Here is a 144,179-nt window from a genome sequence, read left to right on the forward strand (position 1 = left end):
GTCAAAGAAGGACTCCGTCAAATTGAGGTAATCAGTAAGCTTTTATGAAGAAAATGGCATTTCAAAGAGATTTAATTCAGTAACATTTAAATCATTTCTTAAGTCCCCTAGGTGCTAGGTATACAAAGACAAAAGTAAAAATATTCCCTGCCTTAAAAAAGGTTATGTTTCATGAGGGTAAACAGTGCACATAACTGAGTAAATCCACAAAGTATGCCAAGTAAAGAAAAAGTAATGTTGGTATTTGAAAGCATTAAGCACTTTGTAGGGGAAGTTAGTAAACTTCTCGACTTGGAGATGGCACTTGAGATGAACCTGGAATGAAATCAGAAGTGGATAAGGGTGAGGAACATTTCATACATACTGAAAAACCTGTGGAAAGGCAAGAAAGTGGAAGATGTCATGTCATGGATGAAGGTTGGTGTATAGACCAATTTGACTAGCATTATGTAGACATTAATATATAAAGGGAGTGATATAAAGCAAAGTGTCGAAGGATAGTGTGAAGTTAGTTTGTGAAAGGTTTTTATAGAGCTTTAAAAGGTAGAAGAATCTTTTTTTAAATGCTAAGGGGAAAGGAGATTTGAGTTGTATTTCAAATATGGCTATGATTTTTATAGTTGGAGATGGGCATTCCAGACAGTGACGGAAGTATTAGCAACGGTGTAGTGAGGAGAAAATGAGGCACATAGTTAAACACACTAAGTGTAACCTAATAAGACCACCATTATAATTAAAATAATCACTACAACCAGGAAATCATAGAAAGGATGGATGTATTGATTAACTGCATTATTTTAAACCTATTATGGACCAGATAGTGTTTCAAGTACTGGAATCCCTCCCTTTAAGGAATTTACAGTCAAAGTGGGGAGATAACATGCAAATAACCAAGTATAGACAATATATACAAGATAAATGGTGGGGGAAGTCTCAGAGGAAAGAAATTGAGATTAACAGCTAGTGGGAAAGGTTTCATGGAGAAAGAAGCACTTGAACTGAGACTTGAAGACTGCCAGGGAAGCTAGAAAGTGGAGATGAGGAGAGGGAGAATTGCAGGCTACTGAAAATGCTCAGAGTTGAGATGGAGTGTCCTGCTTAAGGAACAGCCAAGAGGCTATTGTTGCTGTTTATCATAGTGTGTGGAGGAGAGTGAAGTGTACTAGAAAGATAGGTAGGGTCCAAGTTATTAAGGGCTTTAAAAGCCAAAAAGAGGGTTTTATATTTGCTCCTGGGGGTAATACGGAGCTGTTGGAGTTTATTGAATAGGAGGAATATCATGGTTAGACCTGTGCTTTAAGAAGATCAGTTTGAAAGCCGAATGTAATGATTAGAGATCTGCATTGCTTAGAAGGATAACCGCTGGGTTGGGGAAATAGATATTTTTGAGAGGTGGTTTTCACATATAGCTTCTTGACAGTATTTTTTAATTTAAAATATGTGGTACAATAATTTTACCTTTTATTCAGGTGCCATTTTAGTAGAGGCAATCACAAAGATAGCTTTCATTTTATTCCATTTTTAAATTTTTATAACGATAAATGCTTAATTTATATCTTTGTTACTTGAAAAAATAAATATTTAAAGGGTGATGAAATTGTCATTTTGGCATATAGAAAGGACCACACGATCATAAAGTTAGAGATGGAACCAATATTAATGGTCGCCAAGTCCAGCACCCTTCTTTTACTGATGACAAAAATGAGGGACAGAGTGATCACATGTTTTGTACATGCTTAAAGTGCTAGTGAGTACCTGAGGCAGGATAGGAACTTATGTCTGCTTTATTCCAAATCTTTCTTTCTGTCCTAGACAATACACTTTTTTCTTATATATACCTTTCTACATTGTCAGATGTATACAAAAGGTCTTTATTACTTTTGTTTCCTGATGATAAATGCACTTTGATGATAATCAAAGTGCCTGCCTCTCAGGCTTGCTGTGAGGATCAAAGTAGATAATATTTATAAGGGGCTTAGCAGAATTCAGGACATATGGTAGGCATGGTCATTGCATCTTCCCTACTCTTGTCCCCCTGTTGGGTGTTCATCTGTGAAGTTTTACTTTTTTTTCTACTTAATTCAAAATAATATTGTCAATAGTCTTATTTAAATTGATAACAATATTCAACTGATAGTGCACTTCAAAAAAAGTGGTAGGTCTTTTTAAAGGCAACAAAGTTTTTGAGTCTTAGGATATTAGGACACTAACAAGCCAGAAGGTAATTCCTGGGTAACCTTCATACTGAATTGGGTACAGATGCTTTATTGTTAATGTTAACTGCTCATTGTATCATACACAGTTGATGTATAGGTTGTGAATGGATAAAGAAAATGCTCTACAATTACCACCCTGAAGTGTTAGATAAGTCCTCTGAAGTGTGAAAATAAGGTTTGAAGGAAATGGATGTTTTTCCCTTTTCTTTAGTTTTCTCTATCACAATTATACTTTTTATTCCTCAGCAATAAGAAAAACCTACCAGAGATTCCACCAGGCAGGGAAAAGCAGGCATTAATCATTGGTCCCAATGAGAAAAATTATTAGGAGTATTTTGCCCTTTTATTTTGTTATTATTCTATGAATTTTTTAAAAAAACCTATATTAGTGCTTTACTTTTGAAGTTTTTTATGTTTGAAGTTTATCAGTTGGGAAATAAGTTTTCCTAACTTAACTTATACTTTTAGCCCTTGAAGGTCAGTGAGTTCCAAAAAAAGTAAATGTATAAATAAATAAATAACTTAAAGAGGAAACTGAGATATTTAACATATTTCTCTTTTGGATATGTTGTTTTTGAAGCTGCTTTCATAGATAATACATCAGTGATTCCTCCACTTATTTTATGTTAATATATTTTGAAAAGAACTCTTTTGAGAAGGGAGATGACCTCCCCGTTTGAAATTATTCACTCTCCCTGTCCCTCCCAAATAAAAGAGAAAGGAGAAGAAAATAGATCAAAGTAAACATTTAGAAAAAATTAAAGTTTTAAGGCTCACATTATGATCAATTCTTTATTTTGCATTTAAATGGATGTTTTTTTACTATATAGAATTTATTATCATGATGCTTTGAACAGAAGTACATTTGAAGATCATTGGTTTTATTGTTGTTGTTTAAATGGTTTTTAGTTGTATCCAACTCTTCTTGACACTCTTGGGGGCTTTCATGCAAAGATACTATAGTGGTTTGCCACTTCTTTCTCCTACTTGTTTTATAGATTAGGAAATTGAGTGAAAGAGGGTTAAGTGACTTTCCCAGGGTCAAACAACTAGCAAATGTTGTGGTGTGAGAGGTTGAGAGGTTGTGACCTCTCAAAGACTGAATTTCAGGATGGGTCATCTATAATGAATTCACAGACTCAAGCATTCTTTAAGTGAAGGTTGCAAAGTTTACTGTTTTGCTTATCATTGGGCAAGGATTCTTAAGGATTCTTGTAACCTTAGAGCAGTACAATAAAACATGTGCAAATATGTTAACTATATGATTCAACGCGGGATTAGGGAGTGATTAAGGAATGGTCAGTTCTTAAAGAAACATGCACTTTTTGTAACTAATGTGCTGGCGTTTTACCCAGACTTCACTAGGAAAAGCCCCTAAGGGAGGCCACATGGAAGTATGGTTGTAGGCCTGCTATGTGACTAAGTCAACCGGAGTCCAGGGTAACTGAAAGTTGTCCAGTCTGCCACTAATCAATGTCTCATTTGACAAGATAGATGTAGGGAGTATACACATGTCTGAACACTAGAATATAGTTAATGAGGAGCTCAGGATGTAGATAATGAGGTAGGGCAGTAGGAGATAGTCCAGTGGGTAAAAATGTCTTTATGCTCAGTGTAAAGTGAGTTTAAACTAATAAATCCTTTAGGAGCTGTTTGAACTACACCAGGGAGAGAGATAAGGGTCAGGCTGCAGCCCTCTCATGAGTAATTTTGAGACACAGCCTCTTAGGCTGGGGAGAAACTCTCTGGGACAGTGTTTCTGAGGCTAGGGAGAAATTGGGGTCCGTGTAGAAGCACCCAAGTACCATATCATTTTGTAAGGCCAGATTTAAATTCGGGTGTTTTAGACTCCAGATCCCATACTCTGTCCACTGTTCCTGCTAGCTGTTTCATTGGTTTTATCCTACAATGTTATTGAACAGCTTTGGAACTTCAAAATTTATTTTGATGTTTGGAGAATAGAAGAACAGGAGAAAAGTGTGGGAAGACTGGTTTCCATTGAATTGTGATTATACAGATTAACCAAAGTGTTATATAAAAGTAATTTAAAGGTAGAGGCAGTTAGTTAGCCCAGTTAGTGGATAGAGTGCTGGGCCTCTAGTGAGGAAGACTTTCATTCAAATGTGGTATTGGATAGTTACTAGTTATGTGATACTGGACAAGTCAGTCAACCCTCTTTCGTTTAGTTAACTCACGTGCAAAATGGACTGGGGATGGAAATGGCAAACCTCTCTAATATCTTTACCAAGAAAAGTACAAATGGGGTCAGACATAATCAGACACAATTGAAAAAATCTATTGAACAACAAACATTTTATGTTAGATCCATTGTGTTCCCAGGAGTGCATCTATTATAATCTTAAAGTGTAAGAGGATCCTGCAAAAATTTTAAAGAATAAATGACTGAAAAGTGTTTGCTAACTACTTTCTATGCTAACTACTTTCTATGTTGTATGCACTCAACTATATTCTAAGCATCATACTAAGTGGTAAAAATTGAAATATAAAAACGAGACAGTTTCTACTCTCAAGGAACTTACTTTTTAGTGAGGGAAAGCATAAAATATAGGGGAATAATGGTCAGTGATGGGTGTTTTGATTTGGGAAGGCATTGGTATAGGAACTTGCAGCTTGGGAAAGCCACATGATAGGCCATTTGTAGAAGTAATGGTAGTCCTGATTTGATTCATGTTCCTAGCATCTTTGCAGAAGAGGTCTCAGATGCACAATCAGATGGATCTAAAGTACAATCTGGACCCTTAACCCTAGTAATGTTAGGTGACTTTCATAAAGTCACCATAATATAAGTTGCAGAAACCTCTATGTATCTGAGAAGATTTGCATATGAATTGGAGATTCCCTTTGGTCTGAGGTCAGATTTGAACTCAGGTCCTCCTGACTTCAGGGCTGGTGCTCTCTCCAATGTGCCACCTAGCTGCCCTGTAGCAATTTTTTAAAATAGTAGAATACAATACATAAAAACAAGCTGGAAAGACATTGGATAGAATACTAGAGGCTCCCCAGAGCTTGGGGACAACATTAAGATGATGTTTCAGTTGAAATCAAGCAGATCAACTGCTGACTAATGATATGCCAGAGCAATGAGAACCAGTATGCTTAACTATTTATCATTATCCTTCTTTTCCCAACTCTGTCACTTTAAAAGGTGGGAAGTGGAATAGCAGAGTTGCCTTAATTTGCATTTCTCCTTCTATTATTGAGCTTTTGTTTTTAATGTGGCAATACATAGCTTTGATATTCCTTATAAATCTTCCTGTTCATATCCTTTGGCCATTTTTCATTTGGAAAATAACTCTTATAGATTTTCAGTAAATTCCTTATATATCTTGGAAATGAGAATCTTTCAGAGAAACCTGTTGCAAATACTTTTTTCTTAATTATTTGAGTCCCTTCTCAGTTTATGTTTCATAAAATTGAAATTGCCCACGTTGTCTTCTGAAACCTTTTATATCTTTCTCCTTATGAAGTCTTCTATACATAAATCTGAAAGGAAATTTCTTCTTTGCTTTGCTAATTTAAAAAAAAAATTTTTAACAATGTCACCCTTTATCTTTAAGTCATGAGAATATTTCGAGCTTATCTTATAATAGTGTCAAATATTTCCCTAAATTTACTTTCTGCCATATTGTTTTCAAGTTTTCTTGCTATTTATTTGGGTCCAATTTTGCTATTCTTTAGTCCTTTCAGATGCATCTGACTTTTTGTGACCCCATTTCTGATTTTCTAGGTAAAGATGCTACAGTAGTTTGCCATTTCTTTCTTCCATTTTTTTTCACATAGTGAATAGTCAACCTAATGTTTGAAGCTTTGGAGTTTATAAAACATAGGCCACTATGTTCATTTGCATTTGCATGTTGTGTACCAAAGCTCTTTGAGGATTAGTATACTACTTTGTAGTATAGTTTGAGATCTTTTACTGTTGGATCACATTCTTTCTTGCCTACTTTTTTTCATTTTTTCCTTTAAGACCTTTCAGTTCTTCCTACAAATGCAGTGTCACTGTCATTATTGGGTTTTTTCCTTGCTGTATAAAGTAAAATTTTGATAGTTTGGTATGGCATTGAAAAAGTGAATCAGATAGTTTTATTATCTTTAATACTTTGAAGTACTCATGAATGATTAATGTTTCTCCATTTACTTAGTCCATACTTTGTATAAAGAATATTTTTTAGTTGTTACTGCGTATGTCTTGGGATATCACCAGTAGCATATTTTGCAATATACAGTTATTTAAATTAAACTTCTCTTTTCTGGCTGGGTTTTCTTGGTTATTTACAGAAATGAGTATGATATTTATGGATTTATTTTATGTTTTGCAATTTACTTAAGTTTTAACTATTTCAACTAGTTTTTAGTTGACTTTTAAATGTTCTTTGAGTAAACTATCAGTATTGCCAAAAATTAATTATTTTGTTTCATATTTGCCATTACTTATTCCCTTAAATTCTTTTTCTGATCTATTCATATAAGTACTATTTTTAGCATTATAACAAATTGTAATGGTGAGAATGAATGTCTTTGCTTTGCCCTTAATCTTGATGGAAAGGCCACTGATCATTCCTATGGAATATAATGCTGGTTTTTAGTTTCGAGGAGATATTTGTTATCATAATAAGGAAAGATCACTTCATTCCTCAGATTTCTCATTTTAAAAAAATACGAGTGGATAATGTAGTATGTTAAAAAGTGTTTTCTGCAGTAACATAATCATGTGTTATTGTTTGTGCTCATTGTTATTAATACGATTATTTGTGGGAATAGTTTTCTTAATATGAAACACACTCTCCCTTCTTGATAGTGGGTCATGATGTGTAATTTTTATAATATGTTTCACATTAGAATGTCTTTGTTCCCTAGCACACAGATAGAGGATGCAATATTCCTTGTCTTATTCCTATCCTTTGATAACAAGATTTCCCAGGTTATACCCCTTTCCTGATGCCTTCAGGTCTCTGTCACATTTCCATCGTCTTGGGCTGGGAAAATGCATTTACTTTACATGCTCCTTCAAATTTTAGATCATCTCTTCGTCTGATGCTTTCGAAAAAAATCCTTGGTGGAATATTTGTGATAAAGCTGAGCTATTTTGTGCCCTTTTACTGTGTCATCTTGAGGTTTGTCTTTCTAATTTACTCTTAAAGAAATGACCAATATGAAACATGTTTCATTATTTTTATAGAGATCAACTTCGTCCTTGAAAATCATTTAAATGCTTTGCTACAAATGAGCTCAAGACATTTAGTTAGCCATCTAGTGAGATTCCATGGAAATGGCCGCAGGAAAGTAAATTACAAAGTTAGGAGACACTGAGCATGGAGTAGTTACTGAATAGGTTGACATAGATGGAATCTTAACGTAGAAAGCTCTGTGCTTCCATGACATAGGATGTAGGGAATGCATAGCAAGAAAAAGAAAATCGGGACTTTTTATGATTTTATTTAGGGCCAACCCTGTTTTGAAGATTCCTCGTGTTGCGAGCATTGCATTATGACAAGTTTTACTAGTTGGGAAAACCCCCATGAGTGGCGTTTAATGAGCTAAATGTAATGAATCAAATGGACAGCTGTGGAGGGTGAAGTTGTTATTCAAAGTGTAATCTAGCACATCAAAGCATACTATTTTGTTTTCCTTACTTACAGTTTTTCCCTTTTGTTCTGATTGGTCTTTCATAACATGCCTAATATGGAAATTATACATGTATAGCATATTTCAGATTGAATGCAGTCTTGGGGAATCGGGAGGGAAGGGAGGAGGAAGAAAGTGGATGTTGAATATAAAAAAAATAAAAACAAAGAAAAAAGAAAAGAACAACAACAACAAAGTATAACTCAGTAGGAAGGGAAAAGGGTTATTTGATATAGAATGCTTACGGGCCACTAAATGTACTAATTTTGAAGCATGGGTTTGTTATGATCTAACCTCCCCTGAATCATTATGAGAGGACAAACTTGTATGTACCTCATGTGTAGAATGAAGGACAGGACAGTTTAAGATAGTGGTATGTATAAAATATTTAGGGTTGTAAATCAAATTTCCTCATTTTCTCTCTACCCATAATATTATAAAGAAAATATATTCACATCTCATTTTGTTCACAGTATCTTGGTAAATATCCCTTGTATTTCATTGGTTCTACATTTACTTGGTTGTTTATCCATTTCTAACATATCTATCTAAGCTATCTAGCTCCTGCTCTTCAGCATATACTTCTGCTCTAGATAAGCTGTTCTCCTTACCTTCTCCTACATATATCATGCTCGTTGCCAGGGCTTACGTATTGTTAATGATTTTGTTCTTATGAAAAATACTTCCTTGCCCCTACTGTCTATGACATTCTGCAAGATAGCTTCAAATTGTACTTTATTAATGAAGTCCTACTTGGCAGCTTTAAGAAACATTAATTTCTTCACTCTTCATTATAAAAATATTCCTATAAATATGTATATTTTCAATTTTTTCCCTGTGTGTGTATGTGTGTATGTATGTATATGTGTATGTGTGTGTTTATATATATATATATATATATATATATATATATGTATGTATTTATGTATGTATGTATATTGTAATGTTCTTTTCTAATTTTTTTATATTTGGATATCCTATGTCAATAACAGGACTAAATTTTTTTGGTGTCAGAAATTACCCGAAACTTTTTTGTTTTTTGTATCAGCCTAGGGAATATTTAGTAGCACAATAGAAATAAGTGCTAACCAATAAAACTTGATGAACTCTATTATTATTTCAAAATTATAGGACCTCAGATTTGTAAGGGACTCCAGAGGATACATGGTTAAACCCAAGCTTGACTAAGAATCCAGTTTGAAAAAAAAAAGCCAGCTTTCATTAAATGACTGCAAATAGATGGTACTGGATAGTGCACTGAGCTTAAAATCAGGAGTTCAAATCCAGCCTTAGATGTTAACTAGCTATGTGACATTTGGAAAGCCACTTAACCCTGTTTAGCTCAGTTCCTAATCTGTAAAATGAGCTGGAGAAGGAAATTCCAAACCACTCCAGTGCCTTTCTTAAGAAATCTCCAAATGGAGGTCACAAAGAGCTGGGCATGACTGAAATAACTTAACAACAACACAGTTTACCTTCCATCTTCCAGAGCAGCCTATTCCATTTCTACATATTCCTAATTGTTATGAAGTTTTTCTATACAGCAAAGCTGAATCTTTCCTTTTCCATTGTTCTTAGATCTATGTTCTTAGCCCAAGAAAAACAAGTCCAATCCCTTTTCCATGAGATACCTCCCCAGATGCATGAAGAACTCTATCCTTTATCTTCTATCTTCTCTTTTCCAGGTTATCTATCTCCATGGGTGTGTCAAAATTTCCAATTTATTTTCCCGGTCAACTTCCTAGACATGTTCCTGGTTGTCAATGTCCTTTCTACAATGTGGCACCTAGATTTAAATGTCTTAATTTTGATCTAATCAAGAGAGAGTATCCCTAGACTGTCACTTCCCTTGTTCTAGTAACTGCTTAGGTTAGTATTTTGTTTTATTTTGCTTTCTTTATGGTGATATGTCAAACTGTTGATTAATTTTGAACTTGTAAAATCCAGTAAAACCCTTGTATTGCTTACAACATGAACTAAAACCTTTCCTATACTTAAACTCTTGATTATTGAATCTCGAATATGGACTTTCCATTTATTTTTTGAAATTAATTTCACCACATTAAATTGTGTTTATCTTCCTAACCTATCTGGAATTTGGTGGATTTTTATTCCAGCTTCCAATATGTTAACTAACTTTGCAAAACTCAAGCATTTATTAAGCACATCAATCAATACACATTGATTAAGTTCCTATGATATTCTTAGCTTAGCACTGTGGTAAAAAAAAAAATACAGTGAAAAGACAATCCCTGCCTATAGTCTAATGCAAAAGGCAACATTGAAACACACACACACACACACACACACACACACACACACACACACATATATATATATATATATATATATATATATAAGTTATACACAGTTAACAGGAAATAATTATTAGAGGGAAGGCACTAGAATTAAAAGGTAATGGGAAATGCTTTCTGTAGAAGATGAGATTTTAGTTTAAACTTAAAGGAACCCAGGAAGGTCAATTCCGAATGAAGAGAGGAAAAAATTCTAGGGATGTGGCACAGCCAGAAATTAGAAGTGACAGAGGAGTGATTTGTTTGTGGAAAAGTCAGGAAGGTGGAAATTTGATTAAAGAGTACATGCAGAATAAGGAATAAGAGCAATGGAAATGTAGCAGCAGAGTAGATTATGAAGGTCTTTTAATGTCAAACAGAGAATTTTCCTTTTGCTCTTAGAGGCAATAGGAGGTGACTAGATATTATGGAGTGGGGTCTGGAATTCAAGAGTTGTAAAAGTAGCCCTTTGGCAGTCCATTTGAATCCATTCACTTAAAGAATCTCAGCATACCATAAAAAGAATTGTTCAATTTGTTTTTTAAGATCCCCAAAGAGTATGAACCCACCAAATCTGGAAGAAGTCTGCCCTAGTTTTGGATAGCTTAAATTTTAGAATTTTTTCCTTAGATCAAGCCCTCTTGGCCTTTTTACATCTTACACCCTTTCTCATGGTTCTGACCTTTTGCTCCAAAAGAAAATCTAATCCCTCTTTCACAGGATATCACTTCAAACAGTTGAACATAGTTATCATGCCCCTTCTCTAAAATCTGTGTTTCTTAAGATCCAGTATCTTCAACAATCCTTATCTGTCATGTATTGAATGTCCTTCACCATCCTTGTTGCCCTGCTCTGGAATACTTCAATTTATCAATTTTCTTCTTAAATTACGCAATTCAAAATTAAAAACAATATTCCACTTGAAGTTGGATGAAGACATAGTACATGGAGATTATCACTTCCTTATCCTTGGTATTCATAGTCTTCTAATGGAGCCCAAAATCACATTAGGGTTGTTGGCTGCTATTTAACAGTGCTTACTCACATTGTGCTCAAACCATATTAAAAGCTACAGCACTTTATCAGAATAAGTGCTTTCTCTCTATCTTTTCCCATATTGTATTAACAAATTGATTTTTCTATGCCCAAGTGCAAGAGTTTATATTTAAATTTATTGAATGTTATTAAATACAGCCTAATGCTCTAACCTGTCAAGATCCTGATTGTATCATTTACTGTTAAGTATTTTTCCCTCTCTATGTGTCACCTACAAATTTGACGAGCAACCATACATGCTTTTAGTCAGGTCATTGATTAAATGCAAAACAGATTGCCAGGGGTACTCCCCTGGAGACCTCTTGCCATGTGAACATGGGATCATTAAGAAATATTTTTGAATCTGTAATCCAAGAAGTGCTGAATACATATGATTTTATTATGGTCTCACCTGTATTTCTCTATAATCTCCATATAAAGAGTATGGGATACTTCATCAAAAACACTTAGTAACTTTGCTTTGCACACAGTAAGCACTTAATAACTCCTCCTTCCCTACCTTCTTCCCTCCCTTCTTTCTTTCCTGTATTTTTTCCTTCCTCCTTTACTGTTTTCTTTACTTCCTTTGTCCCTACCTCCCATTTTCATCTCAACCAAGAAAAGAAAATCTTTTGCTGTTCCTCATTGTTTTCTTTTTTACCTGCCAATACAACTTTAAAAAAGTATTTTTTGGTGTTATCGCTAGTTTCCCTGTTTAGCCTGAGCTAATTCCAAGCTTTTGAATTCCATATACTTTTTCTTTTATAGTATAGTGCCATGTTCCTATATTTATCTTATGTTAGCTTGCCTTGCTTCCATTTTCTGTACGTTAGGTTTTATGATAAGCGCTGAGCGAATTTCATATCTGAGAATATATATCCTGAACCTTATACTCTGAAGGGACCAGAGATTGCTGAAAAAAATATTGAGGCCTCATAATTGTGGAAAATATTTTATCCGTGTTTGGGGGTAGGGTCTATTACAAGTATAACTTTACACTGCCCAAAATAGTTAGATCCTTCTAATAAAAGCACAGTATACAATTTTGTATTCTTCATATTCCTTTCATGTGAAATATTTCATTAATATAATTAGTAAATTGGAATGTATAATAAAGGCATAATACCACCTTTTTGTAACCTCTCCAGGAATTTCATTTTTATCATCGTCAACGTACTGGTAATAATTTGTTTTATTTGCTAGCTTAATTGTGACTTTTTCTATACTTTATATTTTTTAGATATAAAATAAAGCAGATAAGCAAATATATGGTCAAGCACTTTCAGATGACTTCAGGAAGTTTTTGGATTTCAGCAAGGTATTTGAGAAGGGTCACTGGATTCAACATATCATTAGACACAGCTTTTCATAATATCCTTGTGAAAAATCTTTGAAAAAAAAATGGGAGAAATGAAAATGCAATTAGGTAGAGTTGTAGTTGTTTTAATAAGTAAATCCAGAGGGTTGATCATCCAAAGAGGATTGATGTTAACACACTAACATATAAAATTCAATAAATCCAAAATTGGATTCATAATCTTCTGTTCAGTGTGTTCACTTTCATCTTTATGTAACTTAAAATATCAGTTACCGTAGTGTATTCAATGTCAGATAATTGTTACTGAGTCTGTCAGTAGACTTAAGAGTCCAGAAGATGTGGTTTTAAGGACTGTCTCAGGTAAGTATGAACTCTGTGACTATGAGTTTATCTTGCAACTGCTTCATCATTCACATAATAGGATAATAATTACAATTTTAAGATTTACCTGGTGGAAGTCTTCCGAGGATAAAATAAAGCATGTATGTCAGTTATGCAGTCAATAAAAATTTATTAAACACCTACTGTGTCCTGGGCACATGCTATGTTATGAGGATACAAAAGAGGTAAAAGATAGTTCCCAAGGAGCTCACCATTTAATGCAGGAAATAGCATGCAAAAACCTGTGCACATACAAGCAATGTGTAGGAAAAGAATGGAAATTATCAACAGAGGGAAGACACTAGTATCCAATTGGATTAAGAACGGTTTCTCTTATATAGGATTTTAGCTGAGACTTAAAGCAAGTCAGGAATTGATAATGAACAGGGAAAGCAAGGAGGATGGTGGGGGAGGAGGAAATAAGGATTTATATAGTGAGTACTACATAGTAGTCACTATATAAATCCTTACTCTGGGAAGTGCTTTATTTTTAAACAAGTGTTATTTCATTTGAACCTTACAACAATCCTATGATGTAGGTGTTATTATTATCCCATTTTACAGTTAAGAAAACTGAGGTAAAAATTGGTTAAGTAACCTGTCCTGAGTCATGCATCTAGTAAGTATTTGACACTACATTTGAACTCCGGTATTGTAACTTCAGGCCTACTAATCTGTCTACTGTGCCACCAGTTGCATCCTAAATTAACAGTTAGTGAAGATGCCCACTCTGAAGATGGAATGCCTAGTTCAAGGAAGCGAGTAGGCTGGTGTTCCTGAATCACAGAGTACTTCGTGGTGGTGGTAGAAGGGAGCATGTGTGGTGTAAGGTATAATTAGAAAAGTAGGGTAGGAAGAGTATGAAAAGCTTTGAATGCCCAACAGAAGTTGTTATATTTGATCTTGGAGGTGATAGGGAGCCACTGGAGTTTACTGAGTGGAAGTTGGGGTGATGTGGTAAGAGGTATGCTTTAAGAAGATAACTTTAACAGCTGAGTGGAGGATGGGCTAGAGTAGGGCAGTTTTGTGGCTTGTAGTCCATTTAATAGGGTGTTATAATAGTCCACAAATATGGTAACGAGGCCCTGTACCAGGTTGGCGGCAATATCAGAGGAGGCAAGGGGGCATGTTTGAGAGATGTTGTGCAGGATTTGGCAGGACATTGAATGTATAGGATGAGAAGATGAGTATGACACCTAGGTTACAAATTGATTCATTAGGAGGATGGGGTTGCCCTTCACAATAACAGGGAGGTTAGGGAAAAAAAGAGGGGAAAATAATTGTTTTCTGTTTCTGATATGTTGAGTTTAAGATATCTATGGGACAGCCATTTTAAGGCATCCAGTAAGTTACTGGAGGTACAGGACTGGAGGTTAGTAGAGACAGTAGGACTGTTTAAATAGATTTGAAAATCATCAGCACAGAGAAGAGAAATCAATGTGTGGGAGCCGATGAGATCCTTAAGCAAAATAATATATATATAAAGAAGAGAAGAGTTTCTATGACAGAGCCATACAGGTTATCCACAGTTAATGTCCATTACCTAGATGAAGACTGAAGAGCAGCCAAACACTAAAGTGTTATAAAAATGTTAGGATGATGGTTTCAAGAACAAGGATGACGACTTAAACAAGTTCACTGATGGCTTGGTTTGTTAGTGTTATTTGTGATATAAATTGAAAGAAATGATATACAATTTTTTATTCAAAGTGGTCCTAATAGAATGCAATAATAGATTGAATCTAACAAGGGAAACATTCAGGGAGAAATTAGATATCTTTAATGAGCTCAGGTCACCAAGCCCTGATGTACTGCATCTCAGTCTAGTAAAAGCAACTTGGGGATGTGACTCCTAAACCATTATCAATGATTTTTGAAAGAACAATTGTAACAGAAGACAAATCTGGAAGATGGATGGACAAGGAGAATAATGGCCACAGGATGGGGGTCTTTAAATTTTACGATTCTGAGTTTCTCTAATTGCTGTCAATAACAGCAATATTTAAAACAAAAAAGCAAACAAACAAACACTCATCTAATGAGTGTCCAGTAATCCAGCCTGACTTCAATGAAAATACTTCATGTCACAATAAACTTTCCTTTTTTTTGATAAGGATATTGGACTGATTTATGAGGGACATCCTGTAAATTTTCTGTACATAACATTCAAGGAAAGTATTTGATCAAGTGTTTTCTACCATTACTGCATATAAAATAGAGAGATGTGGGTTAGATGATAATACATATTCCAAATAGATTAAATTATCTGAGTAAAGTGTGATCATTAATGCTACATTAGTTTGAAACTAGGCGTATGGATGTGTGTCAGAGACTTGTGCTTTACTCTGTTTTTTTAGCAGTGGTTTGAATGAAGGTATAGATTCAGATGACACAAAGCTGGAATGGAGAAGGTAATAAGTTGGATTACAGAGTCTGGACCCAAACTGATATTGTTAAAATAGAACATTGTTGAGCTTAATATGATGAAATTCCATGTAGAGAAATACATAATCTTATACTTGGATTTAATTAGTCTACTACAAAAAAAATATGTTTTTCTGGAAAAAAAACGATATGACGATATTAGAAGTTTAGTGGTAGTGCCCTTAGAGCTCCCAAAGCTAATGTGATATTAATTCATATTAAAAAAGCTTATTGTCCAAGAGTAGAGGGAGTTAAAGAAATTGTAAAGACAGGCATTAAAGTTGTGTATAAAAAAAAGCTTACTGATACTTAGAGATATTGAGATGCAGGCTCCTCTTAAAGTAGAGGTAATCCATCCCTCTTATTAGATAAAGTAACCGATTATTTGTTTGTTGAGGATAGAAAGAATGTTTAAAACCTAAAAGAATTGAGAATGATTAGTAGAGAAAATGGCAAATAAATTAGGGAGTTAGCGAAATATAATATTTATTAAAAGAGGAGATGAGAAGGTGAAATTTGGACATGATGGACGCCATTGTTCATATATAAGGTTGTTGGTGATGGAATTTTTAGATTAAAGGAACAGCTAATAGTTCAGCTTGGATAGAGTATAGATTATGGGAAGGAGAACAATATAGAATGATGCTAGAATGTTGAGTTGGAGGAAGAGAGTGGAGATTTCAAAAACTAGGCTAAGAATGTTATGTTTTATCCAGAAGCAATAGGAAGCAAATGCAAATATATGAGTTAGGTAACTTACGTGTAACTTATGAAAATCATTTTAGTATTTGATTGTAGCACCAGCCTGGAATCAGAACAACTTGAGTTTAAATGTGACTTCAGATAACTAGTAGGTATGTGACTCTGAGCAAGTCATTTAACCAAGTTGTCCTCTGTTTTCTCATCAGTAAAATGAGCTGGAGTAGGAAATGGGAAACCACTCTAATATCTTTGCCAGGAAAACTCCAAATACAGTCATAGAGAGTTGAACATAGCTGAAAACTACTCAGGAAAAACTGTAGTACTGAGGAAAACGGAGTATGGAAAGATGAAATCAAATAGGAGGGTATCATAATAATTGAGTATAGGAGATAAGGCCTGATCTAGAATTCATTGGTGCAGAAAGGGGGAGAGAGTTAAGAAATGTGTTGGAAGAATGGAAATTCTTGAGAACTGATTCGCCATATAGGAGAGCAAAGAGGCAAAAACAATGCCAGTTTCAAATGCTCTGACTCTTTTTGTGCTGCTTACTTATGATCCCAGCCATTTACTTGAGTTATAAACTCTTCGTTAAGGGTCGCATCTGCTTCTAGTGTAGAGAATGTAGTGTCTTAAGTTTCAGAGGTTTTGTGCAGTTATTTTCAGAGATTCTTCTAGGAACCTGTAAATTTTCATTTCTTCCAAAGTGGTATGATAAGGGGCGAAGTGTTTATTTCTTTCCTGACCTGTGTTCTTGTCTATAAGTGACCTGAAGCACTTTTTTCTGCCTTGGAATGGTGAGGAGGACATCATGTTAGTAGCCACTACAAGCTCCACCACACCAGTTCTTCTCCTCACCCAGGACTGCCACCCAGAACTGTGACCCAGATCTAAGCTCTGGCAAAGCAAGAGAATCCTGCACCAGCAAAGAGATCCATGCAATTCCCTTCTGATTAGCCACTCAAATCCCCCTCAGTCTGTGGAGAAGAAGTTGGAAAACCAGCTTCCACCCTGGAGCCTTGCTGAGTGACTAGGGTTGGGAGAGAACTAACCTCTCATCCCAGACAGAGACTTTTCCTAGTTATCTTCTAAGTTGTCTTTGTTGTTCATGGGTTGAGAAGTCTGGAAACCACACAGCTCCCTGTTATTCAGCCCCCTGAGGTCTGCTCCAGTTTTGCTAAGTCCTGGGTAGCCATGCTGAACTGTGTTGCTCTCCTCACCCTTGGTAATATACCTTTCTAATCAACCATCTTATTTGTCTTGGGCTGGAAATTTGTTCCACTCTGTCTTTTTGTGGGTTCTGCTCCTTTAAAAGTTGTTTACAGCTATTTTTTACAGAGGGGTTTGGGGAACAGCTTAAGGAAGTCACTGCTTTTGTTCCACCATCTTGGCTCTGCCCCTGAGATCCAGATTCTCAAAGAAGAAAATAACTCCTTGAAAATTAAAATTTGACAAGGCGAAGCCACCAAAGTTATGAGACTAAGAAATAATTTTAAAAAAATATAAAGATTGCAAAAATAAAGGAGAATGTGAAATATCTCATGAGAACAACTGATCTGAAGAACAGATCTAGAAGACAAAACATAAGATAAATCTGATCACCTGAAAAATATAAAAAAGAGAATCTTGATAAAATAATATAAGAATTTATTAAGAAAAATTGTTATGAAGTGATAGAACAAGACTGAGTGAGAAGACGAGTAGAAATAGAAGAATATCCGGTGATTACTACCTGAAAGAGATCTTCCAAGGAAAACCAACCGAAATATCTTAGTGAAATTCTGAAAGCTCCAGTGCAAGGAGTAACAAGGAAAAGAAAAACGAAAATAATTTAGATATGGTGGTGCCATACTTAGAATCACACAAAACTTAGTAGTGTTGATAGTCAAAGACCACAGGTCTAAAAATAGTATTCATCAAAGAGTAAAACAACTAGGGTTGTGGTTGAAAATATCACATCCATAAAAGTGAAGCATCATCCTGAATGAAAGAAATGAACATTTAATGAATTGCCAGACTTTCAGGATTTTTTTTTTGAAAAAGAAAGAAACATGACTCAATTTAACAGACGATCTGGAAATAAGATGCAGGAGAAATATAAGTTACATATCAAAGATATTTACAAGGCACTCAGTAAGGATATACTGTTTACTTTTTATATGAGGAAATATAAAACATAGGCCTAAAGATTAGATTGGGGTAGACTTGATAATGGCAAGATCCTAAAAAATAAAGGTATTTAGGAAAAGGCAAAAACAGTAATTTTCTTTTACAAATGAGGGGCAAGAAGAAGAAAGAAATAGAAAAATTAGATGGGGGCAAGGGCTCGTAGTTTTACATCCGTAATCTCTTAGAGTAAGTTAAAGGGGGAATACTATATCTAATATGTTATAAAGTACATAAACGTTTTCTGAATTTATCAAGAAATAAGAGGCTAAGTGGATAGGGAAGGGGGAGGGATTTTTAGAGGTGATCCTACTTACAAAATCGGATCTAATTTAAAGAAAGAAAAATTCATTCATTTAGAAGGGAATAAAAGTCATCTAAATTCATAAGAAAATAAGATGGGGAGGGAATAGGGATGGTTATAGAAGGGTTTTTAGATTAATGGGGAGGGCATTCAGAGGGTATAGCATATATTTGTAAGGTTATAAAAGTATTTTAAATTTAGATAGTAAGAAGAAGGAAAGGGTAGGGGAGAGAGGATAAGCGAGGGATATTTTAAGAGGGGTAAGAGAAATAATAGTACAAGGGCAAGGTAACAGGTAGAACTAAAGTAGAGGAGTCAAGAGGGATGGGAAATAAAAGACGTATATAAACATAAATAAAGATCAGGAGCAGAATGTATTGGGAAAAAATCAGGGTAGTAATCTTGATCAGAGACAACGTTAAAGTTAAAATGGAATCAAAAGGGATAAATGGGGAAACTATAGTATATGTCTGCCATATTCATCCATATTGTTTTAGATTGATTAATACAATTAGACAATGTAAGATTGGAATATTCCGGTGGTATAGAAAATGATGAGATGGTGGACTTAGAAAAATATTGAAAGATTTCAAAATATGAAGAAAGATGTTTTCTACCCTCAAAAAAACAGAGGAGAAACAAGTAAAGTACAGTGTTACATAGATGTCTATGAACGTCCATGTGTGTATGTAAATATGATTATAGATACCTAACAGTGTGTGTGTTTGTGTGTGTGTGTGTGTGTGTGTACACACACATCCTTACACACCCACCCATATATATGTATGTTTGTGTATGTGTGTGTATAAATAAAATATGTATATAATATATATGTTTGTGAGTGTGTAAATCCACACATGATTATAGACCTTGAGGGATGGGAGAAGAAGGGGGAAAAAAGAACAAAGTAAAAGGTGCACAACAAAGAATAAAAGAAAACTTGTAAGGAAGCATACAAATGATGGAGAGCTTTGAATTTAATGTGTAGTATATATTATATAGGATTTCTTGAAATGGAAATTTGTTGCTCTATAGATATCTTCTGTCATGTTGTGTTGTGTACATGGCAGTGCTGTTTTTTTTCCTTGCCTTATTTTGCATTTAGGTTATAATGTGTTTCTTTTTTTTTCATTGTGTATTTAAGTTTAAAATTCAATGATTTAAAAAATAAACAAATTGACTACAGTTATGGGAATAATATCAAACTTGGATGTTGGCACAATCATACTAAGGACTTTTCTTGTCATAGAAGATTATAAATAGAGATAAAAATGATGATAGATGTCATAAGGTATGCCTGATATACCTGAAAACAGAAACAGCAATCTGGTGTATTGTATGGAAATATTCTGAACCTATATGCCACAGAGACATCTGGAATCCCTGATCCATGCTGAACTGATTTTCAGAATTCCCGTTTTGTTCCCTGAGAGTTCAACATCTATGGTCTTGTAAAACTGGGTAGTTTTATATTGTTCTCCTTTGGAGTTTTTTCCTTTGGAGCATCTTTCCAAGACATTGCAGGCTCCCCCTCTGAGACTGCACCTGTCATAATTGGATTTGTGGTGCTCCTCCCAGGAGACATAAGGAAAGTATCAAAGATGCAGCTCTCATTTATGTGATTGATCGAAATGAATGCTTTGTAGAGGAAATTTCACTTATTTTACTTACATGCTCTTCTGAGTCTCTAATGGAATTCACCTTAAATTCTGCTTGCTTGCCAGGTGTAACTGCTGACTTAAAATGAATGAATTAATAAATCAGAAGACACACTTTTTTCCCCCTGACAAATTGCTGCAAACCCTATTCCTGTGAAAAAGTTTGATTTTAATTCAAACTAGGAGTAATTTCAACCCTATGCAAAAATACTGGTTAGGCAGTGTAGCTTGTCACCAAAGTTATGTGTGGTTGGCCTGTATTTTGTTTGAGTTTGAGTGAAGATAGGAAGACTAGGAAGGTGAATAAATGAAGGGAATTGTAACTTGGTTGCAGTAATCAGTGTAGGACAGACTATAAGCAGAGTGGTTGTCAAAGCACTTAATATATTGACATGTTCACTAATATTTGATTTCCAAATTGATTTCCAGGGAAGCCTTTGTTTACATTTTCTTGTAAGGACACAATATTTGTAAGAAGGAAGACTTTCTTGTCAGGTACACTAATTATAAAGTGAAATGTAAGGGCCAGATCTGTTTTCTACACCCAGATGATATTGTGATACTAAAGACAGAGGGGTCCATGGTAGCTTGGAAGTAAATATATGTAGATCTATTAAGGCTAATTGGGTGGTTTAAGGGAGTTTATGTGTAAGAAACCAGTTGTGCTGCAAAATTAATATTGTGAATCTGCACACCAGACTCAGGCCTGGTCAAGTATTATATAGCAACTTAACAGAGAGTGCAATGCCAGGGATGGCTGAAGGTGTTGTACAAATGCTCCCATTGGATAGTTGGAGCTCCTTTTGTTGTTCACATTTACTCAAGGTAGTTTATAGTCTCTTTAGAGTCATAGGTCACCTTTTCACTCTGGTTACTGTGGAAAGAACTGAGAGCTTAACCTGTAAAAATTTATCTTATTGTTCCTAATATTCATTCAAAGAGGCCTACCTCTCAATTTATGTTTGTGTTAATCTTTATTGTATTTGCTTTCATTTCCTAAGAAGAAAACCTTAACTTTCAATATTTGTTTTTAAAAAATCAACATGAGACAGCAAAAGTATACTAGTGGGGACCTGAACCTCCCCCTCTCTGCACTAGACAAATCTAACCACAAAATAAACAAGAAAGAAGTTAAGGAAGTAAATAGAAGATTAGAAAAGTTAGGTATGATAGACCTATGGAGAAAACTGGATGGGAATAGAAAGGAGTTTACTTTTTTATTGGAAGTACATAACACATACACAAAAATTGACCCTGTAACAAGGCATAAAAACCTCACAATCCAATGCAGAATGGTAGAATTATTAAATGCATCCATTTCAGAGTATTTGCCATAAAAATTATATGTAATAAAGGGCCATAGAAAAATAGAGTAAGAATTAATTGGAAGCTAAATAATCCAATCCTAAAAAATGGTTGGGTCAAACAACAAATCACAGAAATAATCAATAATTTCATTCAAGAGAATTACAATAATGGGACAACATATGAAAACTTATGGGATGCAGCAAAACAGTTTTTAGGGGAAGTTTTATATCTCTAAATGCTTATATAAATAAAATAAAAAAAACAGGTTAATGATTTATGCATAGAACTAAAATAATTAGAAAAAGAAGAACCTAACAATCCTCAACTAAAGACTAAATTAGAAAAATTGAAAACTAAAGGAAAGGCTAAGAAAACTGAAATGAAGAAAACTATTGAACTAATGAATAAAACTAAGGTATTTATTTAAAAAAACAATAAAATTTACAATACTTTGGTTAATGTTATTAAAAAAAAGAAAGAAGAAAACCAAATCACTAATATCAAGAATGAAAAGGGCTGAGCTACCACCAAGAAAGAGGAAATTAAAACAATAATTATGAGGTATTTTGCCCAACTATATGCCAACAAATTTGACAATCTTAGTGAAATGGATACATATTTACAAAAATATGAATTGCCCAGATTAACAGAAGAGGAAGTAAAATATTTAAATAACCCCATCTTAGAAAAAGAAATTGAACAAGACATTGATGAACTCCCTAGGAAGAAATCTCCAGGGCCAGTTGGATTTACATGGTAATTCTATGAAACATTTAAAGAACAATTAATTCCAATACTATATAGACCATTTGGCAAAATAGGTGAAGGAATAGTCTTACCAAATTCTTTTCATAATACAAATATGGTGTTGATACCTAAACTAGGAACATTCAAAATAGAGAAAGAAAATTATAGACCAATTTCTCTAATGAATATAGATGCAAAAATTTTAAACAAAATGCTAGCAAATAGATTGCAGCAACATATCACAAGAATAATACACTGTGAACAGGTACGATGTATACCTGGAATGCAGGGTTGGTTGAAAATATTAGGGAAACTATCAGCATCATTTAGCATGACAACACTAAAACCAATAGAAACCACAAGATGATCTGAAGAGAAGGCAGAAAAAGCTTTTGGTAAAATACAACACCCATTCATATTAAAAACACTAGAAAGCATAGGTATAAATGGAGTCTTCCTTAAAATAATAAACAGCACCCATATAACATTTTCAGCAATGCAAGAAGCATTTCCAATAAGATTGGAGGTGAAACAAGGATGTCCATTATCACCACTGTTATTCAATATTGTACAGGAAACCTTAGCTTTAGTAATAAGAGAAGAAAAAGAAATTGAAGGCATTAGAATAGGCAAAGAAGAAACAAAGCTATCACTCTTTGCAGATGACATGATAATATACTTACAGAATCATAGAGAATCAAGTAAAAAAGTAACTGAAATAATAAACAACTTTATCAAAGTTGCGGGCTATAACATAAACCCACATAAATCTTCAGCATTTTTATATATTACCAACAAAGCCCAACAGCGAGAGATAGAAAGAGAAATCCTATTTAAACTTACTGTAGACATTATAAAATATTTAGGAGTCTACCTCCCAAAACAAACCCAAGAACTCTAGGAACACAATTATAAAACACTTTTTACACAAATAAAATCAGATCTAAACAATTGGAAAAACATCATTTGCTCATGGCTAGGCCGAGCTAATACAATAAAAATGACAATCCTACCTAAGCCAATTTACTTATTCAGTGCTATACCAATCAAAATACCGAAAAATTATTTTATAGAGCTAGAAAATATAATAACAAGATTCCTTTGGAAAAAGAAAGGGTGCAGAATATCAAAGGAAGTAATGAAAAGAAATGCTGGAGACGATGACCTAGCCAGTCTAGATCTCAGATTGTGTTATAAAGAAGCAATCATTAAAACTGCTTGGAGCTGGGTAAGAACTAGGGAGGTAGATCAGTGGAATCGGTTGAAATAAGTTGAAAATGTTTTTTTTCTTTTTGTTGTTGTTATTGTTTTGTTTTTCTCTTGGTGTTTTTATGGGATTGCTTTCCTTTGTCAAGGTCAATTCCCAACTAAACTCAGAAGAATTCCTAGTCTAGAAGTGCTTTTTAGAAACTTTAGGATGAAGAAAACTTGAACTTCAAATTCCTACCTTCTTAGGCTTCCTTTAAGACTCATCTTACAGGAGACCTTTCCTGGTTCTCCTTCACTCACTACTAGTTCCTCACCTATGAGATTACTCCCCACCCCTACATTAACATTGTGAATATCCTATATGTAGATATACCTCCTCCATCAGACTTTGAACTCGTTTAAGGCAAGGAACATTTTTTTTGTTTCTTGGTTTCTACTGTACTTAGTACAGCACCTAACATATACTAAGGCTTTCCTAAATACTTGTGGACTGATTTTTCTTTATGGTAATTTTAGGAGTTTCCTTCCATTTAGTGATGATAGAAAAACAGACAGACAAATAGATAGATAGATGTATAGATGGATAGGTGGATAGGGCATGCATTTATTGAGGCTTAATTTGTGCCAGTTCCTGGGATTAGCAAAAATAAAGTTCCTACTCTCAAAGAGGTTATATTTTTTTGGGGAAAAGACAACACGTAAAAGGAATCTGGACAGGAAGGTAGGGGAGAATACCCACCAAGAGGTTGGCTAGGCTGCTGGTGAGGATGAGGAGAACTCCAGAGAGGGTCAAGCAGTAGAATTCGCATTTGAAGCGAGAACAAGGCCAGGGATCCATGAGTAAATATAGAAGGCCACAAGGTGGAAGCATTTCCTACTGAAATAGCTTCTGGTCTGGAAATGGAGAAGTGTGGAGCATGAGTAGAAGAGGCAGGAAGACAAATGAGCAAACTGTAAACAATCCTTTGATTTCCAAATATTTACATTAAAACATGCTGCTGTTGTTGTGTTTTATAGGTTGCCATATTTTTTTATTCACTTATTCTTTTTTGGCAAAGTAAATCATTCCTCATATTTTATGAATATGCAGTCTTCAAATCAGGATTTCAAATGAATTACTAAGGAAACCTTTCCGTTCTAAGGAATGTTAAAGAAATGTCATTTTCCCTAGGAGCAGAGATTGTTTGATTCAATGTCATTTTATTCTTTCCTTATCTACTGACAGTCTTTCCTGGAAAACATACTACATTCTTTTTCATAGAGTCCAGAGCCAATTATCTGTTTTATTATTTTTGAGTGTTTTTGTTGATAAAGAAAACTTAATGAAGCAACTGGGCAAAAAAAAAAAGAAAAGAAAAAAGAAAGAAAAAAGATATGATCACCCTCTCCCTTGCCCCATACCTTAAAATCCTTAAAGTGCTTCCTTAGAATGTTGGCACTGATTCAGAGAAATTTATTTCAAGTAGTATCAATGAATAAACTTTTCTTTAAAGTTCAGGTTTTTTTCAGTCTTTGGAAGCCTTTCCGTAACTGATTCACATTCTTGCTCCAGGTTCAACTATCTTTTTCTTTCAGCTAGTCTCTACTCTAAGTAGGGGGTTAAATATACTTTCTATTGGGGTAATTTTAGCTTAAGAAAGAAAGCAGATAGAGGTGACCTACTCCCAATCCCAACTTCTGATGGGCTACTTCAATACGCTGTCTCCAATGAAGGGAGAAAATGTGAACTCTTTGAGTTCAGTAAGTGTTTCTTTTTTGTATTTGTATCCTCAGCACAGTTGTTGGAACATGCCTATGTTAGATAAATGCTTGTTGAATTGCCTTGAATCCTACCTGAGTGAGCTGTGATACTTCCACACTAAAGTGAATCCATTCTCGATCCATGTGGGTCTTGTCTGGAAGGGTGAAAATCATTATCCATGCTCACCTTCTCATCTTATTTGAATATTGCCCATGTCCTTCTATAAGTTTTCTACAGGGGATCCATTCCATACATTGGTGACCTTTATTTGGGTCCTTTAGGTGGTTACCATTTCATCACTTAGGCTGTCTACTTTTTGTCCCTTATTTGTACTTCTACAGCAAAAAGATGAGTACATATATTTTTGTGCCCATATATTTCCTAGATGATATCTGTTAAGCTACTTCTCCTATATGGCTTCAGGGATAATACTGTGCAATCTACTTAATTGCACCATGTGTTTATTCACTGCTATCTTAATCATCTTCTAAATTGAAGTTTTGAAACTTAACTTGAGGCTGGCATTTTTAGGCAAGTCTTTTTTAAATATCCAAAGAACTTTATTTAGAGTTTACCAACTTGTCATTGTGATGTGTTTGAAGTGTTACTACACATGTCTGAGGAGAACATGACAGGAACAGGATTATTATAGAATGGGGGAGGGGATTCTCTCGCCTTGAGGCCACCTGTGGCTTTCTACCTGCTTGAGTGTGGCTTTTTGACTGAGTCAAAGTTTTACCAAAAAAAAAAATCCTTTGGCTAAGTGGATTTGTTCTGTGAAGTTTGGATTCAGTCCAAGGGAAGCATTTGACCTAGAAGGCAACATGTGTTCTTGAGGCAGAAGTTTCCCCACCCCTGGTATAGCCTCTGTGTTGTCTCTTCTTCAAAGCATTAACCCTATCATCTGTTATAATGTGTAAAATATCAGCATTAGAGTAATATTTTTGTGTATTTAGGATATATGTGCTCTTAGAAAGAGAAATACCTTAAATATTATCAGGTAGAAAATTAGAGAGGATTATTACAGGTCTCTGAGAGATCCTAATTGAGCCCAGAAAGCAGAGTAAAGGCCGGAGAGAAGTGCTTTTTGTTCCTTTCAAAGGGAAAGTGGGAGGATGTCATTCAAATGTTAGGAGCCTTCATAGTTTTACTCAGGTGAATGTAAATTAAATGACTACATGAATTTGATATCAATTTTGTGATCCTTTAGATATATGAGCACAAATGTTAGCCGGTATGTTGTTCAAGTAGAATTTCAGTATTCAAATTTTGTACTTCTTTCAGTAGTTTTTGCATGATTTGGGAGAATAGGAAAGGTGTTTGAAAACTGGGAATGACCAAATATTGTCTCAGTTGTTAAAAAGGAAAATTCTTCATTTGCAAATTTTTCTTGCTGGTAAAATGCTTGAATGCATTATTTCTTTTTAGTGTTTTTTTTCTTTTATATCAATGCATTATTAAAAGTAAAATTTGTGAATCTTATCCTGGGAGTTTTTTAGAAGTTAACATGGGTTGAAAAGGAATTAGTAAAGAAAAACATCTCATTTCTATTTTTTGATAGCATTATTTGATAACTACTCAATCAGTAGGATTTATGAAAAATTTACTCCCTGATAGGCCTTGTGCTAAGTGGTGGGAATACATAGAAAGGCCAAAGATAGTCCCTTTTCTCAAGGAGCTAACATTATAATGGGGAGGTGACACACAAACAACTATCTAGAAACAAGATTGATGAGAGATAAATTGGAGATTATTAATAGGAGGAAGCACTAGAATTAAGGGAGATTAGGAAAAGTTCTCAAAGAAGAAGGGATTTGTTCTGGGACTTGAAAAAAATCCGGCATTAGAGATGAGAAAAGGATCTATTCCAGGCATGGGTATCGGGAAATGTCTGCAGTCAAGATAGAGTTCCTTGTTGAAGGAACAGCAAGGAAGCCAGCGTCACTGGAATGTAGAGCTTATGGTGGGAAGTAAGGAATAAGCAAACTAGGAAAGTAAGAAAGCGCCAGGTTATGTCTGGCCTCAAATACTAAAGAAAAGCTTTTATATCTGATCCTGTAGGTGATAGGAAACCATGGTCATTTATCGGATGGGGGAGAGGGACATTAATATTAGATATGTCTTTTAGGAAGATAAATTTGACAGAGTGCCCGTAGACATCAGTTTTGTTTTTAGTAGAACACCTAACGCAGTCTCAACGTATTGAAGTAGATAAAACGAAGTTAATAATTTCTTGATATATAGGTAAAACATGTATAGTAGGTAAATTTTATACCTAATTGATTTGTGGATTACCATCAATTAGAAAGAAGTCTATAGTTACATGTAACAACACAATTTCTATTCTGTTTAACACTTTTGTTGAACTTGAACAAAGCTATAGAAAGTATATTCATAAATCTTGTGAATGACAAAAATGTAGAAAGGATAACATCATAATAATGAAATAGATCTTGCGAGGCTGGAACAGTGTGCCGAATCTAATGATGAATTTTAATAGGATTAAAAGTAAAGTCCAGTAGCCAGGTTCCAAAAATCAGCTGTATAAGTAAAATGTGAAAAATGATATTTAACATAGGGCATTTAATGGACTACACCTCAATATGAATGAACAGTGGGTTATAGCTGTTCCAAAATCTAATGTACACCCAGGATACTTTGATAGAAGTATAGTAGTTAATGTTTTTCCACTTTCCTTTTAGTTAGGCGACATATTATATTGCATTGTACTCAGTTCTGGATAATTAATTTTAAGACAGGAATTTAGAAATTGGAGTCAAGTAGAAATGAAATGGGAAAGGGACTAAATATTATGACATATAAGTAATATTTGAGGGAATTGGAGGTGTTTAGTCTGGAGGAGATTCAGAGAGACATGATAGTTGCATTGAAATTTTTGTTGACTTGTCTGGAAGAAATATTAGTCTTATTCTCTATATGTCCAGAGGGCAAAGGAAGAACCACTGTGTAGAAATTACATTGAGGAACATTTTAACTTAATAAATGAAAAAACTCATTATGAATCAGAAATATCCAAAAATGAAATGCATTTTGTCTATTATGTAGCAAATTCCCCTTCACTAGATATGTTCAGGATAAGGCTAGATGGCCACCCATCAGGAATATGGCAGAAGGGAGTTTATAACAAAGGAGATTGGGCTAGATGTTTCTCTAAAATCCCTACTGTGTTTTTGAATGAAGCATAAAATACTTTTGCATTCAAAACTTTTAAAAACCTCTCCTCACCCTATCTCTCTATTCTTCTTACATTATTTCCGTCCATGTACTTTATAAACTAGCATTATCTGTCTTTTTGCTGTTTTACACACAGAATACTCCATTTTTCTACTCTCTAATTGTTTACTGGCTGTTGACCATGCCCACAATGCTTTACTTTTTACGAGTATATGTATTGCATTTATGTTTTTATGTATTTAGGAATAAATATATGTGTGTGTGTGTGTATGTATATGTATGTATATGTATGTATGTATGTATGTATGTATATATGTGTATATATATGTATATATATGCAAATATATGCAATAAAACTTGTTTGCAATGTATGTGTATATTTATCCTATATGAAGGTAGAACCATGTGGGTATTTCTCTCTGTATATGTACATACGCATATATACATATACATATACATATTCATATACATATACATATACATATACATATACATATACATATACATATACATATATTATATATACACACACACATTTACATACATGTATATATGTGTGTGTGTGTGTGTGTGTGTGTGTGTGTGTGTGTGTATGTAACTTTTCTTTGCATCAGTGATGCTGAACACAATTTATGTTACATTTTTGTTGTTGAGTTTTTTTTAGTTCCATTCAACTCTTGTGACCCTATATTTGGGGTTGTCTGAAAGACATTAGAGTTGTTTTCCATTTCCTTCTCCACATCATTTTACACATAAGGAACTGAGGCAAACACGGCTAAGTTACTTGTTCAGGGTAACATATCTAGTAAATGTCTGAGACCACATTTCAACACAGCCTCTTCTGAATCTAGGGCTGGTGCTCTATTCTGTGCCACCTAGCTAACCTTTCAGAACATAGTGAGTATTTAATACATGCTTGTTGACTGATGTGATACTTCGTAAATAGCTGCTAGCTTCTAGGATTTTGACAGAAAGTTCAATGTTGGGAAATCCTTGGCTTTGTAGATAATTGGAATTTATCTTTTTGTGAATGAATAAAATGGATAATATGAAGATATTAATAGTCAGCAGGTAAATTCATTTACTTCACAGAGTCATATATTGTTGTGAATTAATAATTTTTAAAATATCCTAGTAGATGTATATCTTGAAAGGTCATGAAAGGAAGTAAGTCTTAAGTAAGAATGAGAAATTTAATTAGAAATTTAAATCATTCAGAGGAAATATGATTAGAAGATTTGAAGGCAGGGGCATCTAGGCAGCACAGGGTATAGAGCACCAGGCCTGAAGTCAGGAGAACCTGAGTTCAAATCCACCTTCAGACACCTGACACTAGTTGTGTAACTGTGGGCAAATAACTTAACCCCATTTGCCTCTCCGTCTCTACCCATCTGAAAAAAAAGAAACTAAAAGAATTAGAGAGGAGGTTTGTTAGAGAAAAGTAGTAGTTTTGATTAAGGTAGGTGATTAGGAGTAAAGTAGATAAGGAAACCTACTTGAGGAGGGTGAGATAATGTGGTGAACAGAAATTAAAATATTTGCAGTTCAAAGAGGAACTCCTTGTTAGGAACTTGATTTAAAACCCATGTTTTGCAATTTACAGAAGAATAGAGGGTATGAAATGGATGACAAGCTGTGCCTCCACAATGAACTTAGTTCAAGTGGCTTCTCTCCATTTCTTTGCTGTTATGCCCTTTGAGTTTTAGATATGGGGAGGTGGAGGTCTGTCTGGTCAATCTGAGTTACTCAGGAACGTTTTTGTCATGTTATATTAATGAAACAATGAACTCCTCAAATTCCAACAATAAATGTTTAATATTTCATAGCCAAAAAATAAAAACAGAAAGTATACTGAATCAATCAAAAAATAAAAGCTGAGTAAATTCAAAGTCAAAAGAGAAAATAGCTATCTAAAATCTAAAAGCAAGAGTTCAATAGAGAAACTTCTCAGATCCAGAGTCCTTGAATATCCTCCCATTGTGGTCACTTTCATGCCTCAGAAACAAAACAGCAGATAATTTGCATTGCTCTTACCCCTTCCCAGATTAACAGACTTTTAGGAGTTTTCAGATTTCTTCTTACTCCTTTTCATTAGTCTCTCTCTTCAACTCTATCTAGGAGTGTTAAAATAGCTGCTTTTTCAGAACTGAGTAAAATAAAACGTGAAAGAGCTCTCACCTTTTAGCAGTTTTATTAACATAATTAACAACAACAGGAATTAATAGCCAAGCAGTGTTTTATGTCTTAATGATGACGGCGGGGCCCAAGCCAAGATCTTCAGCCCTTTGCCCCAAAGGGAATCTGACTTACAGGCCCCAGAGCCTCAACTTTCCGAAATGGATTTTGTAATGTATTCATTACTTCGGCCTTAAATTGAAATTCATTTTGAGTCAAGCAACAGGCCTGAGAAAGAGTTCCTGGGTAATTAATAATTAAGTTATTAATCAGTTTAGAAAATAATGATTCATGGTTAGTTCTATCTCTTGTTAGTGAAATACAAAGATCATGGAAATCATCAAATGTTTGAATAGCATAGAAATAGGGGGACAGATGAAACTTGATTGGTGAAAAATCAATGAATGGATGTACAAATTAATGAGGAGATGGGTCCATAGTCTTTAGCCCCTCCTGGTGAGAATGTGACTTAATCAGGAGACTCAATTCCTGTAACAATCTGGATAAAGGAATCCATGTGCACTCAGACCACTCAAGTTGAATAATAGTGGGGTTTTAAGGGTATGATCCTAATGGTTTTAGAGCCGGAGTTCACCTAGATTCCTTCTATTTATACTTTAACTAGAAGTAAACTCTCCTAGTTGGGTCGGGTCCAGGGCCAAAATTGAGGAGAACTTTCATGGAGGTTTAGATCAATGTTACTTCAGCCCTGTCCTTTAGAGAAGAACTGACATATAAGGAATTAGACCCTGAATAAGGAAATGGGGGTGGGGGGAAATCAAGAACAACCTCTTCTAATTTAATAATTGTTTATTAATACAAAAATAGTTTCTCTCAATTTCTCAATTCTGTTTTAGTTATTTGACTTAAAGTATGTATTGCACTCAATTAGCTGGGTCTGGGAATATGTGACACAGTACAGAGAGTGATGAATTTTCAGTCAGAAGAACTGGTTTCACATTGTTATTGTGTGATTTTTGTAACAAGTCTCATAAGGTCTAAGTGTGTCTTAGTTTCCTTATCTGTAAAATGAATGATCTGAACCAACTCATTCCCTTCCAATTTCAAATTTTTCATGCTGGCTTCTATGGATTCATTTTATACCTCTTTTGAGTCTCAGTTTTGCTGTTAATAGATTCATTTTTCATATACGAATTACAGCTTTTGTTCATTGTATATGTCACTGTTCCTTTAGTTACTGTGTTGTATTTTAATTTAGCTTTAATCCACACATTTGAAAGAAATGACTCATTGTTATGGAAATTACGATGACTAATGAATATCATCAGACATACTTATATATTTTAAAGTGAAAGCAGTTTGGGTAGAATAGACTTAATACCACCACTGACAGTAGAAAAATAAGTTTTCTTTTCCCCACTATTAAGAATAATGTACTTTTTCAAGTACATATATACATTTTCAACATTCACTTTTATCAGATTTTGAGTTCCAAATTTTTTTCTCTCCCTCCTTCCTTTCCCTCCCCACCTTATCAAGAGGCAAGTAATGTGAGATAGAGATACATGTATATTCATAGTAAATGTATTTCCACATTAGTCATATTGTGAAAGAAGAAGCAGAATAAAATAGAAAACCTAGAAGAAAGAATAAAAAGGGAGAAAATACTATGTTTGGACTTTCATTTAGACTCTATTGTTCTTTCTCTGGATGTAGATAGCATTTTCCATTATGACTTCTTTAGAAATGTCTTAAATCATTGCTAAGAACAAATTTTCCTAATAAGATCAAGCCAACCTCCATTTCACCTGAAATTTCATGTGTAAGATGAAGAAGCTGAAAAGTGTTAATGAATAATAATTCTGTATTTCTTTGCTTACAGGTTTCATTTTACAGGAATGCCTTTTGTAGCATACAGACAAAGGCAGTCTCCTGTAATAATAATATAACTTAATTATCTCAACTATATAATGTGTAGAATAGTGTACTCTGTAAATTATGTAGTTTTTAAATTAAATTAAAATCCTGCCCTATATTTGCTTTCTAATCACTTACAATTATGTATAACTGGCAACAAGATGGAAATTTTGATATTTCCCTATACAATATGTATTATTTTGGGTAAAAAAATATTTATGAGAATTTTTTTGTTATGTTAACCTGTAGAGTTTGGTCTGAGAAAAACACAATTACATTATATAGTCCATTGTTTATTTCTTTCAAAGCCAGGGGCATGCATGTGTGGGGACTACAGTTTAGAACTGGACTCACTAAGGCAGCCAGTCCGGAATTGGGATCATTTTGTGGTTAGGGTGCACAGTTTATATAAAGTTCAGAGGGTGATGTCACCCAACCATCATTTTACCTCTGGACGGAGGAAATACCTCTTTTTTCAGATCACCCCCAATCATACAAGACTACTACCAGCCTTGGGATATCTACACAAAAGAATCTGCTCAATCCAAGCTGAACATGATGGGTTTCTCTACCTTAGATGAAATTGTTTGCCGCCTTGTTTTGGAGACTGACCAGGATAAGGAAAGTCAATGCAATCCCATTATTAGTATTTTCCTTTTTAACTTAAAGTGAGGACTTTGAAAGAAGGGGGCTGTGAGAAGTTCTGAATCTCCAGGATAATGTGTATTAAAAATTACTTTTCACAATTGTCATTTGAAACGTGGAAAATAGCTTGATTTTATCAATGAGCTAATGTCATCATTAGGAACTTTGATCTAACAATGCAGAAGAATACTTTTTTGAAATTTAAGGTCTCAATTGAAATGTTGTGGAAACACAATCAGGAGAACACAAGATTAAGCAGGTTTTACATTAAGGGTTCCGAGGACTTAGAATATAATATTCCGGAGGTCAAAGGAACTAGTAATACATCTGAGATTTACCTACCCAGCAAACCTGAGTATAATCCTTGAGGGGGAAAGATAAACATTCCTTGAAATAGAGGAGTTTTAAGCATTCTTTATGGAAAAAAAAACCAGAGCCAAATAGAAAATTTGACTTTCAAATACAAGACTCCAGTGTAATCAAAAGGTAAAAAGGAAAGAAAAGTGTTAAAGGACTTATTAAATTTGCCCTGCTTACATTCCTATATGGAATGATGCTATTTGGAGTTCTTGAGAACTTTGTCAGTATGAGGGTAGTTGATGGGGAAAATACACATATGTAGATAGATAGACGGACATATAGATAGATAGATTGGACAGGATAAGTTGAAGACAGAGTAATATCCAAGAAATAAAATAAAATTAAGTGGCAATAGTGGATTTTACTAGGAGAAGGAGAAAGCAGAGGTAGAATGGGGTAAATTATCTCACATAAAACAGAGAAGAAAAAGCTTTTACATTGGAGGGGAAGTGGGGGAAGGTGACAGGAAATGAGTGAATGTTATTTTCATCATATTTGACTTAAAGAGGGAATAACATAAAAGCTCAATTTAGTAAGGAAAGCTATTTTATCCTAAAGGAAAATAGGAGGGAAGGGGATAAGACAGAGGGGTATGATGGAAGAGAGGTCACATTGGAGAAGGGGGTAATCAGAAGCAAACACTTCTGAGGAGATACAGGATCAAAAGAGAATAGAGTAAACAAGGGGGGTGGGATAGGATGAAAGGAACTACAGTTAGTTTTTCACAAAATTACTACTGTGAAAGTGTTTTCATGACTACACATGTATAATCTATAACAACTTGCTTTATTTCTCAACAAAGGCTGTTGGGGAAGAGTAAGGGAGAGAACTTGGAAAGTGAAGATGCAATAATAAATGTTAATAATTGTTATTACATGTAGCTGGGAAATAAGATATATGAGAAATGGTGTATATAAACTTATTCTCCCCAACAGGAAAATAGAAGTGGAAGGGGATAAGAGAAGGGGGTGTGTTATAGAAGAGAGGGCAGTTTACGGGATGGGGTATTGAGAATGGCTGCCATTTTGGGATGGGGGAAGGGGTGAGATGACCAGAAAATTAGGAACTCAAAATCTTGTGGAAATGAATGTTGCAAAATAAAATAAGTAATAAAAGTAAAAAAAAAAATTAGAGTCTTAAAGAATCCCTGACAAACTGAAAAGATTAGTGACTTACCCATGGTCACATAGTTAGTCTGTATCAGAGACAGGATTTCTACATGTCTTTGTGAGGCTGAGGCCTTCTCTTTATCCACTACGCTCTTCTGTGTTTTTGGTACAATGGAATTTTCCAAAAACCTGAAAGAACAAAAATATCTAAAGAAAAAGTATCTTAAGGGTGGAGATTGTTGAAGTTTTCCTATGGTGGTGGTTGATTTGTCTTTGCAGAAGGTTTTTATGAAAAAGATAATAAGAAGGTTCAGCTGTGTGTTGGGATGGATAGAGCACCAGCTCTGAAGTCAGGAGAACCTGAGTTGAAACCCAGCCTGATGAAACACTTGACACTTATTAGCTGTGTGACCCTGGGCAAGTCACTTAACTGCAATTGCCTAAACAAAAGAAAAGCAAGAAACAAACTAAAAATGATAATATTATTGGGGATAAGGAACTAGGTAGAAAAAGAGATCTTGGAGACAACAATAGACTCTCATATTCTCTTAAATTGAAATAAAATTTAAATTTTAGAAAGGATGAGTGAAACTGTCCATTATGTCTTTTGTAGGTAATTTTCAGTGAGACAGTATGGAGTGGTGAATGGAAAGATCCTCTCTGAGTCAGCAACATTTCAGTTCAGGTTTTAGGAAGCACACACTATGTGATCCTTGGCAAATGCTCCCAAGCATATCTGTTTACCTAGTAAGAAAGGTGCAGAGCAGTACTACTGAAACAGCAGACACAGATCTGCTCTGAATGAGCGAAGTTTCCTTACTTATATGATCTTATAGGTCAGTGGAATCATGTCAGATTTAAAAAAAAGTATGTCTAATTTGAATTTGATGGTTTAACACCGGTACAATGTGCATGTGAGTTGATTGAAACATGGGGTCGCTAAGAAGGCAGACTAGTAAATAGTGACATTTGGCAAGGGAACAAAAGCAGCCCAAGCAATGGTAACAGATTATATGAAGGCATTATAAAAAGTGACTCAGAAATAGCACTAGGCAGAAACGTCTCTGTGGAATCCCAGAATGGTAAGGGCCTTAGAAAGCATCCAGTTTAGTACCTTTATCTTTACAAAAGAAGAAACTAAGTTCCAGAGAGATTAAGAGATCTGCCAATTTTCTCACCTGTAAAATCAGGTTAGTAATAGCACCTAGCATCTATCTTCAATCAAACAGTTATTTATTAAGTACCTACTATGTGCTAGGTACTACTGTTAAGTGATAGAGATAACTTGTCCCACCACCACCCCCCTCAAAAAAAAAAAAGAAAGAAAGAAAGCAAAAGACAGTGCTTCCTTCATGGAACTCAGGATCTAGTTGCTGAAACAATATGTAAACAAAAATATACAGGTTTTATATAGGATAAATAAGTAATTAATAGAGGAAGGTACTAGAATTAAGAGCAGTTAGGAAAGACTTCCTCTAAAAGGTGCGAAGTTACTTGGGATTGAAAGGAAGCCAGGGAATTCAGTAGTTGGAGAAGAGGAAGGAAGACATTTCATATGTTGTAGACAGCCAGAGAAAATACCCTGAGCCAAGAGATGGAGTGATGTGTTCTTGGAGCAGCCAGGGGGCCATTGTCTTCCCTTGGTTATTCTGAGGATCAAATGAGATTATATTTGTAAAGCGTTTAGTACAGTGCCTGACACATAGTAGGTGCTTAATAAATGCTTGTCCCCTTAGTCTCACCATTTCCGAGACCAGCACTCCTAGTAAGTGATGGATCCAAGGTACAAATCCAGGTTTTTAAATTAAGCATTCTCATTTTATACCCTATTATGCTACCTTACTGAGTGCCATTTTTTTTTCTTATGTAATAGCAAGTCTTGACATAGGAAAAATATTTCCCTTATTTACCCACCTACTTTCTCATACTCAGGGTTCTAAGGAAGCTCAACTCATTTTTTTGCAGCAGACGTTTTAGTGAAAGGGCTTGCTTGTGGACTTCAAAAGCACTGAACTCTTTCTTTACATCAAGAAGCTCATTTCCATACCTCCTGCTCAAAAAAAAAGTTACATCTACTCTCACTTTTTAGAAAGAAAACGAATCTGCCATTCTAAAAGATAACCCACATGATCCACATATCATATCTATATAATAATTAATAATAATGAGAATAATAGAATAGGTGGTTTATTGTTGTTCAGTTGTATCTGAGTTTTCCTAATCTCATGGGCCATAGCACAACAATAATGTGCATAGAGTTTTCTTTGTGAAGGTAATAGAGTGGTTTAATGGAAGTAGAGATCATATGATTATTCTATGGTTCAATAGCTCATAAGTTTCTGAGCCAAGATTTGAACTCAAATCTTCCTAACTCTAGGCCAATACTTCTAACCACTGAACTTGTTAGCTTCCTCAAATAGATGATAGATAATATTTATGTTGTAGTGAAAAGTTTCCAACATTCTTGCAGACATGATTCATTTGATCTTTACAATAACAGTAAGAAATGTATACAGTTATTATCCCCTTGTTGTTGATGAGGAAGCTGAGTCTCCAAAAGGTTAAGTGACTTTCACTGGGCCACCCTGCGGTCAGACTGAATACTTCCAAGAGACAGTCTATGGATGTTCAAAACCTCCCAGTAATGCTTTCTGTTGAGTGTACCTCAATGAGTGCTTCCTAAGTAGTTTATCTGAAGTCATTGGGTTTGTCTTCCTTATCAACATTAGACATTTAATAAGACCTGTTTGGAGGATGCATGGCAGATACAGCAAATTCCAATAATTGATCTAACATCTACATTACCTGGGAAAAGTCAGAAGATTTCTTTTATTCAGTCATCTAGGACACTCATCAAAACCTTGTCTCTGGAAATCCCAGAGATCTTAGTCCCTGGAAATAAAACGAATCAGGCTAGCAGAAGTAGAAAGTAGATTGATTCACTGCTACTTCTAATTAGTTATTTATATATTTTATAAATATATATGTGTCTGTGTTTCTGTGTGTGTCTGTGTCTATGTCTGTATGTGTTTTGGAATTTTGAGTTTATTACCAGGTCAAAAAAAAAAAAGACAGAGAGAAAGCAAGTCAAAAGGTCTCTTTATTTATCAGAGTAGGACATTTCTTCAGTCCTTTAAAATTGTGTGCTACTTCTATATTGTGGGTATTGCCTCACCTCTTATAGATAACAACTGCATACATTTTATAAGTGATGGTTTTTATATTTTTCTATGGCCACAAACCTCCAACCTCTTCACCATTATCTTCTACCAACACAGCTAGCCCAGTCCTCTTTTGAAGGGTGCAGTCTGTCATGGGCCTGAAGTTCATTCCAATTTGGTGGGACCTGCCAAAGGTTTTTATTACCATAGCTTTCAAGGACCCAGAGATATCCTCACTTCATAGTAAAGCATTAGTTTAGAAGAAGGAAGAAAGACTAATGATTGAAAAACAAAACAAGGGCAATTGTTAAAAATTAGAGTTTATGTTAGTTGTAAATGCAGTATGACGTGATAAACAGAGTGTTAGGCTCTGTCAGGCTGGTATTAATTTTTTCTGTTTGGTACTTAGTAGAGGTACGGCCCCGGGAAGGTCACTGGGATACCTAAGACAACTTCCTATGCTTTGTATTCTAAGAGTTAGATAGATTGTTGTCATGTTGTTGAACGGTGTTACCTGCTAAGGAAATTGCATTATTTCCCTGTCATGGTTAAATAATACAATGTAAATATTCTAGGAGTTAGCCCTTTTTGTTTCTTTTTGATAAGCTTTATGGTATTATTTGGTTTATATATTTGAAAGGTAAATGTAAGGAAAACCCTCTCTTTTATAAATTATCAGTAAACAATCATTCATCCTGGTTCTGTGCTAAGCCTTCAGGGAATGTGGGGAAAATTTAAGATAAATGATATATGATCTTTTGCCTTGTGCTTATAGTTTAGTTCGGGAAGTTAGGCAGCCACACAGGTAGTGAATATTCACACATACATATATACACACATACATATATATGTAAATATGTACGTGTACATATGTAGATATATATGTATATCCTCCATCTGTCAGTTGTGTCTGGAATGTTTACTTTCCTCACCTCTACCTTCTGACTTCCTGGCTTCTCTTAAGGATGAGTTATAAAATCCATCTTTCTATAGTAAGCCTTTCAGAATTATAACGCTTTTCTTCTTCTGATTATTACCAATTTATCTTGTATATGGTTCCTTTATGCTTCTTTGTTTGATTGTTGTCTTCCCCACTAGATTATAAACTCTAACAGGACACAGACAGTCTTTTACGTCTTTCCAGAGCTTAGCATATTGCGTGGCATATAGCAGACACTTGATAGATGTTTGTTGATTGGCACAAGAATTATTTACTTATAGGAGCAGCTAAGTGGTATACTGGATAGAGCTCCGGCCTTGGAGTGAGGAGGACTTGAATTTAAATCTGACTTCTGATACTTGGCACTAAGTAGCTGTGTGACCCAGCGAAAGTCAATTAACCCATATTACCTTACCAAAAAAGGAGAAAAAAATTTCTCTAGATTCAAAATTTGCAAAAAAATAAAAAATAAAACAACTGGCATATTCATAGAATGATATCTTCCCACATTCCCTTGCATTTCTTTGTCTAAACAAAATCTAAATCACTGTGGGGACCATATCACTGAGACATCACTAATCACTTGACTGTCACAGTTGAAGAGTGAGCCTGAAGTCCCCATGGCGCCATTCCTGTTATCTGATTCCAGGCTTCTCTAATAACCTGTGATTGTACCTCTTTCTGTCGTTTACTATAGCACCTTCCCTGCCTTGCCTGTGTAGGTTTGTATAGGTTTCTGATAATTCCTGGGAGGTCCAACGTACATTTTATGGATTACTGGAGTTAATCTGTTGCTCTATTCAAAAAACAATTCCAAATACCCCTAAACTTCCCAAACTTAATACTTAGGTACAGTAGGTCTGAGTATGGAGATGTATATTAACATCCCACGCTTTATAGCTAATATGAGTTACTGTGAAGGACCAATTAGGAGTGCACCAGTGTTTATATGTAGTTATGAGACTGCCAAATTCCGTGAAATTTTTTGTAAAATGTTGACTCATTAACCACCATATCAGTTTTATGAAAAGACATCAGCATATTCTTTTGAAAGCAGTAGTTTGCCAAAGTCATTTCTGAACATTATCCTTATTAACTGAGTAGTTTAAGATGGTTTTTTTTAATAAAATATTTTTTATATCTTTCATGAAAAGAAATAACAGATCCTTCAGAGTATTGTATATGTGTCATGCAAGGGCGAATGAGTAAATTCAGAGAGTCTAATGAACAAGGTAACTGAAGGTTTAAGAAACCCTCCATTACTGAAATTTACAGAGAATATTCTCTAACATCCGTAGAGAGATTGTTGTCTAAGTTGACAAGGAAGAATGCACACCTATGCAATCACAGATTTTAAAGTATTAAAGTATTAAAATATTTCAGGAAGTAAAGACCTAAGAAAGATACAATTATATAATGACCTAATTGTGAATTCAAGTATTTGAGGATGTTAGGTTTCATAAAGCGTTATGTTTTGTAGATGTTGGGTAGGTCCACTTTAGAAGATGCTTTTGTTGGAGGGACAATCTTAAAAAGAGAGATCTGAATATCGGATTGGAAACATGTGTAACTTGAGTAATTAATTTATCAAGAATATTTTCATATCAGAAGAAAGTAAAACTTTTCATTTGACAATGTCAAATATTTTTGTAAACATAAACTCATTAACATGGACAAAATTCCTGTTATGGTATGAATATTTTACCTGGAAATTAGTAAGGTAAGCATTATGAATGAATCCATAGGTATTTCTTAAATGCCTTTATTCAGTACATTATTTATTAATTATACATGCTGCATACTGGGTCTTACTGAAAGTTGCCATGACATAATGAAAGCTGTGTATGGTGTAAAATGGGAAGAGAGCAGATTGCCTTTTCTCTTCTCCTCTGCTCTCCTCTCCTTTTCCTCCTTACCCTTTCCTCCTCCTCCTCCACTTCTTTCTTTTCCTCTTCTTCCTCTCCTCCCCCTTTCCCTCCCTCCTCCACCTCTTTCCCCTTCTCTTTCTCCCTCTTTTCTTTCCTACTTCTCCCTCTTTCCCTGTTATTTCACTGAAGAAATGATGAATAGAAATATTCCATTGAAATTTGACAAGATTTAGCAAAGAAAGAGTGGAAGAGAGAGAGGAAGGGAGGGGAAGAGAGAGAGCAAGGAGAAATGGGAGAAGGAGAAAGAAAAGGAAGAGGAAGAGAGAAGGGAAAAGAGTGGAATCTTTTGGAGTTAGAAGGTGAAAATACTTCCACCAAGCCAAGAGTTGTGGTTATCCTATGTTTTTGTTTTTTGTTTTGTTTCGTTTCTTATGGTTTGTCCTTCATTCATGAAGAATGCCATTACACTGGAGAGATGATGATATGACTTCCAATTGTGTCTAACTTTCTCTTCAAGAGTCATAGATCAGGACAACTATAGATCACCCAGGATTTACTGGGAGACCTTGGAGTTTTTAAGCCATCTTTTCAAGTTTTTGCTTTGAGTGAGGCATTGACCTTTCAGTGAATAGGACACTTTAAGAAGTGACTCAAGGGATGGCCCCTTTAATTTAAAAATAAAAAATCAAAATGGGAGTGGAAGACCTTCAGGGCTGCTGGCCAAAAAGAGAAAAAATTACTTTTGAAATTCATCCTGAGCCAGGAGGGCCCCCAAAATAGCCATTAATCATTAGCCTGTGCAGGGTAGGGATCAAAGCAAGGAGTGTGAATTTGCATCACTACCAGATATTTTAAGAAACTGGAGAATAGGTTACAAAGGACCCCTTCCCTGTTTGTAACGTATATGGTTTTGATTAGTCAGTTAAACTTATGGCAGTATAAAATTTGTGAGTGGTATCAGGAATCTATTTACTTGCCACCATTACTAGAGTTTATCTATTTAAATGGAGTTGATTATAAAGACAATCCTGAAAAATGCTTATATCAGAGCCAGTTCCATTGTCTCTCTGTAAATCAATTGAAAACTTTATTAGCACCACTCTTTTGTTAGGTCTCTGATAAGAGCTGGTTACACAGTGTAATGGTCCTGGTTACTTGAGGTGGGCTGCCTGGGTAATACTCAGCTGCACCTGCAGCCTTCTGGCATCCCCAGAAAAGGAAGGAGTGGAGTCAACAGAGAGGTGTAGTTTGAAAAGGTTTATTCATCCATTGTCTCAAGTGGGTAATCAATTATGCAGCTACCCTACCCCCCCACTACTACCCCCCAGTGGTATTGCCTCCAGCGTTTTATATCTTTTACTCATGGGAACATACCCCACTGTAACACAGAACAAGGAAAGAAGGCTTACACATCTTTACCAATGGGCAACAGGGAGCATGTTTCCCATGCGAATAACAATCAAAGTAACTCCAAGTACATTTCTTTGCAACATTGTCCTGACTGTGTCCTTCTGCCGCCCTGTTCCCATAAAACACCTTTTACTGCTCCTTCCGGGAATGTTCCCAGTACCTGATACATGAACTAGTAATACTTGATACACAAGTTGGTAATAATGGATATCTCTTTGTGCTAGAGCTGACTGTGCTAGAGCTAGCAACATTGTGTTATAGTTTGAGCTTTCCTAACATCAGAGTTCTGATAATTTCGGAATGCAAGGTTTGTGGCTGGAGATTGGAGCCAGGATATTCTGCACATGTACTAACACCCGAGAGGGGCCTTCGCCCATCAGTGAATTCTCATGAACAGCCTGTGGTCCCCAACTTCCTACAATCCCTAACAACACAGAACCAAAGTGACTTGTTCTGTGCACCAAAGAAGTTTCCTATATATTTTGGTGTTTTTTATTGCTTTTTCCCCCCTCTTGGTGAATTCCAAAGGTTTCAGAGAATTTAAGGTTTAGCCTAAAATACATTGATATTCCTTGGCAGTGTTTAAAACAACCTGCGTATCTTGGAAAAATTCAAGTATAACTTTCCTTCATCAGTATAGTATATAGAATTCTTGTCTGATTTAGAAAGAATAATAATCTCTCTTCTGAGCTCTTAGAAAGATGTATTTGAAACCAACTTCCTATAATACTTAGTCCATGAAGAGTCACATATATAAAATATGGACAAATAGAGTAAGGACACCCTTTGTGCCCTTATAAAACGTTTTCGTGCCTAAAATATTTATGATATTTATTTATTTTTCTTTAAAAGAAAGATGGTATACTTCTGAAGTAGAGTAACAGTTTCTTGAAAGGAAAATACTTTTATTTCTGCATTTAAAAGGAAGCTTAAATTTTATAATACAGCACCTATGGTAGTACCTTCATCATCAGAGTGTTTACTTCCTTTCATCTTTTTTCCTCCGAGTTTGATTCCCACTGTGCACAGTGCTACATTTTAAAACTTTAGAGAAGTTTGGCTTTTTGCTTTCATCAAAAGGATTCTGGCAACAGCCCTAACACTGTGCAGTAAAAAGGAAGCCAGTTACAACAGGAAGCAGATTTGAAGAGCAAAATATTAGTATCTGTTAATACCTGATGGAAAAAATATCTATCATTTTCCTCCTACAATTCTTGCTAAAGCTGTTTACTTTGGATTAGTATAGCAAACAATGAGTGTAAAAAATGTGAGATAATAGCAGGAGGGAGATTCCAGTTGCAAATCTGGACACTAAAGTCTCTTTCTTGAATTATTAAAATGTAGCCAACCATTGATAGGTGTTCTTGACTGGTTTTGGAAATACTGTGTTCAAGTCCAAAAAATAAAAACAAAAACAAAAACAAAAAAACCAAAAGAAAACCCTACCGAAAACTTTATAGTAATCACCTTTCAGTCATTTGTGTATTGAATAAATATTCCTTAATGCTTAATGGAACTTACTATATTCTAGGAGGTGTACTAATTGAATAGCATAATGACAACACTGGTGATACACAAATAAAAATGGAATGGTTTCTGTCCTCAAGGAGCTTATATTATATTGAAGAGAACAGCATGTAAACAAATAAGGAAAAAGACTCTTTTTGTTGGTTGTTCAGTTGTTTCAGTTGTATCTGATTCTTTGTGACTCAAGCATTTGGAGTTTACTTGTGAAAGATACTTGAGTGGTTTAGATATTTCCTCCTCCAGCTCATTTTACAGAATAGGAAACTAAGTTAAACAAGGCTAAGTGACTTGAACAGAGTCACACAGAGGTAGTATGTGTCTGAGGCTAGATTTGAAGTCACATAGATAAGTCTTCCTGACTTCAGCCCTGGTAGTGTATTCAGGATACCACCTAGCTGTCCGTAAATACACACACACACGCAGACACAAACACAGAGAAACACTCGAAAAGAATTATGTCAGAACTAATTTACTCATCTGTAAACCATCTGAAAAATGTTCTCAGGTGTGTTCCACACATGGTAGGCTTGTGAAAAACATACAACATAGAGCCAAAATGACATAGTCCCTGCCCTAAATGAATTTCCTACACTGACGTATTTCATTTTATTGTGATTCCCTTTATTTCTCATTGTAGAGATGTGGTTTTTTTTGGAATTAATTGAGCAAGTCTGTTAGCAGCAGTTTTCCAACACATGTTTTGGTAATTCTTGCTCTTTCAAACTTTTTCATTATTATTACATATTACAGTGATCTGCGATGAACGATCTCTGATGTCACTCTTTTAATTGTTTTGGGGTGCTAACACTGAGTTTAATAAATGTTGTATGCTTTGTCTGCCATTTTCCTGACTATGTCTCTCTATCCTTAGGCTTCCCTTTTCCCTCATCCTGGATAGTGAAGAATATTATATAAATTTAGTTAATTAAGTAGCGGAAGTGTTTGAGAGGATTGACTCCATTTTGAATGAAGTTATGCTCTGGGTAAAATGCTATTAAACATCTGATATGATATAGAGAAATCTTTCATGAAAGGAAGAGTCAACTGATGTGGCAAACTGAATTGTCTTATTTTAAGAAACTGCCACAGCCAACCCAGTCTTCAGCAACCACCACCCTGATCAGTCAGTGGCTATCGATTTTGAGGCAAATCCCTCTACCTATAAAAAGATTACTACTTGCTGAAGGGTGAAATGATGGTTACCATTTTTTAGCAATAAAGTATTTTTTTAGATTAAGATATGCACATATTCAAGACATAACACAATTGCACACTTAATAGAGTACAGTGTATTGTAAACATAAATTTGATATGTACCTGGAAACTAAGACATTCATTTGACTCAGTTTATTGTGATATCATTTTGTTAAGGTGGTCTGCCACCAAACCCACACTATCTTTGAGGTATGTCTGTACATTTTGGCTTATTAAAAATAAACATACTTAAATTTACCATATTTTGTGTATAGCTATATTGTGAACAATATGATGTGTGTGTGTGTGTGTGTGTGTGTGTGTGTGTGTGTAGCTGAAATGGCAAGTGCATATGGCACATAAATATGAGATATAGAAATATTATTAGATTTTTATATATCACAAGTGTGGGCAGATATATGGCTCAGTGGGTAGAGTGCTGGGTGTGGAATACTGAAACTCAGGAAAGTCTGAGTTCAAATATAGCCTTGAACAGTTACCAGATGTGCAAACATTGGGCAAATCACTTCACCACTGTTTGACTTAATCCACTGGAAATGGAAATGGCAAACCAGTCCAGTATCTTTGCCAAGAAAACCCTATGGCTTTCTTGATGTACTATGGTGTATGTGTCTTGGAAGAGGTGGATGTGACTGAACAACAACAAAAAATATGAATGTGTTGGTATAGATCACAGATTATCCATACTTTGTCATCATTTGCAACTGTTCTCCCAAAATCTTCTCTGGAGCAATCTACCCACCATTTCCTCCAGGTCTCCTAACTTTATTAAAATAATGATGCAGTATACACACTGTATGTTTTTCCCTTTTTTTTGCTACATGAACAAATCACATCGTTTCCCTCTCTTTCATCTCTTTGATGGTATCTTTTTTATGCCACTTTTTATTTTGCATCCACTTCCTTAGAGGTAATATGGTACAATCTCTTTATCTCCTCCATGAATCTCTACATTGTCTTTAGGCTAATTCAGAATTTTGATTCTGCAAAGTATTTGATATTCTACCATTTGGAGTCATATTACCATGTAAGATTGTGTAAACAGAACAGATAAGGATGATGAAAGTATATGAGAAAATTGTTCCAGAAATATTAAGAAAGTGCAGAGAACAGTGAAGTTTGAATAAAACTTGGCATGATACTCCATTGAACTGTAATATCCCAGGAACATTTAAGCATGGAATTGGAAGGACAATAAACATGAAAATGGAGGAAAAAAATGTGGCAACATGTCTTATGTTTGTATTTGTAACGTCTAACACCTAGCATACTGCTTGGCACTGAATAGTAGTTAATTCATATGAAATTATTTCCACAATCATTCTTTTGAATAAGAATTTAAACCATTTATCATTGTCTTAGATCTTTTATCATGGCTGCTTCCTTTTTGCTAATAATGTAGTATTATTTCTGTTGCTGCCTTCTGGTGGTATGGCCTCTGAATTTTTACGTTTGTAAGAATTTTTCTTTGGATACTTTCCAAGTCAATTTTCAGTGATTTTGTCATTCCATATGTGTTTTCTGAGATTGGTATGATAAAGAAGTTACTAATGAATATATTATTCCCACTGAGATTTGACTTGAGGATGCTAGTAAGTCTCCTGATATACTGGTTCACAAATTTCTCCTTCATAATTTTTTGTTTAATTTGTTGTACCTGAAGAAGGCTAAAATATTTGCCCCCTTATAAATTGTTTTTACTTGACCATGGAATTAAGCCTAAAGCCTTGAAATACATTGAGAGTTTTATAGAAATTAAGTATAAATGTCATTGGATAAGTTTTCCATGAGATAAAGATTTTGTTTAATGTAGTTTTTAGGGGAGCTATGTGATCTGATGTGCCACATATTTGTCAAATGATAGAGTGTTTTTGAGTAAGTCCTTGTTCCGTTTTATTCAGGGGAAAGATGGTGGGTTTAGGGCTGTGGACTACCATAACTGTATTTTACTATCTAAATTCGAACTTCATTAAGTTACTTGAGTCCAAAATCAAAAATTAATATGTGGGATCACAGGCATTTTATGATGTGCACTTGTTTCAGTGTTGTCTCACATTTCATGACTCTATTTCATGCTTTTGTGGCAAAAGTGCTGGAGTGGTTTGCCATTTCCTTCCCCAAAAGGCACAATATTTTAGAAGTGGCTGCATCTTAGTTACCTTCTGTCTTCGCAGGGTCTTTGGTTAAAATATAATGAATTTTAAAATATAATGAATTTTTTTTCACATCTAAATTTACTAGAAACGGATGCTTAGTCAATTGGAAAGGAGTACCTTTAATTGTTATTATATATAAATTAAATGCAAATGTGTCCCTGTGTTAGGTATTTATGGTTTTCTGGAAAATTTACTTTGAATGTGAAAGAGAACATTTATTTTGAAAATATTGAAATTAAATTGAATGTCATTTAAATTATCTCGAAAAGAATTAGAATCCATCAGTTGTTTACTTCAATGTATTGGAACAGTAAAACACCCAAATTGTAAGACAGACTTTCATGTTGTACACATGAAATTAAATATCAAAAGCTTCATTTTTCAGTGTAGAAGAGCTGAGACAATCACAGTTAAAGAGAGTTGAGAACAGCCTAGAGTTATATCCAAGAAGGATCCTTAGCATTCCTATTTTGTATTATCTATTGACACCTCCAACAGTACCCCAGACACTCTTCTCTCACTATCAGAAATTACTTACTTTTCAGAGCTTCGCATTTGGAGCATTTCCAGGATTCTGGAGCATATGATTCAGACAAGTTCTTTTCATATTTTATTAGATACCAAAATGTAGCCCTGAATGCTTGGATACAACTGGGCTCTTTCTACCGAAGGTTGAATGATACTTTAAATACTATGTTACACTGGCAAGAGTTTGCTCCATTGTATTTATAGTGAAAATGTAACTCAGAGTGAGAGATTTGGTGTATTTTAATGTCTGCCTTGGGGAGAACAGAAAAAGTTAAAACTAGAATGTACAAAATCTATAATTAATTCAATGCAATTCAGGAAGCATTGTATTCAGCTCCTACTATGTATATAACCATATATTATTTTCTGGTGATGATATGAAGACAAAACTAAAAAGCGATCCATAACTTCAAGAAACAGTGTTGTGGATAGGAGCTAAATCTAGGATTTCAATAAAATGTGGAATTCGTAGTTATGGAAATTCTTCTAGCATTGAAGGGTGGTACCACCTGTATACTGTTTAGTCTTGGGGAATTACATAAGAGGCCTTACAGACTAAATGACTTGCTTAGGATCATACAACCATTAATAAGTCAATGTCTTACCACTGCATGTATGTGTCAAGAAGTCAAATTTGAATTTTTCTTAATGACATTATTCACAGAAAGTGTTTCCCATTTTTTCTTTATTGTAGTTCATAGACCAAGCGTACTTTTTAGAAGATTGTATGCCAAAAAACTCTCTGTACTAGATTATTCTTGTTAAATTATGAATGGAAGTCATATGATTATGTCTCTGCTATATTTCATAACACATTTAATAATATTATATCTGTTATTCAGATAACTAAACATAATCATTTAATTTATCAAATACATGGCCATTTATATTTCAGATATCCTTTTTTTTCTATACGAGAAAACACTAGAATGTAAGAAGATTGGAATGGGGTCAGTGATTCATGAGCCTTGTCACCTGAAGAAGTTATTTAGTCTTCCTCAGCCTCAGTTTATCATTTGTAAAATGAGGAGGCTGAATAAAAGGTTTATAAGGTCCTGTTTAGCTAGAATATTCTTTGTTTCTATCTAATTCAATGAACAAACATATATTAAATACCTACTATATACTTTGTGCTGAAGATGTAAAGAAAAAAAAACTATTCCTCTCTTACTCTACTCAGCAGTGAAGGGAAGAATATATAACATATAGAGAAGTATCTAAAGATAGTGTTGTAGAGGAAAACCAGTACTGCATTTACTGACAAAGAAGCTGTTTTCAAATATTTTGGTCACATTTTACCTGTGTGAGTTTGAAGAAATTACTTAGCCCCTCTGAAGAGATCAGATTTAGGCAACTTCTAAAGTCCCTACCACCTTTAAGTACTGATATAACACGATAATTTGATAAGAGAAAAAGCACTAACAACTCAAAGGATTAGGAAGGGCTTCCATTAAAAGGTCATCACTGCGGTGATTCTTGAATGAAGCTATAAATTTTCAGAGGTAGGAATGAGAAGAAAATGCATTGCAATGATGAGGAAACATGGTATGTGCAAAGGAACAGATGTGGTAGATTGAGAAGTACCTATTAGGCCATTTTGACTGGATTGTGGGTTGTGCAAGAGGAAGTAATAATGCAAAAGAAGTCTGGAAAGACAGGTTGGAGTTATACTATGAAGGGCTTTAAGTATTAAGCTGAGAAGTTTGTCGAGATATGGAGTTTTAATCTTCAAGAGAGTAGAGTTGTTATATTTGTTGTTGTTGTTGTTGTTGTTGTTCAGTCATTTCAGTTATTTCTTTGTGACCCTGTTTGTGTTTTATTGGAAAAGATACTGCAGTACATTTCTTTCTCCAATTCTTTTAAAGACGATGAAACTGAAGCAAATGGGGATAAGTGATTTCTCCAGGCTAGTAAGTGTCTGAGGCTGCATTTGATCTAAGGTATTCCTTTTTCGAGGTCTGCCCACTCTATTCACTGTGCCACCTAGCTGACCATGAGAGTAAATCTCTTTTCAAATCTTAAGCAGAGAATGATGTGATTGGACTTGTGAGTTGTGGTTGTGTTCAATCATTCTCTGAGTTTTTTGTTTAATTCCCTATTCCTCGGTGACTTAAACTTTTTCAGTATTCATTATTACTTTCTTATCAATGGTCCATGGAGTAAGTCTGCTTTTTAGAAGATTGTATGTAGGGCACTTAGGTGGCGCAGTTGACATAACACCTGATTTGGAGTGAAGAGGACCTGAGTTTAAATCTGGCCTCAGATACAAAACTCTTACTAGCTTTGTGACCCTGGAAAAGTCACTTAAACCCAATTGCTTAGCGCCCCCCCCCAAAAAAAAAGAGGAGAGAGAGAGAGGGAGAGAAGATTGTATGCCACGCACTTTGCTGTAGTATAGATAATTTTTATTAAAATAGGAATGTTAGAGTCATGTAATGGTACTCCTGATGCTCATGATAGCAGGTAGGTTAAAGTCAGTTATTTATTGTTCTTGTTGACTTCTAAATCAGACAATCAACCAGTAAATATATATTAAGCACCTACTATGTGCAAGAAACTGTGTGAAGCACTAGGAATTTAAAGAAAGGTATAAGACAGCCCTTGTCCTGAAGAAACTCATGATCTAATGGATGGAAGAAAGGATATTAAGAACACCTGAAAGGGAAGGGGAGGAGATAGGGAGAGGGAGGAAGAGCTGAAGAAGGAGGTTGGACCTCATGAGTTGTGGTGTCATTTATTCCTTGCAAATGGCTGGTTGTTCAGGAATTTTATACCTTACTGACTAAGTTATCTGGATGTGTCATATTACAAATCACTACATGTTTTATACTGAGACAGAGAATTAGAATTTTGACATAACACCAGTAAGTGTCTGGATCATGTAGTCAATCTAGTACTCTTTCAAATCCATGGGTTTTGAAAAAGACCAATGAAACTTCACAACTGCAGTATGTGCTCATTCTTTCCATTGGTTCTACATTTGGTTTGGTCTGTGATTCAGATCTTACTCGTAAGGCCTATATTAGAAAATTTATTGTATGATCTTTTATTTATTTATTCCTTTAAGTTTAAGGGAATGCATTCCATTGTGGAGACCTCCTTATTCCATAGGTAGAGAAACTGAAGATTATCTCCCTCAGATAATGTTGGAAATATTGTGAAATGGCTTAGATTTTGTCTTTTGAGGCTGGGTCTCCCTATGTTTTCTCACTGCCAATGTTCTCTTTTTTGACCTGGGCAAGTTCTCCCGACCTTAAGCAACATGTTCATGCCCTGCTCATGACATGGCTTTGTATTTAGCGCTGATGACAAATCAGTGTAGCCCTACTGCAGTTCAGAATTCCTGAATGCAAGTGATTCATTATCCTTAGCCTCCTCCACTTACAGTGATTAGAATTATGGGCCACAATTGCCCTGCATTTTGGCTAACTTGTTGGATTTCTAACCATTTGTACTATTAAGTCAGGTTATAAAGGAGATCTCTAGTAATTTCCTTGGTTAATTGTTTAAGGATTTAATGCTCAGTGTAATATAAAAGGATCTTTTTGGAGTTCCTTTTAAATTTGCTCTGAGGAAAAAATTGTTATGTATATAAGAGGGAAAACTCAAAGACATTCAAAAATCTATATGTGAGTAATATGTTACACAGATGATGTATTTTAAGTACTGGAGCACTTTCCTAGAAAGGCTTTCTGCCTCAAGAAGTCATGTATTGTAAATGAGTTTATCAAGGAAACAATGAAAAGAATACTATGGTTGGTTAGAAGTTGGAGTAGTGAGATAACTTAATTCTTTTATTTTTCGGGAGATTCCAAGGATTTGTCTTCCTTCAAATCTACTGTGTATGGAGAAGCCTCGGTCCATCATTCCCAAGTGTTATGAAATCTAGTCGAAATTCAATGGAAGGATCTTTTTTATACCTTTTTTATAAACCTGAAAAAAAAAATGAAATCGGTAACTTGTGAGTAGTGATTCACTGCCAGCACTAAAGTGATTAATTGCATTTTGCTTTCATAGATCACATCCATACAGGCAGCAGGGTCAGTTTCTAATCTTCTCGGCTACATAATACTTCTTAAGAAGAGTAACAGCACAGTAGTTAGTATAGCTTATCCTCTTGGATGGAACACTTCCTTCCAATAATTAGTAGACCCTTACTAAGAGGCAAGAAAGAAGATTCCTGTAGACAATTCTCCATTGGAGCAAATGAGTAACCTTAAGAATGTTAGCCCAGTTTTCTTGGGAAAGTACACATATGCATACATGTGTGTATACGTTCGTAAACACCCCCCCCCCCCCACAAACTTACTTGCATGCATGCATTTATTTGGACCACACTTGTAATATTATTGGCATAGTGAACTCCTTATGTGGAAATCCCTCTGCCAATGCAGTTACTAAGTGTTCTGAAACCTATATTCTCAGAAAGCTGGCTGGTGTACTAATAGGTTTAATGACTTCCCTTGGATCAGACAGCCAGTATGTCACTGCTGGGACTTCACTTCAAGTGTCCCTGAGTATGAGGATGAGAGATGTGCAGAGCTACCTTTTTACATGGTTATTGCAATAATAAATTTGTTTGTTTTTGCAAATCATTCTGAAGATAAATGTAACACTAATCTGGACTACATTTGGTCAGAGAAAATAAAGTATTTTCAATATTCCAAGTATTCCCCAACCCAATCTACCCTAAAAAACAAACATAAATGATAACCCTCACCTCTATTTGAAATAAAACTTAATTTTGTTTTTATCTTCTGTTTTTAAGTCAGCAATTTCTAGATATAGCCATCCCTCGTAACAAAAGTATTTAAACAAAACCAATTTACACTGTGAGTATGTGTGATAATACATACAACATTCTTTAGGGTAGTCCATACCTCCTGAGGAAGAGGGACGGATTATGGTTTATCTATTCATTCATTATCTATTAATGTTATATTTGTTGATACAAAGAATTTTGCCTTTCTTTACGTTTTCTTAATCATTATTATATTCATCTTGTACACAATTCTGTTTCTACAAAGTATTCTCTGCATCAGTTTGTGTAAGGCTTCCTACATTACCAAACATTACTGATAATCTTGCTTTTTTATATTATTATATTCTTACTCCACAATTTCTTCAACCATTTCCAGTTGATGGCCATGTTCTTTGTCACTATGCCTTTTCTTATTTTTCTTTACTCTATGAATAAATAATGGTGAACACTTAGAAGTATTTGAAATCATATTTATAATGAATCACTTTTTTTGTTATTGGAAATGTTTTTTTTTTACAATTCCATTTTCCATTTCAGTCAGCAAATATTTCAGCCATAATGACTTTGTATAGAGGTGAAGATGTTAATCATCCTTCCTGTCAGAAGTTTCACGTGCAATTCATTTTGTATTTTAATAAAATATGTAACTTTTCATTTTTCATTACTGGTCCAAAATGGTTGATCATACATTCCTGTCCTTTGAGTAAAATCTATTTAAAATGTGCTAGAACTTGATCTAAAGACGTTAATATATTTCTGTGGCACTGTAGTAGATTTTATTGTGGAGTGACAGATTTTAATCAAAAGATGTAGACCACGGGTGTGCAAACTTAATTAGTTACAACATATTTGTACAGACATTGGGTAATTTAAAGTTAAACAAGAAGTTAATTTTTTTTCATTTTAATTATGTTCCCTTTTATTTTACTTATTAGAAACATGAAGGGAGGATGTTCTTCACTAGCTGGAAGCTCTCTAGATTCATTCTTTAAGCATGGTACTCACTACATTATGCTATCAACTTCAGTCACCATGTACTCCACACCTACAATGCCCTTAATATGTTTCTGAAGTCATTCGAGAATTTAGGATAGTGCTGTGGCATTAAGGTTTGATGACTTGGTGGCCCAATAAGCATCAATTTCAAAAGTCAAAGGAAGCAAAAACTAAGTTGTACCTTTACATATACTTTCTGTATCCAAAAAGTTGAAAAATAGTGCTTCTAGAGTGGTTCAGACAACCCAGTTAATAGATTAGTGGATTACCTATATTTCTCTAGTTTGTAACTAATAAATGGCTTATTGTTTGGGTTTTCATGACTGAAAGTGAGTGTATGTGGCAATTGTACTTCTTTTGGGCAGAAACTCTCAGGGTCTTCCCTTCCCAGATTGATTGTTCTGTGAAGGCAAAGCAGCCTATATTTTGCCTCAGTTCTTCTTACCTAGCCTTGAATTAGCGAATGGGCAATGACTCAGACAAAGTGAGATCTGGGGAAGACCCTAGCTTAAAAAAGTCAAGACCTTCCACTCTTCTGGAAGCTATTCCTTGTTGTCCTCACTTATTTCTTGCTGCTGGACTGTGATGACTCTGTGGGAGAGATTGAGGCAGAGGACTCAGCATAGTTCTGCCTCACTTAATTCCAATTCACTTGCAAGACATGACATCATGCTAATGCTGACATTGGTCATCTTTGCAAATGAATGATCTAGAGGCAGAGCCAATATGGCAGAGTAAAAGCAGTCAATTTTTTGAGCTGTCCCCTAAACCTCACCAAAATGGCTATAAACAAATTCCAATGCAGCAGAACCCACAAAAAGACAGGGTGGAACAAATTTCCAGCTTAAGGCAACCCAGATGGTTGACTCCAAAGTTCTATCTTGAAAGCCTGGGAGAAGAATGCAGTTCAGCCTGGGAACACAAGTAAAACAGTCGGTAGCAAACCTAGTGCAGGCCTCAGAGCACTGAACTGAGGGCAGCTGTGCCGGTTTTCAGACTTCTCAACCCAGATTGCCAAAGACAATGTAGAAAGTCAGTAGAAAAAATTTGTGACTTTGGTGCGAGAGAAGCTGGTTTCCAACCCAAGTCCTAGCACAGCCGCAGAGTGAGAAGCTGGGGCATAGTTCTGATTGGCGATCCTGGGGTGAGGAGGAGCACTGGTATGGTAGATCTTGTAGTGGCTGTGAAGAGGAAATGCTGCTCACAGTTTCAAGGCAGAAAAGAGGGCCTGTGATCTCTGATAGATGAGAGCATAGGTAATGAAGGGAGTAAACACCTCGACCCTTATCATACCAACTTGGAAGAACTGAAAATGGGCAGGTCCCTGAAAACAGCTGAAGAATTCCCCATAAACTTGAGACAGTATATTCTCCACACCATAAGTGGACCCCTACCTTAATAGAGTTTATAACTGAAGTAATTGACTGGGATCACAAGCAAATTGTGTAAAAAACAGTCAGACCATAGAATTTTTATTTGGGAACAAAGAAGATCAAAATATACAACCAGCAGAAGACAACAAAGTCAAAACTCCTATATCCAAAGCTTGCAAGAAAAACATGAATCAGTCCCAGGCCATGGAAAAGCTGAAAAAATATTTTGAGAAGCAAGGAAGAAAATGAGAGGAAAAACTTGGAAAAGAAATGAGTTATGTAAGAAAATTATGAAAAACAAGTCAATAGGTGCTAAAGGAGCCCCCTAAAAATACTAAGAAAACATTGTAAAAGAAATCCAAAACAATGAAAAAATAGAAAAGAATATGAAACATCTCATTGGAAAAATAATTGTCTTGGAAAATAGATTGAGGAGACATAATTTAACAATTAGTGGACTATCTGAAAGCTACAATAAAAAAAAAGATAGACTAGACATTATCATTCAAGAAATTATCAAGGAAAACTGCCCTGATATTTTAGAAGCAGATGAGGGAAAAAGTGAAAGGATCACCCAATCACCTATTGAAAGAGATCTCTAAAGGAAAACTCTTAGGAATATTGTATATAAATTTCAGAGTTTCCAGGTGAAGGAGAAAATATTGCAAGTAGCCAGAAAGAAAGAATTCAAATACTATGGAAACACAATCAGGATAGCAGGTTCTACATTAACGGACCATGTGGCTTGGAATAGGACATTCTAGAGGGGATAGAAGAAAGGATTACAACCAAGAATCAATTACCCAGCAAAACTGAGTCTAATCCTTCGGGGGGGGAATGGACATTCAGTGAAATAGAGGACTTTCAAGCATTCTGGAGGAAAAGACCAGAGCTGAATAGAAAATTTGATTTTTAAATAAGTATAAGAATCAAGAGAAACATGAAGAGTTAAACAGGTAAGAGAAATTATAAGGCACTCATTAAAGGTGAACTGTTCACATTCCTCCATGGAAAGATATTTGTAACTCCTTAGAACTTTGTCAGTATTAGGATATTGGGAGGGAATGAAATTATATGTATGTATACATAGAGAGATAGATGGAGAGATAGACAGAGAGACAGACAGATAGATAGATAGATAGATAGATAGATAGATAGATAGATGTATGGAACAGTGTGAGTTGAAGATGGAGGGGTGATACCTGGACAATATTATTAAAGTGTGAGAAGATTATACTGGTAGAAGAGGAAAGGGAAACGTAGATTGGGGTAAATTATCTGACATAAAACAGATAAGAAAAGGCGTTTAAAATGGAAGGGAAATGCGGGAAGGTGAGAGGGAATGAGTGAATATGAGTCACAATGGGTTTAGCATAAGCAGGGTATAATGTAATAGAGCCTGGAAATCTTATTTTGCCCTGTTTGAAAGTAAAGTGGATCAGGAAAGGACAACAGGGAGGTGATAGATGGGAATTCAGATTGGGGGAGGGGTAATCAGAAGCAAGCACTGTTAAGGAGGGATGGTGTGAAAAGAGAGAGTCAAATAAATAGGGGCAAGATAAGAGTAAGGGAAATATACTTCATTTTTTCATAATATTACTACTATGGTAGTGTTTGTAATGACTACACATGTGTAACCTGTATCAAGTTGCTTGCCTTCTCAATGGGTGTGGGTGGGGAGTGAGGAAGGTAGAAAATTTGGAACACAAACATTTAAAAACATTAAAAATTGTTTTCACATGCAACTAGGAAATAAGATATACAGGCAATGTGGTAAAGAAATTTTTCCTGTTGTACAGAAAAATGGAAGGAGAAGAGGATAAGAGAAGGGGAGGGTGAGATAAGGGAGGGTAGATTAGGGGAAGGGGTAATCAGAATGCATGCCATCTTGGGGTGGGGGGGGGGAGATGGGAAGAAAATTTCAAACTCAAAATCTTGTGAAAGTGAATGTAGAAAAGCAAAAATTAATTAATTAAAAAACAGAAGAAAATGAATCATAACAATCTGGAGTAGTACTAGCTGACCCACTGGGAACCCAAAGTGAAGTTCAAATTGGGCAATGCTCCTCCTCTTTCTCCTTCTTCTCAGGATACCACCATCCTGATGTCATTGTTTTTCTTCTAGAGTAAAGGACCACCCCCATCAACAGCACACTAGTAACTGTGTCACTGAGAATTCCTAATTCTCTCCTCTCCTGCTTTGTATCTAACATTTATGGCAATTTGTGCCTTATTCATCAGTTAAGGAGACAATTTGGCCTTTAGAGGACATTCAGCAATCAATAGGCCTTTTATGAAGGGTCTATAGTCCATGTTGTATAAGGCACACTTAAAAGAATTCGGAATTTGTAAGGTGTAAGGGGTAAATTATATCTGTGGGCATATGCCTATCTAATGGAAAAGGTATTAAACTTTGTACTTAGAGGGTAGAATCAGGAGCAATGGGTACAAGTGCAGACAAGCTTATTTAGGTTTAACATAAAAAAAATAAAATAAAATAAAAACCCTCCCAGAAATTAGAGTCCTTAAAAAGATTAGACTGATTTTCGAGTTTGTGAGTGCCCCATTAATGGAGGTCTTTAAGAAACTGAGACTTAATTACTGTGTCCTTGGAATATGTATTAGATCAGATAGCCATTGGATCTCATCCAATTAAAAGACAAATTCCATCATTCTGATTCATGGAGTGTATGTTCACCCATTGTATTTGCCTTACTCTTGCTTATGGTTACTATCACTAACTGTTAACATGCATTATTAATCTATTCAACTATCGTATTTCTTTTGGAATTTCAGTCAAGTTAGCGTCCTGTTTAAGGAACACAAAAGTGAAAGTTTCTTAGGATATTGCAAATGTGTGCTTGGCGTCAATTTCAAGAACATTTACTTTTTATTAGATTATGGGAAAGTACTCAATATTTCTTCTCATCTGGAAAATGAGAGAAATACTAGCTTCTACATTTAAACTAAAAAGTTATTGCGAGATTAAATCAAATAACTTGTAGAAATTGCTTTGGGGATAGTAAATGCTATCCTAAATGTTAAGTGTTATATAATATATATAAATAGTTTGTGCTTGTGAATTATTTCTAAGATCATAACAAAAAGGTAGTTGGGGAACAGTTTGTAAACAAAGATGTATAATCAAATAGGGAAGTCTGGAGGAATTCTGGTGCTAAGAAAACATTCCATTTTCATATTTGTGGTAGGACTAAGTTGAGCTGAATATAATTATTTGACATAACACTAGCTGGCCTCTATATCATACTCTTACATCTGCAAAATAATTTTGCCTATGTTGACTTCTCTGCTCCTCATAAGAAGCCTGATGATATAAGAACTATAGGTAATATCATTCCCATTTTCAGAGTGAGCAATCTGCGTCTCAAAGACTTTATGGGATTTTTCCAGTGTCATGCCATTTTCATGCAAATGACAAAGGTGGGATTTCATCTAAATTTTTCCTGTTGTCAAGACCAGCACAACATCTGACATGATTCGATTCTGAATACCCATAGAGCTGAGACTGGTTGTTTTTGTTTTCCTTTCTTTGAATACCCACTACTTAACATAGTGCTTCATCCATAGAAGGTGCTTTTAATAGTAGGAAACTGACTGATATTTTCTGGGGTTAAAATAAATTTATTTCAGGAAATTTATATTTCTTGTGTGTTACATCCAGAATTCTCTGCGTGATATTAGAGATATAATAATAAAATAAGGGAGAGTTTTTATATGAAATAGATTACAATCTAAGGAGGGAGATGACTAAAGTACATAAATAATTATCATGGAAATTAAACAGTAGGCGGGAAGGAAAGATCAATTTAAGGTAATGTGAGAAAAATGAAGAGAGACATCATCTTGGGTGATTTAGGGAAGGTTTTAGGTTGGATACAGAACCTCAAGTGAGTGTTCAATGAAGGGAACAATTTCAACAACTAGAGATGGAGAAAATAGAAGGAATCTGCTTCTAGCCTCTTCAAAATTATTAGGAAAAGGACTGAAAAGGGAAAAGGCAACATGAGGATGTAGTTTGAAGAGCAGTCAAACCTGGCGGAAACGTCACCTGTGGGAAAATGTGCAGTAGTCTAAAAGACAAGTCAGTTATTGCTTGGGTTTACATAGGTAGGTTGAAGAAATAATGTTAAAATACACTTAAAGTAATGGAATAAAGAGAAATCTTTGTTAAAAGAACACATACAAATGGGTGTTAGTCTATAGAGGATACCTTAGAGTTGTAATGATACACTATTGGATTGAGAATAGAGTCAAAGAAAAATGAAATCAGAGTAAGGGTAATAATGAGAAAGTAGTGAGTGGTGGGAATTTGAAGTTTCAAGGAATGATAATCCTGAAAATACAATCAGAATACATTATGTTACCAGACCAGTCAGTCCTGAGTCTATCTTGTCCCTAAGATTATCAAGTATGCGGATTGTGGCAAGCCCCATTAATAAGTAACTTGGAGTGATTCAAAGCACCTTCAGTGTACATTGCTTTTATACCCATACAGGGCTGATTGACTACTCTTCTTAGATAGGGTGAAAGAGCCTCTCTTGCTCTGTGGTATTATTCTAGAAAATCCTACCTTTTGTCCTCAACAGTTGGCTCAATCAGAAATTTCTACCTTCCCCAAATATTGTTCTTATGATATACTGACCTCCACCTCCCCAGGTCATTATCTCTCTTTTCTCATGGAGTTCAGCATTAAGTGACACTGTACCACCTATCTCTGTTATTTTCCACTGCAAATTGGAATCAATCAGTCACTTAACATTTATTTATTAAGAGCTCATTTTGTACCACATATTGTACTAAGCACTGGTAATACAAAAGGAGGCAAAAGATAGTCCTTGCCTTTGTCAACCTTACAGAGTTTGTTGTAGGAAAGACAAACAAAATTTGGTGATATGTATATATTTATTTCTCTCAAAGCAGGCAATTGTATGGGAGTTTATTAAAATATGAGATCAAAGAAAGCCTTGTTGAAGGAGATTTTATATCCTTAGAGCAAGGAAGTATTCCTTCTTCTGTCTTCCTGACTTAGGATATCTGTGTCAGCCCAAATTACAGTTTCTATAAAACAAGGAAGTACCCTGATTTCAAGATGTCCATGTTTTTGTTAGCCAAGTAAAATGTACTAACAGGACAGTGTCCATAAATCATCAAGATAAGATAGTGTCAGGTTGAAGGCACCCGTTAATTTTCAGTTATAACAGAAGAATGCTTCTGGTTACCTTCATCTAGCCTTGTAGTTTTTGACCCAGAAAGGAGTACTCAGGTTCTTTCAGAAAGCATGCAAATCTTTGTGGTATGATGATTTAGAATGTTCACAAATATCTTTCTCCTGATTGGCCAATCTAGATTTTTGGCTTTTTTCAAATAATAGACAGGCTCAAGCTAGTTTAGCTGGTTTAAGAAGCTTCCAATCTAATGTAATATAGTTCTTCAACTTAGCCTGAACACTCTTACTTTTCCTTTAAGATGCATCTCACATACTGTCTTCTTCATGAGGACTTTCTCCATCCCCCAATCCTAGTGACCTTCCTCCCCAAATTCCAAAAACTTACTTTAAATTTTAGATAGAAACCTATCAAAAATATTGATTAAACAAATCTAATTCTGAATATTTCTGTTTAAAGAAAAGTCCAAAGAACAGAATTTCCTGGTATCGTTGACAATTCTCTCTAATATGAACCATTTTGAAGTCCAAATTTTCAGCAATCTCAAAGAGAGAAAAAAATTGGATGAAGAATTTAGTTTAATAGTTTCAAATCAGTAGTCACTTAAAATGTTGGTATAGTCTAGGGAATAATTTTCTTAAAACATACTAAACCTTCTTTTCCTACTTGTTTTAAGCTTTCTCCTCCTACCTGGTCAGAAGTGAGCTTAAGAGATGTCCTGTCTGAAGTGACCAGATTTCCTACTTCAGGTAGGAGAAGTACAGTTAAGATAGGGTTATTTAGATAAGTCAGGCCTCTTTATTATAGGAACTGGTTATGCCTGAAATAAGAATTGTGTCAAAATACTGATACGGTTACTCCTTTAGGTCAATCAATCAATTAATAAACATCTATTAAGTTCATATTACTCGCCAGGCAGTGTGTTAAGCTCTGGAGATACAAAAAGAGGCAAAAGATTGTCTCTTCCCTGAAGGAGCCTACAGCGTAATGGGGGAGATAGCAATCAACTAAAAGAGGGAAGGCAATGATATTAAGATGGGTTAGGAAAGTCCTTGTGCATTAGATGAATTTTTCATTGAGATTGAAAAAGAATTCAAAGAGGTCGGTAATCTGAATCATGGAAGAAGAGATTTCCAGGCATTTAGGAAAGCCAGAAAAAATGTGGAGACCCAAGAGATGAAGGTTCTAAAACAGGAGTCCAAGGTCATTGGACTGAGAAGTATGAACTTTGAAGTCAGGTATAACACTGGACAGAGGAGGAAGGGTAGGTTATGAGCATTTTGCGTTTCCTTTTTCTCCGAAATAAGTGGTTGGTACCACAAACATTAGACTAAATTGCTATCCTTATCTTATTTTATAATATGGAGCTTAAAAAAGGAATACTTTAGAGAAGAGGAAGGATCAATGTGCTGTCAAAACACAACCTTCTGTCAAACTATTTTGTACTTATTCACTTCATATTTATTAGGCATATATTTATATATGCACTCATTTTTCTGTTTGACAACATAAGCTTTTGTGCTGTAGGGATTATTATATTTGATGTATTTGTATCCCCTATGTGTAGCATATAATTAGCACTTGTTAAGTACATGCTGATTGATTAATTGATTGACATTTTGTAGGACAAATTTTCAAAAAGCACCAAGGAAGAGCCAGAGACTAGAAGAGATTTGGGATATTAGGGGCTGGAATTATGGTATATCTAGGATAAGATTCAGAAGCTAAGCAAAGCTAATTTCTAGTAAACCTTAACCACAAAAGAAAAAATAAAAAGCATGAATTCATTACTGCAATTGAGGTAATTACTGAAATTTGCCAGCGATGCAACTATTATTCTCCACTGGATTACTATGAAGTAAACCTAAAAATGTAAGTTGGAGATATATTGTAGAGGCCTTTGAATGCCAGAGTGAAGAGGTTCAACATTATTGAAGCTGTGTATGTGTTTGAATGTGTGTAGGTGTGTATATTTGTATTTATATTTATATATAGCACTTAAGATTTGTTTATGTGTTGATGATTGATATATTTCTGTTAACGTGACATCTTTAGTTTCTTTTTCTGAACTTTAGTTTCCATACAGGACTGTTCAGGTATAGTACTATTTGGCAACATAGTCAAGATGATGTGAAAATGATGAACATGGGAATAGTGGCTTTTGAGAAGAAAGGTTGGAGCTACACATGGAGTCATTAGATGTAATTTGAAATTGTAATTTCATATCTCAACTTCTAATAAGGCTTAATGCTATTTCTGAATCTTTCTTCTTCTTCCTTTTAAAACCTGCTAAGTCAAATTTTGAAGAATGGGGTAGAAAGGAGGACATCTCCATCTCTATACTAGTAAATGGCCTTAAAATACCATAACCAAATAACCAATAAATAACTAGGCAATTCTTATTTAGGTGTTATAACCTTAAATAATATAGCCTTAAAGCAGAGTAATATAGAAACTAATTTCTCAATAATACAGCATACAGATACTCACAAAAATCTAGCAAAATTATAATTGCAGATTCTGTTTTGTAAGTTTTTAACATTAAGACTCATCAACAATATCATAAATTATTTTGTAGAAGAAGAAAAAGGAAGTAGTTGGGAATCATTGGAGGTTTTTCATTTTTTTCATTTTGGTTTTATGTGAAATGAGAATGATAGTAGCATCTACCTCACAGAGTTTTTGTGAAGATCAAAGGAGCAAACTTAAGAGGTAAGCAAATTTAAAAACACAATGTAAATACTAGGTACTTCTTGCTATTGTTAGAGCAGTATATCAAATAAGTTTCATGGGCAGTCACCAAGAGGAAAGTTAGGAGACAGGTCAAAATTTGAGCCAGTAAAGCTATGAAATGGTCCTCATAACAGTTAATGAGAAACTAAAGTAGAATTGAACCAGTTGAGTGAAACAGATGGAAAACATTAAAGGGATTTTTTTGAGGTGGAATTGAGAAAACTTGGCAACTGATTGAATTTGAAGGTTGAGGAAGTAGGACAAACCACATTGGATTCTAAAATTTTAAGTCTGAGTACTAGATAGATGGGAAAGAGAACGAACTTGAGAGAAAGGGAAGGTTTAGGGGAGCAATGATAGGGTCACATGATGAGTTTATTGGTATTTTCAGAGGGGTGTGTGTTGTGTGTGTGTGTGTGTGTGTCTGTGTGGACATCATAATAGAAATACAAAGCATGAAGTTGGAAATGGAGAAGTGTATTTTGGGGAAAATCCTTGAAGATTTAGATTTGAAAGCCATTTGAAATGAAATACATTAAATTAGTGGGCAGCTGGGTTGCACAGTGGATAGAGCACTGGCCCTGGAGTCACCTGAGCCTGAGTTCATATCCAGTCTAACTACCTAGCTTTGTGATGCTGGGCAAGTCATTTCATTCCCATTGGGTCTTTCAAAGAATGAGAGAGAGAGAGAGAGAGAGAGAGAGAGAGAGAGAGAGAGAGAGATATTAAATTAAATTCTGGAAGCATTTATATATCACCTCATGATATCTTATATATCATATGACTAGATTAGATTGACAAAGGGGAGAAGGGAAAGAGGAGAGAAAGGAAAGGGAAAAGAGTTTGAGAAATACCAAAATTGGTGAGATAATTGATGAAAAGAAATCAACATGGGAGGAAAAAGAGTAAAATCTTCGAGGTTAAAGAAAAATTGATGAATATCTTTATTTTGTAGTCTCTATTTGGAGAAGGAAAAAAAAACTGAATGTCTAGTTCCCTATATCAGTTACAATGCTGGCTGAGTTGCCCAGGAGTTACTACATATTTTGGAAACTGGAAATAAATATTTGATCTGCTCAAACCTTATTTCCTTGAAGGTACTGTTGTAACAGTGGTGATTTGTGTTACATGTTGTATTCTCTGCAGTATAGAAGCCATTCCATTTCTTGTTCTTCTGAGAATTAGAGATTTATTTTCACAAATCATGTGAGCATTTTCACAGTGCATTGTAGAAAAACCAAAAATAGTAATATTTTGTTTTTACATTCCCGAAGAATTTCTAGTTAAGATTCTAGTAAAATATTTCTTCTTCTCAATAAAGTGGGTTCCCGTTATTGTAAATAATGACACTCGTTATACAACCCTGAGCATGACCTCACATGATAACACCCTAGTGCACTTATTATGTGATTTGCATATTGGAGTTATCTGCTTGTGACTTTTATTCTCTCTAAACTGCAAGGTTGATGTGGGAAGAAACCAATGAAATTTAAAGTTTACTTTAGTTCTAGCATGGTGCTTTGTATGTAGCAGGTACTTAGTGAATATGTTGATTTATTGTTGGAGAACCATGTGAATTTAAAAATATCAACAATAATAATAGTTGTTAATAATCATAATCATAATCATAACATAATCATAATCATAATAATAGTGTGATAGGGACAGCTAGCACTTATATAGCAATTTAAGGATTGAAAGGCATTTTACATAAGTTTTTTCACTTGGTCCTTGAGGTTAAGTATAGAAACATAGTAATAATAAAAGTTCAAATGTATATAATACTTTAAGGTTTGCAAAACACAATATATACATACATAGATAATTTTATTATCTATGTCTGTGTAAATATATGTATGTGTGTGTATATATACATATATATGTATATATACACACACATACTCATACACGTGTGTGTGTGTGTGTGTGTGTGTGTGTGTGTGTGTGTGTGCGTGTGTGTGCGCGCGTGTAGGGAGGGAGAGATAGAGAGAGAGGGAGGGAGAGTCTTATTTGATCCACAAATAGCCCTTTGAGATAGAGGATACTGTTATCCTCATTTTACACATAAGAAAACCAAGTCTGGAAGACATGGTGAAGTGACGTTATCAAAGTCACACAGCTACTAAGTGAAAAAAGGAAATGTTGGGCATATTTTCTAATTCGAGGGCCATGATTTAATTATGGATTTGATTGTTAAGCTTACTTTAATACTTGAAGGATCTAGAATTTCGTGACCATAGGACATACGTATTCAGATTACTCTCGCATAGTAACTTAGTAAAGGTATTCAAGAATTATAGCTGGAAAGGTTAACTACCCCATTACCCACTTGGTAATGAACCTCAGAGATTTCAGCAGGGCTAGATCTTAGACAGTAGATGTATAATTAGGTCATCACAGGATCGTGTGTTTCCAGATTGGTATAGGACTTTTCTGCGCTTAGACCTCAGTGGTAAAGACTTAAGAGAACTGTACACCACTGTGAGGCAGCAGAATAGGACTTTCATGGAAGCCTATATCTTACACTGTTGAAAAGCCTGTCTTTTCATGATAATATCTACCAAAAGCCTTTTTGTAATGATTCAATTAGTATAGGAAAGTACCAAAGTTGGAAGTCACTGTATAAATATAGAACATAATTGCTCAATAATTTAAAGTCATGCAGGATTTTCTCTTGGTACTGAGAAGTTAGATGATTGTCCAGGACCACACGATCATTCTATGTCAGAGACAGAAGTGGAATCTAGGTCTTCTTGACTCCAATCCCAACCTTCTTTATTGCTTTCGATCCCAAAGGATTATAATTATTGTGAAAGAAAAGCGTGTTGTTATACTAAGAAATTGTCTGTTTTTATATCTAGTAATGTGTTGTATGCTATATCAGTGCATTATATGCTATATCTAATTTCTGTGTATGATGCAGTCAGAGACAAGATGTAGGCAGTAGTCATGTAGGCACTTCATTTATTTGAGTTGTTAAGAAGTTATGACCATTGGTGCAAAGGCCACTTCTTTGTTGTCTTTTCTAAAGCAATTCAATCAGTCTTGTCCTCCAAATCATTAGACCATATAATTAATAATGTGCCAGCATAATAATATGTAATGCTGTGTCCAACAAAGTAGTTCAAGGTGCAAGAATTTCTTGTTAGAGTTGGGCTTAAAAACTTTGGTTTTTTTTCTTTCTTTTTTTTCATTGGCTCAAAGACGCCATCTTTTTACAAAAGAGCACTTATGATTAACATTAATAATACTGAAATAGAAAGCACAATTTGAAAGAGTCTGAAAACTTCTTACCCCCCCTCCCCCCCAATTTAATTCAAATTAAATTTCACCAGCTCCTGGCATTCCTTATCCTGCTTACTATGGTGGATAGGAATAGAAGAGATAATTAAGTCTGGGAGTCACAGCAGAGCATGAATTATGAGAGATTGGTTTATTAGAGAGAAAGTTGGCTCTTTCACGTATATTAGCTTGCAAGGAGATATCGCTATATTTCATTAAAGAATCGAAATTAGATTTTGATTCCTAATTTTCCTAAGTACATACAACATCTTTGAAGATAATATAAAGTAAAAGTTTTCTCCTCAAAATTTTTGCATAGTAATTTAGTGGAATGTATTTGAATTTTAACTTGCAAAGACTTTGGAGCTCAGAACTGAGGAAAAGATGTAGGGCGTTATCTTTGCATTAGCTATGCTTCATTATGGCTTATATTAACTTACATTTTATTATTTTTGAAATTGTGGAATATCTTGCCTCACCCTCACTTCTATTTATAAATGTTCAATCCTACCAAAATCCCCATTCAAAAGCTAAAATACAGTAAAATTATGCCAAGTAAACAAAGGGATTCTTGAGATTCTAAGTCAAAATACCAGCTTGTATAAATGAAAATGATTGAAAAAAATAATTATGAAATATTTGATATATGCAAAGCATTGGGATGATGCAAATAGAAAAGTGAAACAGCTGCTCCCTTAGAGGAGCTCATATTAAACAGGGCAACAATACATATGGAAGGTTTCAGCCCCAAGTGAAATGGTCCTTGGAGTCTGGAGGAAAACAGATGGTAATACTTCCTACATGATACCACTTCTCTTGTAAAATCCTACCAGTTTGTGACATAGATGTATATGACAGTCTCAAAGACTTTAGTGGGAAGAAGTTTTTTTGTTTTCTAAGTCTTCAGCAGTGGTCATTATAATATGTGAAAGAACAATTACCAGGCTGCATTTTCACCAGGGATGTTTGCCAAGATGATGGCCACAGGCATTATGTAGGATGACTTGCTCTTCCCAAATCTCTTGGGCTCAGCATCTTGGGGGCTAGAGCAGTATCAAATTTGACATAGACAAATGAAAGGATAGAGAAAAAAGATACGGGGTAGTTAGAAACTTCATGTAAGACCCAAATAAAACTGAAGATTGAGCTGATGCTGCTAATGGAGATGGTGGAGATAAAAATAATTATGATAGCCAGAAAGATTTGTATAGATAATGCTTTAAGTTTGGCCAAACAGAGTGTTCACAATAACAAGGTGGGAAAAGGGCTACATGATGTTCTAATTGTGGCATTTTTTTAAAGTTCCTTTTGTTGTAAGAAATATGGAGCTTAGTTGTTCTCCATTTCCATGAACTATTTGAATAGTTGAAGGTGAAATGGCCTTAAATTTGTAGAGTAAAAATTTAGATTAGCTTTGAGATTTCAAGATTATTAATTGCTCTTGTTGCTAATTCTGATTGACCTTTGATAGAAAATATGGTAGAAACCAATATATAAAAAGGCTAAGTGATTTGTTTGTCATTTGAACTCAATTGGCAGCTGCCCAATGCAGTGGATAGGGTACAGGACCTGGAGTCTGAAATACCGAAGTTTAAATTTGGCTGCAGATATTTGCTAGCTGTGTTACCCTGAACAAGTTACTTCAATCTGTTTTCCTCTGTTTCCTTCTCTGTAAAATGTGTGGAGGAAGAAAATGTTCGAACTGCAGTATTTGCCAGGAAAACCCCAAAATGGGTCATAAAGAGTCAGACTCAAATAAAAATGACTAAAAATAAGAATTTTTAATCTTATGTCCAGCATTCTTTGCACTGTATTATGTTAGTAAATGTTAAGATGATACTATGAGACTCTACTATGACTTTAGGATACTGGTGCCCTGCCCCCATTCACTTGGATCACTCATTTTATCAGAATTTCATAATGACAACAAATTAATGTTTATTTTCTATAGTATTGGTGATTCACCTGCATTAGTATCCAAAGGCACTTGCTTAATGATTAAAGTGGTGCTTTAAAAGAAAATTATACGACATTGTCGCATGGAAGAAGCCGTATTCTTTGGACTCTGGAGACACAGGCTTAAACTCTGGATCTTCACTTTATTGTTTGTGGGACCTTGGGCAGATCACTTGACCCATCTGAGCCTTACCTCCCCTTCTGTACAATGGGGTAGGGGTAGAGGATCTTTAAAGCCTCATCTAGGTATAACATTATATAAGTCTAATATGTAATTTATATAAAAAATTCTCATTGAAGGATAATTCTGTTGTTATATTCTGCATAGAACCTAGCATATTACTTGGATGCTACTAATTATGCAATTATAAAAGAAAGAACATATTTTAGCAGTATATATTGTTTAGAAACTGCATTTGAGAACTCATGTTTATAAAGAAACAAGGGATGAAATTTTTCATTCTTTTTGGAGGGGATTGGCAATTTTTGCATGCTTTTAGAATAATAAATAATCCCTCAATCTCCAAAATTGACTCTTCTGCTGTTGCATGGTCCATTATAATCTTTCCCTTCTACTTCTCTCTCTTAAAAGGTAGAGGTCAAGAGATACCGCCAAGATAAAGGTTTTCATAGTTGCCCTGGTTGTTATTCCTTTTCCCTATGATCAATCTCAGTTTACTTGTTTTATCTTTCAAATAGAATGTAATCTCTTTGAGGCCAGGTAAAGCTTTTTGTTTTGTCCTTGTATCCGCAGTGCCTAGTACATTGTTTAGCATGAAGCAAGCACTTAATAAATGTTTGTTCGGTTGAAAAAGAAGAAATCATGACTCTTATGTGTTATAGCTCCTCCAATACACTAGTATACCATTTTGATCGATTTGCAGTTTCAATTTTTGGACGTAATTTTTCTGGTTGTTGTTGTTGTTCAGTCATGTCAGCCTCTTTATGACCCAACTATTTGGAATTTTCTAGTTAAAGATACTAGAGTGGTTTGCCATTTACTTCTACACCTCATTTTACCCATGTAGAAACTGAATCAAATAGGGTTAAATGTTAGGCTGAAACCTTGGCTTTTCCCTTTAGTGTTTGTGTTTCCTTGGGACGATTATTTGTCCTTTCTGAGCCTCACTTCCTCATCTGTACAATGGTGGATTTGGGCTAGAGGATCTTTACATTCCCACCCAGATATGACATTACATAAGTGTAACATATAATCTGTATGTATTGGGTCACGCAGCTAGTAAGTATCTAAGGTGTGCTGTGAACTCAAGATGAGCCTTCATGATTCTAGGCCTAGTATTCTAGCCAATACTCTACCCAGATTACCAATTTCTTTGAGAAAAGTTGTAATTAGAGAACTTTATAGACATGTCATATCTAAGATAACTTTTTGGTCTGAAGATTACGAGTCAGTGAATCTGAAACCTAAAAAAATTATATATTCTTGCCTTTATTACTTTGAAATAATAGATTTTATGTTTCCTGGAGGGTAGTCTCCCCACTTAAAATCCACAGGTGAACAGTGTGGTTCAGGACATGTGGTCATATTTTTCAGCTTAATTTAACACTGTATATACAAGATAATGAATGATTTTATATATTTCATTTCAGTGCTGCACTTCAAACATCATAAGATGTACCTCATGGTGGTAAGGAAGTGATAAAGATTTGAAAGCTATCAGGTGGTATTATCCTGAAAAGCCTCTGAGCATAGACCTCGTGGTGATCTGAACATTTATTGTCAGGAACCAGCCATCCTGGGAGTAGCAATCACCATAGAATTAATCACTGGATCATGACTTTGGCCAGAGAAATTCATGAAACCACCACTATTAGGGTCAGAAGGGTCTATGATATGATTTAATTGGTAGAGAACCTCATCTCCAGTGAAATTATGAATGCATATAAGTACTGAAAAAGAAATTTAATGTCTTTGTAAATGCCCTACTGAGACCACATCTAGTGAGTTAATAACTGTAAAATCCTTTTTAGAACAGTGCTGGGCAGGGTTCAGCCAAGATTTTGGAGTAAAAGCCGTGACTTGCTTGAGCTCTCCCTGAAACCCCTCCAAATATCTGTAAAAAATTTCCCTAAGCATATTGTAAAGGAGGAGAATTCACAAAAAGATAGAGTGAAACATATTTCCAGAGCAAGACAACCTGCATGGTTGATTCGAAAAGTGTATTGCAACATGATGGGAGAGGAATGCAGTTCAGCATGGGTGCGTAGGCAAAGTAGGCCTCAGTGAAACTAGAGTAGTCCTCAGAAGACTGACTCATTGGCGTCTATGATGGTTTCTGGACTTCTCAACCCAGGAAACACAAAAGAGAACTTAAAAAGTCAGTTGGAAATGTTTTTGACTGTGGTGATAGAGAACCTGGGTCCCAGACTCAGACCTGGCACAGTTATGGGACAGCAGATGTTTTCAGGGCTCCCGGGACACAGACTAAGGGATAATCAAGTGGTCTATAAGAAATGATTGAATGGATGTCTTTGCCTGTGTTGAGGTAGGATTGTCATGCTTTGCCAATATTTCGATATGTGTCACAGTTGTGAGTGGCGGTCCTGGAATGAAGAAGAGCACTGGCATGGTGGAGCTTATAGTGGCTGTGCAGAGAAAACCCTCCTCACAGTTCTAAAGGAGAAAAGAGTGGTTGTGTCACTCATAAACCAGAGCGCAGGCCAGGAAAGGAATAAACACCTTACTCTTCATCATAACAATTTGGAAAGAACTAAAAATTTACAGTTCCCTAGAAATATTTCTGAAAACATTTGCACAAAACCCCTGAAGTTTGGGAGAGTACCTTTTCCCCACTGTAAGCAATCCCTACCTTAACACAGAGTTTGTAACTCAAGTAATTGGCTGGGATCATACCAAAGTGCACAAAAAATTTAGACCATAGAATATTTCTTTGGTGATGAAGATCAAAACATACAGCCAGAAGAAGACAACAAAGTCAAAACTCCTACATTCAAAGCCTCTAAGAAAAATATGAATTGGTCCAAAGCCATGAAAAAGCATAAAAAATATTTCGAGAAACAAGTAAGAGGACAAACTGGGAGAGAAATGTGCGGGATGCAAGAAAATCATGAAAAACAAATCAACAGCTTGTTAAAGGTGACCTAACAAAATACTGAAGAAAACAAGAATTTAAAAGTAGCCTAACCGAAATGGCAAAAGAGGTCCAAAATGCCAACAAGGAGAAGAGTGCCTCAAAAAGTAGAATTGGCCAAATGGAAAAGGAAGTCCAAAAGCTCACTGAAGAAAATACTTCCTTAAAAATTGGAATGGAAGCTAGCAAGTCTATGATAAATGAACATATTTTAAAACAAAACAAAATGAATGAAAATATAGAAAACAATGTGAAATATCTCATTGGAAAAACAACTGACCTGGAAAATAGATTGAGGAATGGTATTTTAAAAATTGCTGGACTATCTGAAAGCCATGATCAAAAAAAGAGTCTTGACATCATCTTTAAAGAAATCATGAAGGAAAACTACCCTGATATTTTATATCTAGAGAGTAAAATAGAAAGGGAAAGAATGCACTGATCACCTCCTAAAAGATATCCCTAGAGGAAAATTCCTAAGAATATTGTAACCAAATTTCAGCGTTCCCAGATCAATGAGAAAATATTAGAAGCAGCCAGAAGAATTCAAGTGTTGTGGAAATAGAATCAGGATAGCACAGGATTTAGCTTCTTCTGCGTTATGGGATTGCAGGGATTGGAATGACATTTTTTACGTCAAGGGAGATAGGATTACAGCCAGGAATCTCATACCCAGCAAAACTGAGTCTAAACTTTCTTGTGGGGGGGGGGTAATGGTCATTCAGTGTAATTAGAGGACTTTCAAGCATTCTTGATCAAAAGACCATATGTGAATAGAAAATTTGACTTTCAAATGGAGGACTCAAGAGAAATATGAAGAGGTAAATAGGAAAGAGACTTAATAAGGGACTTGTTAAGGTTTAACTGCTTACATTACTACATGGAAAGATGATATTTCTAATTAATGAGAACTTTGTTAGTAGTCGGGTAGTTAGAGGGTAAAAAAATTGCATGTTCAGATAGATAGATATAGGGCACAGGATGAGTTGAAGATGAAGGGGTGGTATTAGGACAATAAAATTAAGGGTGAGGGACGATTATACTTGGAAAAGGAAAAAGCGAGAGATGGAGTTGTGTAAATTATCTCATAAAACAGACAAATAAAGGGTTTTACAATGGAAGGGAAACAGGAGAAGGTGAGAGGGAATGAATGAATCATATTCTCATTCAATTTGGCTTAAGGAAGAAATAATATACACAATCAATTGGGTATGGAAATTCATCTGACCCTACAGGAAAATAGGTGGGAGGCGACAAGAAAGTAGGGAGATGTTAGTGGAGAGGACAGATTAAGGGAGGGGTAATTCAAAGGAAACACTTCTAAGGAGGGATAGGGTCAAAAGAGAGAATAGATAGGAAAAAGGGAAATATACTTAGTTTTTCACAACATGACTGCCAGGAAAGTGTCTTGCATGACTACGCTAACTTGTATTGAATTTCTTGCCTTCTCAGTTAGAGCTGGTGGGGAGGGAGGAAGAGAAAATTTGGAATCAACTTTTTAAAAACAATTTTTAAAAAATTGTTTTCACATGCATCTAGGAAGTAAGACATACAGGCAATTGGATATAGAAATCTATCCTGCCCTACAGGAAAATTGAAGGGGAAGGGCATAATAGAATTGGGGGAGATATAGAAGGCATAGCTGATTGGGGAAGGGCTATTCAGAATGCATGCCATCTTGGAGTGGGGGGAGGGACGAGATGGGGAGGAAATTTGGAACCTAAAATCTTGTGGAGGTAAATGTTGAAAGTAAAATAAATAAATTAATAAAATGCGGGGGGCGACACACAGTGCCTGGCACATAGTATGCACTATATAAATATTTCTTCATCATTTCGATTCTTCAATTTTGTTTGGACATCATATTTAGCAATGACATTGAGAAACTGGAAACAATCCAGAGGTAGGCAACCACAATGTTATAAATTTCATAAGACTATCAACTATGCTGAAAGATTCTTGATAAGAAAAAATCTCACAGTTATGGAAATGTTACATGGAAATGAAATTCCTTTTATCCTTTCCCTATTTACCAAAAAAAATACATTTTTCTGTAAGAAAGGTTAATCGTTATAACCAGAATTCAATAAAAATGATCAATTTTGAAAATATTAATGAACACAGCAAGGCTGGTGAAAAGGAAATGAAGCATGACTTCAGAAGTGGTGCAGTAGATAGAGCTCAGGACCTGACATCATAAAGACTTTAGTTCATATCTAGCCTCAGAGGGTTTTGGAATCTATATGAACCTAGGAAAGTCATTTATTCTCTATGTGTTTCAATTCTTTTGTGTAAAATGATATTAATAATGGCAGCTACCTGATTTAATCTATGTGAGCATCAATTAAATCACCATATGTAAAGCACTTTATGAACAAGTATATATTACATAAATGATATGTATTTTCATTATTACTATCACTGTTGCATCAATAATCTCCACACTACAAGGACATACCTCTTTTTAACTAGACAGAATTGAAGAATTTTTAAAAATATTCTACATTTTATCAACCAAGTAATATTTAAATCTTTTTCCTTCTTTATATTAACAAATTTATTATCTGGACTGTGGAATCTTGAATTCTATGTATATTTTACAGCTCCGTCTAGCCCGTTACCTGTTACATGCCATCTAACTGTTTTTATGCAAATTAAAGTTTGCTTCTGAGGGGGAAAAATTTTCTAAGAGGTTTTGCCAGATGGAGAGCAATTAAGTATAAACCAGAAGACATATTAATAGGGCTTTAAATAAAGGATATCGATGATATTATTCTATAAGAAATAATTATTATGCAAACAGATTTTTTTTTAAATGGTAGCACATTGCACACTAACATTTTCTTTGGAGTATCTTTTTTTGTGTTCCATGTAATTAATTTTTAATAGAGTATTTGGCATCCCCATATTTTATTACTTAAGGAAGTTATATTTTTCTGTGGATCATATACTTGCATTGGAAAATAAGAGTGATTGTATTTCTTGTATGCAACTAATGTAATGTGGGATAAATCATATAACTTTTTAGTCTACCTGCTTTGGCATGAAACATGATATAAGAAAGATATGTGATTTCTTTTGCAGGGAGTTCCTGGTGTTACAACCTCTGCTTATAAGATAAATGTAGTGATGTTTCTGATTTAGAAACTCAGTTTATGCTGCTGAGATATACATTAAAATGATGATGATGATGATAATTTCTGTAACGCTTTAAGTTTTGTAGAGAGCTTTATGTATTTCAACTCCTTTCATCCTCATGGTAACCCTATGAAGGAACTGCTCAACTATTATTTTCTTGATTACATAATTTAGAAAATAGAAATTGAAAGTTTAAGAGACTTGTCTCTGAGTGTCACACACCTACCAGTCTTGGATTTGAAGGTAGGTTTTCTAAACTCGGTGTTCTCTCTATTGTTCTACTTTGTGCTCATTGATTAGGAAGGAAAAAAAACAAAGGTAAAATGCTTTCTTTTTGGAGATATTCTATATGAATAAGAATATAGATTTGCTACATGTTCTTAGGAACCTAGATTTAGAGTAGTGAGGAATCTTAAAGGGTATTTTAGGCTAATTTTACAAACAAGGAAACTGAGTGCCATGGAGATGAAATGACTTGCCAGATATCCCATTGGTGAGCTTTGACTGTCTTTTCTGACTCCAGAGCCATTGTTCTTTACACCCTTTCCACTCGACCCGGCTCTTTTATGCATGTTTCTATAGTTAGGAGATAAGAAGTTCAGAAGAGAGTCTCTTGCTCCACCTTTCCATTATCAATAATAGTTATAAATTACACCTTTAAAGAACTTTATAGCTATAAAGTGCTTTGAAATATGATTTCATTGGATATTTTCAAAATCCCTGTCATGAGGAGAATGCAATTGTTATTACTCCTTCATTTGTATATTTAAAAAAAATCCACTTGCTGCCCAGGGTCTCACAGTTTCAAAGCGGATGAGCGAGGATTGGAAGCAAGACTTCATATCCAGTGTTCTTTATGCTATACCATACTTATCTATTTTATTTGCAAGTCTCTGTGTCTATCGAAAGCAGTGTGAAGTTCTTGTTCTTAGTGACCATATTAAGAGTGTTTCCTTTTTTTGTCCAACCAGAATGGAAGGAATGAACCCTTTTGAATAGAAATGGAGACAACTCTAGGGTGAAGTGACCAAGTGGCCCAATGGGGAAAAATCTAAAGAATGATAATAAGAGCAGCAAGGAATGAGTAAGCTTACTGGTTAGGTAGTAGAAAAAACCATTTAAAACAGGAAGCTTCATGTTGTTTTTCTTCTTTATATCACATGTTAGTCCTTCCATGCTCCCAATTTTTGTATTGTCATTCTGTCACTTCAGTCATTTCCGAGTCTTTGTGACCCCATTGGGTGTTTTCTTGGAAAGAATACTGGAATGGTTTGCCATTTCCTTCTCCAGCTCATTCTATAGAGAAGGAAAGTGAGGAAAATGGGGATAAGTTACTTGCCCAGAGTCACACAGCCAGTAAGTATATGAAGTCACATTTGAACTAAAGAATACGAGTTCCTTACTCCCAAGTGTGCTGATTTTTGCACTATGGCATCACATAGAAGTCATTGCCTCCTAAGTACTCAGCCTAAATTCTGGTTTCTTTGTCTCCCCATCCTAATGTATTAGTTTTAAAAGCATGCATTCAGAGCATTTTTCTTGCTGGTTTCCTGTGGAAGATTTTGTACATGTTGCCCCTCATGTAACAAATACTTTATGGTTCCTCTGTAGCCGTTCTCTTCTCACTTGGGTCTGCTGAGTTTTTCTTCAAAATGATCATCTTTAGGAGCAGTGGTAATGAATACCCCTTACTCCTCTTGCTTCATTTAAGGGCATGCTGCTGTGGCTTTAACTAGAAGAATAACTTAATCCTTAACTAGAGCAACAAGAACTGAAAGAGACAGCAGGATGAAATGGATTAAAGGAATGGATCAAGCTCAAGCATAGATTTCAGAAAAATTAGGTTCAAAACTACCCGTACTGGCTTGATGGCCAGGGGTATGTCGATTAACCTCGCATGCCAAACTTGGTACCGTAAGACTCTAATACACAGACCAGTTGTCTACCTACTACACTTTCCCTTTGCATTTATGATGTCTTTTTCTTTAGTGACTGTTTGTATTCTCACAATGAACTATTGCAGTTGTGATATGACCAGGGCAGAGTATATTGGGGCTATTGTATTTGTAGGTCTGGATCCTGCCATGTCTCTCTTGATGCAGCCTGAGATGACACTTGTCTTTTTGGCTGTCATATCAAATAGTTGACTCACAGTTAGACTTTGCATTTGCACAGTTGATTTCTGTGAACTTAAGTGAAATGCTTATGATTTGTATTTATTAAGCATGTATTTTTTATATTACATCGATCCAGTGTTTTAGACTCTCAATGTTTTTTAATCATTTCTTCCAGTGTCCTAGCTATGTCCTCCATCTATATATCATCTGCAAATTTGATAAGCATGTCATTTTCTCCTTTGTCTAAATCATTCAGAAAGTATGTTCAATGACGTAGCCAGGAACAGACCCCTGGAATACTTCATTGAATACTCTTTTGAATCTGGCCATTCAAATTCTTCTGAATGCAACTAATTATATAGTTATATGGCCCCTATTTTCCATCTTTTTCACAAAAAAATCTCATGAAAGACTGTGTAAATGGAACAATTGCATAACCTATCCTTCATAAAGTAATGTTTATGATCACTAATTCTAAACATTCACTAACCACCTCTTGAATGAAGGAAAGAGCATTTATTAAGCACTTGTGTGACCAGTATTGTACTAAGCACTAATGATAGGAATAGAATGGTGATGCAAATAGAACTCCAAAGAACTTATTCCCTAAGTGGAAGATTGTGGGAACAACACATAGACATTGAGTTGCAAGGCTAATAGCAAGGCCTGGAGCTATCTAGAGGTAATTAGTAGGTGAAATGACAGTGTATGGAAGTCTAAAAATGTAGAGAAGTGTCTGCTTGTAAGACTTGGTGGTCTTCCATTTCATTGAAAGGGTTGGAGTTTGGTAACTCCCATATTATGCAAATGGCATAAGGAACCATGATGGTGTTCCTAGTTGGCAGTCCTGTTGTGACCTTTGGAATCTTCGGTCAAGGAGGAGGCAGAGGATCGGCAAGGATGAAGGTACTGTCAGTGTTTTATTTTCCTTTTGATTTGTTGTTATTCGGTTGTTTCAGTCATGTTTCCCTACTTGCAAACCCATTTGGGGTTTTCTTGACAAAAATACTAGAGTGATTTCCTTTTCTAGCTAATTTTACAGATGTCGAAACTGAGTCAAACAGTTAGGTGACTTGCTCATGGTCACATAGCCAGTAAATGTCTCAGGCCATATTTGAACTCAAGTAAGATGAGTCTCCCTTAATTCAGACCTGGATCTCTATCCACTGCACCACCTAGCTGCCCTTTTCCTTTTAATAACATTCTTAAAAATATTGCCAGGAAGCAAAGTCAACCTCACGGGCTTATATAGTATATGAATTCCATTCTATACACTTTTTTGAAAACTGAGATATTTGCCCTTTTCTAGCACTTTTCCTGTTCTTCATTGTCCATTGACAGTGCTTCAGTAGATAAGTGAGGTCTTTCAGTACCTCAGGGTATAGCTGATCTGGGTTAGGTAATTTGAATCCATCAAGGGCAGCTAGGTGTTTTCTTAACACCTCTTTTCCTGGCTTGATTATCACTTTTACATTAGGCATATTTGTTGTTTCCTTTCATACCAAAAGATGGTTGTTTTTGATATCAATTAGACTGAAGTATGTACCTTCTTTGTCCAATTTTTCTTCATCGTCTCATTCCATTCATATTAGCTACCCAGTAGGGTCATTAGGCACTTTCATATAGTAGGTCCTTGAAAAATATTTTAAATTGAACCTTAATATGTTATATAAAATGGAATTATTTTTGTCACAGAATTGTAATTATAATTTTGGAAATATACTTCAATATAGCCAAAGTTGTTCCTATAGGATTTTACAGTTGGAATAAACATCAAAATGATCTAGTATACACTTTCAGATTTGCAAAGTAGTTTATATATATAATCACATTTGTTCTTGCAAAAAGCCCACTTTCTAGATGAGGAAATTGAGTGTGAAAGAGGTTAAGTGATGTATTATGGGTCACACAAATAGTGTCTTAGGCAGAGTTTGGTCCCAGGACTTCTTGATACCATGGTCAGCATTCTACTCTCTGCCACCTGTTTTGCTTTAAAATCTGCTATGTAATCTTGCAATTTACAGAGATCCACTAAAATTAAGTAACTTAGTATAAGGCCACAGAGTAATCATTATTACTGCCCATAGCCGTGATTGTTAGTCCCTCACTGCTATGTAGCCATTTGTTCCCAACATTCTGTTTTTACACCTCTTTCCTTTTTTTCCTATTTTAGACACAACATTATTTTCCCCATTACAGTTATTGACAGCCAGAAATTAAATGGGAAAAGCTAAGTAAAACTCATTAGAAGTTATACCGTTTACTCTGCAATCCTTTCAGGTCTGCATTTCTGTTTCTGGGTATGGCTCTTTGTCACACATATTAAGGGGCAAGATCACTCACTTGCATCTCAGCAGGGGCCTGGATCGATGAGTAATATACTTCACTCTGCAAACTTCCCCATTTCATTCCCAAGTAAAATCATGGCAGGTCTTTTTCTAATGCCCATTTTTACAAACTTGCTCACATTACAAGACTGGGAAATTCCAGCAGAAAAAGTGATGGATTGATTTTCTTCAATATCAGATCTTCTTACATTTGGAGTAAAACCTCCTATGATTTCTTAGAATTTTTTTGTTGAAGGACGAAGAGATTGTGAGAGAATTCATCCAGTGGGCTTACTTTTTTCTGTATTTCTAATCTCTTCTAATTGTAGTTACATCCATTAGAAAATCAGTAGTAGTGTCAGTGTATTTGAGGATAGTTACTAGAAGATAACAACGTTAATGAAGTTTACTTTGACCATGAATGCATCCATTAACTTTGACAGTTGTTATTTTAATTTAATCATCCATTATATCATTTTTTTCACCCAAAGACTTCAGAAAAACTTGTAGTTAGAATAAAAAGAGGATAACTGTTTTTGATCTTTTAAACTAAATTACTGATTGTTCAGTGTATTAATGGACCAAACTTAAGAAATATGGGTGGATATTTTAGTAAAAACAATAACGCTCAATGCAAAAGCTTTTACTTATGCTTAAACCCATTTGTACAGTATTTGCTAGAGATGATCATATGTGTCACAGATGATAAAATTTGGAAATATTCTTGTAGGTTTTGGAGACGAACAAAGTTTTTGAAACTGCCTATTCCTGTTTCCTGTCATGTCTAATGTTTTCTGCTAAGTACAATGAGGTAAGCAGGAAGATAGATAAATTTGACATAGCCTGTACTCTTAAGGAGAAGGTAATGACATCATTTAATTCATATAACACAGGAGAATTAGTTTTCATGTAAGCTGGCCGATGTTGATGTTATTTCTAATTATCACTGAGAAGATGCTGCTGAATTTATGGATGTTTAGTTCAATTCAACAGAAGTCTTCCTGTGTTTTTGGTGCTGTATTAAGTGTTACAGCAGATAGAAAAGAAGTATTTGATTGATTAAAACTTTGGCTTAGGGTTTTAAAGTATTCAAAGAAAATTTGGTGAAGATGTGGAAAACAATTCCATCATCTAATATATTTCTATTTATTTAAGAATACATTGCAGTTTATACAAGCTTTGAAGATCCTAATTCCAACTCTTATTCTCATTGATGTTTTGAGTACTGGAAGAAGGCTACATATCCCCTTCTGGGTCCTAATAATATTCCTGAGGTTTTGGGGATGGGGATGGTTCTCCAATGCCATTGGCTGAAGCTTCTAGGTGTATACCTCTTGACCAAGTTTATCAGAGAATCATTTCAGTCTCCATTTTTAATTAGATTTCAGAAAGAAATATTTATTAGAGTGCTATTGTGAAAAAAAAAGAAAAAGAAAACATCAAAACAATAGGTGCAAAACATCTCAAAAATTTGGGATATCTCTTCCTCCAAGTATATATAGAAACTCACTTTATGTTGTCCTCCTCTAGCCTAAAGTATATGTAGAATTGAGGAGAGATAGGCCAAAAGTGTTTTTTTCCCTCTCCAAATGGCTCCTTCTCAGAGATTTAGCTGGAATCCTTTCTTATTAATGACTTGCTGAAAGCTCCCCAGTACTAGTTATTTGATTTATTTACACAAGACCTAGAAATTAGTATAAAGTCACTTGACCATTTCTAGTATATTTTATTCCTACCACCATTTCACTTTATGTAATGGTTTTATATCCTTTTCTCACTTAATCTGTCATTTTTGACTGATTCATTAAAATGTATTATCACCAATTAAAATACCAATTCCAAAATGGGATGGAGGAGCTTTGTACCCCCTTACAAAACATTCATTTAAAAATGAAAATTAGAAATCTTGAGGAAAGTTTGAAATGACTGAAACTATTGCTACCATAACTCAATTATGTATATAATTTAAGTATTCTTTTCAGTTTAACTGGCAAAACACTGTTTAGCATCATACATAAAAGTTTGATGGCATATCAAGGAATTTTGTAATACTGAATGGTCTTCTATTAAATCATATAAGAAGAATTAGAGTTTAAGTGTTTTTGGACATATTTGCATTTTTCATTAGTTTCTGAACTTGCTTTCCTGTTTCTTTTGGCATGTGGGCCTTGGGGTTTGGCTGAAGTTCTGGGGTGATAGAATGGAAGGTATGATTTGAGTCAGAAGTATTAAATATGAATCTTGGTGTCGTGCTTGCTAACAATATGAATGACAAAGTAAAATGACCCTTTTGAGTCTACTTCTTTACATGTATACTAGAGGGATTGAACTAGGCTTACATAAAAGTACCTTATGACTCTCAATTGTATGACATAACTGTTCATAAATGCCTCATGTTGCTTTCTGAAAAGTGTTTTACCTCCTACGTTTCTTTTTTAGGTCTGTCAAAAAGAATTTTAAGAAACTAATAGAATTTCTCTCTACCTTCTACCCTGTTATTTCAGAAATACTCATTCCTGGAATCCTCTCATTCCTTACTTCATTTTACGTGGTCCATTATGTATAAAAACCATTGTGATAATTTACTCTAAGCAGTGCATTTTAAGGGCAAGTAGGTAGACATGAATAGAAAAATAGTTATGTATTATTTTTGTGACTGAGTGGTTAATGTGGTTATTAATGTTGTTCCACCATATAGCTGTGTGTCTAAGTGCTGAGTAAATTGTGGACAATAATGAATATAGACTACAGTTCAGTATTTTTTTGTGGTCATTTGTCTTTTATAGCATTGCTGGTGATGTTTTCAGAAGTGTTTCAAGGCTCATGGTGGTAAGGTACTTTACAATATAAATGATTAAACAATAAATATTTGCCAATGGGGAAAAACACAGGATAAAAATTAACCTAGAAAATGTAAAGTCATGGGTAAAACATTTCTCTCTTAGAAGGCAAGTTCAGGATAGGGTGCTAGAAGTAATTAGCATTTGTTTTTATTGTGAATATAATGTTGGTCATTATTCCTGAAAGGGATTGTAGTGTGAGTTCCTCTCTATCTCTGTTTACTCTTTTTTATCAAGTTTTTGTTGCCTTCCTACTTTGACATAAAGATACAGATCCATAAGAATATATGTAAGACTTTTTAAAAACTCTCAATTTCTGCTTTTCTTTTCATTTTCTCATAGTGAATTTCTTTTAGGAGAATGTGAATAAGCACTTAAAAAATCTATCATTCAAGAAGTAGTTTTATCCATTTTAAATGCTGTACTTGGAAACACACACACACAGAGAAACATTTGTAGAAACTGGAAATTAATAAAAATACATTCCCAGCAACACATGTATTCTAATGGAGAGTGTAAGTTAATAAGGCTGTTAGTACATCCAATATTTGTCAGGGTACAGAAAGTGCTAGGAACATGCCTAAGATACAGGTTTACCTCCTATCCTTGTTTTAGAGATGCTATTGAATATCTCTGAAGTCTTTCTAGCAACTGGGCGTGGAGTCAGGAATAATTTAATTCAAATCAACCTCAAATACTTTTTTTAAAAAAAGTTGTATTTATTTAAATTTTAAGTAATGGAATAAACCAAGTTTTTCCATAACAATGTAATAAAAAAAAAGGTGATTGCATATGAAACTGAAAATCTATTATGTACATCTTGCTATTCTTTCTAAATATATAATAAATTATTAGGTTGATTTTTTTTTCTTTTTCTTAATTCCCCTCCCTTCACCATGGATGGCTATCTTCAAACACAGATATGTGTATATTTTTGCGTATATATGTGTATCCATGTTTATATATATAATATATATATATATATATATATATATATATATATATATATATATAATAATATATATATAATATTTGCGTGTATAAAAATAATATGTATATGTATACATACACGTACACACAAATCTGTGTGTGTGTACATATATGTATATGTATATATGTATATATATATTATATATATATATATATATATATATATATATATATATCATTCTATACATACTGCTACTTATCAGTTCTTTATTTGGATGCAGATAGTGTCTTCCTTCATACATCCATTACACTCAATTTCGGTTTTTTTAATAGTCTAAATGAATTAGGCATTCAAAGTTGTTAATTTAAAATTGTTGTTTTAAATTGCTATTTTGTATATATAACATCATCTTTGTTCTACTCATGTTACTCTTCATTATTTTGTGTAAGACTACCTGGTTTCTCTAAGATCGTTGAGCCTCATCATTTTTTGTAGCACAGTAGTATCCTATCAGAAGCATATGCTATAACTTATTCAGTCATTCCTCAATTGATGGGCTTCCCCACCATTTTCAGTTCTTTGACACCACAAATATTTGAGAAGATGTAGGTTCTTGTTCTTTTTTCCTAATTATCTTTGTAAATAGACCTAGCTGTTACATTGCTGGATGAAAGGGTATACAAAGAGTTTACTAACTCTTTAGGCATAATTCCAGATTGTTCTCTGAAATGATTGTATTAATTCAGAATTTCACCAACAATGAATTAGTGTCACAATTTTTTAACTCCCCTCCCACCTTTTACTTTCCCCCCAATCATTTAATCATACTGTTTAGTACAAATGATATCTCAAGGTTGGTTTAATGTGCACTTCTTTAATCAATAATGGTTTGGAGTACTTCCATGGCTATAAGTCATTTTCATATATTTTATTGACAAAACTACGTGTTCATATCCTTTGACCATTGCTTATTTGTGGAATTACTTAGATACTTATAGATTTGACAACATCCTTTATATGTTTGAGATATGAGAACTTCATTTGATAATCTGTATGTTTTGCAGTTTTCTACTTTCCTTTTGAACTTGCCTACATTTGTTTTATTTATAGAAAAACTTAAATTCAATGAAATGAAAATTGTCAGTTTTACACTTTAATCTCTGTCTCTTATTTATTCATAAATCATTTGCATATCCATAGGTCAAATAAGTAATATGTTCTGTGTTCTTCCAATTTCCTCATAATATCTTTTTTTATATCTAGGTGATGTATCCATTTAGACTTTAGCATCTTAAATGGTGCAAGATATTGGTTTATGCCCAATTTTTGCCATACTACATTCTATTGTTCCCCAGCATTTTTTACCAAATAATGAATTATTATCCCAAAATCTTAAGTCCTTTCGCTTGTGAAATAAAAGGTTGCAATATTTATTTGTTATTACAAGTTCTATATCTGCTGTTTTCCATTAATCTGCCTTTTTTTTTCTCATCCAATGCCAGATAATTTTGATAATTATTGCTTTATAATATATTTTAAGATGTGATACTGCTTAAATAATTTCATTTATATATTTTTTTCATTAGTTCCTTTGATATTCTTATCTTTTTGTTCTTCCAAATGAATTGTTATTTTTTTTTGTAATTTATTAAAAAAGAATTGGTAATTTAATTGGAATGGCAATTAATATATAAATTAATGTAGGTAAAATTGTCATTTCTATTATATTGGCCCTGTCTGTCTATGAACGATAAATATTTCTCCAAGTTTTACACTTTGTAGCTTCAATGGGAAAGTTACTTATTCTTTTTGACACGGTTTCATTAAGTAGAAAATGAAGGTAATAATAGCACGTACCTTGCAGGAATGTTGTAATGATGAAATGAGATCTTATCTGTAAAGCACTTAGCCCACTGCATGGGAAATGGTAGGAATTATATAAATATTCATTCTTATTTCTCTTTTCTTCTGGATCATTCCCTCACCTTCTTCACACTCCTTATTGTGGTCTTCCAGTGCGCACATGTAATGGAACAATCATGTATTAAATGCCTATTCAGTCAAAAATCAAATAGCATACATTAAGTCCTTATTGTATCTATCCTAGGTTCTTGGCTAAGTGCTAGGGAAAAAGACAAAAGCAGAAATTTAGTCTCCACCTTTGGCGATACCATATTCTAATTGGGAGATAATATGCACAGAACCATGTATAAACAACATCAACTAAATGCAAATGGATGTTAATTGTAGAAAAAAAGGAATTGAAAGGGGTGCAGAAGTGTGGAAAGGTTTGTTACAAAGTGTGGGATTTGATGCAAGTTTTGAAGGAGGCTAGGAGGTAAAGATTAGGTAGAAAAACATTTCATGATACCTAATGAAAAAGCATGGATGATATTGAAGGTCCTGTGTGGATAAATAGCAAGGTGAGTTTTGATGGATCAAAGAGTATGTGGAGTGAAGTAAAGCATAAGAAAACTGGAACAGTGGAGAAGATTCAGATTGTGAAGTGCTTTAAAAGCCAAGTGAAGAATTTTGTATTTGATTCTGTAGGTAGTGTTGGGCCATTGGAATTAATTGAATGCGGAGTAGGCAAAATGAGAAAGAAAGAAGTGTCTTCCCTCAAGAATCTGAGTGCTATATTTTAAGATTTCAATGTGTACTTGCAGGCAGAGAATCATATTACCAAATCACAGATTCTGAGATCCACAAAGGACCTCAAAAGATTCAAACCTGTCTTAAGTATGGAGCAGTGTTGAAGCACAAATTATTTGTGCAGCATCTGTGTAAATGAATCTTTAGCCCCTGTTTTAAGATGTTGAAACCTGGGGAAGTTACCATCTCCTGAGGTAGCACTTTTTATTGTTCGACAGCACCAATTGTTAGGAAATTTTATTTTTAATAGAGCCAAATATATGAATCCTTGTAATTTCCTTAGAATTGTTCTATTTTTGCCCTCTGACCACATGCAAGATAATACTACCCTTTATAAAAGGAGACTGCTGAAATATTTCAAACAGATACGAAAAAAATGTAATCATTTGTGAAGAGAACCAACCACTATGGTTATCAGGAAAGGATTCACAAAAAAATGTGGTACCTGAATGGAGCTTTAAGAAGTTGAAGAGAGGTTTTGTGTTGAAGAGAGGTTTTGTGTTGAAGAGAACATGCAGGGGGTATCTTCCAGGTATGGGATGTAGTTGTATAAAGGCATGGAGGTGTGAAATGGAGGAATAAATTCTAGGAATAGATAGTAGATCAGGCTATCTAAAATAGAGTGTGTGAGGGGGGAAAATGTAAGGTAAGGTAACTTGGAATTGATTTTTCAAAATCTGCATAAACCTAACTCAGAATTCTGTAGTTTGTCCTAGTGAAAATTAAAAAAAGGTTTTGAGTACGGGGTTGATATTCTTAGACCTATACCTAGGGAAGATAATTTTAGCAAATAATAGTAGATTGAAGAGTGAGGAGAATGGATTCACTTGTTGTTCAGTCAGTTATTTGTGTCTGATGCTCTGTGACTCTGTAGATTAATGCAAATTGTGGAGCATGCCTGTGAAGTTCATAGGAATTTTTTGGTAGAGATACTGAAACTGTTTGCCATTTCCTTCTCGAGTGGATTAAGTTAGGTAGAGTTTTAATTAGGAACCTACCACAATGCTATAGAGAAAGAGGATGATGACCTGTAGAGGGACATAATGAAGTGAAGAATTCCTCTTTAAAAAAGGATGGGGAGATGTGGACATGTAATTCTACCAAATTTCTTTGTAGTACTTTACATTTTGAAAAACATCTTTATCTGGGTTATTTCATTCTATTCTCATAATACTATGGACAGTTCAGGCAATAATATTAAATAAGGAGTTATTTAGTATGTTTTGTGGAAATTGTCCTAAGTATAGGGAATACAGATACCATAAAATGAAAGATCGACTTTGCTGTCAAGTAGCTCACAATCTAATGAGGGAAGAGAACACACAAGAGAAAGCTGAAAAGTGTGTGCTGAGGCAAAGATAAGATACCTGGCATTGGGGAATGAATATGAAGTCCAGAGGAGTATAGCCAGGTGGGAAAGGAAGAGACGACTGTTTTGGGTCTCCTCTTTAAATAGAAGTTCGGGAATGAACTGTCTACTCCACTTTTCATTCAGAGTAGTCCTAGGAGCAGAGAATACTGATAAGTTGTGGATGCGAAAATCAGTCCAGATAATATTATTATTCCCATATTAAAGATGGAGAGACTGGCATACCAGAATGAAATTACTTATGAAAACTGTGAGGTAATAAAAGTAGTATGACCATCCAATGCACATCTTCTGAATTCAAAATCGGTGCTTTTCTTTTCATCCCATGAAAACATCCCATTTTCACCATGGTGCAGTTGATCTGTTTAATACAAATATTGGATTTGCTATTTTCTCCATTGACATCAGTCAATGGATCCTAACTGTATTGCAAAACACTTTTGCCTTTCTTCCCACATTTCTGGCTTTGTAAATTTGATGAGCAGAATGTCCCAGTTTTCATATAAATCATTGATAAAAAAAAAAGTAAAAATTTAGAAACTCAAAGGTCAGATCCTTCCATGACTACTTTCTTTTAGAAAAACACTATTTAGTCTTTAGTCGATAGGATTAAGCAGATAAAAAGCTACGTAGCAATAATATTACATTAAACATATCACATATGCTATATAATATTACATTATTATTTTTAATATCTCTATCTCTAGTCCATAATCTTGTCCTGTTAGATCTATCCAAATGTCTTACTGAAATCTCGGTATACCTCCAAGTAGATGGCATTCCATTGATCTAGTAATCCTGTCAAATAAGTAAATAAAGCTATATTGTGACTTTATCTTAATCGTGCCTTAATAGTTCCTAGTGACCACTGCTGAGTGTGCTCCAGTTGAACAAATTTATGTTGGTATGACAAATATGTTTGAAATCCAAGTGTAGATTGATATGAACAAGTGATTATTCTCTCCCTCTGATTGTCTTTTTAATCCTGGGATCTCTATGTAGCAAGAGGATCCTGAGTTCTGTGACCTCATAAGTAAAATATGCCAGTTTTGTGGGGAAAAAAAATAGTTTCTTATAGGATTGCCTTGGATGAACTGGATGAAGTACACTTAATCATTAGGGGCAGAGAATGTGAAAAGTATTTTAAAAAAACTTAGAAGATAAAATTCATGGCAGAAATAATATCTGCTCTCTGTTTTGAAAAGTGCCAGGTTATATTAGCAGATAGAGAAGCTAGGTGTTGTAGTAGATATAGTGCCAGTACTGGATTTAGGAAGACATCTCTGTGAGTTCAAATCTGGCCTCAGATACTTATTGGCTGTGCAAGCCTGGGTAACCCACTTCATCTGTATTTGCCTTGTTTTCCCCATTTGTAAATTGAGGTGAAGAACGGAATAGCAAACTAGTTAAATATGGCTGCCACGAATACCCCAAATGGCATCATGAAGAGTCAGACATGGTTGAAATGACTGAACAACAATTAGCAGATAACTTCTCTTTGGAATGATTCAGTTCCTTTAATTGCCCTTAAAATTGTTTTTAGCATTTTAAATGTAAAACATCATCATGGAAATAAAGTCTAGCACTCAAGGCTAGGAGCTAGAATTTTTGTAGTCTCAAATGCAGTGATGGACAGAAATTTGTCTAGTGACAACTACTGACTCTATGAGCATAAGTAAGGAATTGAGCCTTATTTTCTTCATCTTTAAAGTAAAGATAAAGATATATGTAACTTCTGCTGCTCAGGTTGAGAGGTGCCAATGGATGTAAAGTAATGGTCTTTATAAACTTTAAAATGCTTTACATTGGCTATCGTCATTTGTGCTTTTTGTATGATTTTGTGATGGTTTTCATTAGGACTTCTGATGGATGTTTCTATCCCATGCCTAATGTTCCAGGAAATGTTTTGGAAGGGGGAAAAAAGTCACTTGGGAGACATAGAGGGATTGAGGTTCCTATCAAATGTGTCAGTAGAGAAGCCAAATATTGGAAATAGTATTATTTTCAATGCACTGCTGACTTGTGGAAAGTTCCTTATGTGCCTGTCATGTCTGAACAAAATGTTTAGGTGAATAAATTTAGTTAAGTGAAAAAACTGAATAATATCACTGAAGTGGCCAAGCAAATCATGCTCTGGGATTTAATACACCTTGGAAAGGATTCCCGATAGCAAGGTTAGAGACTGAATTTCTATCATATGGAATTCTCTGCTTTTAAGTCCCAGAATGTGGGTGTCAGGGCATTTGGATGATTTGATTATATGATGGGGGGGGAAGGAGAAAAGCCTTTAACTCAACTTTATTTGAACAGTGGTGAAATTTCATTAGACTGAAAGAGATCACTCATAATGCTTATACATTTACCACTTTGTGAATGAAATAAGGGTGCCAGTGGAAAAAGTATGAAAAAACAAAAAAGAAAAGTTCAAAGGCTAGGCTGGTGATTGTGCTGATGGATTTCTATCCCCAGGTCAATTTTTGATGGGCATGACATTCACTGAATTTCTTTATGCATGATTCCAGTGAGAGTTCTTGTCAAGGAGTGAGTCAATCAGTGCCTGCCCTTTTGAATAAATTAGGTTTTATTTTTATTGCATTGCAAATGAGTTCCTGCATTATCTTCTGAGCAGGTTGTATTTGGTAGCTATCATCGACGAATCAGGGCTTGAGGTGGGACAAAAAGGAATTTCAGTTTTTACTTTGGCCTCATCCCACTCTCCTTGCCCCACCAACTATGGTAGTTCTGAGAATTATCACTTACCACTCTGAGTGGTACTGTACTGAGTAGAATGAGAGACAGTGTGGTGAAATGGAAAGAATTGAGTTTGAAGGGCTAGCCTTTGCAAGTACCTGAATGTGTGAATATGTGCATATTTATTGTTCTTCTTTTGAAGACTGGAAATATACTCATCTTGCTGAGGTTGTTAATTTTTCCATCTGAGTCCTACTGCTGGTTAGCTCAGAAACTTTGACCTATTTTGCTTCTGCTCTTGGTAAGTTTGCCCCTCCTTAAGTGGCTTGGTACCCACTGATCTTAGGAATGTATGGTAGTGGTGCTAGACTTCATGCAGATAGCTGATGAAGATCCCTTTGTTGTACTGTATCACGTATAAGGGATCTAAGAACCTTAGCTTCCCTAGTAGAGGGGAGTACTTGTGTGTATCAGCATGCTTGTTTCAGACTATACTTGGAATTCTGGTTCTGCCACGTATTCCATGTGTGACTTTGAAAATAATACTTAACCTTTCTGGATCTAAGTTCCTACCTCATCTTTAAAATGAGGGAGTAGAAATTTGTTGCTCATTCATTTTTAAGTCACGTTTGACCCTTAGTGACCACATTTCGGGTTTTCTTGGTAAGGACACTGGAGTGTTTTGCCATTTCCTTCTCTATCGCATTTTATAAATGAGGAAATTGAAGTAAACAAGGTTAAGCGACTTGCTTAGGGTTACACAGCTAGTGAGGATATGAGGCTGAATTTGAATTCATGTGTTCCTGACTCCAGGGCCTTATGTGTTTTTTACTTTGCCACCTTAAAGTTTCCTTTTAGCTTTGGATCTATGATTCTTTGATTATTATTAGGAGAAGAAAGAACGTCTAGAACGGTGCCTCTTGGACAAGTAGCATGTATTCACAAGTATGGATCCTAAAGGAAATCCAATCAAAGGGGAATTAGAGCTCTAACGTTTAGATACATATGTATCCTTATACATATGCAGAAATACATATTTACACATATATACATATAAGTTATATATGCTTTTAGACATCTTTATAAAGCATTCATCTCCATGTGATGGTCAATAGGCATAGGAGAATATATTTAGAGATGGAAGAGAAATTATAAATTATGAAGTGAAAACATTTTGTGTGTATGTTCTGGATACCTGTAGCAGTGTGGATTCCTTTTTCAAAAAAATTTTTTTACATGCATAAAACTAAATATATATACTTGAAAAGATGATGATCATATTTAAGTGTAGTTATTAACATATTAAAAAAAGTTTATGGGATAAAAATTAATACAAGTTTGGTATGGTGCAACACTTGTGTTTTGCAAATGACTTGCCCAAGGTCCCACAGATAATAAATGATGGAGTCAAGATTGAGACCCAAGTAGCTGGTTTATCTAGTTTCATTCTTTTTGCAATATACCATGAGGAATTTGAATCAAGAAAAAGTTAAATAATGCTCAGTATATTCTGTTTTATAAATCAGACAAATATAAAATGCTGAACAGAATTCTTTTTTTTCTATCACATTGGTTACACACTTTTGTCTTCAATATTTCAGTTATGCAGAATATTCCCTTACCTAATAACAAAATAAAGACATTGGCACAGTAGTAACTAGTCCTTCTTTCCCCTTATCATCTCCTCTCTTTTGCCCTCCTAATAATGTTTTCACTAACTGAAGACAGGCAAGTAAATGTTATTTATACCTGCTTTCCATAGTCGTTATTTCATATGCAATCAATATTATGAGAAATGGACGGCGGTGTAGAGGAGAGAGAGAGAGAGAGAGAGAGAGAGAGAGAGAGAGAGAGAGAGAGAGAGAGAGAGAAACTTACTCTGTGTTTGATGGTATAGCCCATGTGTCCACCTTCTGCCATTTTAATGGTTGGTTAGGAGGTGTTCCTTACTACCTGATAATAGCAATGTATAGACATACGTTGTTTACATTGTACCACAGTTGGTGAATGGGCATGAGTAATAAAGTGTAAACTCCAACTTACTTATCCTGATTCTTCCAACATGCAAGGGATTTTCTGAGAGTGAATTAACTACTCTTAGAAGATTCATTAACCTCACCAGGCCACTAGGTTACCATTCAGTACACACAAACTGAATTTTCCGCATTCTCATCTAGAGACCCAAAAGATTTAATCCAACTTCAGAGAATAACTTACTAACTATCAGGGAATACCTTATGTACTGATAGAAATTAAATGAGTAGAACACATATGTTACACGTAAAAATAATTTTCGTGTATATAATACATATTTTTTGAACACATAAGTACACAAAATTATGTATATATGTATAAATATATATGCATATACATACACAAATATTTATAATTGTGTAAATGTATGTCATATACTCAAAGCCTTATATGTAGAGATAGACACCTTTATAGATCAATCTCTCTGTCTCACTCTCTTTCTGTGTGTGTGTATGTATGTGTGTGTGTATATATATATATATATATATATATATATATATATATATATATATCCATACATATGCATTATGTCTAATATATTCACATATGGTATGTGTGAGTATATGTGTCTTTACACTTACATACATACACACACATACATATCTATATCTATATGTATAGCTATCCAATTCTGGTTCTTTGAGTCAGTGTTCCCTCTGAGGAGCTTGTTGTAGTTTGGAAGAATATGAGTATAACATGTTCTTTTTTATTAAATATCTAAATTTTGTGATCCAAGACTCTGACCACTGAGACATGCATTATGTTGCCCTTTTTTAATATCCCAAATAAGCTTTTAATTAAAAGATTACTGCAAAAATAAGCATCCTCTGTGTAAAGGTTATAGCAAATGAGATACCAATTTAAACAGTTTGAAGAAATAATTATGAAGTTCTAAGTTTGGTCTCTATGTTTTTCGTTCACTTGATTTGGCACAGATCCTATTTCTGTTCCCTATTGAGTCGAGAACATGCAGTGTGATATCCATATTGTGACTTTGAATTTGAAATATTCCCTAAAATCATTAGTTGCTATTATGACAGATAGATTCAAACTATTTGTGTTCTAAAAGGTTAAGAATCTTCCTTATTTCTGTTTATTATATGGCTGAACTGCCTAAGAATTGAATCTTCAGGTATTTACTTTATCACGTTAGATAATATGCTTACTGGAGCTGTCTTCTGCTAACTAGAGTAGGCTGAAAACCAACTTATTCGTACTTCTTCCCTAGAAGGTATCATTCTTCAAACTCACCCCCCCTCGCAAAAAAAAAAAAACAGAGAAAAAATGGAGAGATTAATCTCTCATTTTCTACCTCCCAAAATGTTTAAAAGAACATGAAGTCTCTTTCCCTGAAGATATCCCTGGGATAATTACTTGGACTTCTTATTCCCTCCTGTTCTCCCCCTGCTTGTTTTCATATGTATTTCTGCGTATGTTTTCATATGTATTTTTGTGTATACCTTTATCAAAGCAACATACTCAAGAGTTAACATTAGATCTGCTCCACAGTCGATAGAGCACTGGGCTTAGAATTAGGTGGAGTCACCTTAGTGAGTTCAAATGCAGTCATAGACACTTACTAGCTCGTTTACTTTGAGCAAATAATTTAACCCTGATTGCCTCATATGTGTAAAATGAGCTGGAGAAGGAAATGACAAACCATTCCAGTATAATTGCCAAAAAAATATGAATGCGGTCATGAAGTGTTGGACACAACTGAAATTACTAGAGAATCATCTTCTATAGCCCTGTGATACCGGAAGTTTTGCATTTTTATTTTTCAAACTTTTTTATACATTTTAGGAGATGTACACCATACTAAAACATCACTATCATGCAGTGAAGCCTGTCATTTATACAAGAGATACCTTGGTGTCGTAGTGGAAAGAATGCTTGATTTGTAGGCCTCAAGGCTTGAGTCCTTCCTCAGAAACTTACTATCTATATGTAATCTTGAGGAAGTCACAGAATCTGTATTTTCTCCAGTTTCTTCATGTGTAAAATGATAATGATTGCAGTTAACCTTGCATAGTTGTTATAAGGATTAAATTAGATAATACTTGTAAATATTTTTACTAACCTTAAAATGACATAGAAATCCAAGCATATAGTTTTATTTTTCATAGAAAATATAGTTTCAATCCTTTAATACTTCCAAATATTATCAGACCTCTCTCCAGTTACAAATCACAACTGATCCATACCTTCTCATACTGGTAAGTACCCATGTTTTCCCATCATGCTGGAGAACTTCCATTAAGTGTCTTTAACCTTCCCAAGTACCACTGAATCACTTATATATAGTCTACATGTCAATTCTTGCTTTTGCTTTGTGATTGGCCCACCATCTTTTATGATCATGCAAGCTATCATTCACACTGCATGTTGTCCAAAATGTGTATTTGTCCTCTGAGTCACTTGTAGAGATTGTGATATTCCATGACTGTCATTCTATCCCAAGTCCATAACATAGACTGCTATCAAACACCTTAAGTATTTGCAAAGATGTGAATTTAGGAGTAATGTATGGAAAAACTACTAAAATTAGTGTTATCCCAATACGGCATATAGTGGTGATGTGGCATTTATGTCTCTCCATTCCATCATTCCCCCATGGATTGCATGCAGTCATCGTTACACCTATAGAAAGACATCATGTCACTATGCATATTATGGTGCCAGTGGAGTGTAATAATTGCATTGCCTATGATTTGGGAATCGACTCAAACTTCCAACCCAGTAACCTATATCTAGTGAGGGTAGAGGGTGGTGATAGTCTTCCTAAGATCCTACTGAATCTGTACTGGTCACTGGAAGGTATTTGTTTAGGTTACCTCCTCTTTTGTCAAGGCTATATTGCATCTTGGGTTAAGTTTAATGTCTTAGTCCAAAGTAACTCTAAGGACACAAAAAGAAATATTTCTCCAAATTATAAAATATGAAATCTCCTATCTGTATCTGTGTCATGAACCCCAACCACATTTTAGTTTTCCTTTTCTCAGTTCATTGCCTATTATATTCATGTTTTTGAAGATTTTTCTGAATCTTTTCTCTTCCACCTTTGCTGGCCCCAATTTATGCTGTTCTCATAGTGCAACACCTTCTGGCAGGCACTGGTCGTGGCTTCTTTACTACTTTATGTGCTCCAGAATCTGAATTTTCTCATCTTTTGAAAGCAGCACTGGACACTCCCTTCTATGGAACTTTTGACCCTTCCCTTCCTTTTGTTTTATTTTGGTGAGGCAATTAGGATTAAGTGACTTGCCTAAGGTCACACACCTAGTAAGTGTCAAGTTTTTGAGTCTGGATTTGAATTCATGTTCTCCAGACTCCAGGAACAGAGCTGTATTCACTGTGCCATGTAGGTGCCCTTACCCTTTCCTTTTAAAGCCAGACTCTGATAAATTATCTTTCTCTTTATCTTGCCCTGCACTAGATTTCCATGTTTCTTTTTTTCCCTTAGCATACCATGCCACTGTGCACATACTTCACCCCTTTAACTTCCCCTTTATGTGTTATTTTTCTGTTATTAAATTCCTCTGAGCAAAGACTACTTTGCTTATATTTATCTCACCATTCTCTCTCTCTCTCTCTCACTCTCTCTCTCTCTCCTCTCTCTCTCCCTCCCTCCCTCCCTCTTACTCTCTCCCTCTTTTTTGTTTATCTCTCATCTATTTCTTTACACCTCATGGAACTCTATGAATGTAAGGTCATTGAATAGAAGAAAGTGAACAGCTGATGACAGGGTACAGATAGTTTATTTCTGTCATATCGCATGGTACACACAGAGAACGGAAATTCTTGTGTTACTTCTGTGCTAGAAAGGATTTGGGCAGTCTTTTTTTCTGTGGAAATCTGTGTTCTTTTCATATATTACAGTGACAAAGAAAAACAAGGAACACCCTTGCATGTTGAATTTAGTTACTGTGGGAAATTTATGGGGAAGTAGGGGCAATAGTTAAATAGGATTGGCAGGCAGAGATAGGAGTAGAATTATAGATTCATGTGAGTATTGGGCAACATTCATAATTGTGTAAATTTTGCATTACTTCAGAATGGTTTTGTGTTTTTTCTTCTTCCTGTATTGATAGAATCCCCACAATTTGTGATGAATATGTGCAGGCGAAAAGAATTTTGAGTCAGAAATGTCTGTTTAGGGACAGGGTGAGCCTAGGCTAATTGATCATCACTAATCAATTCCTTATGGTAATAGAAGTCACTTACTACAACCATTCTAAAATGGTTTATCTAGTACTAAATGCTCCTTTGTTTTCCCAACAATCATATCAGGAGTCATAAATTCCAGAAATATTGTGGATTTTGCGTGTATCTGGTAGAAAGAAATTGCTTAAAGAATTAGTTGGTTCAGAAGGCTTGTTCGTATTTTCCATTTTCTATATAATATTGAAAGGTTTTTTTACATAGTGGTCAGAGGGCTGACCTTGGAGTCCCAAATCTTTGAATTTCTATATTAATTGTAACACATACTGACTGTGAGACCATTTAGCTCTTTTTGTATCCCAGCATTTCTGTAAGTTCATAACTTATGCAGGAGTTTCTAATTTCTATCTGTATAGAGAATGTTCACTATGATCCCCCCATATTGATGTAAATCATAGTCACATACTCTGAAAATAAAAATTTATATGTTAATCAGCAGCTGAGTTCTTGACATTTTAGTAACTTTCTAGAATTGCTTGGAAAGTGTGAAGATGCATAGGTCTCCTACAATAATCCTGCTACACAGACCAATACTCAGGGCAGTACTAAAAAGGGAGTTAAATAATCGATGACCTCACAAAATTGTGTTGTTTGTCTGGGTGGAAAAAAGCTCATAATGTTTATTTGTAGCACCCTTTGTCATTTCATATTAAATTGTACTAAGCAAAAAGCTGGGAATTTATTAATTTCCCTCCATGTATGCTTCTGTAGTGTTGGCAACATCTCTCTCCAGGCTCTAGTAAAAAATAGGATCATTTTGTTATATAAATAGATACTAAATAAAATCATCAAAATCCAACATTATGTTCTGGCACCTAATTTTAGTAAGGATACTAGTGTAGGGTGGAGGAAGAGTCCTATTTTGTGATAAGTTAGTACCACTAGGAAAAAAAAACATTAGAATATACTGATAATTATATAGAAATATAGTAGAGGTTTACAAAGGACATAATTCTATCTCTGACACTTGACATACAAAGTATACTGAAGTCTTTGGTGTAAATGCATAATCATTTCTAGGAAGATATACACGGTATTTCTGGGTGTTGTGATTATTATTGATTTTCAGGTGTATGAAGAATATCTGTAATCAGCACAGTAGGTTGGCTGCATAATGAGGTGAGGCCTGTGAGACTCCCATCTCATAAGCATATGTAAACCAATCAACCAGATGGCATTAAAAATAATTAAAGATACTATCTTTAAAAAAAAAAGTCATAAAAGAGGCAAAGGGAGATATTATTGCTATACTTATCTAAAATAAACAAGGAGTTGAATGAACAGGAATAAAAGGAGGAAACTAAAGAAATTGGAAAAGAATCAGAAAAGAAGTTTATAGTGAGATACAAAATGAATGTCACATATTAATAAAAATCTAGGAGCCTAGGACTTCACGACAGAGCTTTGTTCTATGTGTACTATGAATTTTCCTTACCACCACCAATATTATTATTATCTCCAACATCAACCTTTTTTCTATCATTCTTTAACGTTCTAGTACCACTGCCACACTTGCACTATCACAACAGTCTTCTCACTGGCCTTTCCACCTCTTCTTTATTTCTGTGGCTTAAATAGACCAAGATTATCAGACTCCTCTTCCCCTTTCATTGAAAGCTCCTAACAACACTTTTTGCAAAACTTCAACGGCTTTCCATTGTATCTCCTAAGATAACAATACTTTCCCTGACCTTTGATCCCTTCTTCAACCTGGTACCTTTACAGTCTTGTCTTATACCTCTACCTTCCATATATTCTACCCTCTAGCCAAACTGAAAGCTGTCCCTTGAACCTTTCCCTTTATACTTTTCTCTTAAAGCAATTTGGCTTATATTCTTCCCTAGGTTTAGAATATCTTCCCAGCCCTTCTTTGCCTGTCAATCAAACCTACCCTTTGGAAGGAAAGTGACAAGTCAACATCGGAATGATTGTACCTAGTTAGAAATAGAATTCTGTCCCAGAGCTTCACACAGAACTCTTAGCTTTCATCTCCTTACTGGATTGGTCACTTGTTTTGTTTGCATCAACTTCATTTGTTCTAATATTCCTCTAGGAGATTATAAGTCCTATGAATACAGGGGTTGTGTATGATAAAATATATACCTCCTTCCAGCTCCTAGAAAAGGTCTAAATATACATTAAGCACTTTAAAAATGGCACCTGAATTAAACTGAATGCCTACTGAGTATAAGTAAGTCACCTATTTCAGGGGAACATGAAGGTATTAAAGTCCATGAAGATTTTACAATGTTGTTGAAGACAGTGAGAAGACCTCGACCTAAGTTCTAGCTGCATGGTAATAAAGCAATTAATGTTAATGTTAAAATTTGCATGAGAGGCTTGGAGTAGCTGACCTCTAAGATTCCAGACAACCCTAAACATGTGATAAAAAGATGACAATATGGGAGGAACTATGAACTTCATGTGGAATGCTATTTGTCGACAATCATCTAGACTGTATTACCAAAATGCACCCGTTTTCACCCAATAGAAGTATCAACAAATGAAATTGATTTTAAAGTTGGAATGGCCCCTCAAAGTCACTAGGCCAGCCCCCTAATTCTATGGGTCAGTGATTGAGGTACAGAGATTTTAGGTGATTTACTGAAAATCATGCAAGTTGCAAATGGAAGAGCCAGCACTGGAATTTATAACTTCTAATACCAAATAGCTCACTTTCTACCATAACATTGTGCCTCTTTTAATAGTTGTTCTAATGGAAACTATGTATAGAGTATTGGACCTGGAGCCAGGGATATTCCCCTTCCTGAGCTGACATCTGACTTCAGAAACTTACAGTCTATATGCGCCTGAAGAAGTCACTTCACTGTGTTTGCCTCAGTTTCCTTATGTGTAAAATGAGCTGCAGAAGAAAATTACACCAGAATCTTTGTCAAGAAAACCCCAAATGGGGTCATGAAAGAGTAGGATCCAAGAGAAAATGAATGAACAAATATACAGACAATGATTTCTGCAGTGAAAATTTCACCCATTTGGATTGAGTTAAACGATGAAAATGGAAGAAAGCAGGGAAATTTAGAATTCACAGCATGTAGACTAAGATGAGTTATGGCAACTACAGCACTATGTTACACTTAGCTCATTCTTTCACAAACAGTAAAAGAAACCTCCCTTTTGTCACGATGGGAACATGTCTAAGTGCACATAGGTTTGGAGATGATACACAGCAGATATAATACATCTATGGATGATGCCGTGGTTGGTATTTGTAAGACAGATTGCTAAGAATTTAAGGTTAGCCAAATGCTTCTGAATAGCTATTTTAAGTAAAAATGAAAATTCTCCAGAAATCAGCACTCTGTATGTGTATTTATGTGTTTCTGTTTGAGTGTATTTATGGCTACATTACATCCAGAGGGCTCTTTAGTAATGTAGTATGGCATATAATATTTACAATGCATTTGCTAGATTCGGAGGTTTAGCTGATGTTTATTTACAGGCATATTTTTGTCTTCATCTGAGTGGTTTGATACCCGTAGTTGACATTTTAAACTAGTTTTATAAATGCCTTAATGCCCAATTTATGGAATCAGTACTTCCTAAAGTTATGATTCCATTTGTTTTAAGGTGAACAGAGAAACTTTTAATGAGCATTGACTTTTACCGTTCTGAATAGAGAGATACTTTCCATGCAAGAAAAAAATTGAGATACATGCAATCAGTTAGCAAAGCAGAAAAAAAAAAGCATCTTACGGAAGAAGGGTAATACACCATCAAATTACAGTGGAAAGAGAAGATTAAGCATCAGAATTCCAGAATCCTAATCCTTGTTCAATCCCTTCCAAGATTAGAAAAGAAACTTAACTCTTTTTGAATGTTGGCCAGCCTTGGGTAATCCACATAGACAATTGTGTATGGATTCTGCTTAGATTTTGTTCTTAAACCAGTATCATGCTCTACATAGGATCTGCAGTTTTAAAGGTAGAAGGGGCCCTAAAGTCTCTCTCGATTTAGTTCCTCATTTTACAAATGAGAGAATTGAGGGTAAAGAAGTAAAGAGACTTGCTGAAGATTATACTAATCATAAGCAATGGAAGAGGTATCTGAACCCAGTTCTTCTGACTCCAGAGACGTTGTTTTTCATGTACTAACATAATTTGGGGAATTTGGAAGTAAGACATGAATTCTCTGACTTTTGAATGCATGCTTGGGCATTGCCATTTTCCTACCAGTCATTTACTTTGTCACCTTGGGGTAAAAGTATAAACAGGAATTTGATTTGGTCTTGATCCCTTTGACAACTTTATAATGTAGTAGAATTTTCTAAGTGATGCAGTGGAGAGAGTGCTGGGCCTGGAGTCAGGAAGATATGAGTTCAAATTGGGTCTCAGACACATGTTAGTGGTGTGAGCTTGGGCAAGTCAGTGAATGGTGTTTGCCTCATCTTCATCTGTAAAATGAGGTGGAGAAGAAAGTAGTGACAGCACTCTTAGTATCTTTACCAAGAAAACTCTAAATACTGTCATGAAGAGTCAGACACATCTGAAATAAATGTACGACAATAACAACAAAAGAATCTTTTTAAAAGTCAGTACTTAAATGTGATTGCTACCAAAAGTGTTTCTTTTTATATTGCTTCTGAGGGATGAAAGCAAATTTTATTTTTATTTTTAAAGGAGGTGAGGGGGAGAATCAGGGAAAGGCTTATTCATTACAGTACATTTCTTCTAGTGGAAATATCTTTCCTCATCTGCTCCAAAAAAAGCTGTTAAATAGGTGGAGGACCGATGAGGGGTATATATACACATTCAGATATTGTAAGAGAAGTGCATTTCATTAATATCAAAATGTAATCAAAATTGTTGTACTCTTAGTAAAGTCTGGGGCATTTCACTGCCAATGTTAGGTTCGCTAAAAGGTGTGTGTGTCTTTATGTCTTTTCCATTTGTCCAAGGTCCTTGAGGGTTATTTTGCGTATTTTGTTTTGTTTATTGGTGATGGGGTGGGTGTAGTTGGTTTTCAAAAAGATCATTCATTGTGTATGGTATGGAACAGAGTGTAACTCAGTGAAAAAGACCATTATTGATGGCTGAGGAGTTCAGATTTTGACCTAGTAATGTCTCTGGATCAACAGTGCCTTGAGCATGGGTAGATCACTCACACATTCTGGACCTTGTCTTCTCTCCTATATCGAGGGGATTCTATTACATGTCAACCTCAGACTTTAAGAAAATGTATGTATGCATATGTATTTGTGGGGATATATATGTATTCTCATGTACATGAAAATACATATGTGTAAGTGATTAGTGATGAGTATACACTCTATGGTATGTTTAACTTTGTATTCCCTTAAAACTTTTTAATTCAGATCCTTACAAATTAAATCATATATGAAATAAACAGGTAAAGCTGGATATTTAAAGAAATTTGCATCAACTTTTTGATGTAAATACAACTGTTGTAGTTTGGGTTTATATATATTGAGTTTTAAAATAGAAAATGCTAGGCAGGATCAATGTCTGTTTACAAAAAGGTGGAGGTATCTGCAAAATGCCACATCATCGCTTTCCCAATGCTGAGAAGACCTGGTTTTGTACTTCATTTTTCCATACTTAAACTTAGCAGAAAGGTCCTTACATAACGAAAAACTAGCTCCTAACATTTTCTCCTTCAGTTTTAGTGCATCTGTGTAACACAGACTTGCAAAATCGAAAAACTAAAAATAAAAATAAAAGCTTTCTTGCTTTTAAAACATTTTGGAAAGATTTTGAAACTTTTAAGCTTGGACATTTTTATGCTTGGAATTCAGTGTGCTCAGTAGGAAGTCAACAGGGGAAAGAAGGATTTGCTTTTATAAAATGGTTTTGAAATATGTGTTTGTATAAAAATGTGTATGTATGTACTTTCTTGTAGGTTTATGAGTAAGGGGAGAGGGCACTTGAAGAATGTGCTTGAATTTATAAAGTGCTTTGAAAAGCTTTATTTCTTTGGGGGGGAAAAAACCAGTACTATCTTCTAAGGAAGTACCTGAAAACATACAGATGAGATAAAAGGAGAATACGTATAGAGCATTATTAGTGATTAGTGATTAGTGGCCAGCCCAAGCAGAGAAACAGAGTATTTTAAGTTACAATGAAGTTTGTGTGTTTTAAAATGCGGGTTCTTAAAGAGGTCTTTTTTTAAAATATATTTTTTTAAAATTTATTTTATTCAATTTGATTTATCAACAATCACTTCCATATGCTTTTAAGTCTAAAATTTTTCCAACTTCCTCCCTGCCACCCTCCCCAAGATGGCACAGAATTTGATATTGGCTACACATTTGCATTCCTATTAAACATGTTTTCATATTAGTGAAGTTGTAAGAAAAAAATAAAACCAATAGGAGGAACCATCGGAAAGAGGAAACATAACTCAACAAAAGAGAAAAAAATATATAGTTCATCCCACTCACATTCTCAGGTGTGATTACTGTTTCTTTTTTCTACATCCTTTTTACCCCCGTTTATGCTTTTCTTTTCCCTTTCTCCTTTCCCCCCCACTAGTGTTTTGCTTTTGATAACCACCTCCTTCATTCTTTCCTCCCTTCTATTATCCCTTTCCCTTTTCTTACCCTTTATCCTTACTCCTTCTTCACTTCCTTCTATCCCCTCTCCCTTTTATCTACCCCCCCCCCCAGCTACTGACGATAGGGCAAGTTAGATTTCTATTCATAACTGATTGTATTATTCCCTTTCTGAATCATATCTTAAGAGAACATGGTTGAAACAATGCTCACCCTCTTCACTTCTTTCCCTCTTTTGTAATAGGATTTTTTGTCCTTTCTTGTAATGTAATTCACCCTTGTCTGCCTCCTCCCTTTTCAGTACATTTTCTAAGATGTGACTAAACCACTTACATGGATGCATTAACCCATTTGATTAGATTTTTTTTTCATTACATCAAAGTCAACTAATATCCACCCCTTTTTTGTATACTACTTTAACATGGTATATAATAACAATACAGTTCTCCAGAGTTGACCTGTTGACCTCTGGTCTTTGTATCAGGAAGGTTTGGACGTCCCCCATTTCACTGAATATCCATTTCCTCCCTGAAAAAAATCATGCTCATTTTTTCAGGGTAGTTGATCTTTGGCTGCAATCCAAACTCCTTTGCCTTAGAGAATACTATGTTCTATGCCCTGCGGTCTTTCAATATAGAAGCTGCAAAGTCCTGTGTTCATTCTGACTGTGGTTCTGTGATATTTAAAGGTGTATCTTTCTGGCTGCTTGCAGCACCTTCCATTGCATCTGGTAATTTTGGAATTTTGCTATTATATTCCTTCTTGTCTCCAATTTGGGATCTCTTTGTGGTGGTGAGCAGTGTATTCTTTCAATGGTTATTTTATCTTCTGGTTCTAGACCTTCCAGGCAGTTTTCCTTTATGATTTCCTGGAAGTACTGTCCAGGCTTTGTTTTTCATCATGAATTCCAGGTAGTCCAGTAATTTTTAAATTGTGTCTCTGGATTGATTTTCCAGGTTGGTTGTTTTACCAATGAGGTATTTTACGGTTTTATTTATTTTTTCATTTTTTTGTTTCTGTTTGACTGATTCTTGCTCTTTCTTAGGGTTATTAGTTTCCATTCGTCCAATTGTAGTTTTTAACAGATTGGTTTCTTCTGCTAGTTTTTGTACCTCGTTCTCCAATTTTCCAATTTTATTTTTAAGGGATTTGTTTACTTCGGTGTATTTGTTTTCCAATTGGCCAATTGTATCTTTTAATGACTCTGCTACCTCTCTCATTAGACTTTTAAAATCCTTCTGGACCTCTTCTAAGAAGGCTTATTTGGCTACAGTCCAGTTCATATTCCCTTTTGATGGTGCAGATGTGGGTTTGTTGACAATATTGTCCCCTTCAGAATTTCTGTCTTGATCTACACTCTTCTCATAATATGAACCTATGGTACGTTTCTTTTTACTCGTAGTTTCTTTATTCCCTGGCCTTTAAATTGATTGAGCTCTCTTGCTGGGCAACAGAGGACACTGACCCAAGTTTCTTGTGCTGGGATTCTAGGTCTTCACTGGCTTTATGTGCTGGGGCCTCTTATGTTGGTAGTTGGAGGCTTTAGGGCTGTGGACGATCAGCCCATGTTGGTTTGGAATCAGCAAGGTTGGAACTTTAAGGAAATTCTAGGTTGCCTGCTTTTCCTTTTCTTTAGCTTTCTTCAGCTGCTATCAGATGGGTGCTGCAGGGTGTTTATCTGCCTTGGCCCCCTTGCAATGTTGCCTTCCTGATTTCTGCGAATGCACTGGGACATTCCTTTGTGGTATAGTGCCAAGGCGCCTGGTGGTTTTTTGAGGTGGTTTCCACTGGTTTCCCTTGCCTTTACTGAAGCACTAGGAGGTCCAGGTGTTGGTGTTTGCCTGCTCTACCACCTTGGCCTTGGGATCTACTCCTGGTTGACAGTTGGATGCTGTAGAGTTCTGACAGATTACCTGGTGCTGGGTTGGAATCAGCAAGTCTGGGACTTTAGGAAGACTCAAGGTTGCTTTTTTCAGCTCCTTTAAGTTGTCTGCTGCAGGGTACTTTCGGTCCTGGGGCTCTTTGTTAGTGCTGCTTCCATTATTTTTGTTGAGGCAGTGGGAGATCAGTTTATTTCATTGTTGCAGTGTTGTTCCCTGTCTTTCTTCCAGCTCAGCTGTCCTAGTGTTTTTTATTTGTGGAGTGATATTTTCTAGGTTTTTAGAGGTTGATAGGGGAGGGTGAGAATGACTACCTTTTTATTCTTCCATCTTGGCTCCTAGAAAGTGGAAGTCCTATTTTTTATTTAAACGTTCCTAGATTATTCTGTACTATTTCGAGGCTAGAGGGGATAAATACTATATGGGAATCAAAAGGAACAACATTAAAATATAAAGAAATACATAACTATCATAAAATCCAATACTACAGCAACAATTTGCAATATTTACACCTGCGGCCAGGTGTAGCGGTAGGAATGATTAGTGCAAAACTTTAGGTTGCCTTGGTGTGAAAGCTAATGGAAGAAAGGAGAAATGGGTAAAGGTAGAATTATCAATGATATGGTTGGAAAATTGAGAGTTTTGTACAGTGCTGAAAAGAAGGGCTGTACTAGGCTAGGGAGGCACTGAGGGTGGTGTTTGAAGAAGATGATCTCTGGGCAAAAAAGGGTGCCCAGGTGATATGTTGCAAATGTTTTGTAAATTTGAGAGCTCAGGCAAAAAGTTCCAGTTATCTCACCAGAATTATGACTTCGTTCAGTACATATGAGATATATTTAAATCACATAGATTGGAGACTCAGTGCAGTATTAGATGTGAGAATAGCATGAACTCTTTTGTTCTTGAACTTTCCTTTTGTGGAGATTATTTAGATTGCGTACATGGAGCAGGGGCACATAAGCAAATATGTCAATGAATATACATAAGGAAATTAATTTGATAAGGGTTGAGTATGTTTGTAAGCTGATAATTTGAAGGTGTCACAGAAACACATTGACCTGGAAACTTCACTTTCAGGCAAAGTTACAAAGGTGAATAGAGGTATGGAAGAACTTACAAGCCCCTTCCCTGTTGTGCTGTAAGTGGACAGTTAGCCTCTCCTCATATACACCCAGATGAATTTGGGAGGAAATTTTGGACTAAGCCTATAAGGTGGGGTGAAAAAAAAGAAAACTATTATCTTTCAGGTTAAGTTCATGAATGCCATTTCACCAGCCTGAGGGAAGTAACCTGGAAGCATGTATTGCACTTGGCTAAATGCTAGAGCTCATTGACTAATTCACCCCCAAGGGTTCTCTAGTGCCATTTCACTTAAAGGAAAATTGCTTTAGGAATTTATTTTATTTCCATGGCTCCTAAAAGAGTCATTTTGAAGGAGAGTAGGTAGAATGAGATAATTCAGGGACAAGGAAATATCAGCAAATGCATCTAGGGAGTACACCAACTCAGGATATTCCTGAAAGTACAGTATGGGATAAGGCTATCACTTGTTTCTGTAGAGTACAGGAAACAGCAGAGTTATATTATTTTGAATCATATTATTTTAACATGTGACTCTGCTACGTATTTTTAAAAATGTGTACATTTAATTTTACTTGTTTTAAATTAGAAGGGACAGGATGAATGAAGGAATAAAGCTGCTTTTATTAAGCTCTTACTAGATGCAAAGCGCTGGGAGTGTAAACAGTCTTAGTTCTCAAATACTTTACCTTTCTAATTAATATTAGAGAAACAAACATTAGAGATGGATTTTGTGAGTCAAATGGAAAGGCTACATTGTGCTTATGGTGAAGTTACGTGTTAAGGCATCTTCCTGAATGTTATTTCTAGCAATAAAATTACTTCTATTTCTAATGTTGAGCCATTCTACAAGACTTTATTGGCAAGAACTGTCACAAATACAGTAATCCCTTCCACATTGCCAGGTTTAGGGGTTTCTAGCCTGTATTTGCAAAATCCTTGTCAAATTTTGTGGCCCTCCCTTCATTCGAGAGAAGATGTTTGAATTTTTTTTTTCTATTATGGGGTGTTTATAATACTTCATCATAAAATTTGGGTGAACATTATACAATACCATACATATATTTTATGCCTGTTTTTTTTTTTTTTTTTTGCTTTTAGGCAATTGGGGTGAAGTGACTTGACCAGGGTCACACAGCTAGTGTCAAGTGTTTGGTCTGAGGCTGGATTTGAACTCAGGTCCTCCTGACTTCAGTGCCCGTGCTCTATACACTGTCCACCTAACTGCCACTTCATTTTATGCATTTTTGAGTGTCTAAACAGTTTCTGTGTTTGCTGATTTACATGTGTTATCTGCAGCTTCCATAAAAGTACCCAAAAATTCCTTTTTAATTTCTTATGCTAACCCTGGATATATATCAAAATTACAATGGGGAAAATCACAATGTGGAAAAGGTAATTCTACATTCCAATAATAATATACCCTGGGAACAAAACAATGAAGAAAAAAGAATGTGGCCATGAATAAGTAACTTTCCCTCTATGGAGCTCAGATTCTGATTTATAAATGTATTGGGTATGATTAGGAATTTCCTGAAAGGTTAAGTGAAAACGAATTTATCATGAATTTGAAGATGTCTCTATGTGAGAGGGTTGCTCGCCACTGATTAAACTGGTTCTAAAGGGTTAGTGTGAGTATTTACACCTAAGAAATCAGTAAAAGATAGAACTCAGAATTAAGTTTATTAGTTTGTTGATTGTGTAGTGTAAAGGAAGTTATGAAAAAAAAATTTAATAATGTACATTAAAGTTGAAAGTGTATGAGTACTTTTTTTCCAGAGAGTTGTTTTTTAAATATATGTCAGTATTACTTTGATGTATACTGAAGAGGCTAGGTAACCAGCAGTCCTCAATATTTCTGTGAGTTAGGGGCATGTCAACCCCAAGAGTATGAAGACTTCCCTTATAGTGAAATGGGTAGATAGGAACAATGTGTTCCCTTGGCCATGAAGTAGGTGCTGTGGAGCGCTTAGAGTTTGATTGAAGACATCAAAGGTATCCATTGCATTCCAAGTCATTACTAATCATCATGACTTTTGTCCTGCCAATGGACTTCAGTGACACTGGAAGACAGTGAAGGCTGCCTTTGTGCAACTCTACTTCACTTAAATCTAATTCACTCAGAAGTGAACACATGCCCCATGACATCATTGATCCTCTTCAAAAACAAAGAGTGAACAATAATTGAAGAGCCCTCATTTGTATGACCAGGGGCCCCAGCATTTGAGGGATAAAGCCTAGTTGTCATTCACATTTTTATAATCCATTTTATAGTCTGAATCAAAAGGCTTTGTTCATATCAACAACAGCCTTTATTCAACTAATTATCCATAATGGTTTTATTCTCTAATATCTAAGAAAAGGATACTCATTGTAACATCAACAAAGAGACATATTCACAGTCCAAAAATTGGTGTCTGAAGAGATGTGTATACTCCCACACTTCTATTTTGTGATGTCTTCAAGTCTAGAACAATGTATCCCTTATTTAACCTTGCTGGGATGATCAGACTTCTCTTAGTGACACTTTGCCCTCAGCACATACAGAAGAGGAGAATATTTTCTCATCCCTTCCTTCGGGGACATCTTTAATGCCAGAAGAAACATCACATTCTTGAACCTTATTTAAAATGATCAGGATGCTCTTTATCATATAGCTACCCAAGAAGATAATGAAATACTTGGACCCCTAACATCTTCCAGTTCTACAAATTCAGGTGAGGTATAAATACAATTTATTTTTGTTGTTTGTTCTCCATTCTCTAAGAGGTCCAATATCTTCAGGAGGGTGATATCTTGATTTGCAAGTTAATTGTATTTAAGTGACACACAGTTGTGGAAAGTCTTCAGCCTTACTCTTTCCTCCAGAGTTAGAGTGTAGAGGTAAGACTTAGGACTGGATAACTGCAATGGCTCCTCTGTACATCTGCAATTTCTTTCCCAGTAAAACCTTGAGTGATCTGTCTCTTGAGGAAATAAAGCAATGCTCACCAGAAAGGGAAACAAGAACTTTCCATTTCCTTGAGCCTACTTTGTCAATTGGAGGGTATGGTATGTTTCACATTGCATTCTACTCCTCTAATTGGGTGTTGAGTAGACTATGTGCAATCTGATACAAAGGTAGAATAATAGCAACAATAGAGTATATCAGTATTTAAGTTTTGTAAAGCACCCTACATATATGATCTCATTTGATCCTCCAAACCAACCTTTGAGGTAGACATTATTATTATCTCCATCATCCTCTACTCAAGCTGTGAAAGTAGTTTAACTACAATGGAGATCTGATCATACTTGCTTGTTGTTCAGTCATTCAATCATGTCTGACCCTTTGAGACTCCATCTGTCCTCCAGTATTTTTTGAAGCCTTTCCAAGTTCATGTTCATTGTTTACATGACACTATCTATCCATCTCATTTTTTGCTATCCCTTTTTCTTTTTTCTTTCCATCCTTCCCAACATCAGGGTCTTATCCAATGAGTCCTGTCTTTTAATTACATGGCTAAATTATTTAAGTTTTAGCTTCAGTATTTGGCTTTCTAGTGAATAGTTAATCAATTTACTTGAGTATTAGGTGATTTCATCTCTTTGCTTACCGTATTACATTCTCATATTCAGAAAATTCCAGTGACTCCCTAATACTTTGAGGATAAAATCAAAAATTCTCCTTTTGGGTTTTACGGCCCTTCTATTCCCTTTCTTTCCTTTGATCCTGCCCTTATTAATACTGTATGTCTTTTCTATGTTTTAAATTGTATTTAATTTATTTTTAATTTATGAAACAAAAAAAGCATTTCCATAAGATAATAGAATTTAAAAAAGATAGATGATTGCACACAAAACTTGAAAGATATTATGTAGAAATCACATAACTTACTTTTTTCCTCTTTTTTTCTCTACTGCCCACAGCCCTAGAGATGGCTACCAATACTCAGAAAGGGTGTATGTTTAACATATATACACACATATATACATATATTTATGTATATATACATGCATACAAACAATTATATATGTAATATCATTTATATATATATATATATATATATATATATATATATATATATATTATTTGTTTATTTATCAGTTCATTCTCTAGTATGAGATAGCATCTTTTTTCATTTGCAATTAGTTTGGTTATTTATAATACTCCAAACAACTTAGTTACTCAAAATTCTCAAAACAAAATTGTTTTTGCTGTATACAACATTCTCTTGGTTCTCATTTCATTCATGATTATTTAGTGCAAATTTTCCTTTATTCTTCTAAAATCAGTGATAATATCCTATATATATTTCAACTGTACATAGCTGTTTTTCATATTGTTTCCCCTCATTAGATTGTGAGCTCCTTGAAAGAAGAAATTATTTTTGGCCTTTCTTTGTATCCTGAGGGCTTAGTACAATACCTGTCACATGATAGATGCCTAGTAAGTGCTAGTTGACTGACAACTGACCGACTTATAGAGATTGAAGAATTTACTTAGTAATACAGATAGGAAGTTTCGAAGGCAGAATTGTAACTCAGATCTTCTGGACTCCTAATCTAACCACTGTGGAGCTTTATCCTTTTATAAAGCACCCGCAAGTGAAGTTTTCACTAAGAGGTTTGTTGTTGTGTGTATTTTTTGTTTTAAGATAAATTATTGGATACATTTTCTTTGGGTCTAGGTAACATTGATTAAAGAAGATTATATATTTAAATTTAGTGACAGGTCCTAAATAAAGAGTAATCACCATTAGATATGGGGAAGAAAGAATTGAATTTTTAAGAGATATTGAATAAGACTGAGTAATCAAGTTTTATTGGAATTTCACTTTCTGAGTGAGTGAAGTTGAGATGGATGGTTGTTTGCTTTTCACTGTATTTATTGGAAAATGTACCATCATATTGTTTTATGAGGTAATAATCTAGTGCCTAAATGGATAAACTGTGATCACAAATAGGTTATCCCATTCAAAAGCAAACACATTTTCATCAATAAATCAGGAAATTAGATTATTTCTTTTAAATGCCAGACACACATGATATTTTTATGGTTGTAATAAAAGTCATGATTAATGATGTTTCAATTTTAAAAGCTTTTGGGAATTCAATTGAAATTTAGCAAATATGTAGAAATTCATATGCCAATCTGATCTCACACAAGCTGTCTGATTTTCTTTATGTTGCCCTAGTAAGTTTCCATTCCAACACAGCAAACATTCAGCACTTTTCTGGCTTCAATTAATGTAACTGCTACTTCAGTGCTTGATTAGGAAATACTCCACAGCTATGCATTCCATACTTGCCTTAGTCCTGCAAGTTCCAGAATTCTTGTGATGATTGTAGCAGTCATTGTGAAAAGAATTATGGACACTTCCCAAATATCCATGGTGTTAGAAATAGAGGAAGGGAAAAAATATGAAAAGTTAAGAGGATTAGAAGTGTAGTAGACTTTCAGACAGGACTAGACTAACTATATGAGTCCTTTTCTCAAATATATCTTTCTAAACTATCTGAATGTTTCCATTTACTTTGTTATGTTACCTGAAGTTTGATGAGTTAGGGAATCCGTTTTGTTAATAATTATTCAGTTTTTGAAAAAAAAAATGCTCCTGAGGTTTAAAGATCTATCAATTATTCACATACTCGTATGAATTAGTTCAGTTTCTCCCCACATATATCTTTGTGACCAGGAGTTTTGATGGAGTAGGAGGAATTTAGATCATTTTGGAGCACACGCCATTTTGAAATGATCGATAGGCTTGAAGTGGAGTGCTTAGGACAACATAAGGACTCAGCATCTGGGAGCTTAAAGAAAGAATAGAAAAAGAAAAGTTGAATATAAGAATAAAATATGCTAATTTCAGAATTTTGTCTTTGCTTCAATAGAAATAAAGGTAAAGGTAACTTCTTGCTTGTCCTCTAACACATGATCACAATGTATAAATCTAAATCTCATCCTTAACAACCATCTTTTCAATGAGTTGGTAACTTTCCAAATGTCTTGAGGTTGTGGCAACTCTATTTTTTATTAGCAGCAGTGATGAAAGGCCAACTAAGACTATAAATAAGGTCTTTACTTTCTTTCTCAGGAGTTTATACTCCTTTATGTTCTTCCTAAATTTGTTCCCATGTGAATTACCAGAAGTATGTAGCAGTGGTTGGTAGGTTTAATAAATCTCCAGAGACTCTTTATCAAACCCCAGATATATACTTTAAAAAGATAGACTACCTACTTGTTGTTCGTGTCAGATCATTTAAGTAACATCTTGGCATCACTAATTAAGGAGGTGCCAATTACCATCATTGCTTTCTAAATTCTCTTATGACCATTGTTATATGATGTGGTGGCATTTGTAGATTTCCTAGGAACACCAAAATTCTTCCTTCACATAGGGTAGTGTTTGAGTTTTGCTACAAGAGCTACAGAAGAAAGAGCTGAGGAACAATCTAGTGAAGTGGGACTGTGGATGATGATTCTTTCTCGTTTCCCAATCTTCCTCAATATGAATTTCCTGGATTCCTTTTTACTGGGTTGTTGACATAATTGCAACAGACTCTCAGCAAGTGAAGAAGTTAGAGTAAAGATTAAGCAGGTTGGGACTTTGGGATGGTATAAGGAGTATTCACTGGTAAAGGTATAGATCCTTGAATAATAATAACAACAACCACCACAACAAGAAACAATAGTTCTTTAGCGCTCATACCTGAGGCTATGTGCTAAACATGTATAGAAAAAAAGGTAAACTTTGCCTCTGCTCAGGGAATCTAATACAGGAGACGCCAAGCAAACAACTATGTACAAAAAAAGTCATATGTATATATAGGATAAAGTAGAGTTAAGAAAATGAGATGAGACACTAGAATAAAGGGGTGTCAAGAAAAGCTTATTGTAGGGGCTGCTAGGTGGCTCAGTGGATTCAGCACAAGCCCTGAAGTGGGGAGGATCTAAGTTCAAATCCGGCCTCAGACATATAACATTCACTAGCTGTGTGACTCTGTGCAAGTCATTCAACCCCAATTGCCTAACCAGAAAAAAAAAAGAAATAAAGGAGAAGAGTCTTATAGAAAATGTAATTAGATAGAATTTCCTTGTTTACCATATGTTTTATACAAAGACAATGCTAAAAATATTCCTTCTTAAAAATTTCAATACTGTGATTTTAGTATTAGTTATTATCTTAAAAGATTTGTTTTTTGCGGAAACCATACCCCTGAGATTCTAAATTAGATGTTTTTTGAAGCTTTTAGACATTTAGACAATAATTGTGAAAGGGTTCATAGACATTGAGTAAAGAAAAAATCTGTTATTAATTATTCTCTGGCTAAATAGTATATGTGCTGATATCATTCTGCAATGTGAAACTCATTCTTTAGAACCAAAAAGAACCACTAAATCAAGATTATGGCGTATTCAGTCATTTGTCAGTATACCTGATTAGCAGTGATTAAAACTTTAAATAAATGGTTCAATAATTTTTTTATATTTAATATGGACGTTTTGAAAAACAACTTTCGGGCAGCTATGTTTGGCAGTGGATAGAGTACCATTCCTGAGGTCAGGATGGTCTGAGTTGAAATCTGGCCTCAGACCCAACACTTGACATAGCTGTGTGACCCTGGGTAAGTCACTGAACCCAAATTTCCTAAAAATAAAAAAAAATGTAAGAAACCCCACAACTTTTGAAAATTAATTATGTATCTTATTTTTTATACCACCATTATGGTGTATATGGGATATGGCACATTGTTTTGAGATTTGTCATGCCTGACTCACATTCCACAATCGCCAATATACTGTTTACCACCACCAGTAAATTCTCATTTTAAAGAGGAAAACCGAACTGATAAAGTGATCTTATATAATATTGGAGGTGATATTCCACACCTGTATAAAGTCTGATTACTCTGTATAAGGAGGAAGTAGGTATGCAGTTGTATCAGTAGCTTTACTTGGCTTTAACTCCAAGTAGCAAACCTACCCTGTTCTCGTATAATCGGATCTAATATCTCTTCACCATCAGGAATTAACTCAGGTTTTACTACTGCACACTTTCTCAGTTGTTGTTCAGTTGTTTTCTTGGCAGAGATCCTGGAATGGTTTACCATTTCTTTCTCCAGCTCATTTTATAGATCAGGAAATTGGGGTAAATAGTGTTAAATGACTTGCCTAGGGTCATCCAGCCAGAAAGCATCTGAGGCTGAATTTGAACTGTGGAAGATAGAGTGTTCCTGACTCCAATCTAGCATTCTCTTAAGTGAGCCAAGTACCTATCCTCAAACTCTTCCGAAAGCCTTACTTTATAGATATCTCACAGCCTTCGTGGTAACTGAATTTTCCATTAGCAACTTTACTTGGCTTTGAGTCCATGGAAAAACATGCCCCAGCAACTCAATATCTCTTGACATCTCCTTGCCTTCTTTTAGACTAATTTCAAGTATTATCTTATCCTATTAGATTTTGTGCTTAAACTTAAAACACTTAAACTATTCATTTAATTGAACTAAATTGAATGTGACTTTGAATGTCTTTAGTGTTTTTTCATTTATATTATTGTAGCCACTGTGTATATTGTTTTCTTCAATCTGTTGTCTTCATTCCTTCCCTTTCCTGAATTTCTAATATTTGTGATTTCTTATGTTGCAGCATTATTCATTGCATTCATACAACCTAATTTACGTAGAAGTAATGGTTTTATTTCATTTCACTTATCAATTTCAGTTTGTAACATATCCAGTATTCTACATTTCTTTCAAAGTGGATTAAGTGTGATTTAGTTAACCTGCCATTGTATCTCCTTTCACCATACCTTTGCACAGAGATGGAATACTGAGTTTGGGGAAACAGAAAATTTCCCCTTGGATTGCATACAGTCCTTCTTCAACTCTAACTCTCAGCATCCTTACCTTCCAACAAGTCTTTCATTCTCCCATTTCCTCTAGGAAAGCTTTTCATGTTCCCTTTATTATTAGAGCTCTCTTCATATTCAAACTATGTTGTAGTTATTTGTCTAAATAAATGTTTATTCACTCAGTAGAATATAAGCTTCTTGAGGACAGGGATTGTTTTACATTTTTTCAGTTGCTAGCAAGGTCCTTTTCTTTACCAACTTCGTCATAACTGATCAGGTTATGCATCAATGTTATCTTTTAGATATTACAATCAATACTAAATATAAGTATGTACCACACTTATAGTGTATACGTACTTTTAGCCTTCCCTTTTTTAATACGATGGAGGAAATAAGTCTAGACGAATTTGTATGAACAGTATCTCAATGCATTTCTGAATCAAAAACTTAATATGGGAAAACTGTGTTGTGGGTAATGTCATTTCAGCCTGCAGTTAAGAGAGTCATAAGACTGGGGAAATGAAAGTCCCAATATAATCTATCTTGATTAGGCCACAGATGGAATATTGTATTTATTTTCGGCAACCATAGGAAGAATATTGTTTAGCTGGAAGTTCCAGAGAAGAATGAACAGGAATGTAAATGGCTTTGAGATGGGCTGTAGTCAATAAGCATTTATTAAGCATTTATTATATGCCTAAATTTGTGCTATGTGCCTGTTGTATACAGATTATTAGAAGGAACACTGAATATTTCATGTGAAGGGAAAAGAGGGACATGATGGCTGTTCTTAAGCATTTGAAGGGTTGTCATGGGCAAGAGGTTTTGGAATGATCTAGCAGAAGTAGGAGCAGTGGGGGGAATTTCCAAAGGGACAGATTTAGGTTTGATGTTAGGAAAATATGCTCATTATCGATTAGATATGTCCTTTTGTAGAATGGGTTACCTCAGAAAATACTCAGTTCTGTCTTCCTAAGGTCTTAATGTCCCCTTGTTGAGTATGTTGTAGGTGAGGCATAATGTTTAGGAACTGATTGGATTAAGAAGCCTCCAAAATTTGTTTTAAATCTGAGATTATTTTGTGACTACGTCAGTTTTCCACCTATCAGGCAATTGATGGGTTTTATTTAGCTGGAGAAATTGTCTAGTGTTCCTCTGAGTTTAGATAACTAACCTACATAGGAGTGACATGATGTTAGTTCCTTCTTGATTTGGTTTTCCTTTATAAATTCCTCAGGTTATTCTGTTGTTCCACTGCTCTCACAGTATTTATTCACCCTCTCACTGAATGGACCACATTTATATCCCTTCTTTATGTTAGTTCTCATTGCTTTACTTTAACTTATCTCATCTGAGATCAGTGGAGAACTTTCATAGGAGAAGTCAGGACCCATCAAAGAAAATCAGAACAGATTAACATAGACTAAAAAAGGAAGATTAGATATCAGTTTTTCGTTTCTTACCATTATCATAATAAAGGTGAAAACAGATAATGCCCTTTTCAGAATTCATTTATCTACTCTGTGAAAGGCAGTATCATGTCTTAAGGTTATTTTCATATGTATTCTGTGATTTTCAGAGTCTAGGATTGTATATGATTGCGACATGTTGCTGTATTTTCTGAGATGTGCAACATCTGAAGAACTAGAGTAACTTCATGCTATTGTATTATTTATTTGTTTCGCTTAACACAAGACTTAATGTTTCCATCATGCTTTATGTATAGTTGCATTTCTCCTTTATAACAGCCCAGTGAAAGAAAGCAGGGTCACTCCTGATTTGGGTGTTCAAAACATGTGATATTCACTGTAAAATCCACATTTTCTCCTAACTTCCCTATTTCTGTCACGTTCAAAACCATCTCTCTGGTCACCCAAAGTTGGGTCCCCAGTCACATGCTCAGTTCTTTGCTCTCCCTTGCAATGTCCAATTATTTGATAATTCTTGTCAGTTTTACTTCTACCATATCTCTCATGCATTTTCCTCTTCTTTCCACTTAGAGAGCCTAATTCAAGCCTGGTCTGATTGCTTGGGGTATTGTAGTGGCCTCCGAATTTGTTTCCCTGAGTCAAGTTTCCCCTCTCTAGAATTCATTGTCCTTCATAAAGCTGCCAAAGTGATCTTTTGAAAAGCACAGGTTTATGAAATTTCCTTGCTGAAAGAGCTCCGTGTTGATTCTAGGATCAAATATAAAGTTATCTGTTGGCATTTAAAGCCCTGCACAATCTGCCTGCAGTCTACCTTTCTGGTTTATTATACATTACTTCCATTTACCCATGCTATGATTTAGCCACATGGGATGCTGGGATACTTTTTATTTGTTGTACCCAATCTTATAACATCCATCACCATGCCTTTGTACAGCTTGTCCCCATATCGCTCAAATACATTCTTTTACTGCTATGTATTGGAACTCTTAATTCACCTTAAAGCCCAGCTGAAGTGCTTCATGAGGCTTATCCTGCTTTCTGCCAACTTCCAGCCCATTCCAAAATTACTCAGCTTTAAAATTATCTTTTTAAAATCGGCAAATATATTTGTTTACCTTCCTCCCACTTTTTCCTGCTTCATTTGAGAAAGGAACAAAAGCAAAACCCATGGTATAAACATGTATAGTCAGGTAAAAGAAATATCCACATTTTCTTGTAGCATGGTTCATCATCACACATCTGGAATCATGCTTGGTTATTTCTTTCATCGGTCTGTTCACTTCACTCCATTTATGCAAATTTTCCCCAAGTTCACTGAAACCATCTTATTCCTGGTTTCTTACAGCATGATAGTATCCCATTAATATATCATAAGTTATGCAGCTATTTGCCCAATTAATTGTCACCACCTCAGTTCCCATAAATCAGTTCAGAGGTAGGGGGACAACTCATAGAGTAGTCTATAAGAACACAGGAACATTGCTTGTCTACTAACTCCTTAGAACTCCCTGTGAGGTAAATAACGAGTTCAGAAACCTCAGTGGATTTATTTATGAGTAGAAAGTCCAAGAATCTCCAGTACTGCTTTGCTCAGCTTCTGGACCTTGCTTTACAATTCCTAGTTGAATGATTACAAAGGAAAGGGGGAGAACTTCAGAGTAAATTTATTTCAGAAAGATTACTGGGAGTGGCTTCATAGTTTAATGCCTCCTGAATGAAGCAAAATGTGGGAGTTTTCTACTTTTTAACATTTCTTTTTTTTCATTCTTTTAAGTTTGCAGTGAGGACGACCTGGCCCTAAAATGGTACAGATCACAGAGATGTGTAGAGAAATGATTGAAATGTATCTTTTTGTGGATGATGATGGTGACTGTTGAATGCATTTGGCAAAGTTAAAGTTTGGCACTGTTTTTGGAGAGAAGAGACAGACAATTTAGTGTGTAGCAACTAGTGGAATTAAAACCCTAGTCTTGCAATCAGGAAATCTGAGTTGAGAACCTGAGTGACATTTCTCTTTCATTATCCTAAGTAAGTCACTTAATTTCTCTGTCCTTCCATGTCCTCTTTTGTAAAATGTAGATAAGAATAATAAACTTTTGGTGACACTTGTAAAATATGACTTAATATGTTTTGGAAAAAATATACTTGATTATTTTAGAAGCAGATAAAGTTTCAATGGATATAACCCCAGGCCTCAGATATTTACTAGGTGTCTGAGTCTGGGCAAGTTACTTCACCTCTCTTAGTCTCAGTTTCCTCAGTTGTGAAATGGGAATGATAATAACACTTATTTCTGAGAGTCAGAATAAGATGAAATGATATTTGTAAAGTGTTCAGTAAAGTGTCTTACACATATTAGGCACTATACAAATGTGTATTCTTTCCCATACCTAATTTTGGGTTGGTATAATGTGCAGTCTTTGAAGTGGAAACAATACAGACCTAGAGAAAAATGTTTAGTAATAAAATATCTCATCCTAGAGCCTTTAAGGGACTGACCTCCTGAAACAAATGAGGTTCTCAGGAAGGAAGCACTGCTGGACCAGTGAGGAAAGGGTATGGGCACACTAGGACTTGGGTAGGAGGACCATTGCATTCAGAGATTACACGGTCATCTGCCTCACCACCCATGCATTTATCATGCTGACCTGGGGTATTGTGTTGACTGTGTCACCCACATAGTTTAATAATAATGAGTGATTCTGTGGCCCCAAATGAGTAAAGGATGGGTATATTACATTTCACGTCTTCTCCATGGTTCTTTGTTATTCTTAGGATGTTATTTTTTTTAAGGAGGTCTCTTGTTTCTGCCATTGGCTTATGCCCCCAGTGAATTCCCCCCTGCCCCCAATTTTAGGGGTCTGAAAACCCAGTTTCATTTAACCCTATACATCAGATTAGCTATTAAAAAAGAATATTTACTTCAAAGATAAAGGAAGAACAAACATACAACCATTTTCCCCCTAACTTCTCAGGGCCATACTTTTTCCCTGCTACATAAAACATTCTTGTATCTGTGGAGGGCAGAGGAATGAGACTGACTGTTTAACTTAGTTAATACATAGCACTAATCCTACTAGCTTCCAAGTTAAAGGTCTCCGTGGCCTTGCATTTTAGGAACTTAATTCTCAGGGTTTTCATAATAAATTGATTGCAACATCTAGCCTGGAATTCTGGGTACCAATGTCAACCTCTTTTGAGTTCCTGGATCCTGGAGTCTGCTCCTGAACACCTAGAACTGAAGAAGAAAAATAAACAATTTCAAAACCCTAAGCCGATTTTTTCAGTCCACTTGGGTATTTGGAGGAAGAAGGTGACCCTTAGGTCCTTCCTCTTTCCTAATTGGTGACTGCGTAGTATATAAATGTCTACCCTCTGCCACCAGTGGAAAGAGGGTGACTGCCTCAGAAACATAGAATTAAAAATGTAGCCAGCTCCAGCTGTGTATCCGATGGAAAGTGGCTACTCCCTCATCTGTGGGAGGCCAACACAGAATGTCCATATATATATCATGTCTCTTATGTCATGGTAATAGTTCCCTAGTATCTCCCATGTGGGTACTTGTATTTTAGGTGGGTGGATATTAGCCAACCCCTGTTAAAATAGTAGTAGTAGTTAATATGTATATAGTGCTTTCCGTATTAAAAGTATGTAATGTATAATGTTTTATGTGAGCCATGCAACAACTATGTGAGATAGGCCTTCTTATTGTCAGCACTTTATAGATGGAAAACACTGAAGCTCAGAAAGATTGATGGAGTTGCATAGAGTATCATAGTTTTGTCCGAGTAAGGATTTGAATTTAGGTCTTCCTGACACATCTAGTACTCAATCCCCTACTCCATGCTCCCTTTCCTGAAGAGTCTTGGTCTTTGTTAGGACAGTGGTATGGTGGAAATAACATTGTGACCCTGGGAAAGTCACTTTATCCTGATTGCTTCAGTTTCTTCAATGGTAAAATGAGGTGGAGAAGGAAATGGCAAGCCACTCTAGTATCTGCCAAGAAAACTGTAAAAGTCGGTCATTGAAAAACTACTAAACAACAAGAAAAAATAAGCCCGAATCCATGGATTTTACTTTTGGTTTTGTAAGTAATTTGTAACCTTACCATAGGCAGACTGTTTAGTTAAAGAAATGAAAATTAGGAGTTGAGTTAAATAAGTGAAAATAAGGGGTTGAGTAGATTACCTCTGAGGTAACATAGTCTCTCCATCTGTGATCTTCAATGATTCTTTATATCTGAACTGTGACAAGATCTAGTTTAAAACCCTGAACAAGCTAAAATTGTATAAATACATTTGGAGGGATATTTTCAGTTTTTGCTACTTTGAAAAATCACTCCATTTACATTTCACTAAGAGGTCGTAAGAAACCGTTTGATCACTAGGTTTCATCTGTCATGCCACACTGTCAAAATAGTATAGAAATATTGTGAGTCAGATCATAAAATACAGTGCATGTTTCTCGTACCCAGGAGACTTTCTTTTATTAATACATTTTGGGGTTGGAGATTAGTATTTTATATAGTTTCTCTTTAAGAAGCTTGGCAAGTCCTGTTTGCTTTAAACTGATAGAGGTAAGTAAGTAAGCTATCTCTGGTGATTAATGATAAGAATGCTTCTATACTTCTGTTAGACAAATAGGGCAGTTTATTCAGTAGTGAACGAGTTTTTTTGTCTGTTTGTTTTCATTGTGATGAGGTGAGAGGAGTGTGAGATAAAGAGATCTAATATAAAAGCAAATTGTTAAAAAAAATTACTGACAGTACTAAACTTGTAATATCTTCTTGACCTTCAATTTTATAACCTGTAAACTGGGGTTGAGACATATAGGTCTGTTCTGAAGCTAACCTGATGACATAAGCCCAGTGCTAGGCAAACTTGTAATGGCTAGAACGATTTATTTATCATTTCTTATTAAACTCGAAAATTGATGTTACAGAGCTTAATGACTACAAATTGGCCTATCAATAGGAGGCATTGAACTAAAAAACTTATGTAAAAATATTACAACATATAAAGATTAAATTCTTTTCTCAGTGTCTCAAAAATAAAAAATACACAGTGGAAAGATTATTTAGTCTAAGATGTGAAGGGGAAGAGGAAATAGATCATTCCACTTTGCCTGCTGCTGGTCTGCCTAGTTGTAACTCCTCAGAAAACTATGCCCCTCCCATGTTGAATTCATCATCATGCTGCTAAGGTTGATATTACTTCCCTCAGCTCCCTCTAATTGGAGAAGGGTTCCTATTTGGAGAGCAGAATCTGGACTTTTTCATACACTGTACTCTGCCCTTTACATGTAGTAATTTGCCTGTTTTCAATGCCATGGTATTCTCAGCCTCCTCCATCTCCATTTCATCCATCCTTTTGTTTTTTCATTTCTCCATGCATTAGATTATAAGCTCCTGGAAAGCAGAGACTGTCTTTCTTTTTAATTATATTCCTAGGTTTTAGCAATGTACCTGGCACTTAATAGACTCTTAGAAATGTTCATTTATTAGATTGGGTTAGAGGCAGAAGAGGCATCTTAGGACTCCAATTAAAAATACTCTGACTTGAGCCATAGAGCCTGTCATGCCCTCTCTCGTAAAAAATGACAAGATTTGATCAGAAAGTTTTTGGCCGTCCCTGGTATGTTTTGCTAAGGTGATCTGAAGTAAAGTTAGAATGTTTCCAAATTCCAAAAAGCCAAGTTCAAAGTCATTGCTTGGTAAACTTATATAGCTAAAGCACTTAGAAGGAGTTAACCAATATTGGAATCCATTCTGGGAATCTCAATGGCACCCTAGATTACAGTGGTTTTCTTCTCTTATCCATTTTATTAAATGGTGATTCTCTAAAGCAGGATGAAGTATATTGTTTTTCTTTGTCTTATTACATTGACTAAATATTGTGCTAATTTCATGTATTTAAGATTATGATGTTTAAGATACTGTTGTAATCTGACTTGGTAGGCATAACCCTATATTATAGAGACAAAAGTGGTATGATAATGCACCCTACATACTAACAGCATGGCCTTAAATAACTTATTAACCTCTGTGTGGCATTGGCTACGTCTTGTGATTTATAGGCTTATATACAAATACATCAGGAGTTCCTCATGTTGCTAAAAATCACAGTTCCTTCATGTATTCACTGTACTTGTATTTGTGTTGCTAGTGGGACCTCCGAGGTAAGGAATCTCCCTGTAGTATTACAAATATCTGTGATTTATCGTCACAAAAAGTAGGAGTTCTATGACTAGTCCAAGGTCACAAAGCTTGTATGTCTTTGAGGGAGGAGTTGAACTCAGGTCTTACTTATTTCAAGAATAATGCTGTATCTGCTATGCCATACACTTTCTCAATATTGCCATATATTGCATAGATAATGGCAGCAGTTAACATAAAAATATGCTGTGGAGTTATTGTCACTACTTTCTGTATGAATACTAATTTGAATAAGCCTTAGTCTAGAACAGCAAAGCACAGATTTTTGTATACATTCCTATGCCTTGAGGAGTTTGAGAATCCCATGCTTTGAAATGGGCATTGACATTTAATTCAAGTCAGTTCATGATTTGCAATGGATCTGGATTTCTTTTCAGATTTCCGTTTGTACTTATTTTTATCCTTGTCCTCAAGGAAATCCTAAATAATTTTTTTCTGAGTATAGGAAAACATTGCGTCAATATCAGTCACAGGCAAGGAGATCTTCACAGAAGCCACTGGCATAACTGAACTCAATTTTTGAGAAGCTATTATGTGTTAAAAACACGCCAGGATGTTTGGCCAAATCTAATAATAGAGCTGAGTGTAAGTCTTACATTCAGATTCCAGAAATAAACTTTACAAGTACAAGATGAGGGGTATTTTGCTAGAAAGCAATGTATACAGAAAAAAAGTGGAATGGGTTTTAGTAGAATATGAGTTCAGTATAATTCAAAAGTGTCTTACTTTGATGGCTCTGTGGTCACAGTGAGAAAACTACCTGTGTTATGCAAATCACTGCCTCATAAGTCTTTTCTTCTGCTGGGACCATGGTCCGCATCCTCCTGTAAATTCTTAACTTATTATCCACCCATGTATCCGTAACACTAAGAATTTTTAATTTTCTTGCCTTTTACTGTGTGGTTAGGCAAGGTAGGAGCCTCTTTTTAATGATTAGAATTCTAATTTTTATCCCGAAGTGAAAGAGCGCGGTAAAAAAAATGATATGATTTTATCAGTGAAAATAGTATTAAAGAAGTGACATTAGGTCTTGTATTGCTACCACATGTAAGGACTGTGGCACTGTTACATCTAATTTGGAGCTGAAATTGACCCCATTTGTAATGCTTCCTGCATTAGAATGGGAGCTTATTGAGGGCAAGTGCTGTCTCCATTTCTGTTTGTATCACCAGTGCTTAGTAGAGCGCAGTGCTTTTAACACAGTGTTTCATGAATGCTTTATTCATTTTAGGTGACTCTGCAATGTTCTCAGGACTAACATAACCAGGATAAGGTTATCCACAAAAAGGACCTTGACAAATTTATGTAAACTTTTCATGTGGCCTCTCCATGGGATATTTTCAATGAGAGTTACAAATGCTTTTGAAAAGCGTAACTCTCACCTTTATGCTTTCTTGTTATTGGTAGTCTGAGAGTGATGAAATCAGTTACCTGTTGTCAAATATTTAAAGTAATTTCATATGATTTTAACTTAAAACATGGGAGTTACCTTGTAGAAAGAAAGCTGGTTAAGTTTTGATATAGCATCCAAAAAACCAATATAATCTTAAGTTATGTTAAGAGAAGTTTAGCATCCAGGATTATGTGGTAAAATCCTGAGTAGTTTTACATAATAGGTGATCTTTTCATTTTTGAGTGCTAAGGACAGTGTGCAGTATCCAGATAGAAGTCTACCAGGAAAGGTAAGGCCTTTAAAGCTATGTCCTACAAGGGTCAGCTGAAGAAACTTCGATTAAATTCAGTTGAATAAATATACCAGGCACTGAGTTGGGAGGATACAAATAAAGAAAAAAGAATGACATTCCCTAAGGGGCTTGAATTTAATGTGGAAAGACAACAGACAAAAGAATGTGGTAAAGGGGAGTACAGGAAGTACCCTACCTGCAGCTCTCCTGATAGGAGAATTAGCCAAAAAGTTTGATCCCAGATCTCTACAAAGGAAAGATTTGAGAGAAGCTAATACTCCACCCTCCAGTCGTCCAATAAGTGTGGATGCTGAGTGACAGGTAAGAAAGTATTGAGTATCCAAAACTTTACATCAGTGTCATGATGAGTTTTCAGGAGATCAGCATGTTGTTGCCAGAGTCCAAACTAAGCAGAATTGTTGATGGAAAGTGGACAGTTAGCTCTCTACTTTCAGAGGATGTTAAGTTTGATGAAGAGACACACTGTATAAGTGTTCCTAGAAATATCCAGAATTGTCACATGGAGGAGCTCCAGGAGAGCAGGAACTGTACACTTAGCAATGAGAACAATCCTAGACACACAGTAAAAACTTAGTAAATGCTTTTTCATTATTTTGATGTGTTATGTGTGGACATAGAGGACAGAAATAGTAACAGACTGAAGTTGTTAAAAAGCAAATTTAGGCTTGATTTAAGTAAGATCTTCCTACCAATTTTGGGAAGCAATGACTCGTACTCAACAGAGGTCTTTAATGAAGCATTGATGCCCATTTCTAAAGAATGTTATGAAGGACCAGATCAGAATAGAAAGTCTCTGAGTTATTTGTATTTCTTTATTGCCTACATTGAGATGGTTAAGACACATCTTAGGTCGATGTACTATCTATCACAACCTAGGTAACACTTGTGCTAGCAAGCAAATCGTGCTAGAGAGTCCTTGAGATACGTTCCACTTTAAAGAAGTGGCCTTGCAGAGGAAGGACAATGTGGAGAATCTTGTAAAGTAAGCTCAAAGTCCACTGATTAACCAAAGACTTTAGTATAATCCTGACTCCTTAACCAACTGAACAGCCCAGAGTCAAGTATACATGGTAGAATTGAGTCAGTAATTGATTTGGGGCAGCCTCATAGCAGAGTTTGCAAGAGCAGGGTGTGAATTTGTTTATTTTGCTTTCTAGTGTAAGACACTTGTTATTACTCTTACATATTATCTTCTACCGAGCCTGCTTTTCTTAAAACACCACAATAGTTATAACATCTATTTTTGTGTGTATATTCATATACAAGATATATGTATATTTAAGGGAGCAATTATTCAGCATTATGAAGTACTGTATTTGACTAGTTTTTGGCCTTAGAATGATTAATGAACATTTTAGAAGATTTTAGAAAGTGTGGCTGAAGAATTGGGAGAATTTACCCTCCCCCTTGTATGTTTTAAGGGCCCAGCTAAAGTCTTCTACTGCCCCCTAATTTTGAGTACGATTTTGGAGTATGATGAAAAGAATTTTATGGTTTTAAAGTTGTCTTTCCTGTAACTTCTATAACCAAATTGCTAAAAAGAAAGTTTTCTGTTTGCAAATGGATTCATTTAGCCATTGGTGTTAAAAGTTGCCAGTCATTGTTAAGAGATCTCTTTCATGTTTATATTCATGTGTAAGTTTGAATTACAGAGATTTATATAAATTTGGAATTTTCATATGGTATTATGCTTCTAGCTTTTTATTAAAATATTGTTGTCATAAAGATAGACATTTTGTGTAAGAAACTAGTGCAATGTAAACAAATGAAAAAAGATATATGTATGTATGTGATACTTGTATAATTAATATAAATATAATATTTGTTATATACAATATAAGTGTTTTACTTACATTTCCTCATTTCATTGTAACAATAACCCTGAGTTGTAGGTGTTATTGACCCCTATTTCACAGATGAGGAAACTGAGGGTGGGAAGGTCAGCGACTTGTACCAGAGTGACATGGCTAATGAAAGTCTGAGGTAGGATTTGAATTCAGATTTTAATGATTCCAAATATAGTACTGTATCCACTAGTGTCATCAATGTGGATATAGTAGGGCTTCAACTGGAATGACTGCTTTTGTGGGTAATGAGTATTAAGGGTGACAAACTTTGTTTATGCATTCAATTCAGTGTCATGGGAGTTACACATTAGGACTAATATATAGACAATGGATTTCTAATATTTGGACATTCGTCAAATAGAAAACATCAGGGCATACTCTTTCACTTTTTTTATTACAGGAGCACAAACACATTGGTCGATCATTCATTAATGAGTGTTAGTGAGCACATTCAGTGATGAACATTCTCCATTAGATTGTAAGGTTCTGGAGGGTAGGGACTGTCTTTTGTCTCTTTTTGTATGCCCAGTGCTTAGCAAAGAGCCTAACACATAGTAGGCACTTAATAAATGCTTATTGACTCACAGAGAACAGTGGTACTGTCACAGGATTGCTCATAGCTACATCTATGGTTTCAATGAAGTGTTTGAACATGTCTCATTCCCATAGGTCCTTGATAAAAAGAAAAACAGGTGTTTGTGCAAATCCACAGGTAAACAAGGTTGTTGTTTTTGTTGGTTTGTTTGTTTTCCAGTGTCATTAATAACTTTTTTTGTCTAGATGAGGGTGTTATGTCCCGGGTACATTTAGCTTTAGAGGACAGAGTACTGACTTGATAGTCAAATGACATGAATAAATCACGTAGCTTCTTAGGGCCTCAGTTTCCTCATGTGTAACATGAAGGAATTAGATTGAATGGCCTCTGAGGTGTCTTCTAGCTGTACATCTGTGACTCTAATTCTGGCTATTGTGTGACCATGGATAAGCAATGTCACTTTTCTAGGCCTCATTTTTATTCCTGTCAGTTTTATGTTGTCATACATTCAGTTGTGTCTGACTCTTTGTGACCTCATGGATCCATCTCATCCTCTACTCTACCCTTTTACTTTTTCCTTCATTCTTTGCCCACAGCAGGGACTTTTCCAATGAATCTAATCCTATTTTTTGGCCAAAGCTCCAGCTTTAGTATTTGACCTTCTAGGGAGTAGCCTGAATCAATTTATTTTAAGTGTTGACTGATTTGATCTCTTTGCTGACCTAGAGACTTTCAAAAGTTTTGTGCAGCAACAGTTTACTCATTTGGGAAATTATGGTGAGGAACTATAAGGCTCCTGAGGTCCTTTTAACCTCAAGATATTTTATTCTGTGATCCAGTTTTTAGGTAATATGTGATCATGGATAAGTAATAACACTTTTTTAAGCCTCAGTTTTCTCAACTGAGAAATGAGGGTTCTTGACTGTATAATCTTCCAGTTCTAAACCTTATGATTGTAGTCCTTCTGAAATGGGTACATTTGGTTTTGTGCATCACTTCAGTGTCCTGTTGTGGCTAGAAGCATCTAGTACCAGGACAAGGTCCTTGATAGATTCTAATCTCCAGTAGCATGATAGTTTTGTTTTCTTAGACACTTTTACCTGTAGGTATGATTTTTAAAAAAATCTTTCTTTTCTTTAAATCAAAGTTTTCTCCATCTACCGTCTTTCTGTCTTACGTTACCCCTCTAAGACCCTAGACTTGCAAGAAAGAAAAATAGTAAAATAAACAGACAAACAACCATTTTCACAAATGTGCCTTTGACCATTATATTTGTCTATTATTTGTGTGTGCCATATTGAGCATCTCTAGTCATCTCACCCCATGGTGAGATTGGCCTACACAAACATTATGAGTTCACTTTGCTTTTTGTGTTGTTTTTATTGACATTATTAAAATCATCATGGTAAAAAAATGTCATCAAGGAACTATATGATAGGAAAACAGGAAGATCATATGGCAACTCTGAGGTGTGAGAGTCAGAATGCTTCACTGGTATCCTTGCTATATCAGGAAAAAGTTGGGATGACTTTTAGCAGAATGAGTGAATCACTGTGATGAAGTCATGAAAAGACATTAATGAGAGATGCTGGGATGGATTGTGCTTTACTTCCTCAGAGAGAACTTCCAAAGCAATGAGATCACAGATCCATTTCAGTATTTGAATACTGAGAAACCCAGTACAGCATTTTCTCCAGCTTTCCTTACTTTGCTTCAAATCAGGTCACAAAAGATTTCCTCTGTTTCTTTGAATTCTTTTTTTTAAATTTTTAATACTGTAATCATATAGCATTACGTCCATATACCACAATTTGTTTTTTCCCCAGTTGTGTTTCTGTTTGTTTTTTGCTAACACAAAAAAGGGATACTTTGGACATTTTCATACATAGAGCAGTTCCTCGCAACTTTTCACACAACTTCTCCGGAGTTGATCCATAACCTCTTATTCCACTATTATACCAGTCTAAGCCCACACCATAATCAATCTTAATGAATCTTAGTACAAAATAGTTTTAGATAAATGTAGTGGAAAGTCAATATACATTTATTACATGCCTACTGTGTGTCAGGAGCTGGGCCAATATATTAAAAATGGTATTGATTATACATTTCATTAATTTGCAGTTTATAGATGCAATAACAGATGGAGTAATAATTAGCATTCTACAATTTACCAAGTCCTGCTAGGTCCTCTTCTCTTAGTCTGGTTTAGGGCATCCCCTCATCTCTACCAGTGTTGAAGTTTCACCTTGTGAGGGCAATTCTGTGCAACAATGAGAGCTCAGTAAAAGATTCTCTCCAGAGATTCTTTAATCTTAACTCCTTAAGTGCAGAATCATTGTAGGTAAGTAATATCTGTATAACACACTGTAGATAATGGGTAAAGACTACAAGTGTTAGAAGAGGTTTATGATGAAATTGGGAATACTTTCAGCCGTTTTGAGAAAAGAGACGGTTTTAGAGATGAAGACAAGATGAATTTAATTTCTTGAAATGTTTGCATGGGAATGATATGCATTTCTGATTGCTGTCTCTTGGGTAAGTCCTTGTGCAATATGGCACCTTTGGCAGATTATGACTAACAACAGCCTTTCATGTATTACACTCCATTTCACTATAGCAGAATTCATTTCAGACCATCACCCATAGATTCTACTTAAAATAAACAAAGGGAACAATGCCGAGATATAACAATGATAACATTATGATCACCATTTTCACTGGTGGCAAAACTACATGGTGCCATGTGCCACATGGTGCCATGAGGAAAGTGTTGGATGGGCCATCATACGAAGTGGGTTCTAATCCTGCCTTTTCCCCTTAATACTTATGTGTTATTGTGCAAGTTATTTCATCTGTCTGGGAATGGGATTTCTTCCTTACAAAATAAGAGGGTTGTTTTGATGACCTCTAAGGCCTCTTCTGACTCCAACTCTGTGATTTTTTTTCCATATAAGGTATCTGTTTTTACAAGATTCTTTGCTGAACCTTATTTCTTTCCTCAAACGGCAGAGTGCAAATGCCTCCACTTATTTAGTCCAGGAATTAATAGTTAAATGCCTTGCTTCATGCTGTCCAAGTTCATCTAGGGCTGCCTGATATAGTTAAGGTTAATTTATTTATTCACATTGACAAACATAGCAGTCAAGCAGATCTAGATTCTTTTGAATCTTATTAATCGGAAAGATGATTTCTTAAAGTAAATTAAAATCAGAGATGTCATGGAGAATATACAGTTGGGACAAAAAGAGTTTCATAACGAAAAGCTGATGTCATCAAAACTGACATCCCATCTCCTGTAAGTAAATCCCATGTTGATAGGTTGGACTCTTTATGTGTCTTCCCTGACAGGCTGCTCCTCCTTCTCCAGTGTGAACCACCTACACAGTCAGTAATGTGATTTCACTAAGCTAAGAAAATACACTAGGGAGATATTACATGACAACTCAGGAATTTGTGGTGTCAGAGGGCTCAGGTATAATATTTCATATTTGCTGTCATGAAATGTGAATCTAAACAAAATATGGAAACAATGTTTGTTTGGTGGCCTGATTCTAATCTAATGTAGTGTTTTCTTTATGATATGGGTCAAGGAAATTCTGCTAGCATGTATATATTCTAAAGGTACAATGTTCAGTTGTATTAGTTATGTCTTATATTTCCTCATTACTTTCGGTCTTTTCTTGGCAAAAATAGTGGAATGGTTTTGTATTTTCTTCTCCAGCTTATTTTGCAGATGGGGAAAGTGAGACAAACTGTCACTTGCACAGGGTCACTCAACTGGTAATTGTCTGAGGCTAGTTTTAAACCCAGGTTTTGTAGACTCAAGGGTTGGCACTCTATCCATTGCACCACCTTGCTGCCCCAAAGGTCCATAGCTATACCTAGAACAATTATGCATCTCTCCTACTTTTCCAATAACTATAAGGTGTACTTTTATAGCAATTTCATAGTTCTATGCTAATTACAGAATTACCCTTGATCAACAAGCATCTGGCATTTTTGCAAGTAAACACAGCTCTGACACTTTAATGCAAAACATGAAAAATAAAGAACGTTGTTTTTTATTTGCCAAAATTTACCAGGTACAGAAAAATGCAAAGCTATAACTAGGGTGAGGAACTGGAGTTTTATATCAGGTCGTTGAAATATAGCGGTCTCATTGATCACATATAATTTTTCAGTAGCTAAAAACAGTTGCTTCTAATGTATCTAGTTAGTAAAAATAAATTATTAAATTAAGAAGCTATGGAAATGCGTTTCCTGTAATCAGTCCTACGGAAGGGTCCCTTTCCTTAACCAAGGGTGATTATTTCTATTCACTCATGTATATTCGCCTTAAAAAGTTTATTCAGTTCACTTTCTACATTGTTTCTTATTATAACATTTTATTCCAGGTGGAAAAATAATTTTTAAAAAGTTAGTAATATATCTGCTTGATAGTTAAATTCTTGTTATTCTTAAAAACAAACCACTCATCCGCATGCATATGTGCACACATACACATACACATATTTATATATGTTTACCATCCCAATGAATTTACCATCTTTCAATAATAATTTTCAGTTGTTATAAAGCATTCTTTATGTGGATTAATTCCTCAGAAGGAAGGATTAATAAGTATGAGTTTTATTCCTGAGGGTACACAAAATATTTTTTTTCTACTGTCTTCAAAATAGGATACCCTGTGTTTTGTATAGCATCTATGAGAAGGAAATAGGCCAGATGAGATCCACTGTTAGGGATCCATTAGATTACTCTAATTCAGTTATTTGCTGTAGAAAAGAAAGCATTGTGAAATGTTGGATAGATTTGGTCTTATAAGTGTTGAACATCGCTGAGTTTACTTTGATGAACTTAATTTTAAATGTAGCAGATGAAGTAGTGTTGGAAAAGGAAGCAGAGATAGTCCTCCAATCTTATTTTACAAGCTTTCTTTTTATTGTTGTTATTTATAGAATAAAAGAGGGATCTAGTAGATGGAGTACATGCCCTGGAGTGAAGAAGATCTGAGTTGAAAGCTAGTGTCAGACACATAATAATTAATAGCTGTGTGACTTTGGGCAAGTCACTTAACCCTAAATAGCTTGGGGGAACAAAAAGAAAGAGAAAGTGAAAAATAAGAGGTAGACAAGAAAAGGACCTAGAGAAAGGGAAGTTTAAAAAGAAGGGTTGTTCCATTTGGAATTCATAGCAATCCTGTTTGGAAATTGAGTGAGTTAAATGAAGGGGTGCGTGTGTGTGTGTGTGTGTGTGTGTGTGTGTGTGTGTGTGTGTGTGTGATTGTGTGAGTGTGTGTGTATGTAAATGTATGTTTGTGTGTGTGCATATATGTATAAATATACGCAGATACATATGCATGTACATGCACACATATAAATATAGGTGTACATATGTATATTTGTGTATACACACACAAACATATCGGATGGAAATAATATTTATTTTTACAGAGATAATTTTATTTATGACTTTATATATTATTATAAAAACAAAATTTCCAAATCCTTTTAAATGAAAAATGAAATACTCATGTTTTTGATTTTGAGAAAAATCTGGTTGGAATAAAGTATTTCAAATTTCGAAATGAAGATGGTTGAATTCTCATGTTGTTATGTTGGCTTAAGTATAAAAAGACATTCCTAGATGATCTTTTATCTAAATAATACCTCAGGAAATGCTAGAATTCTCACGTTGAAATGTGTTTTTGGCTTATCATGATATCCCACATGCAACTAAGGTTAATATACAATTCTTCAATCAGTGGGTGGGCTGTTTGATGCAAATCCCTCCAATTTCTCTGCATGTATCATCTTTTTTTCTTGTGTTCCCATATCTTACCTGTTGCTGTTTAAAACACAGTCCTATATGTATTGACTGATTTGCTTTTCCCAGCCCACCAAGTTTTCCAAGATTCATAAGAAAAGAGTATCTTTTTAGTTTGATGAGGGTTGAACAGGGCATTTTCTTGGTTTTGAGAACCCCATTTTCAAGTGTTGTTGTAAGGATCAAATGATGTTATATTTGTAAAGTGCTTAGTCCAGTGCTTCGATCATAGGAGGTGTTATATAAATGCTTATTCCCTTCCTATCCTTTGTGTTATAGACCTCTTTGCAATTATAATGAAGCCTATGCAACTTTTCAGAACAATTGTTTTTAAATGGATAAAATGTAATATAAGATTATCAATGAAACAATTATATTAAAATATAGTTATTAATATATATTTTTGAAAGTTGACAGACTTCCACTTAAGAACCCCTGCTCTCAGATAATTTCTCTTGATATGAAATAAGGAAATTGAATCCCAAAGAAATTATGTACGTTAGGCAAATGGAAATAGAAAGATTGTTGGATTTATCATTAAAAAACACTGCTTTCAAATCCCAATTCTATCAGTTAGTGTCTTTAGGACTTTCGGTAATCATTCAATTTCTTCATTTATACATTTTCTTATTTGCCTCATTTTCTTGATCTTTAAAATGAAAGAGTTGGAGTAGGGAAGGGAAAATCTCTTCTCGTCCTAAAACTATGATCCTCTTATAAATCTTATTACAGTATAGGTGATTTTTAAAAGTACTTTAGTGACTTGAAAAGGTTAATTCACTTCTAAACAACAAGTCTTCCTCACCTCTGCTGTTTTAGGCCTTTGGGAAACACACAGCATCTTCTTCTGATAAACATGCCTGTCCAAAGGGGCAACAGCATAGCTGTAGGAGGTAAAGCTGTTAGCAGCAACAGAAATTTAAATGTTAATATATCCGCTGAGATTATGGCAGTACCAATAGCCACTCTGCAGTTCTGAGAGGGGAATGGCAGGTAAATTCCTGTTTTCATAATAGCTTATTGAGAATGGAAGTAGAAGTGAGTGAAGAAATACTTTTCTACAATTCATTTGTAAGTCTATTTTAACAGAGATGAAATTCAATTAAATATGTTTCACTAAGAAAAAGGTAGGAGAAACAGTTGAAGGAAGATAGTGATATATAAGAGGAAAGAATAAAACATACATATCACTCCTAAACCCTTACCTCAAATATCAACAACAAAGAGTTAAAAATAACCAATTCTCAAAGTCCTTATGGGAAAATTCTTTTTAGAGATGCAAATTGGGAACTTTTATGTAACCTGTCTTTTGAGAGATGTTGTAGGTTCAGAGAGGTAGAGGATCCTACAATATGTGTCAGAATCAGGATTTAAACTTCGTTTTCTTGATTGTAAAGGGCCCTTTTAATTATACTGCCGGTATTTAGAACAATTATTTGTCAAGATTCATCATCAATCAACATTATTGAGTATCTGTGCTGCACAATTTTAATCTGAGCACTAGAGGATGCCAGTGGGCATCAGAAAAGTTCCCTGACTTCTAGAAGTTATTTCCTAGTTCAAGAAATAGGAAAAATGCACAGAATTTTCAACACAAAGGATAAAGCTCCTACCGATGTATAACATACATCCAAAGGTGTTGTCTGTACCTTCAATTTAACAAGAGGCCAAAGGAAGGGTGAACTCTGGAGCCAGTGAAAAATAAAATTACACCTCCATTTGTTAAGTATCTTTTGTGTAGTACTGGACCTCAAAACTTCCTTTTGTCGTGTTTTCCTGGTGTGATTTTGGGAAAGTGACTTTCTTCTCCTAGGTCTAAGTCTCCTCATCTTTTAAATGAGTCAGTTGTACTACAGAGTCTCTGAGGTCTCTTGGAGTCAAGAAGACCTGAGTTCAAGTCCCACTTCAGATACTTATTAACAGTGTGACCTTGGGCAAGTCACCTTAATAATATCATTTCCTCCCAGGGTTATTATGAGTAAAAGTTGAGATAATGTTTTTAAATCACTTTGCAAATCTTAAAGTGCTATAGAAATGTTATTCTTCTTCTTATTATTAACCCATGTGTAAGAGAGGGTGTTTCACAATGAGTACATGGAGAGAAAAATGAAATAATCCATGTCTTCTACAAAAAAAGGGAAGAGGACCTATTTGTACCAGAATATGTATAGCAGCTCGTTTTCTGGTGCCATTGGATCAGGAATTGGAATTGGACTTGGAAATCAAAGGGATGCCTATTAATTGGGTAACGGCTAAATAAACCACAGGATATGATTGTAATTGAATATTATTGTGCTATGAGAAATAACAAATAGGATCATTTTAGAAAAAAGCTGGAAAGACTTAGATGAACTGATGCATAGTGGAGTTAACAGAAGCAGGAAAGTTGTACACAGTAATGGCAATATTATACAATGAAGAACAGTGAATGACTTACCTATTCTCAGCAATACAATAATCTAAGATGATCCCAAAGTACTAATGGAGAACCATACTATCTGTCTCTAGAGAAAGAAGTGATTTGATTGAATACAGACTGAAGCATGGTATGTTTCATTTTTTTTAAATATTTAAGTCTTTGGAAATGGTTTCACGTAATTCCACATGTATAACCTATATCTGATTGCTTACCATCTCAATGAGTGGGTAGAGGAGAGAAGAAGTGTCAGAATTTGGAACTCAAAACTTGAAATAAAAATGTTTCAAAAAATTGAAAAAATACATGTCCTAAAGAAATTTCTGTTTTATTTGGGGAATACAAATTGTACACAATTAAATAGATATAAATTTTGTATAATATCATTTTAAAAGCAAGAAAAAAATTATTGGATGGGAGAAGGAGAGTAGTAATACTGCCTGGAGGATGTTCAGGAAAGACTTCCTGTAGAAGGTGGGACCTGATTTGTCTTTTGAAGGATGCCAGTATTCCTGTCAAGTTGAGAAAAGATGGCAGTGAGGAGGTCTTCCACAAAAAGGGAAGATGAATTGGACAAAGACAAAGGAGATAGTGGATAGAACGTTAGATAAGGGGAAGCAAGTGGTAGGCCAGATTGACTGGAAGAAGAATAAATATAGTATATGAAATGAGATAAGAGATGTAGGTGGGAGGCAGACTTTGGAATGACTTAAATGGTAGGATGTTGATCTTGTATCTTGATGGTTTTTTGACGTGTATGTTTGTATTTGTGTTTGTATAGGCAATATGGTCAGACAGATACTTCACAAATATTAATTTGGCATCTATATGGTGGAATGGATTGAAGAGTGGACAGAAGGAAGGCAAGAATGATGGCCTAGAATAGAATGAGAATTGTGAGTGGAGAGGAGACATATAGAAAAGATGTTGTGAGGGAAGATATTGGATCTGTGGTTTTAGGGAGAGGGAAGAATCAAGCTTAGTTCTTAGGGTAAAAATTGGGTGACCATAAAGGTGGTGGCACTTCCAACAGCAACAGTGAAGTTTGGAGGACTATAAGGTTTATTTAATGGGGAGAGGGGAATAACATTAGTTCATGTTTTGCCATGTTGTGTTCAATATAATTCCTTCATTACCCCTAGTTGGTGTTGTATGGAAGGCAGATGGTGATTGGGTTTTGGAAGATGTATAGGTTTCAGAGTCATTTGCATATTGATCATAGTTAAACTCATGGGAGGTAATAGCATGAAAAGAGAAAATGCAAAGATAGAAATTAAGAGACTCTAGGCTAAGGTTCTGAGTGCTGCCTAAAGTTAGTGGTAATGATGATCCAGGAAATAATTTTGAACAGAACTTGCTGGACCTGAATTAGGGGAATATAGAGCATTATAGAAGCAAAGGGAGAAGGAACTTTTTAGGATTAGTGAACATCAACAATCCCCAAAGCTTATAGCAGTCAAATAGAGTAAGGAACAGGAAAAAGGCTTTTCATTAAATTTAATAATCAAGATTCCTGGTATCCTTAGAGAGAGTAGTTTGAGCTTGATTGTGGGGTTAGAGTTCAGTCAGTCTACATACATTTCTTTGGTGCTTACTTATGTGTCAGATGCTGTACTACGAAACACTGGGAATATAGACCAGAAAGGATGGAGAAAGTAAATGGGAGTCAAGGAAATGGACATAATGTGTAGACACTCCTTTTTAGGAGTTGGAAACGAAATTAAGATGAGTTGGGATGCTTGAGGAAAAAGCAAGTTTTCTTTTTTCTTTCTTTCTTTTATTTTTAAGGTCGAGGAGAACTGAACAGATTCCAAGACTGAGTAGTAAGTACACTGGTGGATGAGGAGAGATGGAAAATTAAAGAAACAAATTGCTTGCCTTCTTAATGGATGTAAAGGAGGGAGATAATTTTGAATTCAAAATTTAAAAAAAGAGAATGTTATAAATGAATAGATTAAATATGTATTTTAAAAAAGCAAATGAATGAAAGAGAATGATTGATTCCAGAAGAGATGGTAGAGGATAGAATCAATAGTGTGAGTGGACGAATGAGGCTTGGAAAGGAGAAATTCCCTATCCTTACCCCCATGAGAAAGTGAAAAAGGAGAATAAAATGGGGGAGTGGTCTATGAAAAAAGTGTGAAAATGGAAAAAAAGAAAAATTTCATACCATATGTCTTCTGTTTTCTCATTTAAATAAGAGGATCCATTTTTATATTTTTCTGTTTATTCCTGCTTCCTAACAGAGATAGTTAATAAATATTTTTTCAATTGAAAGATGGTAGGAAAGAAAGAAGCATAGAACTCTTGACTGAGCCATCAAATGAAGAGCTAAAACCATGTGCAACGAGGCCAACACCTATAATTGCCTTATGAGTATGAATGTAAGTTGTATGGATTGTAGAGGTTCCATACAAGTCAACTCTTTAGGGACACCGTGTTCTCCATACTTGGACTTGCCTTCAAGTCTAGACTAGTATTGTAAGTTTGTAGGTCTTTGGGGAAGAGAAAGCAAACAGAAAGTTGAGTTTCATGACTATTGGCCAGCGGTAAGTTCTTTCTCTTCCTTGATGAACTCTCAATATACAGTAGCACTTGGAATTGGAAATCTTTGAACAGATTCCTTGGCAAGGGAGTTCCAGCAAAAAAGAAAGATTTCTTATTTCCAATTAATATGTAAATCCTTTATTCTTTGTTCCATGTAGTAAAATCATTCTAGGTTCAATGCCATGTTAGTCTAGATTAGTTAAAGAAGGATAGATTATCTGCAGGGAAGGGCTAGAAACGATCTAGATCCAAATGTTGTCAGCACCTTAAGCCCTTGGTGAGGGACAAATAGGATCCATGCAGATTGTTTTTTGAGGGAAACCCTTATAGATGCACCTTATATATCTTTCATGGTAAAGCAGTCTAGGAACTCCAGGTAGGAAATGGAAAATGTATAGATATGAACTTAGTTGCTGAATTTGAGACAATGAATGAATAGTGGTAGCTATGTGGGTAACAGTGGATAGAATACTGTGCCTGGAGTCAGAAAGACTTGAGTTCAAATGTGGCTTCAGAAACATTAGTTTGCGACGTTGGTCAATTCACTTAAGATTTGCTTCAGTTTCCTCATTTGTACAAAGAGGATAACAATAGTACCTACCTCCCAGGATTGTTGTGAGGAGCAAATGAGATTATAATTATAAAGCTCCTAACATAGTGCCTCCTTTTCCATCTCATTGAGTTTCTCCTCCTGCTTCTCCTTCTCCTCCAGTGCAAACTGTGAATGATTTACCACAGGTTGTGCACAAAGAGTTCATGGGAACTCTAAATTTGTGCGTCTTGTGTTTCTTTTGAGCCACCTTAATACTGCTTTGCTCATAGAGCACAGCACATTCTCTAATATGGGTAAACCATGCTGAACAGTCCTGGGCCAGTTTCCCCCATGTATCACAATGGATTCCAAAGTTCTTCAGAGAGGCCTTAAGAGTGTCCTTGATTGGCTTTTTCTGACCTTTCTGAACATGGTCAGCACCAATGGGGTTGGGCTTTGTATAGTAAAGTTTGAATGTTTGGCAGTTCAGCTCCAGAAAGGACCTCAGTGTCTGGTACCTTATCTTGCAGGTGATGTTCAGATTCTTCCTAAGACAATTGAAATGAAAGCAATTTATTTTACTGGAATGGTACTGTTATACTCTCAAGGTGTCACAACCATACACCAATGAGGTCACAGAATGGTTCTGGAGACCTTCACTTTGTTAGGCAGTCTGTTACCAATTCTCTCCCAATCTTTCTTTCTTAGCCTCTGAAACACTGAGCTAACTCTGGCAATGTCTGCATCATTTTCTTCATCTATGTACCTTTTTTTGGTGTCATTGACATTTAGTGACATTCCTTTAGAAGAGTATTCTTAAAAATAGTGCATTAAAACTTGGGTGTAAATGAACAATCATGAAAATAACTTCAAATCCAGCTTTCACATAGTAAAACAGAACTTCTGTTATAAATACTGCTGAAGCATCTGTGTAATTATTACACAGTGTGAAATAGTAACTGTGTAATATGTTTTGATTCAAAAAGATTATACAAGTTTGTCTAACACCACTTCTGTGTTTTTCTGTTATCATTCTGCATTCCAGATTCAAACTTGTAGTCTTATACCAGTTTTCCTGGTATAAGTTATTGAATTCTTTGTGTTGACAGAGTCCCATTGTGTTAGCATATTTCACCTGTGTTTATGTTCACTATAATGTTTTGAATAAGGCAGCATTGGCTTAAATATTGTAAATAAGGAAAGCAATTAATGTTGTTTCACTGACTTGATATATGTAAGCAATTATAAAGGGTAGGAATACCTCACCTTACATCTTTATTTTTTCTGGAAAACCAGGACTTTAGGTGAAGCAACATTGCAGAGGGTCAGTTAGTCTCATAGCAATAATGTTATAGATGGGAGTAGTGTTCTTAGGAAACCAAAACAGTATAGAAACTTAAATTTGGTGTATCAGATCCCTTTGACCTTACTAAGCTGTGTACGGTGGTACAGGGCTGCTGAACATGATAGAGAAACTGAAACATGAACCTCATATCAACCAATCAGAAATCCCTGAACTTTGCCATTGGTAGAACACAGTAGTTGTAGCTACAGTGGGATGATTTTAAGATAAAATCCAGGAATATCTTGAAAATTTAAGGTGTCCTTGCTCCACCGGGAGGTTTCTTAATTTCTAATTTAAGACCTAGGAAAAAAAAACACAACTCTCAGATACACTTGGGTGTTATTCCTTTCTAAAAAGTGAAATAAATAAACCCAGTACCCATAAATGTAAAAGTTGTAATTTATTTGTCCATAGGATGAAAAAAAAATGAAAAAGTATTGAGCATACAATTTCTGGAAAGCTGAGTGAAATTGTTATATAATGATCCAAAACTATTTATGAGGTAAATTCCCTTGGTCCTTTACCCTTCCTCCCCTTACTTCAACCCCAACACATTCTTGAAGAGACTGGCAAAGTAAGGGAACCAATAGACAATGACTTTACGCTTCTGGAATTTAGTTAATAATTTTTCTTAAATCCTCAGACCAGCTAACATAATGGAAAGAGATCTTTACTTTCAAATCTCATGTATTATAAGCCCAGGTCTTACCCTGTCACTCCCTTATTCAATAAACTCCAGTGACTTCCTATTTCCTGTAGGATCAAAAGTGAACTTCTCAGTTTGGATTTTAAGAACCATTACAACCCAGACCCAATCTTTCTTTGCAGTCTTGTTTTTTCCCATTGAGCCTTCTCTAATGCTCTATGTTTTATTTTAACTGGCTTTCTCTCTGATCCTGCAGTAAATGATTCCCTCTCCTTGTCATTCTATTAGTTAAATCACAAGTTTGTACCTCTGAAAATACCTCTCTTCCTCCAAGATTTATCTCTTGGTGTACAACTTCTAGTTGAATTCTTTCTTAATCATTCCCTGTCCCTGTCCCTCCTCCACCAACAATTGCTGGTATTCTAATTTCCTTCTTTGTACTTATTTTTATTTATTCTCTTTATATGCATTCTGCATGTTCTTACATATGTATTTGTTGCCTCAGACATAATAGAAACTCCTTAAGAATAGGGATTGTTTCAATCTTTGTATTTACATATTAAGTACTTAGCACAGTGCCTAGCACACCATAGCCACTTAATAACTTACTGACTAATTAGATAATCAATCAGATCATTTCACATAAGTGTATAATTTCAAGGTTTTTTTTTTAATTTCATTTCTCTCTGCCCCTTTCCTTTGTGTCCTAGATGCAGCAAAGTGATGCTTTCAATTTGGTGCTTGTTTGTGGAATGGGCCATTGTATTTATACATAAAATATTTGTTTAAGGTATTTAATATCTCTTTGTAATTATTTGAACGAGGTAATTGAGGTTAAATGACTTAGTGCTGTAACCACTGTGCCAGGTAGCCATTACTGTGATTATTTTTAAACAACCCCAGTAAAGAATCTAGATTCTGATTTAGTTTAAGGGCTGCATCAATCTGGTTTCTGGGGATTGTCTAAAGGATGTTATAGCACCTGATTTGGAAAGTGGGTTGTATTTGCTAAAAGATATTAAGGTAGTAATTGGTTGTCAAAAAACCCAGAACAAGAGTCCCACCTACACTCTTCACAGAAGTACCTATTTACATTTGATCACAGCTCCTTTGAAGTATGTAAGTATTGATATTAACTATCAGAAATAAACAATAATGTGTCACAGTTAATAAAAAAAGTTTTTTGGAAAATCGTGAAAATCAGGATCAGTGTAACTGTGGAGTAAACCTCCAAAAAGTGTATTTTTCTTCTTTATGTCAGCCACTAAGCTTTGAGCGCTAAATCTGGTATCAAAAACCCTAGGTTAAATTTTTAGATTTATTGTTACCACATGACATAGAGGTGGTTACTTGCCTTTCATCCATAAAGCACCTGAATTCAAATGAATAATCTTCAAGGTCTGTTCTAATCCTAAATCTCAATCTATGATGTTGTCATTAATAAATTGCTACTGAAGTATAAATAACAACTTTAGCAACATTAACTATATACCTCTTATAGATGAGGCCACCCACCTGTTTAGTGCTAGAGACCAACTGTGATAGTTACTGCTTGGTAGTTTCTGTTTCCCATGATTGTGTTTAAATGAATGAATTTAAAAGAAAGTATGAAGTACTTACTATGTGCAAAATACAGTCAAGATAGAATCACACTTTGTCATTTAATATATAAGTACCTAATAAGTGCCTGGAACCCATGCTAAGTACTAGGGACTTAAAAAGAGGGAAAAGATAGTCCCTGCAGTTAAGGGTTTCACAGTCTAATTGGAGGGACAATATATAAACAAAATATTTTGACTAGATGTATATAGGACAAATAGGAAATAATTATCAAAGGGATTGAATGAGAATAATATGGGGTTAGGGACGGCTTCTGGTAAAAGGTGGGATTTTAAGTGAGACCTAAAGGAAGTCAGAGAAGTCTGTTGTCAGAGCAGAAAAGGGAAAGCATTCCAGGCTAGGGAAAAGTAGGGGACAACGTGTGTGGGGTTTGAACTGCAAGTCACATGGAATGTCCCAGTCATTTTTAAAACTACAGAAGCAAAGCAGATGTGAATATACCTTTTTTAGTGTCATTTCCATTAATAACATCATATCCATTTCTCATGTTGATCCTCGTGATGTGCCAAGGACTTGAACTCCAGAAACTTTCTAGGTCTTCAGTGGATTTCTCCACTGGGGTAGTGAGGGGGTGGCACCAGGGGTGTTCCAGCACCTGGATAGAGTTTCCAGATTGCATCCTCAGAAGTGTTGCTTACTTGGATAGAGAATAGAAAACTAAGCTGGAAAGTAAGGCTGGACGTCTTGATGGGGGAAGAGGGCTTTTGGTCAGGCTTCTTGTGCTTTCCTGGTTATCTCTGGTTGGGGTTGGGGTTGGTGGGAATGTATAAATTTGATTGTCATGTTGCTTCCTTGAGTTCTAATAGGCTAGGGTTAGATGGGGGAGTATTTCTGATCCTGTTCTAGGGTATGAGTGGAGGTGGGGGTTGAAATAGTTTGAACTGAAGTCTTTCTTTAAGCTCTAGTGTGGTGGCTTGCTGAGCTTTTTTATAGTACTTGGGTGTGCAGTGAGTAGCTTGCTCCTATTCCAGTGGTGTTACTCCTTTAGATAATGACCCTGTGAGCTGGGCTATTAGGAAAGCTAGTGGTCTGTGGGCTCAGAGGGGACAGTATGTTAAAGCAGGAAAAGTGTTAGAGTTGGTCTTAAGGAAGACCTGAATTCAAATTCCTCCTCTGGCTTTTACTAACTGTGTGACTGTAGGCAAGCCTTCTAACATTGGTGTGCCTCAGTTATTGATCTCTACAATGGGAGTAAGAAAAGTTATAGTTCCTACAGTTGTGAGGATCTAATAAGATATTATAAATGAACCATTTGACACACTTGAAAGTACTATATAAATGTAAGCTATAATTACGTTGTTTGACCATATAGTTTTATCATAGATTTAGAATTAGAGATTATAGGGACCATCTATTCCCACATCCCTCATCTTACAAATGAGGACCCTGAGGCCTACAGAAGTAGGCCATGTTTAATAAGTTGTTTTAGATCACTCAGATGACAGAGTCTGGTTTTGAACCCTGGCCCCCTAACATCAAATGTAGGAATCTTTTCACTGTACCTCATTATTTCGTGAACTGTTATAATCCCTTTTAATGTTCTCTTATATTCTTGAAGAGCTCTTGTGCATTAGTTAAAATGAAATCACTAATGACTTCAGGGATAGGTTTGGGTTACTTGATAATACAGCTCGGATAATCCTCCCTTCCTGTATTTATCCAGGTTTCGACAAGGTATTTTAAAACTCATTTGTCTCACAGTTTTCATTCTTAAGTTGGAAGGACAGAGAAGGGATTGTTTCTTCCTCTTTATTAAAAATAAATAAATAAATCAAAAAAGAAAGAAATGAGTTTGTATTTTCATCCCTGCACTTCCTTTTCTCTCCCACACTGAAATGTTGGGAGGGAAAAAAAAATAACTTTCAATGCCTAAGTGATTTCTTAAGGGGGAAAGAGCTATTCCAGGAGACCCAGTGTTAAGATGCACTGGGTGTTGCCATGGGATACAGTCTTAACAAGAGTATTTGCAGAGCAGATGGGCTAAAGCTAAATAAAATCTTACAGGTACTAAATGAGGAATTTTCTATGTATCTTGTCACCAAACAATGGGGGTGATACGAACATTTTGCTGTGTTTGGTAAAATTCAGCAGATTTCATTGGGTTGTTAGACCCCTGCCCAGTCAAGCCCTCATTCTAGTGCCTGAGCATTGAAGTCTCTGTGGTTTTGGGTGGGTGGGTAGGTAGGTGGGAGTGTCCCTACCTCTTAGAAGTTATGAATGTGGAGCGCAATCTGTGATACATCCTATGATACTAGAAATCCCTTACTGGCTGCCAACTGTAGGTCTGCCATTTTAGGACCAGACTAGCTCAGGTTTGACTTCTCATTACCTGGTTGATGACAGAGGATGATGAAAAACTCAGTTTTTCAGTCCTCAAAATTTGTAAAGATGATTTGCCCAGAAGGGTTGACCTATATTGGTGAGAAGGAAAATACTTGCCCTGAGAATATGTTTCTAGACACAAAACAATATTTTTGACCATTTAGAGTGTTTTGATGCTTGGTCTTATGCTAGGTCTTGTAATGTGCCTTAAAACTATAGAAGTCAATATTGATAATTCCATGGTAATCCTTTTAAATGAGACAGGTGGTAAGTTTCTAAGAAGTGTTTTAAAAAGTCACTATAGTGTTTGCAAGTCTAAATTCATGCTTCTACATCTCACATATTTAGAAAAAAAAATATCTGTTTTTGTCACCAGTCATCTAATATCTTCAGATATAGCTCCGAGACCAAATCACTGAAAGGAATAGGGAACCGTATTAAAATTCCACTAAAGATAGACCCACTGGGCCAATTTGTTTAGTTATGCCCTCCTCACTGCGTCGGTGTTGGAGGTGCCATATAGGATTTTTGCTCAACATAACAGCAATATTTTAATTGCCGTTAAATCCTAAGAAGCTTTTGAAAGAACCACCTAGTTTTCACAAGAATGTATAATACCTTTTAGGCTTTCTATGGAGTGAATACGTGTTTTATATACAGTGGGAATTTCTATGGCAACAGCAGATGTGCTCAGCAGAGATGCATTGATTTACCAATCTCTAACCAGAGGAATTTGGTGAGAATACTTTCTTGAGAATCATATGTATAAATATGAACTTTTGAATTATTACTTGACATTTACTGAATTCCAGCAATAACGCTATATTCTAGAGAACAGATTTTTTTTTTAAAATTCCCTGCCTGTGGGCTAGTAATCAAAATAAGACAAACTTCAAGTGAGAGACAAAAATATAACTGGGAGGGATGGGAATGATAATAGAATGGCAGTGAAAGCTCTTGTTATTAAATGTCCAGGGGTGTGCAATCCCATAGCAATGGTATTTGGAAAGGCTTTCCAAAATATATCTCCCTGTGAGAGCTTGTGGAGAAAATGTGATAATGTATGGAAAGCACTTCATGAGACTTAGAACTATATGTGTGTGTGTGTGTGTGTGTGTATAAATAAATAAACATAAGTTGTTGTTGTTGTTATTATTATTATTATTGTTTTCTTATTATGGTACATGCATATATTTGCATATTTGTGTACAAGTATATTAATATGTCCAATCTACTATGTGCAAGTCATTGTTTTAGACACTAGGGATATGGAGACAAAACATGTAACAGTCCTTAGGATTGCATTTGCTGGGGAGGAGAGGAAGATATACTTTATTAATAAATAAGCATGTTCTAGAGGAATTTAAGAAAAAGATAATCTGAACAGTAAGACCTTCTCTTCCAAAGATGTGGTTCAGGGACTTCCTCTTTCACAGAGCCCACCAAATGAAAAATTAGTTTCCTAGTAATACTAAAATGTTTTATTTTCTAATACAGTAAGTAGTAATTGTTACAGGCCCCATGGAAGGTTAGAAGCACTTCCAACACTGGGCGGTAAATTATTTTACTTACATTTAAGTCATAATAATCTTATTTTATTGTTGTGTGCAACTGCATCTAGAGTTGGAAGGAACCTCAGGGATTATGTAGTCTAACCCACCCATTTTACAGTTGGTAAAGAAAAGCAGAGAGAAGTTAAATGACTGACCTGAGGTCACATAGCTACTAAGTGTCTGAGGCTAGACATAAACTCAAATCTTGTGAATTCCAGGCCCAGTGCTCTATTCAAGTTGTATCCTCTGTAATTTTTAATAATGTAAAAGAGTAGATC

The sequence above is a fragment of the Phascolarctos cinereus genome, unplaced genomic scaffold, assembly GCF_003287225.1.
Source record: "Phascolarctos cinereus isolate Bilbo 61053 unplaced genomic scaffold, phaCin_HiC Scaffold_9;HRSCAF=440, whole genome shotgun sequence".
Classification (NCBI taxonomy): domain Eukaryota; kingdom Metazoa; phylum Chordata; class Mammalia; order Diprotodontia; family Phascolarctidae; genus Phascolarctos; species Phascolarctos cinereus.